This window comes from Rhipicephalus sanguineus, chromosome 3 (assembly GCF_013339695.2).
Source record: "Rhipicephalus sanguineus isolate Rsan-2018 chromosome 3, BIME_Rsan_1.4, whole genome shotgun sequence".
Classification (NCBI taxonomy): domain Eukaryota; kingdom Metazoa; phylum Arthropoda; class Arachnida; order Ixodida; family Ixodidae; genus Rhipicephalus; species Rhipicephalus sanguineus.
The window spans coordinates 132,074,074-132,197,550 of record NC_051178.1 but is presented as its reverse complement, the minus strand read 5'-3'; the positions used below and the strand labels follow the sequence as shown (position 1 = coordinate 132,197,550).

Here is a 123,477-nt window from a genome sequence, read left to right as displayed (position 1 = left end):
GCTAATGTCCGCGGGCAAGTACTGACGGTCACTTTGCCTTTGCCTTGATTATCAGATAACTTTGTACAAACGGAACCGTGCTATGCAGGCTTAACTGTTAACAGAAACTGGGCCAGAGCAAGCGACATCGACTTGAGGGCTGAAGACAATTAGATGGTACGACAAAACCAGAAGACTGGCAGAATTGCTCCGTTTGACGCAAGCCACACGGGATACCTTGGTGTTCTCTTCAGCGGAGCGTTCCGTTTCTGGAGCTGCTGCTGATGACAGCACGTCGCCAGAAGCAGGAATTAAAAAAAAGAAAGGCATGTAGGACCCATAACATATCGCTGTAGGTCTTTCTCTGCCAGTTATTTTCCTCGGTCAGGATCAGGTCGTCCCGTGAGCAGGACGAATCACCATTGGAATCACGCTTGCGAGGTAGTAGTCTGTCGTGAAGGCAGTGATAAGTTTATTTGCCCAGCACTTCTGGGCTTTTCAGGGTAGACAAAAAGAAAAAAAAAAGAACAGGGCTTCAGTGCATGATTTAACAGTGGCCCCATGCGGACGCTAGCGCTTTTATAGGGGTTGCAACGGATCAACATGCATGCCTCACGAGGCAACATCTAGCTGTTTCTATTTTTCTGCAAAAAAACGCTGATTGGTCATACAATTTAAGTACTGAAAGCGTTCTTAAGGAACATCAGCGTTAGCGTTTAAGTTCAGTGAATGTCGGCGCCGTTCACAGCTAACAAAAGAGCCGCGAGTGAGGGCTTTTGACATTTGGATGTGTGACCTTGAAGTCCCCCTCTGTTATAGTCCGACTTGCATAGTCAACATCTTGAAACGCTAACAGCTCTTTCGCGCCATTGGAGCTGCATTTCCTGCGTTACACGCTTCGAAAGCCCTCTCAATTTCTGTGACCTTGGTCGAGGAATTCTCACAAGCGCAAGTTGTTTCCTCGCAGGTGCAGTACATTCGGCACTCCAGCGTCGTACCGAAGGCTAACTTTGCACTGAAACCTAACCTGGCATGCGCATTTTGCCGGTGGTATCCACTGGCTGGAGCCTTTAGAGCGCGTTATTTTCATTAGTGCGCCAGACCAGGCACAAAAGAACGGGTGGCCACGTAAATGTTTTTCTTTTTTTCCCCCGATAACCGGTGGCTGAGCTACCAACGAGCGATCACCGCATTGACACTCTAGTGAAAACGCATACTTGATACGAAATGAGCGAATGTGCGAGTTATCTCTAAAAGAACTTAAGAAAATGCGGATTTTTCGGTGATCAGCTCGTCAGTTGTTATTGCCCTGAAAGAAATATCCAGATGAGCTTTCCGTTCAGTGCCGAAGTTTTCGCAAATCTACAACGTTACATCAAGGAATTCACCATTTTCACAGCATCAAAAGCTCGCGTGAACTAAACTTCAGTCGAGGTGTTTTTGTCACGAACGTGAGTCACAAGCTAAGACGCTGTTGCTACGAATAAAAACGGATAGAATACCGTGAATCTCCAGATTTTTTAAAACTGTTCTTGTGGCCCTCCTGTGGAGCTTCCCGTGTGCTGACGACTGCTGTAATAGTACCAGGGACGACCGATGAACCATCATTCGCTCTCCTTTCGATATCGAAATACACTTTCCACAAACACTTTTCACAAGTTATACATCCAAGCTCTGCCCAATTCGGCCGAATCCCCATGACTAATACATGCAGTTTTAACCTTCACTTAAACATCTCGCCTCCTCGCATGCCGACGATACCTCGTGGACCGGCGTATGGTTAAGGAAGGAACATTTCGACATGCGTGCATTCTCGCAGTACTGAAGGTCAGCCACCGGTTATCGTGGCCGAGACGCTATAACGTCGCAGCTGAGAGTTGTTGGCAGACGATGCACTTGGCCGCAACAAATGCGGTTGAACACAGCGTGACTGGTGCGCTAGTCACTGCATACGGTTCGCGGAGTCCTCTCCTCGAAAGCCCATCGAGTTCAGACGACAGGAGCACGTGACTCGGCTGGAAGCACCTTTTACGCTGAGCATTGGCTCCCACTGCTGGGTGATGTATTAGTACACGAAAACACGCACAGTTCCTTCTGTAGACGTAGTCCAAGATCACATGTGGCTGTGGCGAGGCTTGCGCACGCCGCTCTCCGAGTCCTCGGCGTAGCTCGCCACACTGCTTCTGCGGTCGTTGTAGACCTGCAGCCGTAGACTCTGGCGGGCCGCCGCGGACGCGTCCTCGTCGGGTTGGGTCGTCTCGTACGCGTCGTTGGTGTAGCCCTCGCCATTGGCGCCCGAGAACACGCGGTCGGCGGGAACGTTGTTGTTCCTGTGCCGCGTGCGAACCCCAGGAGGGCCGCCGCTGCCAGCGGCCGCGGCTGCAGCGGCAGAGTATTGGTTCTTGGCACCTAGCGTCTGCATCTTGCTGTGGTTGGCAAGCACCGTGTTTCGCCGCACTTCCAGTGCGCGAAGTGTGTCCCGGTTACGGCTGAAGCGCCGCAGGCCACTCAGCACTGGTGTTCCTGCATGAGCTGAACGGGGGAAGCGCGAGTTCCACATTACTAATACATTCTCTGGATGGCTCTGCAAACGGTATCGTTTAAATATGTGCTAACGGGGGAGTAAGGAGAGGACACACACACACACACGCACAAGAGTAGGCTTAGAAGGGTCGTGAGAGGGGTCACCCAGCAATTTGCGGTTTTCAGCGAAAAATAGAAGCAGAGTGTCTATTGTACCTACACATATATGAAAAATGCACTGTACAAGAATATTTCAGTACGAAATAAGCCCTAGAAGTCGCCGGCTGTAAGCCCCGCCCACCACCGGCAATTGCCATTTTGCCATGCTGAGTGTGACGCCATGTCCTGCATGGAGCGGAGCCGTCCTGTTCTACCAAAGTTTCAGCCGCTGCAAATTGTTCGATTTCAGTGCCAAGCTGAAGAAAGCTGAAATGGATCGATTACAAGCGCCGCTGACCAGGGAACAAAATCGTCCGCCAGAATGTTGACGCTAGCGCAGCAAGCAGCTTATTACGTCATGGCTCGCGAGTGCGCCAGTTTTGCCCGCCTTTCAAGCCGCTCGCATCCTTATAAAATATTCAGTTATAAACTAAGTGCTCGACCAAATGCGCTAAAATTTCGCCAGCTTGTTTGTGAACGCACAAGAATTAACCCACATAACACGGATTGTGATCGAAAGTTGCGTGTCATGGCCCCTTTATCCGGAATAAGTCGCGGTAGGCTGTGCTGAGTCGGTAAAGCGATTCAATAACTATATATAAAATACGGACCGATACACAAAACTGCTGGACTGTGGTCGCCAAGTAAATCTAAATGAATGTGCTAGAATCTTCTTAGTGATATCTGAAGGCTGATTGATCTTGATGTGTCAAAATTACGCTGACACTGTGAGTGTCGCTATAGTGGAAGGCTGTGAGGTCGTTTTGCGCGAGAAGATCTGGACAGGTGCGCTGCCTCCAGTAAATTGCTGTCACTTTTGGTCAGCTAATCGAACTTGCAATGTCGGGTTCAAAGCAGTATGTGATAATCACTGAGTGACCGGAGAACGTGTATGCGTCAGATAAATATTCTTAATAAGCGGGATTGGGGTTGGATCGCGATGTGACCACTGATTTATTTTATGTCCCTGATTTTGTGAGCCTTTCTGGAAAGATTAAAAGCCACTTAGTATGCGTCTGGCGGTGTCGACGGCACTTGAAACCTGCGCTTGACGTCCAGTTTTTTTTTTTTTTGTCTGCTCACATTTGCGCACTGCATATTGCAGGAAAACGAAGAAGCACGTGTGCTTTTTACTTCAGTCTATCCACAGCCATGTATTGCAGAACAGAGAGAGATAAAGAGAAAGAAAGAAAGCAGTCACACAAGCTAAAGGGCGCACTGAACTCATGACATATTGGCCGCGAGATCGAGCGGAGTCGCTGCCTGGCGGCTACTGGCTGAAGCGCGCCTAGTGTGGATTGCTCCCTGCGTCGTCTGCTATCCACGTCGTGTTTGCATTTGCGCGTACGTCCTGCACGTTCTCAAAGGGCGGTTTGTTCTGTTACGTTAGCGCGAGTTTAACTGCTCGCACGTATACCTAACATGGTGTACAGAAACAAATTGGCTTGCTCGGCTGCATGCGCATTATATAATAAGATCAGTGAGTGCGACTTTCTAGAGGGCTGTGTTGGTGTCGTACCCGTCGCTCGCCAGAATCATTTCAGTGTTGGTGCCGCTTTCTGGTTCAAGCACATCCTAAAGTGCGCTTGGAATAGTCCAAAACATGAGGAGCATTAAATAGAGTGTGAAGGCACCGTTTTAGCGACTCGTTGGTAAACAAAGACGAGGCTCTAGGCCATGCACTTTCGCGTTGTTGTTAGGTGTATAACTGCGGCACTGTAGTTCATCGGCTATGCAGTGAGCTTCAGTTGTGCTTAAGATGTCCTTTTATTGTATACGGTTGTGGTCCCGCTACAGCGAAATATTTCTATCAAGGAAAATCTGACACTTCGGTACTCAAACTGTCCTCTAAAAAAAACAGACAATGGAATGACACGGCAGTGATAAAACGGAGTTGCCGCGCGCAATTTTAACTTGGGGCGAAATTTATGCAGAACCACCCGTGTGCTTAGATTTAGATACGCATTGAAGAACCCAAATGTTCAAAATTAATCCCGACGGCGTGCCTTATATTTCTGCCATATAATTTCACGCAAAACCTCATGCTTTTTTTTACGTTGTCTTGAGCGTTTGCGTGGAGTTGTTATAAATTGATGGAAGGCAGCGGACATGATTTCGAAAAAAAAAAAGAAGAGACACTTATACCATAAAATAACAGGACCTTTGTTGCATCACTGTTGTGCACGTAATCAATCGATGAAAGCTCTGTGCTAAACTCTTACCTTTTTATTCCGTTACTGGAGCAAGAACAAGAGCGTGTGCGTTAAACGTCTCCGTGGCGCTAAAGCGCTGTCAATCACGTAGCTTTCCTGAATAAACTTATAAACTGTCCTACATTTCATGGAGAACTGAACAATAAAAAAAAATGCGTATGCGTATTCGTGCGAACAGTGCTATTGCACTCATTGCACAGGAATATGGGCTGGTATAAAAATGAACAAGAAGTAAACACTTAAGTAGTTCAGTCGTGCTACAGCAGTGCGTAGTACACATAACACAAGCTAAACACGTACAGAAAAAACAACCAAAAACGTCATATAATGGGTAAGCGCAGAGTGTCATCCAGGGCGAGCATCCTTTTCATCGGCAGATTGCGCTTCTCTTACTAGTAATAGTAACGTTGGATGATCTTTGTGCATCGATTCAACAATGAAGAGCTTATATATTACCAGGAAGCTGCAATCAACGCATTTTATTCGCCGACAATCGGCTCAAAGCGCTCACAACGAAGCGCCACTGCGTGCATTTGTATACGCGCCGCCGCCGGCCTCTCCACACTAACGCAGCGACGGTGCTGCCACCTATAGGTCGATCTCGCGGCCAATAGTGACTGACTACGAATTGTTCGATGCTTGATGCTGCATATAAGTAAGTGCGTTTTACTTGTGTGATTGATGTAGACAACAGCAAACTCCGATGCACTGAACTACAATGGAATGAAATATTGCAATCAAATTAATTCCGTAAGCTAAACACTTAGCGCAAACTAACAATTTTCATCTACCAAGTCAGCTCACCTTCTGCATCGACGGCGTTGATGCTCATAAACCTCTTCCGAAATGCCACGTCCAAGGTTCCTGTCCTGGCTCGCTGGTGACGGCGCTTCTCGAGGTTCTGTATCGTCTTTCGGCGCTCTAGCCGCTCCGGACCTAAGTACTCGTCGCTGTTATCGTCGTCTTCGTCGATACCCTTGAGTCTCTGTAGCTGCCTGGCGATTTGTATGGCATTGCGGTCGATGAAAGCGTCATCGCTGACGTCCTCCACCTTCTGGTGGCAGCAGGAGAGCTCGATAGACGCCAGGATGTGAGACAGGGTCTCGAAGCGGTGGAACAACATTCCCGTGAACTGTATCACCATGATGACGGCGAAAAAGATCACAAAGATGAGACCGATTGGCTCGAGCTGCAGGTGCTCCTTCTCTATGACCACCTGAGACGTGTCCGGAATGAAGGTGATGTTTGTCTTGACGCCCAGTGGCCAGTTGACGTGCAGCTGCTTTTTGTTCAGTTGCAACAAGAACACGATGAGAATGAACAGTGCGTTGAGCATGAAGAAGGCGAAGACCACGCGATTCCGCAGTTCCTTCAGGTCGGCCGCTATCCGGGCCTGCTCCTCCTTGTTCTCGTCGATGGGGTACAGGTACTTCTCGATCAGGTCCTTCCAGAACTGGATCTCGGGTCCCGGCAAGTACTCCACTTCACCTCTCTTGAGCTCTTTGTCTTCAATCCAATAGGGGTTGATCAGATCATCTCTCTCCTGGCGGGGCTCTACATGGAACGAAACGAAAATACATAGAGACAATGACATCAATCCCTAAGGTGCACTAAGACTGGCGATTTACAAGGTCCAATTCAAGTTACTTCAACTGCCTTTCAGGACATTGCTGAATTCATAATGCAACTTTCGTTTTTACATAATAACGCGAAATGTTTGCGAAGTACTCACCAAGTTGTTCGCTGAGCGAGCCGCACGTGTCGCTTCCGTACTCGTTGCCATCGTCTTCTGCGTCCTCGTTGAGCACCGAGAGGCCTCCGTCCGACTGCCTGGAGCTGCGTCCGTGAGCGGCGGGCTTGCGCCTCGGTGGCGGCACGCCGTGCACGATCTCGAGCTGGCGCTCCATGCTGCTGATCTTCTTGCTCAGGTTGTCGAGCTGGTCGCTGATCCTGGCAAGCTGCACCTTCTCCTCGCGGTTGTTGGGATTCGAGCATATCATGCACGTGAAGAGTCCCTGAAGTCCGAACATGCCTTCGTCGCTGCCCTTGCCGCTGAGGTCCAAGAGCCCCAGGAGTCCACCCTTTTTCTTTTTCTTCTTCATTTCCTCCTCGAGCTTGCGCTCTTCCTCCATCTCCTTCTTGGTCTTCTTGGTTTGGACTTCTCGTGTGCCCCAGGTGACGACGTTTAGGTTGATCAGAGAGTACAGGATAAGGAGCAGGTACATAGAGGGGACGCTGAGGAAGTACAGCAGTCCCGGTATGATGCACATGAACTCCTGCGGGTGCATTAACGCCGCCACGAAAAAGCTACTCGATAAAGATATGAGGAAAATGGCCGACGGTGAACCGACGCCGTCTTCGGATACCTGGATGGCCGTACCGACGAGCACGGCCATCATGAGTAGGGCGTACGAGGCACTCATTATTTGGGCCACTATAATCTGCAAAACAAGAGTACACAAAGGAAGGACGTGTCAGGCGCTCGGCAACTTTCGCACGGGAAGATTTGTTATTAACAGACATTGAATATATGCTGTTTGCAGTGAGAACTTGGTTAAATTTTTTTCTCCTTTTTGTTTTCGCCAGAAATCTTGCATGCCTATGAACGTTTTATTACCTTTGGACGAATATATGTTCTTAACAAAGGCCTGGAATATATGGACGCACTTCAGAAGCCTAAAATGCATCTGTATAAGACTTCGTCTGAGCTATTTATTATAGCGTTCATTAATTTTTGCTCGATAACAGCTTCTCCGAAAATTTTCGGACAAGCTATTTAAGCTCTGTTACGCGATGTACTGAACGGTTTCGCTCCATAGTGACCGCAACGTAACGAACACTTTAGTTAATATAAGCGTGTTTGCATGCAGGATGCATCACAGGTATTGTTCGAACACAATATGAGTGGATTCGCTTCCCGTAAAATTGTGACTGACTTATACATGCCTGTACAAGAGCACATGTTCCTACAACTAAGAATATATGTGCGGAGAATGTTTCCGTGCAATAAGTGCGCTGCAGCAGAAGTTCCGATTACGCAGAAACGTCACGTGTGACGTCATAACACCACCGTAAAATATGAATGCAAGAGAGGGTTTTGTCTGACGCTGTCTAAGTATCGCTATATTGCCAGCGTCAGTGGTTGGTCGTCAACGTCACTGGGGGGCCAGTAAACAACGCCGTGTCGCTTTGCGGTTCTCACTGCTTTGCCAGCGCCATCACTGCCAGAACCACAGTCGCTATCAATGACGTCACACGCGACGTTTTCAGCTCAACAGGTAGTTTTGCTGTTGCGCCTTTTAGGGTACGGAAACGTGGGGTAAAGCGCTCATGTTCCACACCCACAAGGCATCATCACGCTAACTCTTTAACGCTTTATTTTTGTTGAACTGACGCCTATAAGTATTCATATTTTCCCCGCACGGTGACAGATTGGAACGAAATAATTCACACATCCTCTTAGTATCTATTCGTGTTTCCTCTCAGTCTCTCGTTCCACACCAATGTAGCATTGTCGCACCATTGCAATTTTCACTTAAATTTTAGCGCTATTTTACCCTAAATACTAAAAATGGTTCCGTTGTTCTTTTGTATTCATTTTGTTGTGATCAATCCTACTACAGTAATCTCGAAACATGATCTTTTATTGATGTTTAGTTTTTGTTTATTATGCCTGTTATTCACATTAATAGAAAAACAGTTTTCCGTATCGCTTTTTGTATTTTTATGTCTGTTACAGCAATCTCAAACAAATTTTACGTCACTTTTTGTATTAATCATCTAGAGAGAGAGAGAGAGAGAAAGAGAAGAGGAAAGACAGGGAGGTTAACCAGACGAACGTCCGGTTTACAACCCTGCACTGGGGATAAGGGAACGGGGAATAGAAAGAGGAAGAGAGAGAAGGAGAGCACTGCACGTGCGAAGGGGTACAATCAGTCACTGAGGCTGGAGCTTCTCTGACCTACATGACATCAGTGCTCTGACATTCCATTGGGGAATCGCGGCCTTTATTGAAAACTGCCCGCCTGCTTGGACCTAAGGGTCTACAGTATATAATAAATAAATAAATAAATAAATAAATAAATAAATAAATAAATAAATAAATAAAAATTATGTACGACGTTTCATAATGTTCTGTGGGAGAAGCAGCCGCGCACCTGGATGTCGTTCTTGGTGGTAAAGCAGATGAGCATGAAGAGCAGGATGGGCACGATGTTGTACGAGAAGGAGATCCAGTTGGAGATCTTGAAGGCGGCTACCATGGCACCGACCAACATGAGGAAGATAGTCCCGGGACCCAGGATGGTGCCCACCATGAGCATGCCCTGGTAGATGATGTAGGGGAACGAGATGTTGTCGTTGATAGCCACGGTACGTTTGTAGTCTCCCAGCAAGTCCATGATGTTGGCCATGGTCGAGGGCGCCCAGCGACGCCGCTGTGTGTAGAACTCGCCGAAGCCTTCGGGACAGTGCGTGTAGGCGTCCGAGGCGGCGCTGTACTCGACACGGTACCCTCGCTGCAGTAGTAGCGTGCACAACCAACGGTCCTCACCTGCGAAACGTTTGATGTAAAGATGTTTATACAGTACTGTAGCGCACTGTCGCTAAATTTCATCCACTGTAATTTTTGAAAGCTGTGGATTTTCTAACGTCTGAAAGTCGTCTTGCAAGACTTCTGCTATACAAATATTAAGGATAAAGACACCGTAGCTCAATCTGTTGAGCATTGCTGATGCAATGCTCTATGGATTGAGACTTACACCATTAGACTTCCGCCGTACAAATATTGAGGATAGTGCCACCCAGGGTTGCCGTTGGTGGCTACTTTTGCGCCAAAGTGGCTACTTTACGACCTCGTTTGGCGACAAAATTTTCAGATTGGCTCCATGGCTACTTTCTGGCTACTTTTAACTTCTGTTTTGACGCAACAAATAGCCATTTTCGTTAATATTTGCAGGTAAGATACACCGTTTTCAAGCTTCTCTGTCGTGTCTGCCGATGCGCGCGCGCGTTCTTTCGCCACCCGCAGCCTAGTGCACATCGAGGCGTTCCAACGCAACGCGCAACGTGCCTGCAAAGACGGAGTGGCGAAAAAGCGAGCATGTAGGCAAACGCGTGGCTAGCACGCTGCTCACGCTTCCCGCCATCTACGATGAAGCTACAAAGAAGTTTTTAATTCTTATGCGCGGCGCGTATTCACGTGTTAACTTGACTAAAACTGAAATCCGCAACAAAACGAAGCGGGGCTGTTCATCTTAAGCTAGATTTAATTATCTGAAGCTGGACTGATTTTATGGAACTCTACTAATCAAATTCGGTCTGCGGCGTCTAGGAAAAACTACTTCAAAGTTAGGAACATTAGTTCCTATATTGACTTGTTGGCTGGAATATTCCAAAATTACTTTGTTTCCTGTAAGAACTTGATTTATTTTACATAAACTACATGCAGGCACCTTGAATTTATAATAATTTATTCATTTTTTTGCATCTTATATGTGGCTTAAAGAGCAAGCAGAAGGGAAAACAATTCAGCTCTTATTTGTAGGGTCTTGCTTACACAAGATGGTATTATTTACTGTTCAATAATAAAAAACTCGGCTCATAATACAGCCTCTGTTTTAAATGGCTACAAATATGGCGATAAATTTAAATTACACGGCTACTTTGGCTACTTTTAGCTAAAGTTCTGGCTCCTTTTCAAGTCCAACCAACGGCAACACTGGTGCCACCGTAGCTCAATCCTAGAGCACTGCATCAGCAACGTAGATTTTGTGGGCTCACGTCCCGCAAGCCGAAAGCTGTGTTACCGCCTATTTTCCTTTAAATTAGAACGCATTTAATGTTTTGTACGTTTTGCTTTGCCTAATTGTCTGTTGGGTTCATATTGTTCGTTGGGCTCCTATTGCCTAATTGTCTATTGGGTTCATATTCCCCAATTGTCAGTTGGGTTCATATTGTCTGTTGGGTTCCTATTGCCTAATTGTTTGTTGGGTTCATATTCCCTAATTGTCAGATGCGTTCATATTGTCTGTTGGGTTCATATTCCCTAATTGTCATTTGGGTTCATATTGTCTGTTGGGTTCCTATTGCCTAATTGTCTCTTGGGTTCATATTCCCTAATTGCCAGTTGGGTTCATATTGTCTGTTGGGTTCCTATTGCCTAATTGTCTGTTGGGTTCATATTCCCTAATTGTCAGTTGCGTTCATATTGTCTGTTGGGTTCATATTTCCTAATTGTCATTTGGGTTCATATTGTCTGTTGGGTTCCTATTGCCTAATTGTCTCTTGGGTTCATATTCCCTAATTGTCTGTTGGGTTCATATTGTTCGTTGGGTTCATATTCCCTAATTGTCATTTGGGTTCATATTGTCTGTTGGGTTCCTATTGCCTAATTGTCTCTTGGGTTCATATTCCCTAATTGTCAGTTGCGTTCATATTGTCTGTTGGGTTCATATTTCCTAATTGTCATTTGGGTTCATATTGTCTGTTGGGTTCCTATTGCCTAATTGTCTCTTGGGTTCATATTCCCTAATTGTCTGTTGGGTTCATATTGTTCGTTGGGCTCCTATTGCCTAATTGTCTATTGGGTTCATATTCCCTAATTGTCAGTTGGGTTCATATTGTCTGTTGGGTTCCTATTGCCTAATTGTCTGTTGGGTTCATATTCCCTAATTGTCAGTTGCGTTCATATTGTCTGTTGAGTTCATATTCCCTAATTGTCATTTGGGTTCATATTGTCTGTTGGGTTCCTATTGCCTAATTGTCTCTTGGGTTCATACAGCAAGTACCTTGATCGTACTGCACATAGTGCAGAGCCTCGTCCGAGCGGGTGGTGTACCGACGCATCACGTTGTCGTCCATAAGAGCCTTGGCACGGAAGAGGGAGAAGCAGCCGGGGCTACAAAGCACGCAGCCGATCATGTGCTCGGTGGCTTTCTGCAGCCAGTGACCGATGGCGTACTCGAACTTCTGGTACCACACCATTGGACCTGCACCGAAAACGCGCGAACAACGCGTATAAACTTGTCTGATTAAAAGCCCTTAATTTGGACTGCATTCTGTACATCTCGCACGCTCTACAGACAAACGTTACTCAATAACAAACATCCTTATTTATCTTTAGAATGACTGCCAATTGGGCATGTTGGTAAAGGTTCATGATGAAACAAGCGCAATATACACGGAGACTTAGAAAGGACACAGGACGGAGCGCTTACTAGCAACTGAAAATTTTTATTTCGGAAGAACATTCTTATATATGCATCACATGAATACACGTCGTCACAAACCACCCTTATTGTCGGTCAGTGTTGCTGTCCGTCGTGTGTCCTTTCTAAGTCTCCGTGTATGTTGCGCTTGTTTGATCATGAACCTTATTTATTTTCTTGCTGCCCTGACGGCCCTGATATAGGGTGCGTGGGTTTCCTGACATGTTACACCTACGTCAACCGAAGAAACATGCTTCGTAGAGTATTCTATAAAAACATTGAAAATTCCGGTGCTCGTGTGTACTGTACCTCCAGGGACACCAGAAGGTCGTTTTAGTACCCCTTGTGCCACAGGTCGTGTGGAGTTTTGGCTTCCAAAACGAGCTAGGACATTCAAAGGAGGCAAGACATCCTTTTAAGGATGCGGTCATGTTCACTGTAACGACGCCAGGGAAGTTGTAGCGAACTGTTTCCAATCACGGTCGTTTAGATTTACGATTATGGTTTCTTCACAGCTGCTCTCCACTTTTCTTAAAATCATAATATTTGCAAGTCGATGTCGTCTAGAAGGTTCAAATGTTAACGAGGAGGCGTGGAATCGAAAAATTATTTTTTTTGTGTGTTGGGTAGTTTATGAAGGATAGTACGCGAAGATTATGTAAACGATATGCACAGTTATTGCCGATACGTGAAATCCTAAACGACATGAGTTAAGTGCTGCAGCTCCAAGCAGAATTGTATTTTTAACTTTATTATTATTTGAATTTGCTGACACAAATTAACGACTACATTTGGCGGTGCCATTTAATGCTGGAACCTGCACCTATATTTCGTTATGAAGCCACCGTTTAAGCAAACATGTCTCTTCTGTGCGCTTTCCTCTTTCACATTATGATTGCATGTTGCCCAAGCAAAAATTATCCTCTTTGTTGTATTATAACAAAATCGCGTATGCATTTTAATTTGTCTTTTTTGATTTTCTCTCCCGCTCATTCTCAGTGACCCTGAGAATCTGACCTGACAATGTACTTGAAAGCTAGTGTTGCTGTCAGTTGTAAGCATGCAGTAACCTTACATTCTTAGCGTTACTAAGTGTTCTACTATCAGTTACGTTGTTGTTACTTGTCCTTTGTTAACATATGAAGTTTTCAATGTCCACGTTTAGTCTGTTGAGAAACGTATCGCACCGCGATGTTTCTGCATTAGTCGATAGCAATGACTTGTACCGGGCAGTCTGCGCGTTAGTTAGTGAGGGAAATTTTATTTGCGGCAACATAATTGTTCTCCGTCCACATTTCCAACACATTGCGTACAATTAAAAAAAATGACATTATAAAAATAACCGACTCTCTTCGCTTCCCACGTCACTGCAGATGAATCAAATTAGTCGCCTTCAGCGTATAAACATATGTACCTGGCAAACCAGTTCTACGCAAGCCTGCAAGAGTAGATAAAGGTTCAATAAATCAAGAAAAAAAGACTGTCATGCTACCTCTGGGGAGCAGGAAACTTCAAAGCAAATCCCTACAAATTTTTCATAAAGAAAGCTGCTTGGTTTGACGAAAAAGTCGTCCGGGCAATTCTATCTTTGGGAGCCTCCTCATTAGGTCATTGTCACCGGGATGTCTGTTCCGCTGTACAAAAATTCTTAATTGAATCAGGGCGGTTTTAACTCTGAATTTTAAATTAGCATTATGCATTTTTTCTAACTACTCTATAATTCATTAGTCATAGAAATCATGTGGCCACTTCTACCTAAATTAATCGTTTCTTGGCCAATCCCCCAGAGTGGGTGTGAGCCATGCATAAAGGAAATCATCATCATCATCTATAATTCGAACTCGGGACACCTTTCAGGGGCGGTCGCTTTGCCACCTGAGTTAACTGGGAGGACAGATTTCAGCTTATGCTGCCTGCGAGTGTGGGGACGACCTTTTTTTTTTTTCACACCTACATACCTGTGCCGACGGGGTGAATTCGGCCGCAAGCAGCTCCCAGGCCTCGGTTTTTCTTCATCAAGTCCACGAGCAGTTGCACGGCGTGCGGCCTGAAGTTGATGTCCCCGTCCAGCGCCAGAATGAATGTGTTCTCGGCCATGACGGCCTTGCGGCTCACGTCGATGGGCAGCTCCATGAGCTTGTGGCCCAGCAGGTAGTACATGTACATGACCTGCGACCAACGCTTTCGGTGCCTGATCTTGCCCTTGTCCTTGAGATGAGCGATCAGCTTGTTCTTGCCAGGCATCTGCCACACCAGTCGGCCGCCGTACGGAGTGGGCAGCTTCTTGGGAGGCTTGAGTCGGATGTTGCACTGGTGGACGTTGCTGCGTGGCAAACCATAGGGTGAGTGCACTGAACGACGGAGTGCTTAATAATGCTTGCTGGTGTTTTGCGTGCGACAACTACCATATGATTTTGAGGCACGCCGTAGTGGGGGGACTCCGGATTCAATTTCGACCACCTTCGATTCTTTAACTGCACCTAAATCTATGCACACATGTTTCTTTGCATTTCACCGCCATCGAATTGCGGCCGCCGTGGCCGGGAATCAAACCCGCGCCCTCTAGCTTAGCAGCTCGACACCCTACGTGCTAAGTTACCACGGAGGGTAAAAAACGACGGAGTGTGATTCCCGCGAAATTCTTCGCCGCCTTGGCTAACAAAAACATTTTCTGCAGTAGCGCAGCCAAAAATTTTTGTGGTTCAACCATATTTTATGTATGTTCGTGCGTGCATTTGTATGTTTGCGTGTATATGTATATACACACATGCAAAATTGAAAATTTTCGGGGGGGAGGGGGGGGAGGGGCTGTACTAACCCCCTCCCTCCCCTGCCACGGCTACGCCAGTGATTTCCTTCAACGCTGCTTTGGACGATGAAACATTTTTATGTCACTTCTACGCTCTAAAAACCCGTTCTGAATGTGTCTTGAACTGTTGGGGTGTTAAAATATTTCGAATAGTAAAGGTTTCTTTCGAATGGAATCGAATACCGCGCCATTTGAATCGAATGCTCGAACTTTCGAATATTCGCAAACCAGTAGCTTCTATAGCTTCAACGTAAGGAAGGTCACTTACCTAGCAGCTGTGTCGATCACCCGCACCATCTGCTTGACGAATCTGTTTACAACCATTTCTTCATCGTTGTCGTCACTCAATTCGAAGGCGTCGTCGAAGAAAACGTGAACTGAAAGGAACAAGCATGAACATAAAAAAAAAGTCAAGCGTCGGTAAAGCTTGTCGTTAGAGACTGAACATCCGAGTTTCCTGTTTTTATATGCATATTAGCGGGTGGCCTGACATCTAAGAATGAATGCAAATTTGTGATTCAATATGAATGACATGAAACGCATACCTTCAAATTCGTAGTAATCCGGGTCGACAATGCGCAGGTACTTTTGCGCATTCCTTCTCGCACTTTGATCTTCATCCATCCTGCGTAGAATCAACAGATAATCGATAAAAAATAAGCGGTACTTGGTTTGTCTACTATGATCATTCCCTCCTTTATTTTCATCGGATTTCCTGCCGGCAAAGATCTTCTCATAAGAAAGCAAAACGTTTTTGTGCTGTAGTAATAATTTTTTTTACGCACGCCTATTGGTCCGATATGCATTCGACTTTCACAGAAGGCAGCGCATTGATGAACGAAGGTAAGGGCTCTATTCTACAGTACCTCGTGCTTGGTTTTATCTAGGCATTAAACCTTCGTGAAATGCGGCCTCCGCTCCTACATAAATATATCGATTAACACCTGAATTTTAGTATTACTGCAATAAGTGAACTAATAAAAAATTGCAGGCGACCCTAATCTTCTTGAAGTGGCACTCGTACCTCGGCGTTCGTCTGCCCTGATCTATTCCTAGGGTTAACATTGTTTTTCGTCGCACTGCCGACGTGGATCTCGGAGGCCACGTAGAAAGGAGCACGTGGATGGGATCCGCTCCGCCAGGTGCCGTAACAATCCCACCTTCTCACAAGAAAACCGTCTGCTCTTTCGATGAACTCATTCAATTACTTTTTGTTAATTATGCTCACAGTTAAGTGGCCCCTATATCAATTAAACTTATGCTCCGCTATCACATGTATCCAATGTAACTCTTGAACCGGAACAATCGATTCCGTACCTGTCTTATTTTTAGAAGACCTCTTTTCTGTACATTCGGAAAACCGGAAGTAAGTGCTCGACCGGAAGTGCTTGGAAGAGAAACAAACAAGAGCGTCGCTCGTTGCTCGTGCCACTGAAAGTTTCATGCTGATCTTCAAGACCAGCAAGACACAACAGTGCGCTTCTTGCACAGCGCGCACGACTGAAATCACGGAACGAGCGGGATCGGCTCTCGACTATGAGCGGTGCCGATTCAAGCGTGTCGCACGCACCTGATGACGGACTTCAACATCTGTATCATTTCTTCGGCAGTCTCGTGCCACATAGTGGCGCAGGCGTAGATTCGAATGATGTGGTCGGCCGTCTTGGCGCACGACGCCGTCCTACCGTTCTGGTTGCTCGAAGATTCGGTCTGTATCGATATCGTCTCGTAGTACTGCGAGATGTCGTTGTCGTCGTGCGCGTCCAAGGCAAGTTCCTGAGAGAGAGATGCAAAATAATTTGAATTTATTGTAATATTTTACAGAAAAGTCACATAGAGTTATTAGCCTACTACTAAGAATAACGAGTGAAGGCAAATAGTGTTCCTTACATCGCTCTTGATTTCACCTTCGTCGTCCCTTCTTCTGTTCAACGCTAGGGACTGGTCGATCAGGGCACCGCAGTACATCGGGTTCACGAAGAGCCTGGGAACAGAAGCAGCACATATCTGGAATTTCTTCTGAATGTGATTGGTTGTGTATGTGTGGAGATTTAGTAAATGTATTGTTGAAGCTTTCATGGGTGATGACGTGATGCTTCCAATGTATGTTTCTTGTGTGACACTAGTAACTTTTTCTTTATCACGTGCTTACTGTGTATACTGGCGCGCATAAAGCTTTAGGTCTGCTCCGATCAGCTCACTTCGAAATGTGAAGTTTCCTGGTAATCTACAATGCCTTCGCTTTTTTCTTTTATAGTTGATGATGGTTTTAAGAGCCTAGAAACAACCTGGATATGTAAATGTTGCTTGCGATTTTGGCACCCATTTCGCTGTGTAACCGTGTTTGATTTCCTAGACTTACAACAGAACATTACTTTCTATGTTCACGTGGCGTTTTTCAGAACAATTTATTCAGAATCCTTACTCGGCAGCTGTGACGCAGCGATGACATTCGCCCCGCGAAGTACATCCGTGACGCTTATGCAAGGACGCTAATCAGATGTTACGAGTGGACTGCACCGTGCTCGTATCGAGATACGTGACTCACTTTTCAGTTGAGGCGAGCCTCTCGCACTTTGGCATCCAGATGTGCACCGCTATCCAGGTCTGCGACAGCAGCCAGGCGAGCCATATCCAGGCGTGCTGAGTAGTGATGAACTCTTGAAAGAACTCTCCGGCTGGACACCTCCAGAAGAGATACTTGGGCACGTAGCTCTCGAAGAAGCACACGTCCTCCGTGCGCATGCCGCAAGCCGCGATAAGCAGCGATATCGACACCGGAATGGTCAAGCTCACGGGGAAGGCAAAGCTGAAGCCCTGGATGCAGATCTTGCAGGCGAACTTCGCCGACACGTAGCAGAGAAGACTGGAGAAGACCTGGATGGCCGCGACGAAGATGGGTGTCCACTCGCTGGCCGTTATGGTCACGTCGTCGTCCAGCGGGCTTGCCGTGGGCAGGTCAGGAAGGTCGCCCAGCGTCTGACGTCGCACCTGGACAACGTTGATCTTGTGGGTGTGGAAACCGGAGGCGAAGTTGCGGAATATGGTGAGCACGTTTTCCTGGGTCAGGGTCATGAAGCCCAGCATGCAGCTGAGTATGACCAGAATCTTCCAGCAGGAGACGAAGATGTAGGTGAAGTAGCGGCTCTTCCTCAAGTCATCCTTCATCTCGGCCAGCCTGGAGACGAACCGAATGGGAGAACGCCGATCCACGTAGTTCTCCCACCAGCGGAACGACGTGAGAAACACGGCGATCGGCACGGCCCACGTGCGTGGTCCGGTCACTACCCAGGGCCAGATAACGAAGCCGGTCGCCTGAGCCAGCAAGCTGAGCGCGTCCAGGGTGAGTTTGGCGAATCGTTTGCTCTCGCCCTTGTAGTGAGACAGCATGCTGAAGAAGCCCGGCACGAAGCAGACGCAGTTGGTAAGCATGGCACCCTTGACCACGTCCAAGTCGGGCAGGACGACGAAGACGAGCATACAGAGCCCGACCGTGTGCAACGTCTCCATGAGGAACACCTGCGAAGCGTTAAAACGTTTTCGGGAACGCGTTCACAATATTTTTTTACTGTCCGGGCTGAAGTACAAGGAGCCTGATCAAAAATAAAGGTCATTTCTTTCTCTCTCGTACAGGCTAGGCTGTGCCTCTCTAATTTTTGTTCTGTCTTTCTAAGACAATGATTCGCTCAGATGCTTGACCAAGAATCAGGTGGTAAAAATACAGAAATGTCCACAGCATTTCGGCACAACCATTGAAGCTGGACCAAAAATTACGCGTAAGTAAAGCAGTAACCCAACAAGTCAATCGCAGCAAATGGATAAAAAAGTATTCATTTTGGTGTTTGAAGCTGCACGGGACAAGTAAAGTGACGTCAGTTTGTTCCAGAGGAGTAGAGCCCCCCAAGATCTAAGCGACGTTGTGCATGAAACACTTGACGACGCTGTAGTTGAAGGCGTATACCTCTTTATAAGTCCTGTAACTTCTAGACGTTGCATAAGCGCAGTGTGAGATCGGTCTATCAATGGCGACCGAATTACCTCCTTCTAAGCCTGACATCTTCAGAAAAACAGCTTATTAGTATACATACTAACGTAAATAACGAATTCGTGACCTCCTTAGCGAACAGTTCTATGAGCAAACGGCTAGGTTTCTTTCTGCAATGTGCGTTTGTGCCCTTCATAATTTTGCTACTTTGCGTACATTTGTCTCTTTAACCTATAGACAACAGACTTGCACCTGCGGTTATAGACCAACAGCGATAATGGGACTGTGAGGAGTGTGACTTTGTGTGTGTATGTGTGCTCCCCATATCCTTCTTTCTCTCTACTTCTAACTTTCTAACTCCCTATACCTTTTCCCAGTGTAGGTTAGCATACCAGTTTTTTCTAGACTGGTTAACAGCCCTGCCTTTTCTCTCTCTCCTGTTCCTTCCTTTCTTCATTAACCTATTACCACTCTGTAAACAGCAAATTCCTTTGTTTCAGCCTAATATTTTTTTTTACTTTGCTGTATTTATTTCTTATGTGCCAGTCGCGTTTTTGTGCGTGTCATATTAGTCGATATGCTGGCCACTCAGCGAGACAGAGTAAATGCGAATAAGTGAAAGTAAGGTAGAGGTACGGTGCGCTTGAAGAACTGCAGTTCGCAGCCGCGATGGATACCGTCACGGTTACGGAAGTTTTTACCCGTGAAAGCGTTCTCCAGTTGAACCGTTTTCAAGTGGTTTCGAAAGAGAGATAACGTGGCGGAGGTCATGTCGAGGATAACAGGTGCACTTGTTTTTCTCATGACACCCACAACAGCCGCACGTTCTTCTGTATATATAGGCCCTTCCATTATTAGACAAAGCCTAGGCACGTTCATGATTTTTATTGCCGCTTTTTCTCTCTTTCTCTCTTGTGTAGCAGGAGGGCATAGTTGGTTCTTGCAACTATCCTAGAATGCCTACTGCAAGTGCAGTTGTGAAGTGCCCACTACGCCGTAATTCTTCCTTTTGCAAATTGGTGAAGTGCCCGCTACGCGACCGTAAGGTGCCACGTGCACCAGTGAAGCTGTACACTTTGTAATGGTGGGCAGGCACCTTTAAACCACCCACTCGTTGCCCAATTCACATGTTTTGACGCCTGGTGCGATTCTACGATTCTGCCACGCAATGTTACATATGTTAAGGAGACTCCTGTCAGTACATGGCATTCTTATAGCATGTTTTTTTTTTTTTTTTTTACGAAGCAGTTTCAAGCACTGGCGTGGCTCCGTGGTCGAACACCTGCTTGCCACGCAGGAGGCCTGGTTAGGATTCTCACTCGGACCGAAGACTTTTTTTTTATTATTTATTTATTTGCATCTATCTCGAATTTTCTCTCACGGGCAACGCTAATTTTTCGCTCACAACCATGACGCCGACGCCGACACCGACACCGGAATTTCTGCGAAACGAGCTCTTTAACGCTATCGCGTTAACAAGCTTTGCAATCCAGGCAGAAGTGCAAATGAAGCAATGACGTGCTGCTCATAACGGGCCTGCCTCTGGTCCCCGACTTTCTGGGGCGGAAAGGTGGGAAGTAAGCCATTCTTGAAATGCAACGTCAATCAGCCGCCATTTTCGTCAAAAACCTGCATGGTCATAGCCCTGCACATTGCACAATGGCAAGATAGGTTCGAGTGAATAAAGATATGGCGTTGCTTGGCGCCCCACTTAGATGACTACGAGAGAACGGCTTCCCCCTCCCCCCCCCTTCCCTTGCCACCACAATGTGCAAGCCCATGACTGCAATAGAGGACTGTGATAAGCAAGCCCTGGTTAGTAATGCTCGAAGAAGTCGAGAAAACTTTTGTCACGTCATGTGCCTTTCAAGCGACCGTGGTAGACAGCGATTTCAACGGCGTGAGAGTGTTCGTGCGATACGGCGCATCCGCTGTGCTTTCGAAAATATGACACCCAGTTTATCGTTCGCCTTCTACGACAGACAGGCGTAATATACTTACTGTGAAGAATGTGCTTTTGTCCGGCCGTCGGTAGGATTTGAAGACGCATATCCTGCTGCTTCGGAAGAGCGTGAACAGCTCGGGGATTATGAGTATGAAGAAGAGAACCCAGAGCCAGGCAATTTTTTCGATGTCCGATATTGTTGCTTCGTGGTCCTTGTCACGTTCGACAGCTGTAACAAAGGAAAAGAATGTGTAAGCTATTTCTGCACAAACTGTTTAAAAAAAATGTTCAGCAGCATCATTTGCTTTATGCACCTAACATTTACGGCTTGCCTCAATGTCATGTATAATTCTGCAGTGACACGTTTCTTTTTTTAATGCTTCTCTTATAATCCAAGCCGATATGTCCAACGTCTACACTGTCCTATGAAGAAATTATATGTGACCTCAAGGCTGTACTCACGTCTGCATGTTTTGATCCTATAACTACTTTTTTTTTTACTTACAGCCTTAGTGAACATTATCGATGAAAAGCTTTAGCCCCTAGTATTTCGGCTTTTTGCTCCACAATAAGCGCAGTCACGCATTAGCTTTTCTTTTCACCCATCTTTACTTCGTTTGTTTATCAAGTATATATATATACCAGTCTATTCGTTATGATGACCCAGGTTTTTTTTTTATTTCGGTGTCACATCGAGGTCATGAAAGTGAAATTAGGACTGTAACTTTTGCTTATCCGTACACGTGTTACTACTATTCGGAGAATACGGATACAACGACTTCTACACGTCATCACCAGCGCTGATCGCGAGACCTTATGACGATTTGCTCTGCGGCCACAGTGGAGCTTTGGAATTTTTTTGTGTTGCACGACTATCGTAGTAGAATAAGTAATTAAACCACTCGTTAATTATTGTATATAATGCTATCGACAGCTTTTCCGCAGACACTATAGGCAGCACACAGTCTGCCATCATCTCGTCGCGGTGGTCCTGTGGTTATGATGCTCGACTGCTGACCCGAAGGTCGCGGGATCGAATCTCGGCAGCGGCGGCCGCATTCCCAATGGAGGCGAAAATGTCTTAGGGCCGTGTACTTAGATTTAGGTGCACGTTAATGAACCCCAGGTGGTAGAAATTTCCGAAGCGTCCCTCATAACGATATCGTCATTCTGGGACGTTAAACCCCAGCAGTCAGCGCAATAAAAGGACGAGGACGCAGACCAAGGATGTGACGACATGAGCGCTCACTTTCAACTAAAGTTTATTGGAAGGCAGTTGCTCGGTCGATAGCTGGTTGGCCTCTGTATGTATTTATTCGTGACCTTCCTTCCAATAAACTTTAGTTGAGAGGCAGCGCTCGTGTCGTCACATCCTTGGTCTGCGTCCTCGTCTTTCTTTTTTTTTTTTGCGCTGTAAGCTGATCGAAAATGAACTATAACCAACTAGCCCAGATTTCCCTTCTTGTCCAGCAATAATTATTACAGTTCGCCATCGCAATAGTAGTTATGTGAACGCTGTTTAAACTCAGAGTCATAGGTTGGCACCACATGCGCAGATTCTCACGGCTACCTCTCCAGGATACCGAATTTTCTTTGGTGGTTGCACATGCAGAACAGAAGCGAATCCAGGCTAGCATCAAGGTGGGAAGGTGCTTTGTCTTGATTTCTCGGTGGTCCATTAAGTGGTAAGACGAACTAGTAGAAGGCTCTATCTTTCATTCGTGGTTTTAACACGGTACACCTGGCCCTCTTTTGACTTTGCTCACACCTTAGTCTTCATTCTATGAGAGAAAGTCTATACGCTGTCTTATAAACACATGATGGGCGGATAGGAGGAGCACCGGATAAGGGGCGGATTCAGGATTTTTCCGAAGATGGAAGGGGAGATGGGGTGGAGGGGAGCCAGCTAATGGTAAGTCTGATAGCTATAACTTGAGTATGTGGCATCAACACCCATACTCGGCATATAAATTCAAAAATTGAGAGGGAGGGGAGGTCAGGACGCCCGAACCCACCCTCCCCTCTATATCGCGCCCGTGCACCGGGTCGAAGCCGTACGTTGCGTTGGCGTGTTCGCCACGTACCGAGGCCGTTTCTGCAGACGGGCACCGTTCTCTTTGCGATGTGGGAGACGATGAAGAGCAGCGTTGCCTTGGAGACAGCGGCCGAGGAGAGCACCAAGCCGAAGGTGATGAAGTAGGTGACCACCTTGAGCACTTTGAGGGTGATGTCCACCCACTTGGAGTTGATGGTCTCGTCCTCCTCGGCGTTCGGGGTCACCACGAACACGTCCCATCCTTTGTTGTCCTGGCTGTTCCGACGGCTGCGCACGAGGAAGAAGACCAAGTGGCGTAAGAAAAGCACCGACTGGATGCATGCGTCAGCGACGACATCGTGGTTTTTCTATAAGCGATAGCCAAAGCTGAGCCACATTCTTTTTTATTCTACGGAATAAACCAAGACTATAAAGGGAAGAACAAGCGACGATTTTAGAAAGCGTGCACAGTAACGAGGTTTAAATCACTTTTACTTGCTCCTTTATAGAGCTGAGACAAAGAGATGAGGAAATACATTGGGGCCAGGGAGTGTACAACGCTTTCGACATTTGTACGCGTGCGGGAATGGATGCATTTTACATATATTAGAAAACGCGTCCGCAAAAGAAAACAAAGAAAGCGAATTTATGACTTTTCTTGGCGTGGGGCTATTGTTCTCATACGCGATGATCTGTCGATTCTCGCACGTACTATCTAGATGCAGTAGCTCAGGCATTCCTGAGCGACTGAACTATCATTCGTCAATGCTGCTAAACTCGAGTTACAGGGCATTGCACTAGGAAATGGGTCCACCTAGGGACCTTGTTCGTGTAGAAGAGAAGGAAGGAGGAGAAGGAATGTATGTAATGTTTTCGCTAGACAGGCAAACTCTCATTTGTTTGGGCACTTAGCAGCGTGAGCTTGAGTGGCAAGAATGCATAGTAACATTTAAACTCGCGTGTGCCGAGCAGCTTCATGAGACATTCAGTTTCTGTGGATGAACTCTTGCACATTCGGGCACGTGTGCATGGAATTTTTGGTCTGGGATGTCAGTTGTTTTTGTTTTTTCGCACGTTCGTATTGTGCGTTTTTTTTTTTATCAATACGATTGTGTGTCCAACTGATCATTGCAGTGCGTTGGGGCAGGTACGCTATTACTCATGGCTTCGGCCACGGCGCACGTGAAACGTGAAGTGCACTTCAATCCATCGTCAAGGCTCCGTGGTTATGCCTCTCCAGTGTCCAGATTACGGGATGCTGGGTTCAATTGTATGGTGAATGTTACTGATACAAGGCAACAATAAAACTATAATAATTGATGGGGTTTAACGTCCCAAAAGCGCGATATGATTATGAGGGACGCCGTACTGCAGGGCTCCGGAAATTTCGACCCCCTGGGATTCTTCATGGTGCACCTAAATCTAAGTACATGGGCCTCAAGCCTTTTCTCCGCCACCGAAAATGCGGCCGCCGCGGATGGGATTCGATCCCGCTACCTTCGGGTCAGCAGTCGAGCACCATAACCACTTATATGTAATAAAACATTCTCACTCCTTTTATTTAGTAGGGTTTCAATCAACTTCCAAACACTGCGGGATGGTTGAGATGCTTTAGTATGACGCGCGCTTTCGGAAACAAATGCAAGGTCATTAACCTCTTTTGCGTTGTCTCGAGTACGTCAACAATATGTCACAACACTTCACGCCTCCTTATCGCGCTTAAATTTAGCACGGTCTCGTGCGTACACAACTGTCGACGTGCCCAATCCTGTACTACTTTCGCGTAGTTGTTTCCCGCGAGGTATTCCCACCTGTCAACGGCGTATTTGCCATAGACTTATAAAGGTCATGGTTCGCAGCTTATCGCCCGGACACCAAACATTGCTACCCGCGCCACCATCTGCAGTGTAAGTTTTGCGGTGTTGGGCACCGCCACTGTTAACGGGGACTGTCACCATCCGACTGTTTCGTGCGCGAGAGCAAACCGACAGAGACAATGACCTAGGCAAAGCACACAATGAGGAAGGGGAAGGCCGGCAGTTTGGTTGACAGAGCCCGCGCTCTAGTTTATAGCACCGTTTTCAACGCTCGTACCGCGTGTGCGTCACTGTACGGCGACGTCGCCGACGACGGTTTATCTTGAGAGGGACACAAAACAACAATGAGCGTCCTCAGTTTCACTCTCGGGACTGCAACACGGCTCGCTCTATGAAAACGCGGCTCGCATGCGAGCGCTGCGCGGTGGCTGGCTCGGCAACGACAGCGAGTCCTTTTGTGACAGGTCCTACCGCGTGTCGCGCGCCGCTTGGCCGAAGTGGGACACTGCAATGAACAAGAGCGGTCCGTAGGCTTTGTCGGGGCGAGGAAGACGTGATGATGAGAAAGAAAGAAGAAAGAAGAAAGAAAGAAAGAAAGAAAGAAAGAAAGAAAGAAAGAAAGAAAGAAAGAAAGAAAGAAAGAAAGAAAGAAAGAAAGAAGAAAGACAGAAAGAAAGAAAGAAAGAAAGAAGAAAGAAGAAAGAAAGAAGCAGTGGGTCTTCTTAGGCGCGGCAGTCGCTTCGTGTTTCGGCTGGCACCCGTGAGAGAAGTGGAGCGGGCATCGTAGTGCGACGACGCGGTCGGCTAGTGGCGACGTACACGGCCGTGTCGCGGTATGGGGCTTCTTTTTAGCGCCAGTTAATTACGGACCGCGCGGGGCCGCTTGGCAGCTGCCTCACGCGCTGTCTATAGTATAGCAGCTTATGGAGTTTCGTGAGCACAGACCTCCGCGCACTCACGTGTGTGTGTCTCTGGGTCACGACGCGAGCATCAGCAACAGCGGCAGCAGAAACGCTGACCAGACAGGGCCGCGCACGGCGCACATGTCATCTCGGCGTCAAAAGGAACAGAGATGCGTATGTGTGACTCGGAAAGCTCCGATCGGTGGCGACTTATACTAAAGAAACCGGCGCCTCCTTTTCTATATTTACTGTACTATATGGAATGTACACATAGGCACTCGAAAAGTTAACTCTGCAGATGTCGCCGCATCTGGCGCCCTTGTCAACCGACATTCCTCGAGCTCTAAGCGGCGGCGTGAGTCATCGAGATATTTGAGAGACACTTGCTTGAATGGGCGAAATTAAGTTTGACAGCTGAATAGCGGTTCAAGCGGACGTATACATAGTCGTGCTGGTGTTTGCCATATATTTTTTTTTTCATGAAAGCTTAATCGAAACAAACGTTATATATGCGTTTGACAGGTTATTTCGCTTCTATATAAGGGAAAGTGAACGGCTCTTAAGTGGCTCTGAAGGTATTCTTTATTTTCTTGTCGAACGACACACACAAACTGAAACAAACGAAAGCTCTAGGTACTGAACAAAATTTTAGGCCGAAAAAATAATTTCGCGGTTTTCTTTTCGCTTGTGTATAAGCACGCGACGTAATAACCTTTAGTTACATTCGATTAATCTTATGCGTTTCTTTATTTCAAAATGTAAAATAATCATGCTATCAGTTGTAATAACTATGTTAGTCGGCTTGAACGTCTGCTCTGAGTTCTGAGTTCATTTAACCACATGGCAGGTGCACAAGGGTACGCATAGGTTTGGCGGGATGGGGGAAAAGAGGCTGCCTGTCGCAACTTGACTGGCCCCCTCATTCAGAAAGTTCTATTTCCATGTGTGTGTGTGTGTGTGTGTGTGTGTGTGTGTGTGTGTGTGTGTGTGTGTGTGTGTGTGTGTGTGTGTGTGTGTGTGTGTGTGTGTGTGTGTGTGTGTGTGTGTGTGTGTGTGTGTGTGTGTGTGTGTGTGTGTGTGTGTGTGTGTGTGTGTGTGTGTGTGTGTGTGTGTGTGTGTGTGTGTGTGTGTGGTGTGTGTGTGTGTGTGTGTGTGTGTGTGTGTGTGTGTGGTGTGTGTGTGTGTGTGTGTGTGTGTGTGTGTGTGTGTGTGTGTGTGTGTGTGTGTGTGTGTGTGTGTGTGTGTGTGTGTGTGTGTGTGTGTGTGTGTGTGTGTGTGTGTGTGTGTGTGTGTGTGTGTGTCGGGGCGAGGGAGTGTTCTACCTGTCGTCGGGGCCAATTACTGTCCCATCAGCTATGAACGAACCTTCCTGATGTGCTTGTAAGAATGCGAGCGCATAACCGGAGCTTGTTTATAACCCTGCCGATCACATCTAGGGCGGGGAGCTTGCGAAGTATAACGCAACGGTTCCGTGGGAGGCGCACCTCCGTCGAACCGGATGGAGACCGGTATTTTATATATAAGTGTTACACACGTTAGGCATGCGCGCCGTTATATCTATAACGCATAAAACGGAAGGGTTGGGCGCCCGCTACATCAAGGCGCGTCAGCGAGCCTGCAGTTATGTACGCTCGGTCATACTTGGAACACTTTTACCAACACGCTCGCTTCCTGAGGTGCTTACAATTCGCTCAAACGCGCCTCCTCTCTCTCTTCTTCGTGTTGTACTCTCCATCCTTTCACATTCACTCTCTCCCCTTAACTCCCGCACGAATCGCCGTAGGTCGCGACGTCGCATAGCGGACTGGATCGGCTGACCTCGATTCGAATCGCTTGCCGACCGGTTCGCCTCGCCGGACCTTCTGGGCTACCTTGAGAAGCAGCGACTGAGAAGCCGGGCGTCTTGTAGTATACTGCAAACCCGACTGCGGGCTCTTTTGTTGCTCCTTTTCTATGTCGTCTGAAGCCTCGATTACATCGGTCTGTTAGGAGTTTGCAGCGAGGGCCCTGTTTGAATGGAGCGGGCAGGGCGCTCGCGGCGTTTCAATCGACTCGACGGGTTTTACTCGTCGCCTTGGCGCCAAAAACGACGACAACGACTATCTTGGAGCGCCATTTTATCCTTTTTTTTTCGCACTATGGAAAACAAGTGGGGGGGGGGGGGGGAGGATACAGTGGGTAGCCTAGCTCGTTGAGAGAGACTGCGTTGCTTTTCGAGATTAATTCCTGTATAGCATGCAGCGCGGGAAGAACAGGTGTTTCATGAAACCGCTAGTTGTGGGAGACGATAATAATAATAAAAAAAAGGTAGGACAGACAAGCACACTATGATGGGCAAGTTTGCTGCCATGCAATCTGACAATACGTGGAGGAGGCATTTTGGTATTATGGAAATGCGACGCGCAGTTAAGAACAGGAAGCGCCCATAAAGCAAGGCGCCAATACACGTCTACTACAGACATCTGGTTATCTCGTACGTGTATCTGCGTAAGTAGTTATCAAGGCAGGCGTTACCAGCGTCAACATCACATATCTGTCGCCACCCCAGGTCTAGAATTCTATTTGGAGTTAAGTGGCGGTTGTTCATCGAGCCTATTCTAAAATCACCTAGCTTATTCTCAAATATTATCGGGTGACATCACCTAACCTAGCCGAGCTAACCCCAACCTAATCTGACCTAACCTAACCGAGCCTATGTAGCCTAACTTATAACTTGAGCTAAACAGACCTAACAATACTTCTGATGTGCGTACACGACGCGATATGTGAATAGCAATACCAAGACGACGGCGTGCCTTCCAAGTGCACATCTATACGAGCAGAACATTTCCGGAATAATATTCACAGACGAAGTGTTGCCGCTGTCTTTTATTGATCGGGCAGAAAGACGTGACGTCGCTTGTATAATTTGTGTTTCGATAAATACTTTCTTTCGAGAGCAGCGGCCTCTGCTTCTATTTCTTATGCAACCTGTCATTGGCGCCTTGCCGCCGGTTTCGCTTACCTCTCTTATCACGTCTATCATTTCTCGTTTATCACTTGGTACTTTGTCACTCTCTCGTGAACCGTATACTATAGAATATACGCCTCACGCCGAAAACACCGAGTCTAGTTAGATAATGCATGCGTTTAGCACTCGCGTTTTATCGTTTCTTCACCTGAGTTGTAGTTGGCTGGAACATAATTCAATTGTCGGAATCAGAGGTTCGTCATGCGCTTTGTTCTACCTACATTGTTTTCATTGTTGGCGTGGCGCAACGAATGCGACAGTCTGCTCGCCTTACAACTATATAAGCAAGCGTTCTTTCGATTATGATGACGATGATGATGATCATGATAGCAACTTTATTTTCCGCCAAATAACAAATAAGGAGGCCCCCTTCCCCGGCACGCAGGCCTAGGTGACGGGGTCCGGCACCTCCGCGATTAGAAGAAGACAAAGAGGTCTTGACTCTTCGCGGCTTCTTGCGCCAGGCGGATATGCTCGTTGCCGTGAAGCAGGGTCCTCGCTCCGCAGCGGGGCTTCCCAGGCCTCTCGACAACTTATATTTGATTTAAACCCAGGGCAGCTATCGCACTCCCAGATTACGTGGTCGAGGGCCCCCCTCGCCGCACAGTGCATGCGCTTATCCGTTTGCCTATCATCTGGCTGAACATGATATGCCCAGACCGGGTTTATAAAATTTCCAGTTTGCTTCGATTCGATGGAGAGCAAGTCGGTTGCGTACGTGAGCGCTCTTTCGAATACATTTCTTTTTGTGTAAGTCTGTGCAATCGTCTTTCTCACGCACTCCCCTCTCCCTGTGCGTGAGCACCTGCGCGTGTAATACCAAAAAGAGGGAGAAAGAGTCTTTCTTTACATTGACGTTCCTGGCATCGTCCGAATCATTATAAGCTCTCATTATGGCTGTCTCACCCTCTTTCGTAACTAATCTTCTAAACTTGCGTGTAAACAACCGCCGTAATCGTGACTGCAGTTCTTCCTGCGACGTTGTGCTGCCTTCTCCAGTGTCCAATGCCTTGCGTGGTGTATCTTTCATTGACCTTTAGAGGAGAAGATAGCGTCCTAAACCTGGACTCCTGCTATCGGCGTACCCGCACTATCCCAATCAATACCAGCGTTATCTAAGTCAATGATACAATACCACACGCTATCGAAGCCAATGACACTGAAAATGCCTGAGCAGCTGTTGCCGCATGCCACGCACATTCTCGAGGCCGATGATACGGTTGCGACATCGCATACAGTCGCCACATTCAACCGCGCCCGTCAAGAAAACGGAGTACTGCGGCGAGCCCAACACCGTGCGTCACGTGTGCCTGCGCCGCCGTGAGACAATCCGCGCAAGATTTTTTTGCCCCTGTTATCGCGAGATAAGGTCGTATGAACGCCGCCGCCACGACCGGACAAAGGGGGAGACCTCCGCTACGAGCTGCCGCCATCGCGTAGTACGCCCATGAGATCACTCCAAGCGTCTCGTTTTTATTTTCTTTTATTTATTTTATTTATTTCGTACTGCAGACCGAGAACGGGTCCAAGCAGGACAGGTACCTACCAGAGGCAGGATAAATGCACGAACACAAAAAGATAAATGCTAGCTATAGATGCTATAGCTTAAGACTGGCTGCCCCAATAAAGTGTTTTGCCGATGCTATTGGTTTCATCTACTGCTAAAAGCGTGCAGACGAAAGACAGTTTCAAAAATCCGGTATAATACTGAAAGCACACACTTTAGTGCTATAGGGCATAATGTTAAATATGGTGGCAACTTCTTCAATGAGCATGTCTCTGTGACCAGTATGTTTCGTTTTTTATCTTACAGGGCAGGGGCATGTGCATACTCACCCGTTTGTGATAAATTATTCGTACGCGTGCGACAATCTAACAAACATTAGTTGTTCGCGTTGCATGCGCGTGTCCTTGTATACGTAAATCTAGGTCTGCATTTCGTGAATCCCAAAACAGTCTGTCAAGAATTTGCGTTGGAATTTCATTAACGCTAATCGTCCGCGATAAAATAAGTTTTTTAGCACCTATACGGGGAATGTAGCTATATACCTGGCGAACTGCAATATCTTGCCTCGCGCAGCATTATACAACTGCCGCAGCATGCAACTGCTCGTCTCCATTCTTCAGGCGTTACCGAGGCAGCGCTGGTCAAACGAGCGTTGTTCCCTCGGTGACGCCAGTAGGGGTGCTTCTCTATAATCGTTAAGCGGTCGTTTTGCCAAGCGCGAATGCATCGTGTGATGTTCGCGTAACGACCCGTACATACCGCTTGGGCGGGCCGAAGTTCCTTCGGATAGTTCCTATACGGTATACGGCTCGCTCGCCGCCCCATTATCTAATCTTCAAGGCCGTCTTCTAAAAGGAGCCGGTCGTCTGAGGAATTTTATAGAGTCGTTCCCTTTCATGGTGATGTGTACTACACCGCGCCCAGCTTTGTCGTGTAGGGTTCGCCGCACCTAGAAGCGTCGTAAACATTTCGAGTGCAACTTATTAACGCCTGCGGTTGCCCGGGTTTCGTACGCGGGCGGCAAAGACTCGATAAGAGGGAGGCGGTGCGTAAAATTTAAATGCACAGAGATATTGGCGATAGGCCGACATTCAGACCTCAGCAGAGAACTCATTTTTATGTTATTCCCGCTGATAACACTGCGGGCGACGCAGCGCTGAGCGCATGTTCGCATGGGCGATGCGGACTTCGCACTCCCATAAAAGTATGGCTCCATAAGTGGTGGTCGCGTGCACACTCTTTCTCAGTAAAGCGCAGCAACGCTGCCACCGGATACGCGGCAACAGAGTTGTCGTTTTTAGGAAACATTTATTCAATAAAATTATGCAGTGTAATATCAAAACTTGACCGCTGCAATAAAAGTGACCGCATTGTCATGACACGTTCATTTCAACACGACGTTACAATGTCGAAAGCAAACTCATTTAATTGCAAGGATGAGTCACAGGCTAAAAAAAAAATCTTTTTTTTTTAAATTCTTCTCGGAGGAAAGCGAGCGTGTTTTGAATATGCTATGAGCTTACGCGAACATAACCGACCTTGAACTGAAAATGTAGTTGCCATGCAGCTTTCACGTGAGAGCTGATTTATTTTAATTACATGCGGCTCACTTGAAGCTGCTCTAGCCGATCTATAGAAATCAGGGGAGATCAGCAGACAGACAGGGGAGCGGACACATAGATAGATAGATAGATAGATAGATAGATAGATAGATAGATAGATAGATAGATAGATAGATAGATAGATAGATAGATAGATAGATAGATAGATAGATAGATAGATAGATAGATAGATAGATAGATAGATAGATAGATAGATAGATAGATAGATAGATAGATAGATAGATATAGATAGATAGATAGATAGATAGAGATAGATAGATAGATAGATAGATAGATAGATAGATAGATAGATAGATAGATAGATAGATAGATAGATAGATAGATCTATGAGTCATAAAAGTTGCTTAGTTTTCCAAACGGGGAAAACAAATTGTCTACTGATTCTTTATATCGTGCCATGTTTGTTGCTTCATCAATTCTTCAGCTACCATACAGCCTCTGCGTTGAGGTCATCGTGTCGCCCAAGAAATGAGTATACTGAGCCTCAGTGTAGAGTTCCTCGCAAATTCCCGCGATAAGAAGTTGTTCGTGCGCTCCACTGCAGTGTCCATGGTTTAACGCCGCTATAGCACGATTCAGATATCCCAGAAACTGTCGGAGGAGCGAGTTATTCTCTGTTGGCGATGAGCGGCGCTACCTTCCATGTTTCGAACATAGAGCCACGTCGAGAGGAGGAGCGTATACAATAACACGAGGGGGAAGGCGTCGACCAGTAACTCGTTCTCAGTTATTTCGTTTAGAACAGTGGCTCAGAACTGAATCGTTCGCTCCCAGAACTCGCTGGACAGCAGGCACTCTCCAAATTCGCACACTCACTCGTACGCTCAACGCGCTCGCTCACAACATATTCGGTTCTCCTCTGCTCATTCGTCTGCTGCTATCCATATGCATTCCTTCACAGCCTCGTTCTAGCTTTTTTTAAATGCGAAGCATTTCTTAGCGAACCTCTGGCACTTTGAGCGTTTCTATCTACGTATCTATCTATCTATCTATCTATCTATCTATCTATCTATCTATCTATCTAGCCGCCTACGTCTGGGTGCTCTCATGATCGCCTCCTTAACTTGGTGTAGACCAAAATTGGCATGGCAGGGTAAGAGGATTTGACGAATATGACTGCCTGGTCATGGCATGAATAACGTTAAAAACTTGTCGCGTGCGTCGTCAAACCCTTTCCACTAGACACGTGTGGCACATACCCGTTTACCACGGGCCGCGGTGTACGGGTATGCGCCACAGGTGATTGACAGTTTATATCTACTCAGGAACGGCGAGAACAGACATTTTTAACTTAAATGCTAGAGCGTTAAGGAAAACCAACATCGGCAGCGTTGACTCAACGAATGGAAAGAATGAAAATTAGGATCCCAGCAGGAGTCGAACCCAAGCATTCTGTGTGGCAATCAAATATTCTACCACTGAGCCACGCCAGGTCTATACATTGGTTTGGAAAAACAGCCTACGCAGGCGTAATATCGGTCCAACGTCAATTGTGGTTGTGGTGCTGGCTGTCTAATTTTACAAGAAAGCAATACACACTACATGATACTCCTACGATGTCTACTCATATGATACATGCGTCATATCAGATTAACATCTGTAGTTCCAGTGTTGGCTCCGCTTTTATAGCAGTCTAATAAAGATTACGTTTGTATTCCTATCTTTGATTCAGCAAGCTATACTGAAGCATTGCTCGACCCCGGAGGAATACATTAACAAAAGTTACAGATGATATCCACATCACCGCACAGTAAAGTGCACTTAGTCCGCCAGAACGAAGCAGCGTCCTCTTCATTTCTTACGAGGCTGGGCGATGGCCTCATGCTGACCGAGGATGATGCCAGATTGACTGACGGCCGCTTTGTAGACTAGGCTACGTAGGCCACATACGCCCAGGTAGTCTACAAATACGACAAACACCATCCACTGATGTTGGTCTACGTAGCACTATCCAGGCCTACCAACCTCGACGGCCTATACCTCACGAACGCGAAGGGTGGCTTCAGGTTCCGACATGTCGTCGGCTCTGTCGACAGATAATTTGTCGACGAAATGGCCGAGGCATCCCCGAATTCCAACAGCTCTACTATACCACATACTTCACTACACATGGACCCCTCGTCACCGTGATCACGACCGGATCCTATAACAAGTCATGACCAGCTGCTGGTGCTCACTGATCATGGTGATGATGCCCTTGTTCAAGAACTGTCAAGAACTTCTTGTACACATGCGCACGGGTTCGTGAAACGTGCGTGCGTTCTCGGGACACGTATAAGCACTACATATCAGCTTACCGCTTGTAATATTGGTAATACCCACGTTGCTATTGGTAGCGTTACCCAACCGTACCCAACTGGTTATATAACACATATGCGGCTCTTCAACATATATATATGTGTGCGTATAAAATTTATACAAATCTTTAGCGTCATTTTGTAGCGTGTCGCTCAGCAAAAAAGTTACGCCACAGTCACCTACCCGCCGCATGCTTCGCATAACATCGACTCCCACGGTACGTGGGATCTGCCGAATTTTTTCTTATATAATTTTGAAATGCTGTTTTCTGTGTCACGCCAAAACTGATGTGACCCCCGATAAATTCGCTCAGTGGTGATGTAAGGCGCGTGATTCCAAAGCTGCCAGTGTACGGAGGGAGTGGTCCGAGGCGATAACACTAAAGAAAAAAGAATGCTTGAGGTTTCTGCGCACCATCGGCCATCACGGGTGAGGTTCGAAAAAAATAAATAAACAAAAAAAGCAAAGAAGAAAGAAAAGTGGAGGGGCGAGAGGGGACATGGTCAGAGTCGGTGTATCTCGCCATCCGTGCCGTCAAAGATTAGTGATCCTTCGCGGTTGTTTGACACGGTGGATGTGCACGCAAGAAAGGACCGTCCGGGCGCGGCAGCCTCGGCGAAGCAGCGTGGCCAGCGAGCGCGCTTTTCTCCGGAGTACACGTCGCGTCGACTCCTCGTCTCCCTTGCAACCCACGCGCATTGAGCGCGTTGCGCGCATCCGCGTAAATTTTTTTTGTTTCATTTGGTATACCGGGTATATGTTTGCGTGTGCGTGGTTCAAGTGAAAATACGCTTGAGTCTCCTGCTTGCTTGAGAGCATCTGTGCATGTCTGCTAAGTTGACGGCCGCACCGCGAACCTTTGCAGGACCTTTCTTCACTGACGATTCACACCCTTGCCGTTCGAGACTGGGAGCGAGCGAGCGAGTTAACGAGGAGCTGCGGTAGAGTCACTGGACGCCCACTTCGTAAGCGGCGTCCATCCGAACTCGAGCTGAAGGGTGGCAGTGGCCCGTCAACGGGGCGAGGTTATTAAGGCGAAAGCCTTGATTCCTCATCAAACGCGAAACTAGACCGTCGGCGGCGGCGGCGCCAACACGAGGGATGCAAAAAATCATCACATGATGACGTCACCATATGACGCCATTATGACGTCACATATCACTATGCAGACGTCACTATAAGGTCACATAATGTGACGTGACGTGATGACGTCATCACGTGACATCGTCGCTTGGTCAAAGGTGGGCCGATCCCGTAGGCACTGCAAAACCACGCGAGGGGCAAAAGGCTGCGCAATGCCTCCAGGCAAAACCCCATTAGGTTAAAAAGACATTGGGGGAGAGGGAGGGTATTAATACAGTCGATTACGATGAAAAAAAAGATGGGTTTCGCCTTCGAGTCGTCTTTGGCTAATGCCTAAGGGACCGTGTGGATTTTTTGCATCTCGTTCCGAGCGCTCACACGTCGCGTCCGCATTCCTGCCGTGACGAAAGACGAGCGAGATATGGCGCAGTTTGAAAATCTGTGGCAGTCATCTGGTTACGGCGGATCAATGGGGACTACGGCAGTGTAGAAAAAATGCGTAAATCCACGTACTACGTGTTGTCTATGCGGCTATTAGGATGAATCCCCATCCCGACGGCGTGGCCACGAATGCTGATGGCTAACATCCTTACGAAATAGAAAGATCACCGAGCGTGTAATAGAGAATCATAGGGCCACTTGCTGATAGGGTGGCTTCGCAGCAGGAAGTAAAATGCGACGACGAAGGTGCTAGTCCCGAAGACGAGAGACGAAGCGAATATATTTACGTAATGTTTCCAGGCTGTGACAATACTGGTATGAGTGTCCCCAAGACCAAGCTAGCCTTGGAGAACGCTAACGCTTCACTTCTGTTGTCGGGAGCACCGGTGCGTGTACCTTCCTTCATTTTGTCCCTGTTTTTATTCACGCTGGACCCATAAGAAAACTTGACAAACCGACAAGCCCTCTTCGCTGCCCTAGTTGATTTCACTCCTAAGAGTGCTCTTCGAGGAGTGCTCCACGTCCCACCTAGAAGTACAACTGACGAACATTCCCTTGTCCGCCATGGTGGTGCAGTGGTTATGGTGCTCGGCTGCTGCTGACTCGGAAGTCGCGTGTTCAATCCCGGCCGCGACGGTCACATTTCAATGGAGGCGAAATGCTAGAGGCCCGTGTAGGTATACCGTGCGATGTCAGTGCACCTTAAAGAACACCAGATGGTGGAAATTTCCGGAGGCCTCCACTACGAAGTGCCTCATAATCGTATCGTGATTACGGTACGTGAAACTCCACAAATTATTGTTATTATCGGCGGAATATGGTGCAATGGTCAAAACTTATTAGGTCGACCTGATAGTAAGAAACAATGCTATGCCACAACTTGACTAACGATATGGGTCTATAACAAAAGAAAACGAGGTGGAAAATTCGATGTTTTATTTCCAAGCGCACACATCTCCGCTATAAAATGAAGATCAGCTTAAATCAGCTCCGTATTCTTAAACGCTTCACTGATGAAAGCCTGTGGCTCTGGTATTATCGACCTATGTTTTTGTGATGACAACAAGGAAGTGCTAGTCTCGAAATCAATGTTGGCGGGTTAGCGGTGTTGTATGTATGTATCTTCTATGGCGGGGCTAGCTATGGTGCAGCATTCTAGTTTCCTTTGAGCGAGCAGACATAACCGGCGCATAAGGACAAGAAGGAAAACTCATTACTGGAAAGGCCACTGCGAGAAACGGAGCACGCAACTTCACCGCTTAATATATAGGTTCGGTTGGGCGGGTCCGCAAACGACATAATTGCGGATAAGTCTAAAGTTGCTGCACCTCAAGTATACCGCCGCGGTTTCCCCAAGAGAAGGCAGGCGCTGTATGGGGGAGGCGGAAAGTGATGTGGGTAGGTTAGATTAAGAAGTTTGCGGAGATAACGTGGTCGCAGCAAGCACAGGGCCGCGTTTACTGGAGAAACGGGATAAGGCCCTTTGTCATGCAGTGGGATTAGTCAGGATGAGGACGATGAAGAAGAAGTGTGATGCAGCAAAGGGTGGGCGTAAGTATGCGTAGCTGAAGAGACGCGTCTTCTCGATTAGTGCACAGGATTATTTGGAGAAGCCGGTGCTGGGAGAACGGATAAACGTTTTTGACACAAACTGTTCCGACAAATGAAAATTATGGGAATGAAATTAAGGACAACCTTGTCATTGTCTCTGACGGTACACGTTGCGTACGTGCCGCTGCCACAAGGACGTACGTAGGCCTCGCTATAGAGCCTACAGAAACGGGAGGGCGTATTTCTCACCCAATGTGGGACGGTGCGTGAACTCCGCTTATGCAAAAGTACTGGCATGCATACGCGATGTGCTATAGCTCTCACCAGCTGTAGTAACCAGTGCGGTAAAGAGAGATAAGGAGCGGAAAACAATGATTTCATCATAACGCGAGTACACCGTATTCCGTACAGTTTAAGATCGAGCACGCCAGAGAGCGCGGGCGGAGCCGTTTTCCCCGTCGACGCCGTCCCAGCGCAATCGGCAGCTCGCGAGACTCGTTCCGTTAGCGACGCATGGCGTCACGTTCGTTGGACAAGTGCCTATATAACGGCGCCGAGCCGATCTCTCTCACTTCGCGCGCGCGCGCATGCCCACGCATAGCGGGACGCTTACACGCCGTGCATCGTCTTCGGTTTCATTACTCGTCTTCCTCCTTGTCGTCGTTAACATCCGCGCACTCGACTCGGATCCCCTCTCACCCTTCCCCTTTCAGTCATTCCGTTCACGCTGCAATTCGTTACTTTCTTTGCCAGGCCTTTTATACGTACGTCGTTCTGAAGAGGCACACACACACAAAAACACACGGTTGGTGGAGCCACCTCGATCGTCCCATTACCCCCTTATTTCTTTCCTTAATCATTTTTTTATATTACGCAAGAACGACATCCTTGCCGGGACAAGGCGCATGCCGCCGCGGTGGTGGTCCAAGTGGCAGAAGCGTCCTTGAACGACGGACGAACGCGTGCAGCGGTGCCGATGTTCGGTCGTTTTCTTGCGGCGCGCTTGTTGAACGCGCAAATACACAAGGGAGAAGGACGACGGTCCGTGGATGTCGCATAACTGGTACACATTTATGTATACGGTGCTTGCTGCGCTGCCAGTTGCACTGTAGAAACGTGGCAGCTACCGCCAGCTGCTTCCAGCAGATAAACAAAAATGACGGCAGGGCGAGTTGGTATGCCATTCATTTCTTCCATATATAGATATACGTCGCCACCGTGTTTTGGTGGTATTCTGTACCACCGTTTAAACAGGATTACCATATGTGTATAGGTACACGTTGTGGTATTAAGACTTTAAGACTACAACCAAAAAATGGGTTTATTTCCCGACGTTTCGGAACCAGCGCAATTCCTTCTTCAGGAGGAGTGTCAGCGCAGGTGGGGAGGTGGCGCAACCTTTAAATTCTTTCACGAACCACTGCGAAGAAGGAGGGAAGGTGCCAGGGGCGTAGCCAGGAATTTTTTTTTTTTTTTTGGGGAGGGGGAGGTTCCACCATGCTCTATGTATGTTCATCCGTGCGTTTGTATGTGTGCGTGTATATATACGCAAGCAAAATTGAAAATTTCCGGGGGGGGGGGGGGGGGTTCAAGCACCCCCCTCCTTGGCTACGGCCCTGGCAGGCGCGTCTTCATTGGTGGTGAGGGTGCTGATGGGGTTGTGCTTGCTAAGGTTGCGTGGGATTGATGGGCTGGGGACGGCTGGAGACGATCGAGTTCGCTGAAGGCTCGGTTTCCTTTGCTTTTGTTGCATTGGTCGGGCCGTGAATGTAAAGAGCCTCTCGAAAGTCTTAATTAACTCAGCCAGAGAGGCGATTCCGTCAAGACGTCCAGCTTTAAAACGTTGTGCTGTGTTTTGAGTATCTCGTGTATTTATCGCGGACTGCGTATAGCTCTTCAATCTTTGTCGTTCCCATTAGGAGTACCACGCTATAGGCGTATCGTCAGGCAAACCCATGATGATGATTTTCCTGTCATGATTAGCACCTAACCCCCAGGCTGATCGGCCAAGAGCCGGGCGGTCATATAATCTGAAATTTTTCTAAGTGCTAATAGAGGTTCCAGTGTCAATTAGAATGAAGAGTTATTTTTAATGAATCCCAGTTTTAGCCTAGAGCATGTTGCGCAAGCTCCCAAAGGAGCAACAAAAATCGTTGTGCCGGGACAATATAATTTAAGAATTATTAGCGGTTGATGTGTCGAATAAATCGATTCGACTCGCTTACGAATTTCTCTAACCCGCCACGGTGGTCTAGTGGTTATGGTGCTCGACTGCTGACCCGCAGGTCGCGGGATCGAATCCCGGCCGCGGCGGCCGCATTTTCGATGGAGGCGAAAATGCTTGAGGCCCGTGTTACTTAGATTTAGGTGCACATTAAGGAACACCGGATGGTCAAAATTTCCGGAGCCCTCCACTACGGCGTCTCTCATAATCGTATCGTGGTTTTGGGACGTTAAACCCCAACATATTATTATTATTATGAATTTCTCTACAGCACTGCATATGTCCCCGTCCGAGTGTCCCAGCACAGAAGCCCCAAATGACGGACAGTACAGGTGGAAGTAACTGGCAAGCCAAGTTGCCGAATTATAATTTCAATAGTTCTTTTTCTGACTGAGGAAAAACGTCGGCAGTACAGCAAGAGGTGTTCTATTGTTTCTACCTCATCGCAAAAGTAGCATGAAGGAGAGATCGCCAGACCAGCTCTGTGCATGTATAGATTAAGAGTTGGGGTTCTACATCGCATCCCTGCCATTGCTACTTCTGTCTGTCTTGTTTTACACCATTTTCTGCTGCCAAGAGAACTGAAGGTGCTGAAAATCCGTGGCGAAGCGAGACTAGGAGGAATCAATGATAAAGCATACTTTACAAATCTGGCCGCAGCGACGAAACCCGTAACTGGTGAAGCCGCAAATATTTATCATCATCATCTCATCATCAGGGACGATGGTGATTATTATGAGGAATAATGTAATGAATGAAAGAGACAGCGACAGAGTCCATGAGTGAATCTGCTTGCGTGGGCAAAGAATTAACCTAATCGCCGTACTCCTTAAACAGCTTGGAACGGGGAGCCGTGAGGATTGATACGGAATGAGTGCCGTCTTTCGCCTCGTTTCAAGTTCGCTCTTTCCCGTTAATATCTTTTTGCGTGTTGCCAGTCATGATGTAACGGGCTTCAGAAGTTATTACAGCAGAGCTGCCATGGTCGAGGTTTGCCGTGTATCGTAGATAGAAAATTATCGTCATCATGAACCGGCACCCGCTCAGTGACCGCCCGAGCATTCTGTACAGACGGTTAACATGAGAAGCTGAAACTTGACCAGCAGCTCTGCTGTGACTCGGCCTCGCGGCACACAGTGCAAGCTGCGCTAATTCTTTTGCATTTGATAGCTGGCGTTCAGAAGAAGGAATCATCAGCAGCTTTTGGCACGCTATCTCCGTCTGCACACACCCCTTCATTTTCCTCCAAGCTATTACATTGCTTGTTGTAGCCTGCTGTGCGGACAGTTCAGGACATGGGTTTAAATTATGAAGAAAATCTTGAAAGCAGATCATTTGCGGAACATTAAACTAGGAATGAACAAAAAAATCACACCATCTCCCGCTAAAGGGGACCATGAGGCGATGCGAAGCAGTGTTTCGGCATGTCGAGCCCGCGTTTCAGAGGGGGAGTGGCGAGGGGGAAGGGAGAGAGGGGGCGTGGAGAGGGAGATGAGGAGTGGAGAGGGGAGAGGGGTAGAGAGGAGAGGAGAGGGGGGGGGAGTGGAGGTGTGTGGAGAGGGTTTGCGCATGCGCAGTAAGGGTGGAAAAGGCCGCACACCACCTGTTTGAACTCCGCCACAAGATGCTTCGCATCTAAAATATCAATCACTGCACTTGGGAACATTTAGTAACACTATTGCGTGGCTTCCATGAAGTATGCCTCATGAAATGTGTGACGTGGGGCGCACCGACCACTAGAGCGCAGTTGGTGTTTGTCAACCTGAACACTCAACTGGGTGACCTCGTGATCGCAGTCGCCTTTCGAATATTGCGGAACAGTAGAGTTTGAACAATAACCGCTACTGTTACTAAAGTGAGGGTTTGAAGTCATCGCTTCCAGATGCTTCGATGCCAACGAGCACCTAATAAAAGTAACCAGGGAGACCCATCTATATATAACTGTTCATGCCTCCTTCAGTGTCCACCAGATTTTCTGTTTTTAATGGGCATTTTCACGCGCTATTTGCACCTTAAGCATAGTGAAAAACAGAAAACATTTCAATAAGCATTGTATAAAGTTGTTCACATGCTCCAGTTATTGTTACCCCTACTTATGTAAACCCCCCCCCCCCCTCACACAATACTCCGATGTTGGAGCCTGTGAGGTGATTTGAATAAATAATACATTGAAGCAGAATAGAATATTTCCTTGGATTTTCGTTTGTGTCCGCAAATGCGGACGCTCTGCTCTCTCGCACGCCTAACGGATTTTAAACCAATTTCCAGCGCATATATTATCAGAAGTGCCTTATCATGTATACCGCCGACTGAATATGTTTTTGGAGCGCGGAGATTGCGAAAGGAAGCTCCACTGCCGCCCGTCTTCACCGTCTATCTTTAATATTTTTGTATGTGAAGGGATTATTATTTTTAGTGTAATACGTAGAAAACAGCTTTTGCACATAACCCCATATCTGTTTTGTTTCTGAGTACTTTTAGTGATAGTATTGTATAACGCGGCTTTAACGTATATCTAACTGCTTTCTATTTGATTATAATTCAATGTCGTGTTGCTTTTTTTCCTGTTTGCTTGTTGATACTGTTATTGCTGCTCTAATACTCATATGTGCCCACTAATGATTGGAGGTCCACCTGACAGTTTCTAACTTTGGGACCTCCTGATTCTGTACATTATATACAAGCCATTTTCATGACCATGCAGTTACAATCAATGAACTTGAATTTCCTCGTGTTCCGCATTCCGATAATGTGTTTGTTTCTCTTTTTTTTTTTGCGATTCGAAGTACGTAACAAGTTTCAGAAACCCCGTTAATTACATTGGTGCTCGTAACTGCCGCCCGTTTTCTTGACGTCTGCAAATAATCGTGTACACAGTACCGGACGAAGGGCATGCGCCACATGTGCTTCACATGAGAGAGCAATTTCGAATCTATGCAATTTGTCACGCAACGTCTGTGCGAGCGAAGTCATACGACGCGATATCAACGACAGTCATCTCCGTATACATACCTGCGTGACAGGCTTGCGACTGTTTGTATAACCTCACGGTTAACTAACAGTGACGTCATCAATATTCTGACTGACTGTGCACGTCCGTACTCGCTTTGTAGTTAATGCTTTTATTTTATTATTTTGAAATCGGGCCGCAAATCATACACATACGTTTGCCTGGCAGCGGAAAAATATTTTGTGCCTCGCATGCGTATGGCCTCGTTATATTTAGCGGACTTAATTATTCTTGTACGAATTGGCATGATTGATATGTTTACTCGGATGGGGCGTAATGCAAAAAGAAAAAAAAAAGCCAGAAACGTGTACTTAGATCTAGGTGTGCTTTAAATGACCCCTGGTGGCAAAAATTAATCCTGACTTTCGCACTACGGCGTGCCTCATAATCTTACCTTGTTTTGGCATGAAACCTCAGAATTTAATTATTGATTTGTTGCAGCGCGGCAACCGTATACGCTCTTCAGGTTATAGCGGAAAATGTTTTGTCTGGTTCACTGACGCGATGCTTCAGGTATGAATTAGTGTGATTGATTTGTTGCAACCTAGCAGTCGCATTGCAAGATGAACGGAAAGCAACGACGTTAATATAGTTAGATTCAGATGTGTATACGTGTACGTAACGAAAAGGCAAAAGCCACGTGGAGTTCGAAGCTCTGCACAATACAGCGCCCCACCATCGCGAAAAACAACTTTTGGTGTTTGTTTCCCCACTATTCATCGTACCGTCGCTCTAATTGAAGTTATAATTGTCCTTGCCGCAAATGTGACATCACTATGATCCGTGACTTGGCGTTTTAGGTTCTGTTATAACTTTTTTTCTTTTGTCTCTCTGATAACTACTTGAATCTTTGCACACAAAACAGCGCGAAGAATTTTTTAGTCAAATTACACAGCTTGACATAAGTGCGTTAGCTTAAAGGACAAAACAAACTCACAAGCGTGCACGAATGAGGTTCTGTTTACACCGAGGTGCACCGCACAATGCTTTATTATTTTTACTCGAATTGGTTGGGTGGACGAAAGCTTTATGTACAGGAGCAAGAAGAAGAGAACACTTGCAGGCATTGATTATTGCGACATTTCTCATTATTCATAGAGGTCAGATGTGTCTATGTCTTTTTTTTTTAATTTGTCCGTTTCTTGCCCAATCCTCCAGAGGATGGGTGTGAGTCATTGATGCAGGATATCATCGTCATCAATATCATCATCAGCAGCAGCACATAGCCTCATTGGCAGGAATGCTTGTGAAGATGTAGCCATAGAAGTTTAATAAATATACTTACTCAGAAAATGTAGAAAGTTCACTGCATGTATGCACACGTCTGCATGCATTATGCTTGTCTGTGACGGATTTTAATAGGTTAATTCTTCAGAGCTTTGTCCTCAGTTTTACAGATTCCTCTGGCATTAGCCTAGCTTCATGCGTACAGGCCACAAACCATCATGTTCAGCTCATTATCAACGTATAAAGTTGTCAAAACGTTCCTTAACATATTAACTTTCTCTGCCAGGCATAATACTGCACAGGCTTCATACCCTGTAGCGAGAGTATGAGGACGTATGTCGAAGCAATAAAACACACTGACAGTATTGCTGAGATGTCATGTAGTATTTTTGGTTATCTCTGTGGATACACAGACTATAAACGTGAGGCAAGTTAAGCATCATATTTTGAATGCCTTCATGAAAGTAATAACGAAAGGATGGTATATTGTTATAGGCCATGTGAATATAGTTAGTACAGATCTTTAATATTTTGAATGTTTAGTTCATTCGATGACGTAGGGCGCTCAAAGCTAGAGATGGCTTCCGGTCTCTCTTCGAATTTATAGCATATGTGTCAGAAGTTTAAAGAGCCACTTATTGCATAACCTCAACCTATGCAATTAATTTTCTATTGCTTATTATGCACTAGATATTAAGCTGAGCTATGAAGAACAGAGTGCACTGTTTCTACTAGTACCATCTTCAAAAATTGGAATTTCAATAAAGAATAAAAATAAAAAGGAATAAAATATGAAAACTGAATACGACATGCAGTAGAACTCTTTTTTACGACATGTGGTGTGCACGTACTTACATAACACAACACATACCGCTTACAGTGACATGGAACACTTAGTCTTGCATGACACATACACCACCTCTGGCATTTTGATTCTTTTTTAATAGAGCTCGTTAGAATTTAATATAAGCCTCAGATAACGCTTTGCCAAGTGTTCTTTTGTTTGTCTTTAAAGCGTAAGCTATGGCGTTCGAAGCTGCATGAAGGTTTATAATTTCGGATATCTGGAATATTGATGCGTTGTGTTCACGGTACGATAGGCCCGTGTCCGTCCATAAAGAGTCAATCTTGTTTTCGATTGCTGGCTTCAAATATTTCAAACGACCATTATCAACGAGTGTGGGACTCAGGTTTTATAGGGAAAGGTGCACCCGCCAGATGAAGATCAGGAGGTTCCGTTTCACGATAAGGAAAGGATGATGAGACAAATAAACAAGGACAGGAAGCATAAATAAGAGTAGACACTGTAGTAATCCCCATGTAAACCGCCGTGGTGGTCTAGTAGTTGTGGTGCTCGACTGCTGACCAAAAAGGTCGCGGGATCGAATCCAAGCCGTGGCGGCCGCATTTTCGATGGAGGCAAAATACTACAGACACGTGGGCTTACATTTAGGTGCACTTTAAAGGGGTATTGACACAATATTTCGCGGCCGAGATAGCCTGCGGGATCGATTCCGGTGAACATGCGTATATCATCTGCAAAATACCAATAGCGAATACGGCTTGGAAGTTCTTTTAAATGAATTTTGAAGTTTGCGTGAGCGATCGACAGCCTCGCGCTACTGACACCCTCAAAAGGCGACCCTTGAAGACCCCCTACTTCCGTCACGTGACCACAATGCAACAAATGATGATGACGTCATAGCCGCCATGTTTTTTTTTTTTTTTTTTGCCGCGTTTGCTCCAGCAGCTGCTCTCGGCAGCTGCTCGCGAACCGTGCGGAAGTGCGTCACAGTTCTGTGTGCTGACGTGATTGAGCGCTGCGCCCGCTAGGTGGTGATAGTTGCACCCCGAGGCTTGTCGTTCTTGAAACTGAAACTGACAATGGTCGGTAATGAGGAGCCTGTAATTAATTATCTGTCGCGCGCTGCAGCAAACGATGTGCCGTGTTATGACTAACAGGCCTCCAGCAACACATTGCAGCAAAAAAACGCGAGGCCAAAATTTTTGTGTCAGTACCCCTTTAAAAGAACGCCAGGTGGTCGAAATTTCTGGAACCCTCCACTACGGCGTCTCTCATAATGACATCGTGGTTTTAGGACGTAAAACCCCAGCAGTTATTATATATTTACACACGTGCAGCCTGCGGCCGACTACCTGGTCAGAAGATAATTTTCCGCTCCTATCTCGTTGAGCGACGAGCGATGGAGCGGGAAATGATAAGCAATACGCTACGCGAGTGCCAGACGAAAGAGATATAGGTCGGAAAGAAAGTGGATATACCCGATATTCTAGCTAAGAGGAGGAAACGCATTTGTGACCGATCATGTAATGCGTATGAATTAGATATCGAGCGGCGGTCTTAAGAATAGCTGCCGAAGAATGGCACACGTGGGCTGTTGTGGACTGGGTCGTGTGATGTTGGAAAACTTGTACACTTGTGAAGTAGCTGGCCGGCTCGAGGGAGTCATTCGTGCTGTAGTGTACAGATCAAAAGATAAAAAAAAAGATAGAAAGTGGTAATGCAGATTGTGGGGCTGCTGGTGCTATGACAGTGACGATCTCTGTAATCACTATCTCGTAGGGACAGTAATTGCAAATAGGAACACATTTTTTTTTAAATAAGTGTATTTTGAGAAAATTGCACAACAATGCCCCATAAATGTAAGCCTCTTCATTGACACTGTAGTTTTTCGCGTAGTTTATCAGCTGCATTAAGCAATCGCTATTGTTTCCGAACAGTCTCTGCAGTATCTGTTTGGCTGAATTCGGACTTCGCTATAGACGCTGCCGGATACAATCTGGTGCGCGGCGGCAGAGCCTGAGAGTGCACCTAAGCACCCAACCGTCTTTTTCTTTTCTTTTTTGCCTTCCTTCTCTATCTCAGTGCGGGCGCCCCGGCCAGGATCGAACCCGCGACCTCGAGCTTAGCATGTGTAATGTCCTAGCCGTTCTCATCTATACCGTGGTGTTGTACGTAGAGAAACGACGTTTGGTCAATGACATTAGTGCATGCGACAGACTTGTTTGCCTTAACCCTTCACCACTTCAGTAAAGGTCCTCCCGTCCTCATCTTTCATTCCTTTTAGAGCCCTTGAAATGATGCTGCCTCACCACTCGCATACAGAGTATCTCTCTTGCCATGGACGGCCGTGTTTCACTTGGCCTTCGTATGCGATTGCGCGTCGACAGGGTCCAGCCCTGTGAGGCACCGGCTTGGGAAGCTGGTAGAAGACAAGTCGATGCGTCCGACTCAAATTACGAGCCGCAAACCTGACACGCGTCTCTGCGTCGCGCCAACACATCATCGCATCGAACCTGGCTTCTGTGCGCGAAACAACAACCGAAAAAAAAAAGGCAATTAGTTTCGACTGTGTTTTTCTTTCAATCTCTCGGCTACTCGTCGTGCATGCCAAACTAAGGTGTGGGTCGTCATTTTTCATCGGCTGCAAAAAACTGTCGATTATGCCAGCCGCAGAATTGACGCGAGGCTCCCTCCCACTCTCTATCTGTCTCTCCACAAGTTTACTTTCATTCTAAGCCCCATCTCATTTCCTCCATAAACACAAGGAGCTCTCGTACGCACATAACAGCCACTGTCTTCTTCTTGTACTTTCTCTATCGCTAATCTGCCTCAGCAATTACATCTCAGCAAGCGCCACCGACTTGCCCTCGAACGGCGAGGGAACGCGTCAGTCAGCGCCCTTTGTGATTCATCCGCTGCTGCAGCACACGCGCTGCGGCAGGAACAGGTTGTTGCGCCTCGGCGAGCTCCCGTGTCCGATGCGTGCGTGCGCCAAGCACCGTCGCCGCTCCCTGCACAAGGCGTTCTCGATGGAGCCGCTCGAAATTCGTGTCGGGCCGGCGCGAGCGAGAAGGCGACGTTGAATGCGGATTCCCGGGGCGCCTTCTCTCTCATCCTCGGAGATGACCAGATTGAGCGACCTCGTTCGTCGTCGTTGTCGTCTTCGTCGTCGTCGACAGGTTCTTCCACGGCGTCTCCTCTCCCGCACTCCATACTTTCGCTTAGACCCCCATCGATCAGGACTCACGCCATTCGATTCGGCTGCCCCAACAACACAAGTCCTACCAAGCAAAGAAGTGTAGAAATAAACCCTTTACGAAAAGCAATAAAACGTATAACGAAGAACGGCAAACCAGTCGGGGGGAGGGGGGGGGGGGGGCTGGGTCATTAGAGCTTTCTTAAACGCGCCATGCGAGGGGGGTAATCCATCAGATCTACAGCACGCGTATACAAGTGGACTGGACGTCGCTTTCGTTCGACTGCAGCTTACTGCTCGTATTATTCTCTTAATTCCTATTTGTTTCCGGATTCTTCCTCCTTTCCCGTTGCTGACTGCATGCACGAACGACGCATTGTCTTCCTGCACTGCGCAGTGAAAGCATGCTTGTGTTTCGAGATTGTTCGTTTCGATATTGTATAGGACGACGGCGTATGCCGTAGCGTAAACTAAACGCTGTTCACTCACTTGGGGATGATCCCAAATAAGAAAATATTATTTATTTAGGGAAATGAGAACAAGTTGAAGCCATGCGCAATCTTTGGACTCATGAGGCCACGCGCTCCATGTTGCAAGTCATATTGAGCGCGACTGTACATGAGATGGATCTCTCGCAAACTTTTGTTATTTAAAGCTGCCAGGCGGAATACATCAGATAAATGGATATTTTATTGTCTCATACACACTATTTGCTAGAAAGAACGTCCCTCATTTGTGCAGTATTTAGATTTTGAGCGCACTGAAGTGTTTTCCCAGGGTGATCCCGCAGGAAAGAGAGCATAGCACTGCTGTTGAACCACCTGCATGAGAGAAATTGTGCCCGTTCGTCGGTGTAGTAAAGACATCGTGAGCAGTGATCGAGTATGTTGCGAAAGTGGCCGCTCTTCTTCAAAAGCTTTAGACACGCCCCTCTGGATAGACGTAAAGAACAGCGGCAAGAAAAGTGACTGAAGCGAACTTGTAGAGGCTGACGTTCTCTATTACGTAGGTCATGCATTACGCGCGCTTCGCTATTCGAGCTCTCAACTCTTTCAATCTTTTGTCGTGAGACGTGTTAGGAGTTTTTGAAGGCGACAGTGACGGATTAATTGCGGTTACGTGCTTACAAGAAGGAGCACCTATAAAGCTATTTGTGACGTGGCGGATGCCTTCCGGTATGTGTGTACAGTCGGAGGCGTGCGCAAGGGCAAGCCATTGTGAACTCTTGCGAGGTAATCGTCAGGAGAGAAAAAACAAGGCAGTTAGTTTAACCAGGAGGACGTCCGGTTTGGATACGCTGAACGAAGAGGAATTGAGAGTGTTATAAGGCAACGACAAAGTGAGATAGAGTTAGCGTGCGCCGTATACTGTATGCGCACAATGTGTCTGTGTACGTTTATGCAAAACTGGCGCGTTATTTTCGTATGGCCTCGAATTTATGGAAATTGCAGCAAATCCAGTGCACATGTCGGAACAAGTGAAGCGAAGCTTTCTCGATACTTTTGAATTAAATTTAACACGAAGAGGCACGTGAAGGCTGTAATTTTATTTTATTTGCAAGCTGGCACGCTTTATAATTATGTGTATGCTTCGTACAAAAAAAACATTAAGTGTTTATTTTTGCAAAAGACAGAAAGCTTCGTTTTAAACACTTTGGTTCTCTTACTACGTTCCCCGACATCCCTTTGATGTTTCGTCGTTCCCTGCTCTCACCCAACGCTGTCAGTTGAAGGTTAAGCAATAAACATTTGGATGCGATACTAGATGACAATCTTTCCACCAGCATGGACGTAGTCAGCCCGAGATACGAAACTCCCCGTGCGCTCAGAACTTTAAAGTCTGAACATATGAGACGAGCCACTCACTTCTTTCCCTATTCTCACCCTATCTCCACACCACCACCGCTCTGTCTCTCTTTCTCTTCTGCTTTGTAACATATACGCGCCAATTCGGGGCACTAAAACAGCGACTATACTCACACTTCTGCGCTGCTCATGTACATGCGGCCTTTACCACGGACCCTCGGTGATGAGAGAGTAAAGCCACACTCGTCTGTGCCGTCCGAGTGAACAAGCGTCAGGGAGGAGAACCACGGAGCGAAGCTTGCGACCACAGATGGTCAGCTATAGACACGTCCTGTCCACTACCCCAGATTTAGAGGAACGCCGAGAATCACGAAGTCGGCGGGATTCCGCGCGTTCACGCCTACCAAAGCCACCGTACTTAAGGGGTGTCACTGGGTGAACGCTGTACTTTGTCATTGTTCGAGGCGCGAAACTCCTCGCGAGGCATCTTGTCACGAATCTCTCGATGTGCAGGGCATGCATTATTGACTGCACTATATATCGCCAGCTCGATGCTCCCGTTCGTCGTCACTGCGTGCGAAGGGGAGCGCCGATCACGACAGCGGGACGACTTCGACCGGGTTGCTGCGAAAAGTGTAACGCTGCGATGCGAAGTGAGCCACTTGCAGGCAGCGTCCCTTAAGAGACAGCAGGCTTTTGCCGGATGCGACAAGAACGCGAGAACAACTAGAAGCCAGAATACGTATAGATGGAGATCTTGAGTGAAGCAAAAGAACAGCCCTGCGCAATCAAGTGGCGAGCTGTAGCGAACGGACCGCATGCACGACCGGAGGTGTGACGGGCGGACGTGCGCGAGTTCCTGCCGGGCAACACCCACCGAATCAAGATGCCGACATCGCCAAGTGCAAAATGCAGCCAACCCTCTGCTCCATCCACACAGAGCTTGACGTGCCCTCATCCGCTAAGAGGGTGCGCTCGGCAAACGCGAAAAGGGTGGTGAACCGCAATCGAATGAAAGGTCGAGGAACCGCGCTATCCCGCAAGCCGGACTGCGCACGTGCACGAGAGCGGAGTCCGGAGAGTTTATTGCGTGTACACATGCGAGCTATGGCTGTACGTATGCGGTGCGACGTTGCACTCGCGGTGATCGTCCTTGTAAGTACCCGCGGCTTGGAATGTGCGATGTCGACTGCAGGTGAACAGGTCTGGCGTGCTCACTAAGTTGCCTCTGAATAAATGAAGTGCTTGCACACGTGTGCGTTAAGCTCTCTTTCGGGCAAAGCAAAAGTGGTTGAGCCAGTACGGCATTCTATGAAAGTTACCAAGAGGAACTCTGGCGCTATTGTCTGCAGAGCTGCAAGTATGAAAGTATACATAGCCAACATCGGAAGGCAAGTTAGTGCACCCGGATTCACCTAAAATGGCGTCACTTTCTTTCAACAAGATATGTATTGCTTTATGAATGAAACCTTCGCAATGATGGTGACAATGATGAAGTGTTATCACCTTCATGTTTTTTTAAAAAACACGATTTGATAGAATTTTCAGGAATATAAACCGTAATGAAAGACATTGACAAGTATTCTGGCTTGTATTTGACGCGTATTTCGCCAGGAAAAGTGTAGTACGTGTGTACGCTTGTTTTATGTTTTATTTGCGCGTGTGACTTTTCTTGTCATTGGATAGCACGTATAGTGAGTGCTCTTCTTATGATTTGAATTTTTTAATATTTTTTTCCCGCAACCATGACTGCATGGTTATCCACCGCGACCTGATTTTATTTTGCCTTCTGTAATTTCTTCTCAGATATACATGCTTCGTCGCGCTTAAGCTTGGTTTATCGACTCGCAGAAGACATTGTTGACTGCGTTTCCGACAGTTTACCGCTGCACAAGTACCGGTGCGTCGGTACCACTGATTGTAGTGGAGGTCAGTGTTCGGTACACGCTCGAATGCAGTTTATAGAGTTGCGAAATCGCCTATCAATACGCTGCCTCGTTCTTGCGCGACCTTTATCGCGACATGTGCCAGAGCTTCGTCAGGGCATCGACAATGCAGCCAGCGTTTGTCGTCATGGGGTGCCCTGTTTCGACACTGCTTAGGGTACATCGAAGAGCTCTTTGAACTCGTTTATACTCTCCGCATTAGCATAATAGCTACGATAGGTCGCGTACCACACGTGGAGAAGTTATGCTATCCCGCTGGCGCGAGCGGCTCCTCGAGAGCTATAGCGACCACGCGAAGAGTCACAGGGTGGCCTAACGAGAAAGAGCCCATCAAGGAGCATTTCCATCGACCCTCGTTAACCCGCCCACACTTAGAACCTTTGACCTCCCCGAAGCTGCACAACGCACTCCGTTAGAACGTGACCCCAAGCCTACCCAAAGTCTGCCCAGGTTCTTGTATAGTTTCAACCTCAGCAAGCCCGCAAGCACAAACGACGGGGATAAATCATTGGGGCGCGTCTTGCGGAATCACCCAATTAGCGTGAACTCAAGCGCAGCCGCGGCGCGGTTAATTTTTTATGCGCCGCAAAGTAAAAACCCGCACGGGGGCATCCCACATGTATCGTAGCCGGCGGCTATAACCGCGCAATGCGCGCGAAAGTTTTACAGCTCCATCGCAAAATGAACGCCCATGCGTCGTGTGTGAAAGTGAAAGAATGACCTCGCGCGGGCCGGGAGGCATCTAACGTCCTTTGCCGCTACTCTTCGTCCAGCATTCCTCGGCACTGAAAGGGTTACTGAAATTGAAATGACCGCGAAATACAGAGTGTCAGCTGCGTGCGACGGCGGCTTTGCCAAAGTGCGCGCGCTTCGTCGGGTGCCCTTCCGTCTTCGTTCAAAGTGTGGACCGCTTTTGCTCGTCACTCCATCCACGCGATTGCCGCAGCTCCTACTGTTTCTCTCGCACGCACGCCCATGCACTCACACTCGCAAACACTCACAAACACTCGCGAACTCACACTCGCACGCACGCTTATGCGCGTATGTTTCTTGCTCCGAACTGTTCTGACAACCCTTTCCGTTGTGAGGCGGGCGCCAATCTCGCTCGCCGCTGACCGCCCGCTTGTCAAAGAGGCCGAAGGAAAAAGGCTGGTCACCATCGTTGAGAGGTTATTACGAGGACGCACCCCGAGTGGAGGGTTACGTCATTATTCAACAGCGCGAGAAATTACGTCTGTTTCGACTCTTGGAACACGCGGACTGAGTCGAGAGGCCAGGTCGAGCGAGAGTGCCTTTTGTTGTCTGCTTGCGTGTGCGTGTGTCAAGTGTGATGACCTCCGAGATGGCAATTCGAACAACGCTGTAGTGCCGCGGTCCGCCGCTTCGTGGAATCCATGCCGCTTCTTCTCCGGCCTTTTGCTGTCCAGAGTGGCTGTTTACTTAGTCGCATTCTCATGCGGGCGCGCCTCTGTCAACGACGGATGAAATTCGACGCGCTGGTTTCTCTGTAGCCATGTATATCGCGATTGAGAGTGATCATGCAGGTTCCTGTGTTTATCTTATTTTATAATGTTTTATTTTATTCTATATCATCTTATTTTATTTACTTTCGGAGTAGCTTCAGGTGAAATTATTGCTGGAATCTCCGAAATGATCGTTCAGTTCAAGACACATGTATGCAAACATTCGGGCCTTACATTTACGTTCGATTCCAAAAACATCCACTCGAATACAAGGTGGTATCACAGTGCATAGTCATTTATGAGTATACTGTGATATAGTTTTCATTAGCCGTAAGCGTTTAACGGTTCCCATGCTAGCCTCTCTGAGTGACATCAGTAGGTAAAAAGTGAGATGAGATTTGACTACAGACGACCGTGGGCAAAATGTTGACCCCACTTTTGTATTTGGCTGCACTTAATAAAACACATGTCATGCCTGAGAATCAGTGGTACAACAGTGCAGCAATCTGATAATTATAGCCTTCGAACATTGTACTCACCTGGCGTAGGCGGCGTTCAGCGGCGTGGTCTCGTCGTCTTCGTCGAAGGAGTTGTCCTCGTCCGAGAGCAGGCCGTCCTTGGTGCCGGTCTTCATGGCGCCGCCTGGTCGGAGGCCGGCCCGCTGGCCCCCCCTAATGCGTTACACCGGGGTCCTGCGCCCCCTTGGCCCGCGCAGATGTCACCGCATCACGAGTGTTTCCGCCTCCCCCTGCATCGGGAAAAAGAGTAATTCTAGTCAGGATCACTTCGCAACTACCTTTACAAGACTGTGATAAGCGAGTTGCATGCTAACGTCACTACAAATTGAGCTACGGCATCATTACAACTGGTCGATTCTTGTCGACTGACTGATCAAATCTACATCAGTCGTACAGGGTTATTGAAATTGAAAATTTATTCCACAACACTAGTACCTTACGAGAAGGCCAGGCAAGAGATGTTGGAACAGCTTGAGGGGCCCTGGCCCCCTTGTAGACAGGATAGAAAAGAAGTACGACCTACTAGGAAAATATGTCTCAGAAAGTGGTTACAAAAAAAGATTACAATGCAGGCGTAGAAAAGAGGTAGTCGTCACATCACATCATTGTACAAACACTAATTGATTGATTGATTGATTGATTGATTGATTGATTGATTGATTGATTGATTGATTGATTGATTGATTGATTGATTGATTGATTGATTGATTGATTGATTGATTGATTGATAGCGCCTCTGTGGTTCGGTGGTTACGGTCTGACCCGAAAGTCGCGGGTTCGATGCTCGCCCGCGGCGGTCGCATTTCGATGGAGGCGAAACGCTTGATGCTCGTGTAGTGTGCGATGTCAGTGAGCGTTAAAAAATACCAGATGGTTGAGATCTTTGAAGCCCTGCACTACAGCGTGCCTTATAATGATATCGTGGTTTTGGCACGTAAAACCTGAGATATTATGAGTGAGTGAGTGAGTGAGTGAGTGAGTGAGTGAGTGAGTGAGTGAGTGAGTGAGTGAGTGAGTGAGTGATGAGTGAGTGAGTGAGTGAGTGAGTGAGTGAGTGGTGAGTGAGTGAGTGAGTGAGTGAGTGGTGAGTGAGGGAGTGAGTTGAGTGAGTGAGTGAGTGAGTGAGTGAGTGAGTGAGTGAGTGAGTGAGTGAGTGAGTGAGTGAGTGAGTGAGTGAGTGAGTGAGTGAGTGAGTGAGTGAGTGAGTGAGTGAGTGAGTGAGTGAGTGAGTGAGTGAGTGAGTGAGTGAGTGAGTGAGTGAGTGAGTGAGTGAGTGAGTGAGTTGAACATGGAAGTCTACACACAAGCCTCATTACTTCAAATGGAAATGATCCCTTGGTTACAGGAAAACTATGAGAACAAATTGAGAGCCGGGGAGCCTCAGTCTGGTGCAGACGTGTCTACAATGCATCTGTCATGGGTTACACAGCGAGTGTCTTATAGAAACCTCAGCCTTTATAAAACTTTACGATTTTCCGCGAAAGACTGGTAATAGTGAACAATGACGTCTCACGCCTTCTACTCGAATATATGATCGAGGCTAAACGTATAGACAATTGGCAGAAGAAACATGAACACTGATTTGTGAGCCCATATTGCCAGGTTTACCCCGTTTGCAAAAAAAAAAAAAAAAAGAGAACATATATACCAATCAACCAACTATATGGCCTTCCTCTATCTCAAGAAATGCAGTGAGAGCAGAAGGAACTTCGCCCTATTACTGCACATAACGTTCGCCTTTCTTAGCAGGCACTCTTCCAACAACGTATGATGTAGCGAGGGCACATTCCTAGTGCAAACAGGATGTCGCTGTCTACGCGCTAACTCTTTTCGCACTGCTGAGCGCACTACGAAGAAGGGCATGGATGGCCTAATTTTCTATTCACACCTAAAGCATTTTCTCCGACTTTTTAAACAGTCGTTTCGAAAGGAACAAAAAAGAAAAAAGAAACGGGGAAAACGGAGCGCACCGCAAGTTGTTCGGAAGTCGAAGCACGCATGTATCGCAACAGCTCTAAGACGTCGGGGAGTTCGCTTTCGACTCAGACAAAAGAAACAGTTTCAGAACGGGAAAGTAAAAAAAAAAAGAAAGAAAAAGGAAAAGCGTGAGTGCAGACCCTGTCAGACAGCGGTGCACGGAGAGAGGTCTTTCGTGTCTGCAGTAGCCGAGGAATAGGCGAGCAGCTTAGACCTGACGCATGGGAAAAGAGCGGATGAATGAGGGAGGGAAATCTTACCGAGCGGCTAAGGCGAGACCTTGCACGCAGCACTGCGCTACTCGCGCAGCGCTTAGGACTTTCGCTGTTGCGCATGCGGGCGAGGCTCTTGCTAGCGCTAAGTCCTTGCAGGGGCGCCCTTCTACAGCTCGGCAGCCGGTCCCCATTGCTTTAACGCGCAGCCGTGCGCTCAGGCCAGGACGGAGTGAAGATGCGCTGACAGATAACGGGCAGTGTCGATCCTAAAGTCATTGCATATGCGTTCTTGAACAGCTAAATACCACTGTATGTCACAAGAGATTACGATGGGCTTTGCCAATCCATCGTTCAACGAGTCTGCGTGGGTTGGTTGGAGCGACGAGACCGGACCTGCGGCGGTTGGTTACATTGCGTACTGCCGTATAGTTTCGCTTTCGTATATTAGCGGAGGTACTTATGGCCCAGTCAGCTGGGCTTACCTTGCTGCCATTTTTAACGTTAAGCTCTACGGTGTACAGCCCCTGCACTGGAAGGCAAGAGATGTAATCTGGGCAGGTTGAGTTGACATTGATAACCACAAGCAGAGCAAGCTACGATATGACGGAGGGAAATGAGGCGGGCAAACCTGAACGGGGTAAATAAGGTTAAATTGGTGAAACAGAAAGGCATATAAATTCTACACGAACTTGTGTACTGTAGCGTGCGAGGGAACATGGCAGTGTTAGACTTCGTCGTATTGATTGAACATCACCGCAGGAGTCAAAATAAAATTTTAAAAAGACGATCGACATTTTGTGTCATCGTTTTATTTTGCATTGTTGAGTCTACGCGTGTTCCGCGGTCACGCGTACACTCAAGCTCACCCGGCTGTCGGCCATTCTTATGACGTGCTTGCGTCAAACACTTTATTGCATCGAACGAAGGACAAAAAGGCGCCTGTGCGCGAAGAGAGTTTCAAAACACAACCTAGCCCGTGACCTGCATAGCAGTTTTGAAACTTCGAATCCCTTTCGCGGAGGGCGAAGGCCACTGACACATCGTGCACTATTACGCATGGTGCCCTTGCGCGCGCAAGAACTTGACGAGCAAGACGCACGCGGCTGGCGCAACGGCGCGCTGAGCGTGTATGCGAGTATACTGCGCGCGCTAGCTAGCTGGGCAACGTCGAAGGGTGTGGACAGCAGCAATAGAAGCATGCAGCCTTGCCGCGAAGTCCAGTTTCTTTGTTGAGCGGTTAACCTCGATTCCCAGGCATGTTTCCCCTCCAACGCAGGGCGGTGCCGCGCGGCGCGACTTGGGCGTCTAGCAGCCATTCTCTGTTCGCGCGTTTTCGTTCTTGCTTCGTTCCGGCGACTGGCATACTGCCTTTCGCACGGAGATAATATCCTATTGCATGAAAGGCAAGGCACACACATGCACGGCGCTTTGCGCAATCTTTGCACCAGTACAACTGCTGGTCAGTGGGCGAGGAGCGTGTGTATATGCGGGACGTATTTGCAGATCACTAACTGGGCTCAGTCGCGCCCTGCCTTGTGACCCAGAGGTTTCACATGCCGGGTGATAGTCATATTCACGGGCTCTTAACAACCAATAAATTATGTATGTGAAGTGACGGAGATAGAGCCCGAGATAAACCAACAAGCGATATGAATATCGTAGTGATGGAAGACAGGGCGTGAACGTAAAAGTTTCCTCGATGTATGTGGGATACGTGTTTTTAACGCATGTCTAATAATGGTCGGTCTGATAGGTAATCCCTTTTGTAGTCGTGGCAGATGCCGTTACAAGTTACTTCGATCCGTGGAGTCACTGTCTTGGGGATGGGCGCGAAGTTGGGCTTCCCGCCAAAAGAATTTCGTCTCATGAAATGAACTATCTTGTGCACAGGCCGATGTTTCTTAACAACGTTGGCTTGCATACTTCTCGCCGACACCACTAGTTTTAGTTACAGCTCGTTTCTAGCGCAATACATGAATTTGTCATAGCTTTCAGAATCATGTGTATGAACAGGTGCGCGCTTCGTGCTTACGTGTTTTCCAAAGGACATACCTTTGAAGTAGTCCTCTTTCCTACACCTATTTCCCCACCCCTGTGCAGGGTAGTAAACCGGTTATTACTACCAGGTTAACCTCCCTGCCTCTTCCTTTTCATCTATTTCTCTCGGTTGATGTATAGGACTTTCTTTCTGTGCCCGCCGCGGTGGTCTAGTGGTTATGGTGCTTGATTGCTGACCCGAAGGTCTCGAGGTCGATTCCCGGCCGCAGCGGCCGCATTTCCGATGGAGGCGTAAGGGCTTCAGGGCCGTGTACTTAGGTTTAGGTGCACGTTAAAGAGCCCCAGCTGGTCGAAACTTCCGGAGCCCTTCACTACGGAGTCCCTCATAATCATATCGTGGTTTTTGGACGTTCACGCCAACAATTATTATTACTTTCTTTGCGCCATACCTGCTGGTCTCGTTTTAACGAAAATTTATTGTTCTAGAAATTCTCTATAACGAATCGGTGGTTTCACTCGCGGCCCTTCGTTACCGTTACGTCTTCGAGCAGAGCAGCGAGTGGTGCTCCAACGCTGCCATGCCATGTACCACTCCGGCGCAAACCGTTTTTCTCGAAGCACTTCTCTGACAAACGCGGCGCAAAAAAAATAGCGGTCGGCGCGTACAACCCGGAAACAGCAGCGTGCGTCCCAGCGGCCGGCACGCTCCACGCTCGAGCAGGCAGCGGGAGCGAATGTTCCCAGTCCCGGTGCTAAACAAGCGCGTCCAGTCTTTCTTTAGTAATGATTCTTCAGGCCGGTTTTGCTAGGGCTTCAAAATGACGCCTGTTTCTATCGAATTCGACGCATATGTGGCGTACGAAGACTATTGTTCGAACGTTAGTCCGGCCATGCGCATTTCGATACGACGTCCTTTTCTTCCTTATGGCTTTGAAATGGTCGCTTTCAGCGACCAGCTGAGACGTTCACGATGTATACATCCGCGATGAGTCTTATTTTCGGGCCACCCACAATCGCTCAGATGTAGACGATAAAAAAAAAAGAAAGAAAGGAGCACCCGCGTAGGACTGAGGAATTTCGTTCCTTACTGCTTCAGTGGGCACAGACAGTTTTGCGGTTACCACCTAGTTATACCTGTCTGACTACTTATGTCAGCACTGTAACCGGAAAGTTGAGACCGTAAAGGAGTGTTGTGTATAGTGTACTGTAAAGGAATGTTTACTGTAGACTATATTATAAGCTTGTGTTTAAGTTGTCTAACGCCGTCGTTTGGATTGTTGGCCAGATGAATAGTTATTAAATGGTTTAGCTAAGGAGCTACTGTCTACTATTCGATCGTTTGCAAAAAAGAAAGAGAAAACAGGGAAGAACACCGCGTAACGATGGCTGGGTCCATAGAAGTGTCATAGAAAAACGTCCATGGAAACGTTCGTAGAAATGCCATATTTTGTACGACACGTCTATGGATAACGTGCTCGTATAACGACTTCCTTTTGTCTTTTGTTAACAGGTCGCTACTGTAACTGTTGAGAAACGGAGCAATCAACCCATATAACCTAAGTACCGCAGCAGCTGCCCTTTATTTGGTTATATGAATGTCAATAGCCGTGATAATTATCTCTCTTTCTCTGTGAATTGACAAGCTTCCGCCGGTAAGGTCATTGCTAGTAGCGTGACTATAATGTACCTCCACATAAAGCCGCGCAACGTTTATAATAAATTCATCATTGCTTCTCATTTATTGCTTCAATTTCTTTTTAAAGCCAAGCTTTCTCTCCATGCGCACAGAATAAAATACGCATGACGTAGCCCAATGCTGAAGTTATTCCGTACAGTTAGAAATGAATCGGCAACACTCGCCAGGTGGTTTTCCTTCTGAAGATTGAAGTTTCAAGCTTATTCAATATTTAGCACAGATACAAAGGTGCATACATTTTAGTACACAAGAAGGTCCCATATTGCAAACACTTGGTGGGAGAGGGGGGCTTTCATAATGTAAAAAAAGACGCAAGAACTACTTAACAAACCAAAAAAAAAAGCACCACAATATTCAAAATACAAAGTGTGAAATGTACACACTCAGGTAACGTGTACAGAATTTGTAACGTGAACAGATTTTTTTTTTTTTTGATCGTGTATGGCACAGGTGCCAACAGCACGGGAAACTTCATGGCTGCTACCTACAACTGGAATTTTTCAAAACGAGCACACTTGTTATTCGTGTTTCACTCTATGTATATTGACTATGCGCGTTGCCTGACAACATCGCATGGCATTCGCTTCAGGAAACTTCGAGCTCATACACGCAGTGCCGATGACTGCTTTACGCACATAATTTAACAGTGAACAAATGGCTGTTGAACATAAAAGTTTCTAGCACAAAACAATAAACGAGAGTTACCTCTGTCGTTGTTTCCTTTTTGTTTCCACTTTGAAATGGCTACACAGCTTCTGCTGTCGTTCTTTTTCCTCCATAAAGTTTTGTTGCACCAACGTTTTATTTTATTGTCGTCTCCTGGGTGTAAGCCTCCCGGATACGTGTTACGTTCTTTTTTTTAACCCAGGAGAAAACGAGTAGCACATGTACGCATCATTACGCACAGGAAAATATTTTTGTTTTAACAAGTAAAATTTTTTTTTTATTGTCCATATTTACCGGCACAGCTGTGCGACAATATTCGAGAAGGTTACGTTACGTACGCGATCGAGTTCGCTTCTATAAACGTCTGCTTGTGACCAAAAAATCATAACGTTCTGATAAGAAAGTGACCATGTTGACAGCCAGTAAGTAAAAAGAACAACCAGTAAGTAAAAAGGTCGCCATGGAGACAACCAGTAAGTAAAAAGAACATTTAATCACCGGGGACTGAATTTTCAAAGCTTTCGGCTCCTTAGCTTTCCTTTTTTTTATTGGGTAACCGCTTCTGCTAATATGTCAAGCATCACGACTGGCTGACGCATTATGCATTGAAGAATTCTATATCGCAAGAGCTATTTATCAATACGGACCCCATTCTTATTGGACCGAAGCGACGTATAAGGGCGCTCTGTGTGCCGTTAACATGATCTCAATTCGCTTGCCTCTGATTAATGAGTTCGCAAAGTTACACAGTCATCAAAGAGAGTTTTCATCTCCACGAGCAGTTGCCATTTCGTGCACGCAAAGGAAGTAGCACCCGACATCGTACCGCAGCTCGCCTGTGTACTCAGTTTTCGTTGGACAGCAGTGTTGTGAGGCTAACACCGTAATATGACAGTCAATCAACTCTGCGCAGAACAATGGAGCGTAAAAACCAAAAGGCAAATCTGTCGTTTCATCGGAGGCTTAAAAGGTTTCGATATTAGCGATCAGACATCGCTCGCATTAGATTGCCTTCGGAGCTCTGACCTTGTTTCCAAGAGTGAGAGGACATCAGAAAAATAAAAAAAGAAAAAGAAACAGTAGGAAAAAGGGCAGCAAATGTGTCCATGTCAAGGAAAAAAAGGCAGCGAGGGGACGGGCTCCATTGATATCTTATATAGAACCGCTTTCACTGCATCGATGGCAGGTATATATGCACCTATATTGCACGACCAACGGGTGCTCTGTTCCTTCAGCTGCGTCCTCGTGGGTACAAGTATAACGTGGCGGGAACCTTGATCATGACGTCATCGGCCTTGTCGCACCGTCTATAAGAGCACGGTACCACTGGCACAGAATTTACGTACGTTGCGACAGGGTGAACGCTGCGCGGCTAATTCGCATCGCTCTCAGTAAACGATTTCGCCGCCGCCGCCTTCCGCGATCGACCTTAAATGCCGTGAAGGCGTAGCGACAGTGCTTTTGTTTTCTTGTTTCTCTCATAACCGGAAGAACGGGAGTTCGTATAAAGCGGCATGCCGTGACTGACCTCCTTGAATGCGCCGCCCGCATTGGCGCTCCGGGCTTCGCTAATATACGCACGGATCCGCGACCAGCCGGACATTACGCGCGGCGTTCGTTCGCGTGCGGCGTGCGAAATGTGACAGCGCCGGTTTGACTCGGTGCACGTATACACGAATTAACGGACCATGAACCCGATCGATGCAACACTTTCGCGAATCGCTGCGACCGAACTGGCTGCGTGGCGTGACGTGTGAGAAAAACCCTGACCAGACCGCGCCGCTTGGTGCGCGTACGGCGACTGTCGCTGATAGCTCTTTAATGTCACGCCCGAGGCGAGCGAGATTGTCCTGGTTGTATTGATCATCGTGGCGCTGTCGCGTATGGACATTTGGTTTGACTTTCCGGGAGTACGTGCGTATATAACCTCGGAAGTGACGCGGCCACGATGTCTATATATATCTGGTGACCGGTGCTTGTAGAAGCTTAGGAATTCTTGTCTGGACTGTGTTACACGTTGATACACGCTGCCGATACACTTTGATACACGTTGCTACACGTTGATACAAGCTGATACACGTTGCATACTTTATGAACAGCGCGAAAAAAAAAACGACACGAAAAGAAGAACACCACATGAGCGCTGGACCTTGTTGTTCGTGAGGGTTCGGACGCTGTTAAGTGCTACGAGGTTTGACTGATGTCCTATGTATAGCATAATAACTTACTGTGACACGTGCTGGGCGTTTCGGTTGCACGATTGCCGCGAGTGTCGCGTTGCAAGTGCAAAATGAACGTGCACCGCGGTCTGTTTGATGAGCAAGGAACAGCTGGACATTCTTATGCGAGAAGCGAAGATAGGTCCCCGTTGGGCTTTGATTATAGGAACGCATCTATTTACTGTATGCACTCCGCTATGGATGCCTTGATTGAGGTCACTTGGCTTAAGGTGAAGCAGAGCTGCAGACGCATTTTGAGAATGGGAACTTCTACTATTCGCTGCAACATTAAGAAATGAACGTATTCAATGACTTTTGGATTGGAGCAGGCCAGGTACTGACACGTACTGTCAGTACGGCCACCTACTGACACGTAGTAAACAACACCCCCCCCCCCCCCCCACACACACACAAACACATTGCAATACATAGATTTTGTCTTTTTGCTGTATCTTAGGTATCATGCAGATGCTCCATGAGCAAGTGCAATCACAAGTGCATACACGCTAATGAAATGCTGACGAGTTGCGTTGTTCGATATCTTTTGTTTTCTTTGTTATTTCAACACGCACGCACAATGAAAGACAAAAAGAAATGCTTTTGTGTTTAATCCTTGCATTGTTACCTCTTACATCATATTGACATTTCTCAACAGTGCCTTTTATGGCGCGTTCACACTTGGCCTCGATGGGGGCGAAAGCGGCAAAACTCACCGGAAATTCACTCGCTTCGCCGCCTAAGCGGCCGGAAAACCACGCCGCGAGGCGGACGCGAAAAAATCGGTCCGAGACCGATTTTTCCGCCACGCGAAAGCGGATCGCCTTTCCGCTTCACGGGAAGCCGTACTTTGGCTGCGCTAGCTCAAATCACGTGACGTAAACAACAGACCGCAAATTCAACATGGCGGCCAAGGCGTCGGCGGTGGCTCACATCGGCGCATTTGCAAACTACCCGTCCAGCACGACAAGACTCACAGCCTCGACAAGGACGCGTTCCTCGAGAACCTGGTTTGGATTACGATTGACAAGAACACTGGAAGTAGAAAAAGGTGTAGCAGTAGCGAGTCGGCGTGCCCCAACGTGTCTCGCTTCTTGCAAAGCCGGGTGAATCCGCCGCCGCAGCCACTGCTGCCGTGTCCGCTTATGTAGTTTCTGCTGGTGTATCTCCCGAAACGGCGGTTTGAAAAGGTGAAAGCTATTTATTTTCCGTGTTTTGCATGCTCAATTTGAATTCGGTACGAAATTAAATGCTCAGGAAACGGGGAAAAGAGAATGAATTCTCGAAGTGGCGAAGGCGGCGGCGGCGGCGACAGCATGCTGGAGAGGCAGAACAAATGTGAACATTTCCGACGCGCGCGAAAACGGTTTTCCGGCCGCTCTGGCGCTTTCGCTTTCTCTTCGCTTCTCAAGTGTGAATGCGCCTTTAGCGTGGCTTTCGGCTTTCTCGGCACTTCATATACTGGCTGTTGACATTATAAAGAAATATCATTCTATATATAGCTTAATTTGCATGGTTGACGAGTTGCTTATGTTATTTCGACATTGTGTATGTACATTTAGTGCACTTGCACGATAAGTAAACGTCTGCGAGAGAGAGAGGGAGAAAATATTTTGACGCGAGAAAAACAGAGAGTTCGGCCAGAAGAGCTTTGACTCTGGCTTGTTACTCCGTGTAAGGGAAGAAAGTCAATGAACAGGAGAGAGAGAGAGTGGTTACGAATTTTGATGAAGGTGTACAATGAGCTATATGAACACGCGCGAAGTTTGCGTTTAATGTCCAGGTGAACTATGTCGTACAGCTTAGCGGGGCCACATCTGTAGACCGATACTCGAATGTTATTGCAGACGATTATAGCAAAAGCAGCTATAAACTTCAGTCGATAAAATGCTCCATCTTGCAGCACAGGGTCGAATGGGTTCATATTCATAACCCATGCCGTTCAGACTTTCCAGTAAGTTGTTACTCATCGTTTAGCTCAAGTTCATGAACTATCTGCTATACCATCAAATTAAGAAAGAGAAAACACATGGTAATGCATTAAGTTGTAATACGGGGACTAGACTTCCTAATAGACATAACAAGCCGCTGTGTGAGGGGCACGCTATAAATTGCTCTGATATTCTCAGTTGATTGCAAATGTTCCTCCCCTCCCTCTGAAGTTTTCTGCACCTCATCTGGTGATGCACCGCCTTCGGTATCAGCTACCTTTGACCAATCGACATTGTCGTCATCATTGACGTCATGTCAATGATGACGCCATGTATTAACGGCATCGTGCGACGTCACGATGGCATCACAGATTTTCGCTTTCTGTGACGTAATCGCTAGCTCAGAGAAGGTCACGTGGATTTTTGGGCGGGGCTCGCGAAAGTCTGGCGAAGCCTTTAAAGTCTCGCGAGCTCTCGCAAAGCCTCGCGCAACTCTTGCGTAGGGAAGCGCCAACATTTCCCACTTAATGCTTTCGTCATTAAAAAACAAAACAACAAAAAAAAAACAACGAAAGCGCTCTTCCATTTATTTCGCTTTTTCCGAGCGCATGTTACAGCGCACGGTTACGTATTGGCGTCTCGTAAGCTCTCGAACGTCGTATACTTGCTCTGCGAGATTTCCTTCTCTTTTCAGCCCATTTCCGTCTCGTCTCGTCTGTTCTTTTCCTTCTTTATTTGATCATCTCGCAGCGTCTTTCATCACACCCAGGAGAAGTATATGGCATGTCGCGACGGCAGTGCGCATGCGTATTCTAGAACCTCGCTCTTTTTCTTTCGCACTTGCGAGAGAAAAAAAGAAATAAACCGACTTCCCACGCAGCCATAGCCCCCGTTTTGCGCGAATGAGCTCCCCTTCCTGCAATGTACACCGCGTAACAGCAACGATGAGCGAGGCCTACTTTTTTTTTTTTTCACCCCCTCCTCCTCGCTTCTCTATTTTTACGTCTCCGCAGGCAGAGAAGACGAGTGGGCACGCTCACGCCCCGTGGGTCTTGCACGAGGTTTCGTCGCTTTGCACGCTAAGCCTCTGGTCATTGTTTTCATCTTGTTGTTGCCACGTTTGTACGCTATTTACTTTTTTTTTCTTGTTGCCACATTTGCTCATTTGTTGCTTTTCTCGTGTGTCTTCTTTTTTTTTAGCTTCGTTTTCCTTCCTGGCGCATTAGCGTGCTGATTTCCGCGAACGCAACTGGTAATTCCTCTTTTTCGCGTGTGCAGCGAAAGATGATGTTCTCGTCAACTCGAAAGCACGTAGTGAGCCTGCGTGAATAAAAGATTTCGTGCATTACGTGTCGGCAGAAATGCGCGCATATCTTGTACGCGGCAAAAGCGAATCCACGCATTGAGGAAGTCGACAGCCGTTCAGTGCAACGCTCTTTCGCTCGTGCCTGGCCAAGCTTGGCTCCGCCAGCGGCTTTTGAAGCATTGCTGTTGCGGTTAAATATATATGAAACGCGCGTATACATAACTTGCATTCGATCTCCGCGTGTTCGTTGCTGCGACTGTAAAAGGAAGTCCGGCTTGCGTGATTAGTTGGATGCCGATTACGCTTCCCTTCTGACGTCCGTCGTCTCCACGCCTTTGCACACTTAATGACATTAGGACGAAAGAAGGTTAGGATAATTTCTATGAAACGCCGTTCAGAAGCTCCCATGCACTGCCCGATTCTAAAGAGAGTTTTTATGATGCTCTCCTTCCTTTTCCTTGTGCTGTATATACGTGCTTTACTTAATTTAGGACAAGAATATTCCTTCCCTTTCAAGTGCTTGTATAAACGTGTATTTGTATACTATAAGCACGTGAAAAAGAATGAATATTTTTGTCTTCAAGAAGCTGAGGTGTTAATCAAGACATCGACGACATAAATGAAGTCTTCTTGAAGTGCTACCTCTGGGGGGACACTTATGTTCTCCGGCAACCAACGATACCTGCTCCATCAAATGTACAGACGGGTCCACTGTTAAAGGGAACACTTGCGTGAAAGGCATGTTTGGATTTCGCTCTCCTGCAAAAACATAGTGGCTTAGATTTGCATACAACTATTGGTGGTTGACAGTTCTGCCTCTTTTTGACAGACCTGTGCAGTGCATGAGCAATGTTTCCCTGTCCACTTGCTGTTAGAGGGCCAGCAAAATGAAAAGTGCTCACTGAAGTGTTCCCTTTAACAGCGAACCATACTGTACGTATGTATACATATGTCCGAACGAGAACATCGATGTAATTTGGCGCGAAACCAACGCAACACGTGCACAACAACAGATACAAATCATTATTGTTTCCAAATTGCAGCGTAGCAACATGTTTCACAGCATTGCAACATGTTTTCTGGCTCCTTGCGTCAAAACGCCCCATCGCAATCCTCCGAGCAATTATGCGTGACAAGGTGTTCCACATTAATTTTCCTTTGTTCGCGTTTGATCCCGATCTTGCAGTATACGCAAGGATGTATTAACTCTGCTGGCGAATCGTGCTTCTGGATTTCCTCAATGTAATGCGCTATGAACTGAAGTGCCTTTGCACGACTTAAGCGTGAAAAAGGACGAACGCTGTCGCCTTCACCGAAATACTTGAATGCGTACAGAATGCAACGAAGTTCGGGTTTTTCGCAAGGCGTATGCATAATAGGGGAACGGCACAGGGAGATTGAGAAAGCATCGCTGCTGCTCTTTCGCGCTTCGTGTGCTTGAAAAACTTGAATGCGAGCGCTGAAGGTGATTTGCGCAAACCACATCCCACGAAAAAGTATAACACGTCGCTTTTTGCGTCTCGCGGCGACATTGCCCTGCTACAAATTTCTGCATGAAATGTCAAGAAAAAAAAAGACAGAATAAGGCGAAAGGTCTCATCGATCGCATACTCAACCGCAGAAGGACTCTGGTACCTCTAATAACCTGAGTTCTTCTGAATGAACGATTAATCGTAATTATGCTGTTAGTCCTCAAAAGAAAAGAAAGGCAGGGAGATTAACGAGAACAAAAAATCTGGTTTGCTACCCTGCATTAGTTTCAAGTTAGAAATAAATTAAAGAGACAATTGTCATTCGATTGTTTGTTTAGAATTACGCTGGAAAGAAAAATCCCTTAACTCGTTCGTTAACTGGGAATGTTTGTTTCTGAGAAATTCGTATGAATTGTGTTGACAGCTTCGTTCTGCTAACGCTGCATATATTTTTTAGGGGTGAAGCACCTTAGTACCTCGCCTTATCGGCGTGTCATGTCGTCGTCACGGTCCATCATAAACGGGCATGCGCCACAAAAATAGGGTAAATCTCGCTACTCACTCATGATATGCATATGTGCATATCATGAGTTAAAGGTTCGTCGTTACTGCCTAAAACATTATGTTTAACTTAGCAGTGGTGTCAGAATCCCCGACGAAATTTACCAAGGCGCTCAAGTTTCTTATCTAAAACCAGAGACACAAACGTGCATCTCTACGGTAAACCCATGTATTTGAAACACCACTTCTTGAAACATATCTGCAAAGTGATGGTGCGTTAGTGGACCAGTGGCGAGTAAAGCAGTAAAGAGCTTTTGTTGTGAGAAACACCGGCGCACACTGCATGCTTCGCCCCTCCCTAGGTTCCACGTTATTGGAGCTGAAACACCCTTCCCTACATGCTTCGCCCCTTCCCAGTTTTTTTCTTTTTTTTCGCTTCATGAACTTCCCTCTCTTGTAGCCTTCCGCAGATCTGGGCCCTTGTTCACATAAACGTTCTTACGCTAGAATAGTTAATTATAAAAAAATTATTCCGATCATGCTACGAGCTGTGTACTAAGCGTATATGCGATCGACCAATGGCAATGATCGTTTAGGAAGAAAAAGCTTTGTGAATTCAGCACCTCATTTGCCAACTTGATCATTTCTCTAAGAAGCACAGAGGCCGGAAGCATAAAATTAAGTGCAATTCGCCATATTTGATGCTGACGCTTGTGCTTCGCATAGATACGATGAACTGTATTGCAGTACAAGGTCATCAATTCAAATTCAATTCAATTCAATTTTTTTTATTTACCAGACAAAACTGGAACGTCTCCAAGGCTAAAAGCCGTAACGAGGATTGAAACGAGGATCATTCCAACGCTTATTTCCGGCGCAGGAAAATAAATAAAAGAATTCAAATGTTCCATAAGCCAACCGTCGTTGCACCTCTTGAACGATGAAATGACCCTCCTCAACACTTGATAGATAGTAATATCATTATTGTTAACCGATTTTACATGTGTGTCTGCATTATTGGGCGTACGCTTAGAGTGACAGTATTGTGTGGTTTGTAGTGTATTAGATACCTAATATGGAGATACGTTAAACATGAGTTAAGTGGGGTTATAACAGCATATATTACGGGTGTGCTGCTAAATGCATGGACAAGGATTGAAACAAACAGTTGAACCAGACTCGCCGTTAATGATCGGGGTTTCAAATTTTTAAAAAGCTCCTCGTCAAGCGCGCTACTTCGGTGTTGTGTGCTTTCGTTCTGGTTCGCCATCGTCTCAAGCATCGCGCGCCGGCATCTCCCGCTTCCAGGCCCAAATCTCGCCAGATTCATCGGCCTCGTTATTGGGGACGAGGAAAAAAGTGGCCACGTGTGACGGCATTCGGGCGTAAGCGCTCACGACCTCGTATACAGGTGGATACGGTCCTCTTCGCCCGCGTGCGCTCGTATACCTAACGTCCTGACCTGCCCTTTTTTTTTTTTGTTTTACTGCGGAGTGCCGTCTAGAATTTGATGGCCTACATTCTACCTCGACTTTCGGCGCCTGTCGTTTGGAACCCCGGACCACTAATGAACTGCCAAATCACTCTGGCCGGGCTTCTCGCAAGCTGCTTTCTTTTTTACGTGGGTGACAGATTGTCTGACGTAGAGATCGTTCTTTTTTTTTTCTTCTTTTTTTTCGCGTGCTACGTAAACTTCGGATCTGGCGCGCAGGAATCGCCCTTTATTTATACCAGAGGCTCATCACAGACTATAGCAGGAGGTCCACGAGCGACGATATAATGATCATCGTCCGCATGAGTTGCCTGACCTCGTCGGCCTCTGTCAAGCAGGAAAGTCGTCAGATCGTCTGACACTCGCGTCTTCGAGAAGTTAGTGCCCCCGAGATCAGTCTTTCAAAAATAAGACGTATGTACGGAAACCGAAGGAATCGTTTCAGAAGCTCGGCTTGAGGTCAAAGGTATTTGCGAAACCTGTCTTAAGGCATTGCTTTTTTCTTTTCTTCTTTGAAATGAGAGGAGAGGCATGAAGTGAGAAAAAGACGCTATTTCTGCAGCCTTGGGAGCGCAGCCTTGGGATGATCTGTAGCACAGACGTTAAAAGAAAGACCGAATGCGCATTGTAAGTTGCTCCAGCCAGGCTTTTCTATGCAGCCCTAGTGGTATTACAGCTCTAGTAAAGGAACACGTCAAAAGAAAGAGGCAGGAAAAAGGCGCTCGCATCAATAACTTTTCAGTCTCTATGGTATTGTCAACGTGCGTCCTCCACACCTCGTCGGCCTCTGTCAAGCAGGAAAGTCGTCATATCGTCTGACACTCGCGTCTTCGAGAAGTTAGTGCCCCCGAGATCAGTCTTTCAAAAATAAGACGTATGTACGGAAACCGAAGGAATCGTTTCAGAAGCTCGGCTTGAGGTCAAAGGTATTTGCGAAACCTGTCTTAAGGCATTGCTTTTTTCTTTTCTTCTTTGAAATGAGAGGAGAGGCATGAAGTGAGAAAAAGACGCTATTTCTGCAGCCTTGGGAGCGCAGCCTTGGGATGATCTGTAGCACAGACGTTAAAAGAAAGACCGAATGCGCATTGTAAGTTGCTCCAGCCAGGCTTTTCTATGCAGCCCTAGTGGTATTACAGCTCTAGTAAAGGAACACGTCAAAAGAAAGAGGCAGGAAAAAGGCGCTCGCATCAATAACTTTTCAGTCTCTATGGTATTGTCAACGTGCGTCCTCCACACCCGCTTTTCTGTAACTGCCAAATATACTTACCGGATGTTTTGCGTGCACGTTTCAGTTTCAGTTTATTCAGGCGTGCGCGAGGAGTACGTAACGCTGCTCTATAGACGAGGATCCCAACGTGTTAATACATAAAACGAGACCCTTTCTGGGTTCACGGGTTTTCAAGTTACGCTTGGTATCACACGCCGGAATTTTCTGAATTCGGTACGAAGCGTCATGTATTTTCTTTCAGAACACAGTTTTTCGAATTCTAGAGGCGCGATTTAGAAAGGTGAAAGATATGATAGGCATGTGCATCACCATGAAGCACGCGCACATTCATGCACATATAGTGTGCCTTCTGTTTTCATCCTTACTTATGTATATAGCTCAACATAAGGGGGATCATTTTTTTTATTTCACTTTCGTTAGTTTGATACATTTGGGAACATTACTTATTAACTTACTTGTTTAGAGTATGTGAACTGAGCATAGTGCGCCTGCACGAGTACAGCGAGTGACCTATTCTGCATGCCGCGCCCGCAGAAAATCTTGTCCCGTCTGCACATTGCTGATAGACGTACCGCCCGGAGGCAAAATTGTTCGTCGGAAAGCTGAGGCGGCGAATCATCGCGCGAGGCGACGCAGCCGCAGTGGACCTTGAACTACGAATGACATCAGTCACTTATTTCGACGTCATCTTCACGGTCGCAGCTGCTGCCTGAAATAGCCGTAAAGATATCGCGACAACTTCGTGATAAAACGATTGGCTGCGTCGTTTACGATTCTTTGCCATGCAGGGAGCAGGTTTCTTTTCCACGGATTTGCACACAGGATGTAGGAGATCTTTCTCGGAACGCATGTCGGGCGCTGGATACGCCGCGCACCAACGAAAAGGCATCTTCGCTATTCTTCTACGACGAAACGTTTTGTTCGAACGCAGATGCGAGTAATGTGCGCGCTTGTGTGTGTGTGTGCGTGTGTGTGTGTGTGTGTGTGCGTGTGTGTGTGTGTGTGCGTGTGTGTGTGTGCGTGTGTGTGTGTGCGTGTGTGTGTGTGCGTGTGTGTGTGTGTGTGTGTGTGTGTGCGCGCGTGTGTGTGTGTGCGTGTGCGCGCGCGCGCGTGTGATTGCTTTTTTCTATTTCTTTATTTCTTTATTCAAGCATGACCCTGCATTGCCCTTGGCCGTTGAAGCAGGGAGGGGGGGATCACAACATATATGCATGCAAACATATCTTCATTTCGACAGCATACTTGCTCTTCAGGCAGCTTGTTCCATTCCGTTACACACTTCGAAAAAAAAAAAAGGAATTTGTGAACATGCAAATGTTACCATTTTTTGCTAGGTTTGATGGAGTATCGCAACTGTCGATCAACCCAGCCAGAGGTGGTACACTAGATCGTCACGGCGTTCTCAATGCTGTCACGTGACTACCTTCCGTGTCATGTGCACCTCGTGGGAAACAAGCCTCTGATGGTAAAATTAACGACAGTGGAGTTTTCAAAGCACATGTAAATTATCTAACTTCACTCATTTTGTGACATTAGTGTCTCTTTAAAGATGTTCTTGAGATTGTTTAGTGCGCAAGCGACGTGGCACGGACTTCGAAATAGTCGACGGATGCCGCACGGCAATCTCGAAGGCTGTCGACTCTCGGCTCACCCACATTCCAGCGGTGCTACAGCAGTGCCGCTGCCGCGATGTGTGCGTGCCTCGGCAGGTGCGGCCGGCTCGAGAGAGTAGTCTTTGTATGTACCTTTCGCAACTCGGGAGTGGCGCATGAGCGCGACCCTTCGGGCCCATTCGGCGGCGAAGAGAATAAAGCTGGCGCGCCGGCCTTTGTGTATCGCGGTGGACGACCCCATTGAAAGGAAGGAAGGAAACACGAGATGCGTATATGCGAGCATAATGACGCGGGAAAGTTACGTTATCGGGCCGACAGTGTGACGCAACCGTACAGCAGCACTGCACTTGGTGAGCTCAGGGAAAGTTTGTGCTGTGTATGAGTTTGCCTGGGTGTGTGTGTGTGTGGGGGGGGGGGGGGGGTGCTACGGTTCAAGGAGGGCAACCTGTTTAGTGTGATGACACAATGAAATGTTCCGTGATAACCACTGAAAGCACTGGTGTGGTATGTAGACATAGATTCAAATAATAAATACCTGATTTATTTAAAAAATACCGCGGTTTTCATATTTCTTCTACGCTTTATGAATGTGCTTTTGCGTGCTTGTTTATATGAACTGTACCCTTCCTGCTGCAATGCATTATGGCGAAGGAGGTACTAAATGAATGAATAAATAAATAAATAAATAAATAAATAAATAAATAAATAAATAAATAAATAAATAAATAGAACAATAATCAATATGACTATCAAGCGCGCCATAGTGAGGGACTTGGACTTATTTTAACTAACTAGAATTATTTAACGTGCACACGAATCTAAGTACACGGGTACCCCGGCGATTCCGCCTCCCATTGAAGTGTAGCCACCGTGGGAGGGAATCGAACCCGTGTACTCGAGCTTAGCGGTTTAGCTGCAGTCCCGCTAAGCATGGCGGCGAGTTGATTTATTAATTAGTTTATTGATGTCTACGTAGCAGTGTTTCGCCTGTCTGGCCCATAAAAAAAAGTATTCAGACGAAGTCATGCGACTCATGTGTCCTTGTACCCACGAGAAGGGAACGGATGGAGATGCCCACGAGAAAGGCTCGTGTTCGCTTCCTTCTTTCCTGCTTCGCTCTAATGGCTCGTGCATTGCATTATTGTAACGCTGTTTTCGTTTCCAGAATCAGTACACTTTGTAATATTCCTTCATGCCAGACGTTCTTCCTTCCATCGTATCTAAAGCACATCTATAGCATCGCAAATAAATACAAAACAGTGTAAGTGCATCTACATCCGGGCCGGGAGGAAAGACCGATGAGTAAAACGTGACGCGCTGCCCGCAAGCTCTCTCATCTTTTACGTGGCCATACCAGGACACCATTGTTTCCCCCCCCCCTCTCTCTCTCTCTGTCTGTCTCTTCCGTGCGACGAAGATTATCAAGCTTTTTATTCGTTCCTTTGTTTATTAGTCCTTATTTTATACACCCTAAGATATTCACATGCATAAGGATGCTATGTTGCGCCATTGGTAAGGCTTTTGCCCTTGCGGCAATAAAAAAAAAAACATTATTTACGCCCAACGGCGAATTCCGCCGGCATATTCGATGAGAAAGGTGTCATTAAAAACTTTGCAATAATTCTGACGATCGGGTGTGTGCAATATACTCGAGTGCAAAGAGAGCCTGCTCGTGGTGCTACATCTTCGAGCCCAGGTATAGTAGAATGCACTTGGTACTTCCCTCCCCCTACCCTTCCCCCATGCAGGGTAGCAAACTGGGTGCAACCTGGGTAATATTCTTGTCTTTCCTTTGCCTTCTCTCTCTCTTCCTTTCTCCCTCTCTCATGGACTTGACGCTACCGTGTGTGCGTCGTCGACAAAAGTGTTGCCTGTTTGGATGAGTTGCTACATAGTTACACCTAAAAAATGCGGGAAGTTTGCACTGTGTTGCGCAAATTTGGCACAACTAAGCCTGGTTGATCCTCAGCTCGTCGTGCTGTTGCACGGGAAGTCACAACGCCGGCGGCGATTGGATCCAGCGTGCTTGGCCGAAGAAGCGGCAGCCAAGAGACGGCGGACGGCTGGAATCGGAATACGCGCAAAGCTTGCCACTCTGAATGTGTTGAAATCGCTGTCGCTGAGCCACGGTGTAAGAAACTGTAGCGGCGACGGCTCGGCGGCGGCTGCTCCTCGGCGCGGTGGCGGCTTGGCGGTTGCTATGGCAACGGTGCAACAGGGATTTTTTTTTGTTGTTGTTAACGGACGTCTTACTGCCAGCTTTCACAGCTTCGCTGTTCAAAATCCACAAAAACGTTGAAATGGAGAAAAAAGAACACATAGGCGATGTACTCGCAGGGTTGGCTCAGCGGTGGTGCCGAGTTTACCCTGCGCAATCGCGTGGGGTAGGAGGGTCCCTTGGGTGTTTTTGTGTGACATAGCGTATGTGAGACCGCGGGAGTGTGTATATGCGTCAGTGTATTAATTGCTGGATTGTTAACTGTAGGGGCTCTGCTGCAAGCACTTCTGAGCGAGTATGACTGTTGCAGAAAATTAAGTATTCCAACGCGAAAAAGAAAAAAAAAAGTCACGAAGAATCGTCATCCTACGGGCGCATTTCTCGCGCGGAAACTTACGCACGCTTTTTGTATATTATTACACATGGTTGTTCAGCTCGCTCTGCGGAACAACGAGATGGATTAGCTTGTCTTACGCGCCTGCTTGAACGTGTCACTCGGCTCTCTCTTTCTCCTTTAATATTCCTTTCTTTGTCTTTCTCGTTTATCGTTTTCCTTCTTTTTTCTTTTTGCACGAGGCCCAACGAAGCCAGAATTAAGCGAGGGGGCGCTCAACACAAAACCAACTCGAAAGCACTAAGCAGCATGGTGCTGCCCTTTCTCTTTCGCGGGTGGTCCTCCGTGCATTACCGCCTCCAGTTTTCTTTCACCGCTTCTTGTCTGCGCTCAAGCCCGTTTCGGCATACAGGGGTGCGCTTTGTCGCCTCTTTCTCCGTCCTGTCCTGTTTCTCAAATGTTTACAACGGCGTTATATATATAGCCGCGTGCGCTCGTCACAATGAACGAGCACTCCTTGACAATTTACTTCGTGCGAACCGTGCATGAGCAGGACTGCAGTCGTTATAAACGCTACCCGCACAAAGAAGCTCTGTTGTCTGTGTTTTTGTTTACACTTCGTGGGCGGGTGCGGCTGCCTGATCTATGCTGCCTGTAGAGCATGCGGAGGAGGCTGTTAACGGACGGTGTTCGTTTCAATCCACGGCTTGCCTAAGTGGCCTGGCGTCTGCGGCGTTGTGCCGCTCAGCACGAGATTGGTCACGTGTTCGAATCCATGCTATAGGTGGCCGCTTTTTATTCATGGTGGTGAAGCTCGCTGAAATCTCGCACGACGAGAGGGAGGGAAAAGTGAGTGAGAGGCAGGGGGGGTTGACCAAAAGAGATATACAGTTGGCTACCCTCTATTTGGAAATGGGAATGAACATACGAAACAATGAAAGACGAGAATGGTCTATGACGAAACTACAACGGCATTATGGCTGTGGCAATGTCCAAGTACTACACAAAAACATTATCAATGTACTACGACAGTTATGTCACGCTGCGAAGCCTTACCAAACCCAATAATTCCGGAATCATTTTCCGTATACAACGCCGTTGAAGTTGTCATGAAGCCCAGCGCAATGACTTAGTGGACGCTGCGCTACTGATAGCGAAGTCGTGGGTTCGATTCCCGGCAGCGCCCGCCGTATTTTAACGAAGGCAGTATACAATTAAAGGACACTCACCTACACTGGTCTGATTGCACGTTAAGAATACCTGGGTATTCGATATTGACCCAACACATTGTATTTTTGGAATGTCAAACTTCACGTTTTGCTTTCTTTTTTTTTTTCATAATGCTATTGTCGTTGTGGTTGTTTCCAGACGTCTATTGATAACTTCATCATCTCGTTCACTTTTATTTCATTTCGTGGAACTGCTGCTATACAGGACAGTCAATTATCGAAAATCATTTACTCACGCTTAACAGATATGCAGTAAATGCGCTAGTGGAACGCCAAACGCTCTTGTACGACCATGTGGTTCTATTACGATCGAGCGCTATAGTAACGCCTTACATACGCGTGGTTACCCTTTAATGCTCCGAATGGGGCAGAACGATGCTAATGATTATACATCACCCACTCACACCTGAACTCTGTCGGTTTGTTTGCGTCTTCCACGCGTATTTTTTTTATTAAATAATGGTAACAGCAGCCGCTAAGACGCTATAGTACGCACAGCATTGTGGTCTTAAGTTCGGAAAGGATTTGAGTACCTCGAACTACGAGCTCTCCGGATCCCACAGAGCGCTTAGAACAATATACATACCTATAATTCATAAGGTGCTACGGATACTTTCCCATAGGGTAACGCAATCGCTAACGTAACCGTGTACTTTTAGATGTATACAGTGACGAGTAAAATTACATTCCTCTCCACTTTTTTTTTTTTTTTTAAGAGAGCGAGAGAAAAGAGGTGGAAAGGATAACCACGGAAGTTAACCTGGTACTAGTGACGGTTTGCTACCGCGCAAAGGTGTCTTGTTAAAACTTTGCAATAATTGATGTTCCTGTTCATACGCAGGATGTACAGCTAAAAACAAGCTTTGAAAGCTTGTTGTTAGCTGTATACATCCTGCGTATGAACAGCAACAAACATAAAACCCGCCTCTCACAGATATTTTATCTATAGCGCGCGAATGACGCCACTATGGTTTGATATCTGTCACAGTGGGTCATTAAGGGTAACTGAGTGGATTCCAAGAGATGGCAAACGCGTGAGGGGGAGACAGAAAATTGGGTGGGTATAGATGAGATTAAGAACTTTGTAGGTATAACGTGGTAGCAGAAAGCACCGGACCGGGTTGATTGGCGGAACATGGGAGAGGCCTTTGCCCTGCAGTGGGTGTAGACAGGCTGATGATGATGATGATGACAGTGGGGCATCTTCAATGACTTCCAGAGAAAAAATGACGAAAAACGAACGAAATTACTGAAGTGCACGCGGAACGCTTCCGTGTAGGACCTTCGCTTCACCCTTCGTGATTACGTCACCAAAGTTCCGCCCCTTGGGCTGATATAACCAACCCTCTCGGGAGTAAGCGCACGACTCCATTCACGCTTTCTTCATAAAAATACCGGCGTTCGCGCACTTCTTAGCCGAATGCTCTCTCTGTGGCCTGGTGCTCTCCGAGAGGAGGACAGGTACAGCCGTCTACTCACCGATGTGGGCCACGCGAGGTGGAGAACAAAAAAGAAACAGCAACCGGGAAACAGGACAACGTCCCGCGCGCCGCGCACGAGATAACGGTGGCGGCGAGAGCGACGTTGTAGCGCAGAAATAAGGCACGCCGCGGCGAACCGGTTGCGTCTTTCTTCCAGCATGGCTGCTCGGAGTGGGGGAGTGGAGCGCTCCTTTGTGTCTCGCCGGTGCGCGGGGCTTCATTCTGTCGTTATAAACGCCGTAGCCGTGCACGCCAGCTTAGTGCACTATGCGTATACCGTGCCGATCTCTCTCGTTCGCAAAAAGTGTGTACACGTCTGTCACGGACGGTATAACAACCGAGTCGGCACCGAAAAGGCGGAAGACGCGGCGGCGGAGTTTGTGTAGTCTGGCTTCTCGTTTGCGAGCGTTAACTGGAGATTAAAGGGATGCGCTAGCACGTTTGTGACCTATATTCGTCATAACAGTTTGTTCGCTAAAACCTTTTGTAAAGGCAGGTGCCAACAAATACTAGAACGTCTGTGACCCATATTCGTAATAACAGTTTATACGCTAAAACTGTTCGTAAAGGCAGGTGCCAGCAAATCGCCATGTTAGTAGTGGGGTGTGTCCCGTCGGCAAGTCAGTGGCGAACGCCACCTGAGAATTTGACAGTGATGCAACGCAATGATAATAATAATAATAATAATAATAACTGCTGGGGTTTTACGTGCCGACACCACGACGTGATTATGAGGCCCGCCATAGCGGCGGGCTTCGGATGAATTTCGACCACGCGGGGTCTTTTAGCGTGCACTTAAACATAAGCATACGGGTGTCTTTGCACCTCGCCCCCCATCTAAATGCAGCCGCCATGTCCTGGAATCGAACCCGCATCCTTGAACTTGATGAATGCGTAGCAGTTCCTGCGACAGTGCAGCATAAAGATGACGCTACACCGCACAGACCCCTTTCAAGCTCTTACATTCTGTAGTCTTCTGTTGCATTTACTCATTTCCACAGCATAGTGTAGCTGCAGCTGGTGGAGACACTGACTAACCTCCCTGCTTTTTCCTCTCTTTCCCGCATCGATCCATGAAACGTAATGCACGGGACCAACGATATACGGGACATACAAAGATGATGACGATGATTACGCGCATTTAAACTAGGCAGCGCACCTAGGATTAAGGAAGTGAGTGGTGGTACTAACTCACGAACGAAATGCTATCCGCTAGAATGGAAGGATGCTGGTAGGAAGTAGGCTCACTTCGTGGCTCTTCCGTAGTGCGCACACCGGCGGCACGTGCTACGCCATGCGCAAGCGACCCGTCCCGCGCATTCGGCTTTTGAGTCCCCCGCCCTTCGTACCCCTTCCTCTTCACTCTTCTCTCCTAGCAACGTTCACCATGTTATTACTATGTGGTTTGTCAGCGCCTTTCGTTTCGTTTCTCGTTTCTTTAAACGCAGCTACCAAACATGGCAGCATTCCAACAAGGCGCCGGTACCCGTCCTACCTCGCCCGCACTCGTATCACCGCGCTTTTTAACTCATCTCTTCATTTCTTTTTTTTTCTGGGTGTAATGACCTCTAACGCACACCGCGGGTCCTACACGAGAGAGAGAGAGAGGGAGAGGAAACGGAAGCAAAAGTAAATAAACAAACAAAGAAACAACCACACAACTGCTTACTCGTAGACGGCTGTGCATGAATTCTCCGACTTCTTGCGAACCCATGTCCTCAAGCTACAAAGCCAGGCGTCGTACATGAGGACAATTGCGCACTGACTCGTGGGGTTGCTTTGAAAGCAAAAGATCGCGCACGTTAAATCCTCCTCGGGCATGCAGGTAAATGAGGGAAGCACGCGCCATTTTCAGGGAAAGGGGTCTTGTTGTACTCCCCCACCCCACACCAATGCCCTTCCTGACTTTAAGCCATGGCGCCCACCAACCACCTTCAGCCGGCTCGGCGTCCACCCTGAACAGGGACGATGTGTGTTCCGACGCCGCTAGCATCCCGACCCTACTGCGGGTACCGGCTGCAGTCCTTTCGCGCCCGAGGGACTGCTCATGAAACCCGATCTGACTTCCTCGAGCAGTCAGGCTTCGCCAGGCGGCGGCTTTACGTGACATAACAGTGGATTTATTCAGTGTTAAGCGCAGGACTTATGTGATGGGACGGGGCAGGAAGGAAGACACACACAAGCGTTCCTTCCCGTCCCGTCCCGTCATACAAGCTCTGTTGCACCAACAAGGGCAGAAATCTACCCTTGACAACAATGGAATCGTGACAGATCAAAGCAAGGAGACGCGCGCATGGCTAGTGATTGAGTGCATTAAACAAAATAATGCGAACGAGATTTCTTTACCTAGGGCGGCGGGCTTCAAATGGGCGATGTATCTGGATGGTTAAAAGTGGTTAAATAAGCGAGTTTTAGCTTGATCCGGTCCACGATTGTTCACTGGCGTTCTAAAATACGGCCTATGATCTAAGATAGACTGGGACCTAAAATAGACCTATGAACTTTGTTTCCACGCGCCTCGCTGGTCTGGTGGTTATTATGCTCGACTGCTGGCCCGAAGGTCGCGGGATGAAATCCCAGCTGCGGCGGTCGCATTTCGATAGAGGCAAGATGCTGGAGGCCCGTGTACTTAGATTTAGGGGCACGTCAAAGAACCCCAGGTGGTCGGAATTTCCGGAACCCTCCACTACGGCGTCTCTCATAACCAAATCGTAGTTTTGGGACGTAAAAATTCAGATATTATTAACTTTGTTTGCCCACATTGGTTCAGCATCGTGTTTAGCTGTTTTCTCCTCTTTCGTAAAAGCAAATGATGTGTGTTGCACGGTGTCACAAAGGCATGATTGAATTAATCCGCGATGACGCTGAAATACCTTGATTATCAGCCTGTATTATTTATTTTTTTTTCACTCGTCGTGGTTACATATCCCGAATGCGAATACTTGAAACATGACCTTCGCTGTCGGGGGGCTCCCGTTTGAACTTCACGTTCCCTATTGCAAAAAGTCGTTTGCGTTCCGCTTAGAGCGACATCTCTATTCGCTCAAAGATAAGCGATTCAGCTCGTTTACAGAGTGTAAAAGCTAATATTAATCTTGAAGCATTCTCAGCTTGCGGTAAACACCGATGTGAGTCATATCAGCGCACGTAGGCGAACCGTTCGAGCAGCCCGTTTGAGTGGCGAACAGTGGCATTGCATGTGGCACTCGAACGCTATCGCTGTGAACAAGCCGCTACACAACTGATAAATAGAATATTGTGCTTAAAGCATTCGGGTTCTCAGCTCACAATAACAACTTCAACGGATCGCATGCGCACTAAACTCGATCGTGTCTCAACTCACCGAAATATCACAACGCAGGTAAAGGACCTCTAGGCCAACTCCGAAATTAAAAAAAAAAGAAATAATAAAAATGGCGTTCTCCTCTCGATTCATTCCTTTCCTGTCCGTTCTTAGCTCGTCGCAATGGCAACAGGATTTCCTATGTGACGTCACCAGATTATAAACGTTGTCAATTGTTTTATAGGGGCTGAGTGACGTTCCTCGTCGTCTCTCTTAAGGCTTGCATGCTGTACGCTATCAACTGATTGTACGCCGTGTAAATGTGTTCTGGGCAGTGCTTGTGGCGGAGACAGCATGAATAAGAACAACACAGTCTCGATAGGCAAAAGTAACGTCAACTTTTCGTTCGACAAGTAAAGGGACTGGCAACGAGATGTAGCTACCACGTGACTTCTAGTTAAAGAGAGGTACGCGGCGAAAAGGAAAGAGCGCATTTGACAAGGGCACAGAAGGCAAGAGAAACAAACGGCTCGCTCGCCTTCGAGCTCATATCGATCTCGTGGCCCTTTGAAACAAACCTCGTAGAAGGAGCCCGCTCGATTGATAAGAGTGAATGAAACCTAAATTGGAGTATCAATCGTTCGTGTAATGACCTAGCATCAAACTGCTTGACAACAGTGCTTTGACCTTCAGCCGTCTATTGTCTCTGTGTGTGTACATACCCTCGTGCGCGCTTGTTTCCCTTATAACAAATAGCGCGAACGATCCTCCAACTAGAATTCTCCTAAAGTATAGAGAGCTAATGATCACGATAATTACTGGGGTTTTACGCGCCAAAACTACGATATGATTATGAGGCACGTCCTAGTGGAGGGTTCCAGATAATTCGACCATCTGGGGGTTCTTTAACATGCACCTAAATCTAAGTACACGGGCCTCTAGCATTCTCGCCTCCACCGAAAACGTGACTGCCCCCGCCAGGATCAAACCCGCGACCTTCGGGTCAGCAGCCGAGCATTGTCAAAATAGCATACAAACCTTATACCCATCAGTCTAAAAGAAAACAGCACTCATACAAACCATCATAGAGCGACTGATGAAATTGAAAATATAGAGAGCTAAAATGCTTCCGTGACCTTCAACACGTCAAAAATGGTGGCCTGCAAGATCTCTCTCAATCCCCTCTAGTAATAACACACGTTGTACGAGCAACAGCAACGTGTGCATAAAAGTGATTGATGACAATCGGTGCATGTCACCAGAGAATGAAACTCGCCCTGGTAGATAAAGTATAGCCCTGCTAGGTCGGAGGACGCTGGCTCGATTCCCGGCCGTGGCGGCCCCGTTTCGATGGTTGCAAAATGCAAAAGTAGCGGCGCACTTATACTTGGATGAACCTCAGGTTGCCAAAATTGACCAAGAGTCCCCGTGAAATTGTGGCGTGCCTCATAACCATTTCGTGGTTTTGCCACGTAAAACCCCGGTATCCGTCGCGACACCAATGCATACAAGAGATGATGTTTGCGGATAAACAGCTGCACTTATAGTTCGCCAGTGGGCATGACGGTCAACCGTTGGTGTTTGTTTTGCTGTTTTTTTTCTTAGATGGTATAAATGAAAATGCAGTTTAAAATGAAGTGCAATCGGTAGTCTGCATTGGCATAGCCAGTGAAGAAGGTGGGGGGGTTCAATTTCCCGATATATTTTTTAAAATTTTGCATGCGCGCATATATGCACGCACATATACAAACACACCCACGATCATGCATAAATGGTGGGTGCTCTCCCCCACACATCCGAATAAAATTTCTAGCTACGCCCCCTGGTAGTCAGAGCTTATCCTGTTGTGGCTTTTTTTCTGTTGCTGTCCTCGCCTGTGCGCGCTGCTTCAAGTTATTATCCCAGAATTTCAGTTAAACCGAAAACAGAGGAAACTCGGCCCTCTTCCTGATTTTCAATAGTCGACATGGAAACGCGTGGATTAACTATTTCTCCACGTCCGCATACACGCGGTTGCGTGCACACTGGAGCGTGAAAGACACGTTCCCTGCGGTACACACCGTCGGGCGCTACACAATGACGAATCTGAGCGACCCCTTTTACCGTGGGAGGCCTTCCAACGTGCACTTCGAAGCTGCGCTGCGTGCAGCATCGACGCTGAAAGGCGCTCTGACTGAGCCGCGCAGTTCGCGAGGCGTTTCAAAGTGTCAGGAAGTAACGGTTGTTCCGGAAGGCGAAAAAAGACAGCGCAATGCCATAGGGCCCGTTCCGCCCGCACTTCCGACACCGCTATCAGCCCATTGAAAGAGGCGTAAGGAACAGTGAATGGCTTCGAGGGGTGTTTCGGAAAAAGTGCTCCACGAAACAAAGGCTCTTCCGGTGACTTCCTGTATATACGTTCGATTGGGAGGGCGACCACAGGAGGCTGCGCATTTTTTGGGTCTTTTTTCTTTCACCTAAACGTCATACCCGCCGCGGTGGTCTTTCGGGTATTAGTGTGATGCTTGATTGCTGAACCGCGGGTCGCGGAATCGAGTCCCGGTCGCGGCAGCCGCATTTCGATGGAAGCGAAATGCTAGAGCCCCGGGTGCTTAGATTGAGGTGCACTTTAAAGGTCAACATTTCCAGAGCCCTCCACTACGGCCTCTCTCATAATCATATCGTGGTTTTGGGATGTAAAGCCCCAGCAATTATTATTTATTGCTTTAACGCCCTGAATCTCAATAGGTTGAGGTCGCCAAAGATGCAGCACGTGCCTCACTTTATCAGCAGCTACGCGCCGGCTCAGGTTAATCGCCAGTCTTTGATTCGGAGGGTAATTTTTCTCACGTGCCCCTTTATTTCTTATTATCTCTTTACTGTGCACATTCGGGGTCGTCTTATCTACATTTCTCTTTCTTTTTTATCTTTTTCTTTTTCCTTGATTCTTGGGGATGTTGAAGAACATATATAACCGTTTTCGCTGCAAAGTGGTGCAATGAAGTTCTCGGTGCAACAGCCATTGCCCTTAGAATGCGCCGGCGGGTATCAAATGGGGCCGATACATTTACCAGAGAAAGCGTTGCACGTGCACTGCTGCAGGTGAACAAGCAACTCGATAGAATCAGGCACATTGTGGCATTCACGTATAGTGCATGGAAACACGATTAAATTTGGCATGGCCTCTTAAAGACTGAACTACAAAACCTTATGGAATAGCTCCGTATACCATATAGTGATTCCTTTCTCTCTCTCTCTCTTCTCTCTCTCTCTCTCTCTCTCTCTCTCTCTCTCTCTATATATATATATATATATATATATATATATATATATATATATATATATGTACAGTTTGTATGCATGTTCTATTATTTAACATCGTCGCCTCTACAATCAATAAATAAATATGTGTGTGAGTCACAAATACATATATGTTTAGTACGCCTGTATTCACAAAACGCCCTTACGCTATAAAAGCTCGTAAAATAAACTTCCAGATGATGTTGATGCTAAACGTATTGTTAGTCGAGGTGCCCGACCAATCGGAATATCGAACGAAAGCCTTTATGAATTTGGCCCCAATATACATTTGGCTGTTGACCATGCACGGCGAATAAACATCGCGATTATATGTTTTTATCACCAGGACTTCTGGTCTCAAGGATAGCATATCACGTTGAAATGACTAAACCTTTATGGACAGTCGGCCATGTAACCATAAGCCGACTGAAGAAACGGCAGCCCTGCACATCCACAGAATCCTTACCAAACAGTCTGCCGTATAACAAAGCCTAATCATCCTACCGAAAGTGTCAAGGACGCGCGCAAATCTATAGGTCGGCCGGGGCAAAAAGGAAGCTGCAGCGCGGCTGCAGACAATCCTCGAAGGCCTACGTACACCGCACGGCGCATACGGAAGCGCGCGCAAAGCTGCCTCCTCTGCGGAGGCAGATGTTTCGCGGCGCGCGCAACCACCGCAGGCTTGCGCAGTAAGCGCGCCGTCCCCTTATATATGTATACACTCACGAAGACAAACGCAATGGCCCACGTAAACGTATACGGCTGGCTGAATGCTGCGATGAAGCCACCGAGCGCGCGGGCGGCCCCCGCCGGGGCCATGCACGTCCCACGGCATCGTAGTCCGCAAGCGAGACCTCGGGAAACTCTTCGCGCGTAGTGCTCGAGCCGTGCGGGGCTTGCTCGTCGCCGCCACCGACGCCGCCACCACCGTTAGAGGCCGAGTCGGATACACTCCGCTCACGCTGTAAGAATCCACCTTCCTTGCGTGGCCCAAGCCAGTGCACCCCCGCAAGACGCGACGCGTTACCGACGCCCGCTGCAGAAGAACGAACAGCCTTTTCTTCTAGTTGTCGCCCGTGTCATTTGCGGCGATGCGCAAGCAGCTGATGCGTCTGCCGCGTGCTGGGAACAGCGCCAGGAGAGAGATATATAGATTGCAAGGAGAGGGAGAGAACTTAAGACACGTTCGTATATTTATATAAATGGTGGCGCGTTTTGCGTGGGAGGCTGTAGCTATGGAGGAGAAAGGGGGATAGACGAAAACGAGAAGCTGGCTGAAATGGTCGCGAAAGTCATGATGTGTCGCTATAAGGAAGCGCACGGAGAGGCGTGTGGTTATGGTATCTCACGTCGGCTTACTGTGTTAGTGGCGGGACATGAAGGAAAGCGTGCGTTTGAAACGAGTTGACGCGAGACGAAGGTCGCAGACAGAGCTGTTAGTTAGGCTACATCGTGCCCATAGCAGCTGCGGCTATTTCGTGAAAGTGCGCGCAAGTTCAAGAACGTTTGTGATTTTCGGCGATGTTTATAGGCAACCTATCCACGTCTTCTCTCTGGCTGTTGTAAATATGCATGGCCCCGCAAAAACGCACTGCCGAGGCTGTGACGCCAGGCCTTTGTACTCCCGTACAACAGTAAAAAAAAAAAAAAAAAAGAAGTGGTTCATCTCTCCGTTGAGAATGTCTATAGGTGGACGTGTTGCCTAAAGATTATCTAAAAATCACTCAACGATTACCATATATACTTTAAGTTATCGATCAAACAGTCCGACTGCACGTAGCTAACAGCTTATTGACGGATCCACCTATAGCGTTCGCGATGACGTCCACCAGAAGTCAGCTAGGTGCACAATTTGCTGTGATAAGTATCGCCTATTTTACAATGATCTTTGAAGTTCAAAACACGGTTTTCAATATTTACATTCCGGTTGGAGACGAACAAGAAATACAAAGTAGTCTAACAATGTACCAATATCGGTTGCAACGGATCAAGTTGCCGACACCTATAGACCGAAGAATTTGCGTCCAACTGAAGGCTGGTTATCATAGAACCGTGTATGTGAATTAAATACAGACGATCAATGAGTATACGTGTGTTATGTCACGTACATCCTATAGATATGCACATCAATGCATTTAAAATTGCATTAATCTGAGTATGACGGCTAGACATGACGTCAGGGGAACCTCTCCACATTTATAGATATATGTATATAGCCACATATATACGCTTCTTCCTGTGATAAACAATAAACTGTTGTAAGTCAGCGCTTTGTGTGCTTCGGTCTCCCTTATTCCCGTTTATTTCGCACTGTAATTGTTTTGTAATGAACCTTCTCAAATTTTTATGAAGGAGTAGCTCTCTCTCTCTTTCTTTCTTTCACCCTTCCTTCCTTTCTCTTTGCCTATTTATTTATTATATGAGTGTGAACTGAGCATTAACATGGATGAAAGTGCATTAGCTGTTTTCATAAACAGTTGTCTTATCATTACGTGTTCTTTCTTTTTCTTTGACCTGATATATTTATGACGGTCGGCGGCAGCGTGACTGAAGAGAGACAAAATCAACAACGCGAGCTTATATGTGCGTTGCTACGCCGCACTTCGTGCGATAATGGAACTGTCCCCTTCGCTCACAGAGTGGAAATGTCCTCATTTTCTATTCGCTGATTTCTTCTCGTCCTGAATGTTGGCTGAATGCTGAAGTAATATGTCAAGCACGTGGCAGCTCGATCCTCGCCAGTGCTATCTATGTTGTGCAACGTATTCGCGATGCATTAGAGCTTCGCTTAAGTAAATGGATACCACTCGCAAGGCGAATAAAAATAGCACAGCGACTATACACTGCTCGACAGAATTACATTGCTTTCAGCACAGCTCAGCCACCAGCAACTATCTGCCAATCATCTTTAGTCTGCGTACCGTGCCGTTTATCTAGCCTGTGTATACAAGAACTTAGACAGTGACTTCTGCAACTTACGCTTGTTACACAGCATATCAATCCATCGAGGTCAGCATATAAATCCATCAATCCATCAAGGTCAAACGTAGAGCTGATACCTGATTTTTTTTAAATATTATATAAGCTTTCTTAATCACCCCTTTAACAGTGCGCACGCTGCAGTGACAACGACTGGAAGTTACATCGAAGATCATGAATCGTGGAGAAATAGGACGACGGAGAATAAAGGGTTGTAAATCGTGCTCAGTGCTCCATACAGTAATGCATGTACTTCGTAAACGCAGCCACCGTCATCATCAAACAGCCCGGCAACGCCGTCGTACTACCACATAAACGAAGGCAATTGCACTTTGCAGGCACAGATTCCGAAAGCACGAATAGTGTGCGAAGACTTATTACAAAAAACGCAAGAAAGCGCGGGAAAAGCGAAGGGACGGGCACGCGTGGCTTGACAAGAGGGGGGTGGCTGCCCTCAGTGCGACTGAAAGTGCAGGGACCACGGTGGAACAGCACCACCACCACACACGTCGTGTAAGGTATATGAGGTCATCACCCATCGGGGCACCCGGCACCGTCGCAGCAACGGCCTCGTTCGCTCTGGTTCAGCGCCTTTGTGGCGGCGACGTTCTCCATCTCTCTCGCCCCCGAATCAGCACAGCCGGCGAAAATCACAGCCGGATTACGCGTCCTGCTTGGAATGTCGTCTCTATACCTGCCGGATGGCATGTCTCTTGCGTCAGTGCCTTTCGCATCTCGTGAGACGAACGCGGGAAAAGGCCGCCTTTTTCAACCAGCCTGATTTATATGCGCGCACTCGAACGGACCGACCGTCCAGCTGTGCAGTTCTTGGCTCGCTCGCCGCGACTGGCCTTCAAGGTGAACTGGTTGATCCGCTAACCCGCACTGCCCCGCGGCATGCGACACCGTTAGTTTCGCTCACTTTTTTCCTCCTGTCGTTCCCGACGCCGCCGAAGCAGCCACGGGGTCCCGGATGTCAGTGTGTCGAACGTAACGCGCTCATAACTGTTCGCGAATAAGCGCGGCCACATGAAATCGCTATGTATATATACTGGACTGGTCTATTGCTCGCCGCGCTTGACGCACCCGTCTAAAGATATCTTCGTCCTTGCGCATAACGCGGAGAATGCGACACCTGTGTGACTCTGCGTATCTTTCATCTTTCTTGCTTTTGAATGCGTAGCTCTTCTGTTCTTTTCTCCGGTAGCTTGTCCCGAGCCTTGTCCTTCGCGCGAGAGAATGCGGTCGCTGCAGCGAGCGAGCGTTCTTGCATACACCGTCCCGTCGAGTGCATGTTTACTGCCTGCCATTCCGGGCAAGCTGTCGTGCCCTCCGCGCCTGCACTAAAATCTTGACAAGACTCGCATACAGGACTGTAGAAACGAGCGCTCATTTACGATGCATAAACGCACCACGACAATATGTCCAATGCACCACGACAATATATCTACTTTCCGAGAGGCTTGGTTTTGAGTGTTTTGTCGCCTCCAGAGAGCGAGAAAGAGAGAGAGAGAGAGAAAGAAGAGGAAAGGCAGGCAGGTTAACCAGACGAGCGTCCGGTTTACTAACCTGCACTGGCGGCAAGGTAATCGAGACTTAAGTCCATAGAAATAGAATTCACTGATAGTCCCTAGAAATAGAAAAAAAATCTAGGGACTTTAATATACACCTTTTCAAGGACGGCTCCCTATAGGTGCAGCCACAATGCCCTCAGGGCTGTGCTAAATACGCGTGACCCCCCAAAAAATGCACTGCCGAGGCAGAGGGGTCAGCGTAGCCTTTGTATCCCCGTGCAACAATCTAGAAAGGAGGTGTTCTGCCTCTCCGTTGAAAAGGTCTATAGGAAGTGACATTTGCCGCCCTGACAATAGGACGAACTCCGTGGTCAGAAGGAAAGAAACAAAAAAAAACAAAATATGTACGATGTGGCAATTATTGAAGCAAAATTGACGGAGCGCTGCAAGCTGCCGATCTATAGTTACGCAACGCTAATGCAATAAAGCCTTCTAAGGCCCACGTCGCGGTGGTTTGACAGTGAGGCTTTGCTGACACTCCTTTCAACGGAAAAGGAACAACATGAAGTAACAAAGGTGTACGATTAATAGTTGTTTTTTTTTTATTCTACTCATCTGGGGCAATTATTAACTTTTTATGTTTTATGGGGTATTACGCTGTTTGCGTTTCACAATTCTCGCGCCTTGAACTGTCAAACTGACACCCGTCGGTCGTAAAAGGAAGAATTATATCTGCTGGGTTTCTGGCACGTCAGTCACATTGCTTAGACTGCATCGCGTTATTCTTTGCATCAAAATAATTTTGTTTATCGGAGTGTACTTTGCGAATAAATTACGCCGTCAACGCTTCATTTATGCCAGGTGGTAGTTTCTATGTGTGATTTTCACTTAGCTGAAAGGCCGGCTGCAGGTTTGAAGTTGTGTTAAGCCTACAACATAACTGGTGCATTTCTGAGTGAATGCTTCCACCTCACGAAGTTGGCGAAGTCGAGCTGTCCTGTCGTGCTGTAGCAAAATTTGGTCATTCGTGAAATGAGGTAAATGCAGCATCCGCACCCGGTGCTAGTTAAAGCCTGTACTGTTAGACAGCTAGTAAATGCGTATGTTGTTATAGTTTTCGCTTGCCGTCTATCATAGCGCGCGATATATGGGAATCTTGCTGAAGGAAGCAAAAAGCTCCAATTTATATTGGAGCGAAAAAAAAAAACATTTCCGGCCCACTATCCCTGACACTAAGGAGGAGGAGAAGAAAAACGGAAAGACAGGGAGGTTAGCCAGTTCTCAGACCGGCTGGCTACCCTGTGCTGGGGAACGGGGGAGTGAAAGATGATAGAAAAGAGATATTACAAAAAGAAGAAGAAGAAGAAAAAAATAATACGATAAACGACACTGCTTAAAGTCTGTCTATGAGACTAGTTGTGCGCAAAAAGCGCAACAACGCTTTCAAAGCATTCCTTACCGAGGACGGTTTCGACCAGTGTCCTAAGATCTTTTCCTCCGACAGTGGACGATTGTCAAGTCTATCAAACACTTTGGACAGTTCTCCTTTTGGTGCACTGAAGCGAGGACACTCACAGAGAAGATGGGCGATTGTCTCCTCGCAGCTACAGTTATCACATGTCGCTGCTGGCCATACTAAAATCAATGTTATGCCCTCCACACGAAATGTTCATTTACCTCATTACCTATACAATGATTCCTTGTTAAGTGGAAACTAATACGAGACACTGAATCACTTTGAAATGATCAATTATTCTTTGAGAACTATATCGTCGTTAATTTCGCCATAACAGTTTCACATCAGAAAAAACATGGTCAAACTTTTAGTTTTAAATTTCGCGCCGAAACCACAGTACGTAAATGTCAATATGACGTCACGTATACTTCAAAGTACTATTTTGTATTCTGTTCGCATTGGTGCAATAAGATTTTCTAATACTTGCCATGTTAAGTATGCGGCTTCTTTAGAATGCAATGGAATTCATTTTCACCGATTAAGAGTTGTGCAGGCCCATGGCAGGTGCTGTCAAAATTGATGACGTCACTGTAAAATGGCTCGGAAACGTCAAGGCGGCGTCACCACCTGTGTTTTCCTTTTGCGCGTTTGTTGGCTTACCATGCATCTTCCCGCTGCAAGTGTGTTTGGTATTGTGACACGGTTATTTACTAACACGTATGATGCTGTTTTTATCTTTTGTGTCTCTTTAATGAATAACACATTGATCATCATATGCGGAATACACCTTCACAAACTCATACAGTCTTCTCGCTGTGGATTATGGCGGCAAACGGGTCTCATTGAACCAGACTGCGCGTTTTTACTGTATTTTATTCCATTCAATATGCAGTCGAACCCGCATATAACGAATTGTTGTATATACCGAATAGTTGTAAAATCCCCTTAAAATATTTCCGATGTGTAAATTATTCTATATATCGAATTACCTACATAAAGAACTTTCTGCGATCTCCTTCAGATTCGATATATCCGGGTTCGACTGTACATGCCGAATGCTCTATTTTTACGTGTGAAAAAGCCACGTATCTCATCTCCCGTGCATTTAAAGACAACACTGATCCGACAACGCCTAGATGTAGGCATCGAAGTCGCGTATAGCAAAGTGAGGCGAAGACGATGTGTCTATCTTTCGAAACAAAAGTACAGAACAACAACTTAGTACATTCCTTCTTCGAGACAATAACCTAGATTGGGGGCCGGTATTCACATAACTTCCTTGCACAACAGCCGACCGCGATTGGCCGCCGCCGCCGCCGCCACGATCGTGTCGTTATCAGTTCGATCGCTCTCATCAGTGGCTGGGGCGCCGGCGAATAAGAAATCGCCGTTACGTAAGCGAAGTTTTTGTGAATAGGAGTGGCTTTGTGCCGCTGCGCTGTTTGCAAGTTTTAATGTGACAGCTGTGGTAGCTGTGTAGCACGGGGCGTGGTACATCTGGCATGATTGCGTATAGGAATATAAACGGGTTCAATTCGCAATAAGACGTTTTACTTGTGACGTAGCGGGATGAAATTTCGCGGAAGCTGTCGATAATGAGTATAAAAGAAAGGAAAAAGAAGTCGAGCTGACTTCTAAGTGGTTTGTTCTGTGTGTTCGCACTGCCGCAGACAACGACTTCGATACGTATACCGTCTATATATAACATCTTTCTTACGTCCATGTGAGAGTGGTGCGTCACCTTCTGATATCGCTCATTAATTGTCATATAAAAGAACTCTGAAGCTTTACGTTTTAATTATCGTGAACATTAACGCGGCTTCTAAGCATTAAAAAACGACGAAGAGGGAAAGTAGGAAGGATATGGCCAGCAGAGCGAACGAAATTTGCATGCAGTAAACGCCGGGCAATTGCTTCGCTCGAAGGTCACTTTCTGAATGCGGCCGGGAAACGAAAATTGATTTCGTCTTTAGCAGATGAATACTGACGTAGTACTATGCCATTGTGGACATATATGACAAGATAATGACCCTAACTAATGCGTATCCGCCATTTGCGTTCTGACGAGACGACAAGGGGTGCACGACTTAAAATACTTTCAAAACAATCATGGAATATACATTGAATTCTCCTCACTGCGTGAACCAAAAAGAGGGCGCTCGGCGGAAAACGTCTGGGGCCGTATTAAGAAAGCTTTTCGTTCGCACGCAATAGTGATCCTCGCTGTCTGTGCCGCGCGGCACATTTACCCGAAGATGTTCACTGTCGACTTACTTCGCTGGTAATGCGTCCAAAATCATGATTGGAAGCGTGTTTGCCTTGCGAACAACCTTTATCGTGAAATATTCTTATGTGTGCCCGGCCTCGGCCTCTAGCAGTGTTCTTATATACGGACACTTCATTTCGACGACATCGTTGAAGCCGATCTTAGAATCGTCTTTAGTTCTACGTGTGAAAGCGGTGTTGTCTTCAGTAGCGCACATTCAAATTCCTTTCACCTGTCAGAAAAGGCTCGACTGTCATTTTCCGCCACGCGTTCCACAGTTCAAGAACGCGTAGGCCGCAAAACAAACTGTAACAGGCTGGACAGTCTTCAAAACTGTAAGAGACGACGGTAAGGTGCGTTCAGGAATAGCACGTCAACTGCACGTATGCATCGCAGCATCACGATGCATTTGCGGTGCTGCATCTTCAGCCCAATGACAGGCAGCAGATCGACGGCTGTCGAGGGGTGATGATGACGGCGCCTTCGTCCTGCTTCAGATTTCAGGTAGTCAGTATACGTTCATGATTTTGATCAATCTGATCCGTCTACACGAGGCTGACATCGTGCTATCGAGTCGTAAGTGAAACTGAACGAGAAACGGGCGACAGGTGTATGGCAGTCGTATGACAACGTGTTCGGCGACACGGGCACTGCAAGACCGACACGAAGTCGTGGCTTCTGCGGTATCCACGAGCAGCTGAGACGAAGGGGGGACTCTCACCTGGCTTTCGCGCTGGACACGGGAGAAGCAGCACTGGCCGGCCGCTCCGGAAAGGTAATCCAAAGAGTGGTTTCTCGGCGCGAGCGAAAAAAAAGGGGGGAGCACTCAGGGACGCTTCGGCAAACTGGTTGCTCCACGGGCGCTCATGACCGACTGGGCGACTCGAAGATCGGGGTCGCCGCGAGGAGTTCTCGTGACGTCACCTGGGCGTGCAGCGAGGGGAAAGACTACACAACAGGCGGCCCCTTCTACTTCTTGATAGCGAAGGAGACGGTGTGGTGGTCCGGTGGTGGTTGTGTGGGGGGGGAGGAGAAAGCGCGAACCACGTCGTTGCACCGGCTCCTACGCGTGCCTTGGCTACGGACCTGGCAGCGCTGATAGTGCCGCCTCGATAAACGAGATGCGGTTGTTCCACCGCAGCGTTAACGACACCTTCTCTTTCTTTTCTTGTCTTACGTGCGCCTTCCGCGAAGGTAGAGCTTGTAAGAAAGCGTCGGAGGCCTGCGAGAGAAAGTTATTCTACTTCGGCAATGTATTAGATGACATGCCAACGTGGAACACGCGTGAATGCTTCTTCATCTGCAGGAGAAAGTGATTCCACTGCAGGGCTATTTTCAGTGAAATACCAATAGCGTTCGCTATAACTGCCATTGCATAAATCCGGTTTTGGCGCGCAAGGTGGAATACGTTCTTTCCACAAATCAGGCTTTCACGATTTAGCTGGAACTCGTACGAAAGCGCAGATGACAGTGAAGGAATATGCCCAATCTTTAGCTCGTGCGGGTTTGCTATTTGCCGATCAATGAAATCTGTGGGCATAACTTTCAGCGTGTTGATTGGCTAAGGCATCATGTTGTAATCAGCACCAACAGAAAAACGCCAAAGGAGCGAAATGCTGGAACAACGAGGGGTCATTTTTTGTGTTTTAATCATTGAATTGCCAAGATCCATGCAGCCCAAGATGGTACGGGTCTATCTACGCTATATTGACCACCGGACGATGGTGCTTTTGTTTGGATCTCCAGTGTCGTCGAAGCAAAAGTGTCATCGATTCACTATCATAATCATAAGGCGCGTGGTTTCGTTGACCGGGCTCTGGGCGATAGATCGGAACCCTCTCTCACAAGCTTTCGCTACACACACTTACATTAATAACCACAAATGCAAGTGTCCTATTTGCATAGGCGTGAGCACGGGAGTGGAGAGGCAACCCCCCCCCCCCCTTCCCCTCCTCCAATCATCGAAGCGGGGCGCCAAGTCTGCCCCGTATACCTTTACCCTGACGGACTTGTATCTTCATTCTTTAAACTCCAGACTTATGGATCTGCAGGGCTTTTGACGACAGTCAATCGAGGACACTTCACGTTGCATACCAATAGCTTCTTGCTTCCACACCTACCCCAGGAAAGCCGGGTACTAAAGGCAGGTCTTTATAAGAACGTCATCACATCATTTTTAGCAGTGGAGCTGTTGAAGCTAGAAGAACGTTAGTCGTGAACATAAATTAGCATCATTATGAACGGCTTCTTCCTTAAAACCTAGCGCGTGCAACGTAATAACTCGGCCGGCACGAGCTCTCTCCGTCTTCTTCTTCATATTCCGCTTCGCTCCCATAACGCGTGCGCCGATTTCCATCACAATAGCCATCACAGCCCCCACACCCGTTGGTCGAGTGCGATAGACAACAGGCTCCACAATACGTGAGAAAGTTAAAATAAAATGTTGACTTGCTCCTCACAATGGATTGCCTTTGGTCCCTGGCTTTCCGGTAAAAAAGATGAGAAGTAAGCAATTCTTGGAATGCAACATCAGGGGTCTTTGGCCACCATTATCTCCAAAGACCTGCGTGGCCATAACCCTGCTCTTTCAAAAATGACGTGACAGGTCTGACTAAGTGACAGTATGGGGCAATCTTTGCGCCCCCCTTTAGATGATTAGCCCCCCCCCCCCCCTGCCCCCTTAGTGCGCTCGCATATGCTTCAAACTGTTTCCGGAGAAGACCCTGTACAAGCGTCATGTCAGGACAACGCCAGTTGGGGTGGCAGTGTCGGCTATCCACTTTTCGATCAATGTAATATACGCATTACATACATGTATGATTTCTCAAGCTGTATAGTCAAGCGCAGCGCAATTGCGCCTAACGACCGCAACGTATGATAGTACATCATCGCCCCGTAGCGTGCACTTTGTGGCGATGAAACTGACGCCTCTGCTCTACCGCGAGTGCCGACGTTATCTCGGATCATCAGCTGCGCTTTACACGCCATGTGTGCTCAGCGTACCTGGTAAGCACACGATATGCGCACAACTACTGAATTTACACGAAGACGTCGTCGTAATGCTTGGCTGAAAGCGAAAAATTCCGCAAGGGCTATGCTACTTAGAATAAGAGAGCTGAGCTAGTTGCCAAGTATTCATTCTAAAAAGGCAGGGCGTGCAAACACGGACACAAACACTGACTGCTTCGCATGAAATTGATTGCCACAGTGTGTGGGATCTGCCAGATTTTTTTTTTGTAGCGTTAGCTACACTTGCCTAGCCGGACCCGATTTCGCGTGGATCCTCATGAGCCGTGCTGCGCATGCGCAAGGATCAGTGATGTCACACAGCTGGCTCACCGCTCTCCGCGCTCTTCGCCACCGCGCTCTCTCCGCCACCGCCGCGCGCGACTCGCCGCTGCTGGTCTGCGCATTCGAGAGGAGTGACGTCGTAGCCATGGTAGACACACTGGCGCAGGCGCGCGCGCAGCTATTCGCCTTCGCTGTGCAGTCGCCGTCTGACACTGCGCTGGAGCCGCTCGATAGCGCCTCTGACTGGCGTTTGCAGGTGGGTAACGCCATGGAGAAGGAGAGCGCAAATGCTGCTCAACGGCGCAGAAGAGGCGAGAAGCTTATCTCATCGGATCCCGAAGTAGTTGCCTGGCAATTAGCTGTTCAGCGTACGAAGAATGAACAGAAGAAGGCTAATAATCCTAGACAATCTGGAAAGCTAAGAATAATCAGCTGAACCTTTCCTAACGCTACGTATATCTTGGCATAGCCGATGCTAAGCTACTGCAAATTTTTAACACGAAAGTGTTTTATGCCGGGGTCCACCCAAGTACATCCGTCACGGATATGACGTTGATAAAATGTACGCCAACGGTTGAGAAAGAAAAAAACCAAGAAAAATGTACCCCGCTGGGAATCGAACCCACGACGTTGCGGCCGCGACGGCAAGCGCCCGACGCCTAACCTACTAAGCTAACTCGGGAGACGCTGGAGACGGCGCGAACGCGCCTTATATCTTTCACACATTCTCTTTCGCGGCGGGCGGAGCGGGGCGGTGCCGCCGTCTGTGAGATGTCAAAAGAAGTAATGCTTCACGATCGACACTTACTAGCGCTTACTCCGAGATTGCACGCGATATCGGAGGTCATGGTTAAAGCGTCTGGATACCAGATAGGTAGACTGGCCGCGCTGGCGTCGCCGAGGCACCCTTGACGCAGTTACGTGGTTACGTTCTTTGCCTTTGGCTTCGTGTTAGCGTGCGTCGGCTCATCGGAGTAGTGCAGCTTCCACGTGCACCAACGGGATTTCTCCGCCGCCGACTGTTTCAATTGCGATAGCACCGACTAACAAAACTGCTGTAATACGCGTTGCAGAAAGGACGCGATTTCGACGGGCGAAATGTCGTGCCTTGGTGGAGCGAGAGCAGCGCCTGCGAGACAGAGGCCAGCGGGACGCACGCGTTTGCGGCTCAGGCTACGAACCTCTACCTCCCGTGTTGCTAAAGCGCAGTGTGTGGTAGTGTATGCATGAGCGCAGGCGTCGGCTACCCATTACTAGAAAGCGCACACCGTGCCGTTTCTCTCCTTAATTGACGACGCTTTGAAGAAGTGCATATCAGGTACCAGTGTTGATTATGAGCTTGTGGATATCATCCTTACGCGGTATTCACGATTCGCTGTGTCCAAATATATGTTCACACCGTCAGCTACCACAACGGTTTAATCATGATCATGGGCGTTAGTCGTCGCGTTAGAGACATGCTGTCAACATGGGTGCATCCACGTCAAACGGTGCTATAGCTGCCAAACACGAATAGACATTGTACAAGCTCTCATATATCACTACACAATAAGCACTACTTCTGTGAGGACACGTTTCACTTTCGTGTTATACCGATTCCTATGACGGAGGGATCAGCCATGTTTTTTTCTTAGCCTGACGCCATGAAAAATTTCACGTGATATCAGGCTGGCGAAACGGTGCTCGGCATAGCCTTCACTATTTCAACAACAAAAAAAAAGAAACAAAAAGAACGTTGATCGAGCGTGGAGAAACAACTCAAACAGGTTTGCTACGAAAAACCTTTCCTATACATGTAAGGTGCATGATCTCAAATTTACTGCATTTTGTTTTCTTTTTTCTTCTGCTATTTATTCGGCCCGACTAATGTATCTAGTAAGATCTTGTATACCGCATTGGTGCCTCCGGCGCATTGCCGTTGGTCTCCCCACGTTGGTGGGTAGACCTTCGGCAAAGCGCCGGGATTGAGGCAATGACCGCTTTCGAGTATTTTCGAACTGCGAAGAAGCTATAAGCTCGCAGGAATATTGCTATACTTTCTCCTTAGAGGTCATATCTCGATTTCTCCTAATGACTTTTTTTTCGACAGCAGGGCCTGACTATTCTCTACTGATGGTGATTAATAAGCGAGAAAATAAACTCAACGCCGAGTTTCTTTTTGGGAGTAAATAATGCGTAAACGTAGAGTTTAATTGTATGTGGCGGCTTTCCCTGGAACGTCGTTTGCAGGCGGCATCGGCATGGCGTCTCTCATTTTCTTTCTAGAGTTAGTCAGTGTCTCGAACGACCCCACCGAAGGCGTATGCCGCGAAGTTTTCGCAAAGTCTAAATTTTCCTGACGATTGCAATCTCCCGGTCGGCTTTACATCTTATTCTAGAGAGGGCTTCTTAATTAAGGCTGAAAAAAACAAAAAAAAACAAAAAAAAAACGGCAGGAGCTCGTGTGGAGGCAACTCCAGACAGGCACCTTTCCAACCACCATTCCGTACTACATCTATCAAACCCCTCAGCGCAAGTTGTGCCGAACCCCCTGGCCGACCTCTTTGACATACTATGGGGCTGTCCCAGTCGCCCACAGGGCTTGCAAATTACCATGACGCATCCAGTGGGAGGCCACACTGCTCAGCTCCGACCCAGACGAGCAGGTCTGGATCACGGGGCGGCATAGGCGTGCGCAGGGTTCCCCTTCAGGGGGGGCGAAGGTTCTTCGCAGCGCCCCCCTTCCCAATTATGTCACTGTATGGCGCTGACATTGCGCCCCCCCCCCCCGTGTCACAGTGCCCCCCCTTGCTCCCTATTATGTCAAAGTGTGGGGCTGACTTTGCGCCCCCCCCTCTTAGGTGAATAGGGGGGGGCGCCCGCCCCCCCCCCCTGCCCCCCCTCCCCCTGTGCGCGCGCCTATGCGGGGCGGGCTAGAGGCAGCCGCCAGAGAGCAGGGGCTCCTGGCCGGCTGACCGTCGTCGCCTGCCGCAATCAAAGAAACCAAATATTTCATTGGTTTCCAATAAAGGTTTTGTCCTCCTCCTCCCTTATATGAAATAGGCGAACCTGAACTTGAGCGAAATTTTTTGTTTATTTATTTATTTATTTATTTATTTATTTATTTACTTATTTATTTATTTATTTGGTTTCAATACATAGAAAACACGAAGACACAGATGAAACAGGGAGGGAACAGGCTGACAACTGGCAGCCGCCAGAGAGCAGGGGCTCCTGGCCGGCTGACCGTCGTCGCCTGCCGCAATCAAAGAAACCAAATATTTCATTGGTTTCCAATAAAAGGTTTGTCCTCCTCCTCCCTTATATGAAATAGGCGAACCTGAACTTGAGCGAAATTTTTTGTTTATTTATTTATTTATTTATTTATTTATTTATTTATTTATTTGGTTTCAATACATAGAAAACACGAAGACACAGATGAAACAGGGAGGGAACAGGCTGACAACTGCCACCAGGGGCACAACGCCTTCCTGCTACTTCGGGGAAACAGAGGAAATGAAGACAGGGGGGAAAGAAAGATGGAAAGAAACGAATAACACAGACGTAAATACAAATAAATAGTCACATGGAAAAATGTCTATAAACTCGAGGACAATTCGGTATTGTTTAAGAAAGTTAGTAGGGCTCGATGGGCCTGGTGACGCCGAGCAGCACAACCTCCCGGGTACGACACGCCAGCGAAAAGCTGGCGTGTGGTACAAGTCACGTGACCAACCGCGCGCTTCGTGGATCGAGGTGCGCAACCTGCGCGTTCACTTCGTCGTTGCGGCACTTGTGCGGCTAAAAATAATTTAAAGAAAAGGGGGCGACGTTCGTGCGATATAAAGTGCGCGGTAAAAAATAGAGAGAGAATCAACTTTATTGAGCCCGAATATTCGATGGTACGCGCAGGTACCAAACGGGGTGGTTCCCTATTCACGGTACCCATATGTCTCCAGCACGGTAAAATAGCCACATTTCGGTGGGGCTATTTCGTTCAAGACACCTAATATAATAATGCTCGAGCGAACCTTGCGCAAACACGCAAATTTTGATCACACCATTGACACATTTGTTTTGTGCAGTTCGTGTGCCTCACTATCTCTCTATACTCAGATGGCCCGGATTTACCCCACTCCTCCGGGCTCGGTGTCCCCGGGCGAATGTGAAACCTACGCCTCTGACTGAAGCACCAACTTCAAGTTTCTCAACTAGGCGCCCTATATATATATATATATATATATATATATATATATATATATATATATATATATATATATATATATATATATATATATATATATATATATATATATATATATATATATATATATATATATATATATAGCTGTGTGCCATGTAATCTATATATATGAAGTAACATGCCTCGTGGGTGAGGCCCATTTCAAGACGCTGTCGAAGCGCATCGGCCACGGTTGGATGAGTGTGCGCGACCTTCGTCGGCAAGAACCTTTGATGTCCTTGGTCCTGAATGTTCTGCTGGAGTTCCACTGATGAACTTCATAGATACTGAAGATTGCTCGATTTAATGACAGAGTGCACCTACCTAAAGATCAAGCAAGACTTCGTTGATTTTTCTGCGCTGAAATCACTCACTGTCACTGCGTTCTTACGCCTTATGTGGGATGGGTTACGGTGAAGATGATGAGGTGGCCTCATGAGAGGCGGCACCAATCTGCAGATAGTGCTTATGCGCGGCAGCCGAACCGTGAGGCCGGCGCATATTATTCCCGGATTATACTGGACTTCGTACATGTCACCATGGCAACCGGTTTTTAAGGCGAAAACCTTAGATGCCTCATTAAACGCGAAAAGGGACTGTCGACGTCGGCGGCGTCAACACGAGTGATGTAAAAAATCATCGTCATGCAACGACTTCACCATATGACGTCATTGTGACGTCACTATGACCTCACGTGATGACGCCATCACATGACATAGACACTTGGCCAAAGGTATAGGCCGATCACGGACGCACTGCAAGATCACTTGAGGTGCAGAAACCTTCCGATTCCTCCGATCCCGGAGGCAGTGCAAAACCACGTTGGGTGCGGAAATCTTTCGGGCGGAATCGATAAAATCGACTAAGAAGAAGAAGATGGCTTTGGCCTTCTAGTCGTCTTAGGGGACCGTGTAACTCTTCGCTCTTCTGGCTATCACACCTCGTTCTCTGATTACGTTTTCACCGTTAACTACTACAGCTCGGAAAAAATTTTTTGATTGTGGTGAAAATGAGAAGATCGTTCGTCACATCGGCGGCAACGAGCGCGCTTTCGTCCCATAAAAAAGAATTATAATTTTAATCTGATGTTGAAAACCGTGAAAGAATGACCGCTAGCGTCACCCAACAGCAAAGTGGTCGCAATTCCCGCAATCTATAGGTGTGACAGACTATCCACGCAGGTGGACTTATTTTGCTTAAAAACAAACATGTAGAACTTGAGAGTGTATTTTCCGCTCTTGAAACAGCTTTAGATTGCGTCGAAAAGTAATTTTTGCTGTATTTTTTTTTAATCTCACGCGCCCAAAAAGACGCCTGGCGGCGCTGCCGACGCCGCCGCTTTCGAGTTCGTCTGCTTCAACACCCCGCGCTGGTTGTACCGTTACGCTGCACTGTCGTTAGGATGTCTCGCGCGAGCTGCGCTGTGAAGGCATGCATTTACAATCGCTACATCAGTACAGGAGTTTCGTTACATCGTTTGCCTGCAAGACCGTTACAGAAACGTCTGTGGGAAGATTGCGGCGGCAGTGCTAAAATAAACGCATAGACTGCAATCATAGCAAAACGAGTGTTCTGTAATCGTATAATAAGGCTTCATTTAACCGATCGTGCGCTTAAAACAACTGTTACATTCGTTGCATTAGTGTTCAGAGAAAAAAAAAAAAGAAATCCTACAGAAATGACATGTGCTGTCGGTTTTAAGTTTTACCGGCACTACAATCGTCATCGCGTCCACCAACCAGTGTTGTGGGGCGTATTCACACCAATGGAAGAAGACCGAACGCAGATCGAAAAATTCTGTTTTAAAATTTTCTACTCACTTTCCAGAGAAACCGCTGCAAGGTTGGACACTTCAGACGGTATGCTTTCGAATGCGGTACAAAACAGAAAAGCGATGAAGGACGGTAGACAGTCCCATGAACGTTGGTCGTCGAGATGGAGATGTACCACCAACAGGGCCGGATTAAATGTGCGGAGGGCCCGGTTCAAAAAAATAAGGGGGGCCCCTCCCCTCTCGCCCCGCCCCCTTTCTTTCCCACTTTGTCATCTGGTCATGCTTGAGACTTGACGCTTTTTAGATTTAGCTGCAAAGAACACAAGCCATATTTATTCTAAGCCTCTCCGGAGTGTGTAATATCACCTGGGCGTTTTCTTTCTTGCGGAGCACGTGGAGAGATTGTCATCGTAATAATTAACTATATCAGGAGACGAAGACACATCGACAGCATTAAGATTTGTCTGGTTCCTTGGATCATACTGAAAGAAGACTACACTCTGCGAGAAGTTAAGACGAAAAGGAGGAATGCAGTGCAGTCCAAGCGCCGTGCGTGTTTCTTCCATTCGTCTTAACCTATAGCGTTGTTTACCCTTATTTCAAGAGAGGACATCTTCCCTCGAAAATCAGGGAGCGCCTTTGTGAAAAATAGCTTCCTCTATCTGCTTCAGCTTCACTGATTCGGTAGCGCACGCTTTGGTTGCCTGCGTGCGAGCACTGCCGAAGTTGACAGGTGGGCCTTTTTTAGAAACTGTTCGCACGTACTTACAGTAAATACGCTACCAATCGTCTAGCTACTTTCGATTTCATACAACAACACACATTTAAGCTCTTCTAAGGCAGCATTTCGATATAGTGCTATTATGCATATTGTATATGCCTACTGATCACAACAAGTAATACAGATGGTTTAAAATTAAAATATCTTCAATATGGGAAGGGGGTGGGCCAAATCTTTCGGAAAAGGTGGCGCCTATAAAAAATGAGATCCGTGTAGAACTTTCACAAAAACGTTTTTAATAAGACTCGAAAAACGACCACACATATTTTCATTTATGCACAAATCGGTCGCTTTTAAACATGTAATAGGGTTACATTTTCGCAGGCAATATTCACTTTCATAGGGCTATAGGAGAAGGAAACACATTCATTGCACACATCTTTTCTGCATTTAAACTGCGGAATATCTTGATATTTTTACGAAATATTTCTTCTTAAACACAGTGTACAAAATTGGTGAACTCTTTCGCAGAAATGCAACCTTGAAATGGGGCGTGTATACCTATTAACATGTTCTCTGTTTTCATTATTCTTTTAAGTAGAGAAAGAAGGTATGTACGTTTCTACAAGCCTTTTCGTGTCTTTTGCTGAGACAGTTTGTTGATCAGCTCTTCAACATTTACCCTCCTAAGAATCTCCGTATCTACGCTCAGCAGTGACAAATCACTGAGGCGGCTGTCGGTCAGCGTTGATCGAAGCCTGTTTTTGATCAATTTCAGTTTGCTGAATGATCGTTCACCAGTGCAATTTGTGACCATTAAGCAAAAAAAAAATTCTAAGAGCCAGGCACGTAGCCAGAATTTTTTTTCGGGGGGGGGGGGGGGGGCAAGGCCTAATTGTTCGAAAGAAAGTATTTCCATGGCAAAAATAAAACAAAAGTTGCCGGGAATATAGAAGGCCGGACGAATTTCGGTGGGGGCCCGGGCCCCCCGGCCCCCCCCCTTGCCTACGTGCCTGCTAAGAGCCACATGGACATCAGGGAAAGAACCTTCAAGCTTTTCACGAATTAGAAGTTCAAAAGTGTTAAAAGAAGTTCAAAAGTGATGGTCGGTTGAAGACCCCCACCACAACGCTCAAGGTGAGGGTCTGCTGGCGGCCAGATAGTGGATATATGTTGTAGATATTTCCTGCGCACAACCTTTACCAAGTGATGGCCTCTTAAGTTTCCCTATATAACCACCAAGCAAGAATTAAGACAGAACGGCAATGCCAGAAGCGAAGAATCGAACCATTACTCCTTCGGAGTCCTGGCATAATCAGGAAGTTCCGTACCATACAAATATTCGTGGTACGTTGTTTACACTATAATGAAAGCATACTATAGCATACCTATGCGTCAGCTTCATACCGGTTATTTTCATTCAGCGCATTAAACGATATTTCAAACAGGAACCACTCTCTATGCGCCTTCGCATTGCGTGTTGGACCGTAGCTGCTAAAATCCTCGTCAGGCTGCTCTATGTGTCCATCCGCTGGATCAGCTCCCCTGTACACGATGCATGGTCTTGGGCGAGTAAAAGGTTTTTACCACAGACTGCAGAACTGTGAGCTGACTTCAAGATTATGCACGTTATGCAACGAACAACCTCTTAGAAGCATGTATATTGATTATTGAAATAGACCATCTGTTTCTATAAGGGGAATCCAGCAGGAGGGTTAAACTTTTTCGAACAAAACAACGAAGTCGGCCATTTTTTCTGGCCCTTGGGGGGCCCCCTAAAACCGGAGGGCCCGGTTCATTTGAACCCTTTGAACCCTGGATAATCCGCCCCTGACCACCAATCATCAAAGTGGGTGCATACACGTCAAACGGTGCCATTAGCTGCCAGACGTCAATATACATTGTGCAAACTATCTTATATCAATGTACAGTAAACATTCAGTTACTTCTGTAAGGGCACGCTTTACTTTCGTGTTATTCCGATTTCTATGACGGAGGGATCAACCAACTTTTTTCTAGTGTCCGTGTTTGTGTGCGTGTCATGTTCTTTAAAAAAAAAAAAGAAGTGTATACTACCATTTTTGGTCTCGTTGACAGGCATAGGCGTGCGCAGGGTTCCTCATCAGGAGGGAGGGGGGGAGGCGAAGGTTCATCGCAGCGCACCTATCCCTACTAAGTCAATGTATGGGGCAGACTTTGCGCCCCCTCCCCCGTCTTATGTGACTGGGGGGGGGGGGGGGGGGTCGCCCGCTTCCCATGCGCACGCCTATGTTGACAGGGGAGAGGAAGGGAAGGAGCACGGCGCCGAGCGTCGGCTGCCAGGGCTGCAAAAATGCGCCATAGCAATTTTGCAACCCCAGCGGAAATAAAGTGAGCTCGAACACTGCTAGCTCACTTCGGTGGTATCATGGCTCAGCGCCAAGCTTCCACTCCCCATCCCCACCATCCACTCATCCCCCCCCTTTCACTCACCCGTCACTGGGTGAGTGAAATGCGGAAGTTATACTGATTTCTGTCGTCTGCTTTTATATTTTATTTGTAAGCTCAATAACTATAGTTTGCAAGTATTTATGCCCTAACGAAGACAAGCCCTCCTGTCAAAACGTCACCTACCACGGTGTTTTGGTGCTCGACTGCTGACTCGAAGGTCGCGGGATCGAATCCCGGCCGCGGCGACCGCGTTTTCGATGGAGGCGAAAATGCTTGAAGTCCATGTGTTTGAATTTATGTGCACATTAAGGAACCCCAGGTAGTCGAAATTTTCGGAGCCCTCCACTTCAGGCATCCCCCATAATCATATCGTTGTTTCGGGATGTTAAACCCCAACGGTCATTGTGATTATTATGTCGAAACATTTGCTCCAGCGACATTCCCTTTCAACTGTATTTCATCACTTCACGCCTCCATCTTCCTCTCAATGAGCCACATAAACCTGTAAAAAAGATATATCGCAAACCGAAATTAGGAAAAGATATTAAAAGGGGCGCATGGTAATAAAGAATACGCATTATGCAATCCGTCCACAACAAGTTCACGCGCTGCAAGATTGGCCGATTTCGGCATTTGTATTTCCCGGGTACAATGGGCAGGGTACGCTTAGCGCGCCGCGTGTCGGTAAAGTCGCAATGCCAAAGAATTCGAGCGTAGCCTCCGAGACTAAATCGCGCGGTAAAGTTAAATTCCCTAATTCCCTTTAGGTAAAGTTGGACAACCAAATCTCCGAGGCTAGCGGCAGCCTTTGCGGAGAGCTTTGATAAATGAATAAATGTAGAAATACTAGAGAGGCTAGAAATACAGCCTCTTAAAAATTGGTGTACTGGACGGATGGATGGATGGATGCTAAGTGTGCCACCAGGCTCGACAAAAAAAAAAAAAAAAAAAAAAAAAAACCCTTCACTCTTCTTTTTCTTAGCGTTGGCCTAGTGTCTTTACTTCAATTAGAACTATTTTACTCCAGAAAAAAAAAAAACTTAAGTTTTCAGCTCCGTTCTCTTCAGCTCAGCGGCATTATATGAATAAACTACCGCACTCCGGCAAGAATCTTTGCATTGCTGTTCCAGGTTATGGACTAAGCAAAAAAAGAATATGAATCAAAGATACTATTCGAGGCTGAATACAAACATAAGTAATGCTGACTGTTCTGAGCTAAAAGAGAACAAAAACGGAAACTGCGAATGCAGCGCCAACGTGCCCAAGGTGGCAACGGTCGGCACTTTCTCACGGAGCGACTGGGCGACTGTGTGGTTCCGCTAGCCACCCTAGTTCCGCACGCTCGTGCGCTCGTCCGTCCTTGAGTTCTCGCGGTAACAGCTGTGATACATCGCTTTGAAAACCGCTACCTTCAGCTACAACGGTGAGTTGCGCTCATCATGTTTGCACTTTTCGCACTCGGTGCGGAGCGCATAAAGTTGTGCAGAAATTGTCCCGCAGGTGCTAGAGCGAACGCGCTGCGCGCATTTGCTTCGTTTCAACGACAGGGCCGATATATGCGTTGCGAGATGTGTTTGACAAGTGCGTTTCTGACCCCGACCACTGTGCAACTCTTTATCTTGGTTTCAGTAAAGATAGTGCGAAGTGCCCCGTCATTTCATGTGACTGCGATGTATCAACGTCGTCGGTTTTTTTCGACAACGCGGGAACATATGCGCGGGTAATTGCATTCTGGGTGCAAGAAAACGAAAGGGGGGAAACTAGGTCAAGCGGCCGGCGATTGGAGCATGAAGAGTCTGCGAAGTTGTAAATTCAAACCGGATTTGATGAGGTCGCTGGTCACGGAATGTTTAGATAGGGGCGAATGCCCATTCTTTCGCCCGAGTTGTCAAGTCACAGCTGACGCGATCGTACTCAGTGTGTTTGGGAAAAAAAGAAAAAAAAAAGAACTTGAATGATGTTCACAATTGTCTGCCTCATTGGAATGAAAATAAGATGTCTTGCTTAGGTTTGCCAAGTAATACTAACCGCACTTTCTGTTACTGTCGGGCAAGTGTAGAAGAACGAGAGAAAAGCCTTTATGATGCAGCGCTGTCTCCCTGCTGTAATTTTATTTCTTGGTACGCTGGTAACTGTAACTTATTGCGATTTGTGTTATGAATGTGAAGCAGGATCAAGAAACTGCTCAAAGTAATATTCGACCTATAAAAATTTCTATTTTTATGACATAGTTGTGTGGTTTGTTGTGTGGTTTGTTGTGTCGCAGCTGTGCAATATGGTGGAAGTCCGCCTGACAAAGACAAGTCAGAATATTATTGTAATGCCAGCAGGAATTTACTTAATGACCAAGAATCTTGAACATTGTGCGAAGAAGTACTTCACTGCACAATGTTCAATGTTCTTGTCCATTGAGTAAGTTTCTGCCGGCACTACAATACTCCTGTATTCATTTTTTTACCCCATGTATAAGTGCTCATGCATACATGCATATTTTGACTTCCATTTTTATAGTTTTCATTGCCAGAAGCCTCTGGATAAAGTTGCATGAGGCAATAATTTCGAAATAACTCATTGTGATTAAATTCATGTTTGTTACAGATCAAAATGGGTCTACAGATCACAGTGGAACCGGTAGTGTTTCTGTTCTTCTCCACCATGCATCTGGAGATGAGTGCCGTCCAAGACATTATAAACACAAAGTGCTGCTTCAGGCACCTCAACACAACTAATGTTGCAGACTGTCACTCGGCCCAAAACCAGACGCGAACCGACATCAAAGCCGAAGCCTCCGTGTGGATTGCTTTCTACTATGGGACAATGTCTGTACTGACTCTAATCTGTGGTATGTGGGTTGGATCGTGGAACGATCGCTTTGGTCGCAAGCGGCCCATGCTTGTCCCCCTTGTTGGTGGGATGGCAAGCGTGCTAAACTTCATTTTTCTGTCGCACTACCTCGACAGCAGTGTGTCGCTTGTAATGATCAGTGCAGTACTAATTGGCATATCTACCGGAAGTTTGGGAATAATATCCAGCTGCTTTGGCTATCTGACCGATGTGACGCCCTTCCAGTCACGTAGTCGACGAATTTCAATACTGGAAGCCATGAATTTCACTGGAGGAGCATTTGGAATGTACCTCGTTGGAGGCCTGCTCAAGTCGACTACTTATGAAGTGATCTTCCTAGTTGAACTCTTCATCTATGCTGTTGCCGTCTTCTACGTTCTGCTTGTCATCCGCGACAAAGTGCCCACAGATGCAAGTGGTGACAGTGGAGTGGAGCATCCTGGAATATTCTCTTTTCGGCATGTGAAGGACATGGCAATGACTGTGTTCAGGCTGCGAGACCATGGGAACAGGGGCCATATCATTCTGCTGCTTCTTGCTGCTTTTGCGATGTTCTATGGCCTAGCAGGCAAGCACTTTTTCATTATTTCATTGTCAGCTAAGATATTTTGACATTCGTGAAGTTATTCGAGCTTCACTCACCAGTATTTCATTTGCCATATCATAGGTTGCTGTTCATTTGTTCATTTTTTTTTTTTTCTTTACTGTTGTTATCTTGGTAGGTCACATTACATTGACTTTACTGAAGTGCTGCTTGAAATGAAGTGTTTCGATTTCTTGATGCAAAGCATGCAGTTGTTTGAATCTGTAGTAGTTCTTATTAATGAGTGGGCATATATTTAAAATAGCCTTAAGCGTCCCACCCCTGGTTATTTCCATGTCACTGACATATGATAACGATATCACATAAGCTTGATTGTGTCTTTGCCCACTACAAAGATGTCTGCGACTTAGTCATGTGTAAAAAATCATGACTTGCATTTTGCGTGCCTGTGTAAAGGGCCTAGATTTTTTGTTTGAAGCTTCTCTTTAGGTAGCTGTTCTTGCACATAATTATTTTTTCGATTGTGCTGCCACTGAAAAAATAATGATGCTCTGATAAATAACCAGCGTTTTGATCTCGAGTGTGAAATTGGCTCAAAACACTGTCAAGCTAATAGCCAACTCGCTTACCTCTCTTTTTGCAGCCCAGATCTACTTGACATACACATTCTTGACCGACGAGCCACTACGCTGGTCAGCAAGTCATTACAGTTTCCTGCAGGGAGTCAATATTGCTGTGGAAGGTGTAGCTCTCCTGGTGGTGCTGCCTTTGGCTTACCGCTTCTTGAATATTTCTGATGCTTTTGCTGGCCTCCTTGGATCAATTTCAAGGTTCTTGGGTCTCTTGTGGCTTGGCCTCTGCACAACAACATCCATGGTGTACTTCAGTGAGTGAATACATTATTTTCTTCGTCATGCAATAAACAGATTTTGTGAGTTTGTAAGGGAAACCGAGTGGAGCAATATTGCAGAAAATATTCCTCAATGCATTATATCCATGTCTTATATTAATAAAATGATTGAGTGCCTTCTGCAGTATTCTACTTGAATTGGCAGTTAGCTGTCGTCCTCTCACTTAAATGCTGATTAATTAGTTCCTATTTAACTTGATGTGTGATATGTATGGTATGATTCAGACAAGGCAGTAATACATCATTACTTCCATTGACTTAGATTCCCCACTTGCTCTTATTTCATTAATATTAATATTTCAGTGTCAACTACGTATGCGATGTAGTATGTACTTTTACAAAATAAAATATTAGTTGTTCATAATTATATTGTTTTCACTTCCATGATTTATCTAGTATGCATTGTTTGTTTGTGCCTGTAAACACATTTAGTAAGAAAGCTGCTTCACAGTTTGCTGAAAAACTGATGTGAGAAATATCTGTTGTAGTATTTCTTCATTTGCCATCTTGCAGTTCCTGTACTTTTCGTCTTCAGTGAGTTTACAAGCCCTTCTATACGTGCACTCTTGTCAAAGATCGTAGCTGTCGATGAAAAAGGTAAGTAAATTTTCCTACATTTTATGTGCAACTAAACTTGTGTTGCCAAGCCCAGTACTTTAACAGAGAATCGTACAGAACACGTGCACACGCTTCTGCACAATACCTTACTAAGCTAGGCTTGGTGGTTCTCCCTCTGAAAGCTAAATTATCGAAGTATACGATGGAGATTCAGGATAACTGAACACCTTCTGGACTTACTCATGATCACATTTAGGCACTAGCAACATGAATAAGGAGCCACATATTATAACAAAGCTGTGTAAACATCATGGCAAGCAGCCTGCTAAGGCTGCCTTCCGTGTATATGATGAAAAAAATAAATGTTTTGGCATGACAAAATAAGTTTACACTGATATTCAGTCAAGGTGTATGCACCATGTACACATATATTGTATTTTTTTTTTCTCGCCTGTAACTTGCCCATGCATATAACCAACAACCACACCCTGAACTACAACTTCTGTAAATATTTGCGATTCCCCTGTAATGCCCACACGTTTTAACCATGCAAACGAATTTTACGCCTTGACAGAAACGACCCCACTAACTATGCTCGAAGTTGGCAAAAATTTTATTTTCACCTACTTTCAGTCACCAGTGTTGCTGTCCCATCCTCTTTCTCAGCCGTTGCTGTCACTGCCACCTTCCTTTAATTTGTGGGAAGCGTTGCCATGAAGCCACATTGCACAAATTTGGGGATAAAGTACACCCAGACTTTAGCTCTGAATTTGCCTTATTTCCGTGGGTTAACATGAGAACATATGATATGCAGTTCTGCAAGTAACTTTGATGAGAACTAACAGACAATAATGCCAAGGGAAGTATAGGGGATGATATTTGTTGTAATTATGACATAAATGTGAAGAAAATAAAGTGGGCGAAAAGATGACTTGCCGCCGGCAGGGACTGAACCTGCAATCTTCGAATAGTGCTATTCGAAGGTTGCAGGCTTGGTCCCTGCTGGCAGCAAGTTATCTTTTCATCCACTTTAGTTTCTTCACATTTATACCATAATTGCTACAAATATCATCCCCTATACTTTCCTTGGCATTATTGTCTGTAAGTTTTCATCAATATTGTGTCTGACAAAGAAAAACAAGCCCTTAAAAAATTTCTCTTCTTTCGTTCATTCATAGCGAGGGTCTTGTTCTGGCAGACTTGATGCCTTCAGGTAGTATGTGAAAGATCATTGGTCAGCTGCCAACTCGTAAAAAGATCACGTGCTACGTGGTGCCAGCAGACAGAAAAAAAGTGTTCCACACTTGCCCCCATGGCTGCGATCAGCACTAACACTCCCAAGTTTAAATGCACAGATATATCCAATGAAGTGGACGGGGAGATGACCACTGCCGCAGCATACTTGCTAGAGCATCGGACGCGTTGTTCGAAGGTTGCAGGTTCAGTCCTTGGCGGCGACAAGTTATCTTTTCGGCCATTTTACTTTCTTCTCATTTATATCCTAATTACTACAGATAGCATCCCCTATACTTTCCTTGGCATTATTGTCTGTTAGTTCTCATCAATATTGTGCCTAACAAAGAAAAACGAGCCCTTAAAAATGTCCTTTTTTTCGTGCAAGTAAATTTGCTTCTTGTTCATGTGATTGCACAATTGATGCATGTGATTTCACTTTAATCCAGAGGTGATTTGACTCGGAAAAGTCATCTTTATAGGAGCACAGTCACAGTTATTTAGGCATATGCAAACATACAAAAATTATCAAAAAACTACAATTCAATAATCTTTGATTTGGTTTAGTCCTGTAATCGAATTGTCACTATTTATGAATGGAAACATTCTGTCAGTAGTCATTAACTAAAGCATCAAGTATGCACAATAAGTCGTAAGTTGGAATAGAAATACTGGGTAAAACATTCGTCATTGTCATTCAGCATGTGGCTCTTCTGAATAAACATTGTTGATGTAAAAATTGTCCATCTTGAATGACAGCTGTGCAATGCAATAAAATAGCATAGCTTTATTGCTGTGGGAACAGTATAGGCATCAAAGATGAGCACTTACTATGTGCTTGAGCAGGCTACATCGCTCATGAAGCCTGGCTTGACTGGCTATACACATGTGATAAACACTTTCTCTAGAGCCTTGTCATTGCTAGCAAACTGTTTGTTTGTAACTTAGAAGAATAGACTGTTGTGCGAGTCAGTAACACATGATTAATAAAAAGAGTGCGAAAAAATGTGGAAAAAGACAAAGAAAACTACGGGACACGTTTGTTTGTACTGCTGTATTTGTTCATTTAGGAAACACTTCACAATGTGCGAGGAAATAAGATAGTTGTGAAGGTCGTTTTAGGTTAACTGTGACAGCTGCCACACTATATTCAGAAAATATTAGAAAAGTATTCAATATTCGTTACCCGCTTGCTCCTGGCACTGTTATATTTTCCTGTTCACATTTTATTAAGCTTCAAAAATTTTATTCGAACATTGCTACAAGTATCTGTCAGCATGTAGGCATATATATTTATAATGTCCTTTTGGCAGATAAATTGATGCATATAGATTATTTATAAGGCCTGTGACATACACAAAATTTCATAGTGCATAGAGGTCTGATGCTATTTTGTCTTGGGTAGGGGTTAGGCAGTTTGATGCTTCGTAGTAGACGTTCGTTGTTGTTTATGACATGTCTATGTACAGACGGGTCCACTGTTAAAGGGAACACTTGCGTGCAGGGCATGTTTGTATTTCGCTCTCTTGCAAAAACATAGTGGCTTAGATTTGCATAAAACTACTGGTGGTTGACAGTTCTGCCTCTTTTTGATAGACTCGTGCAGTGCATGAACAATGTTTCCCTGTCCACTTGCTGTTAGAAGGCCAGCAAAATGAAATGTGCTCATTGGAGTGTTCCCTTTAACAATGGACCGTACTGTACACAGGAAAACCCCCACTGACCTTTAATTAATGTTGCTCGTTTGGGACTGCTAGTCATCCTAAATATATAAAAAAAATTATGGCGGCTTCACACTAGTGCTGCCAATCCTGAAGGAAGAGCACAGTCCTGGTTTCTCTTTATTTTATCTTTCTTTCTTTCTTCTCTTTCTCTCTGCTTCTTGTATCTGTTTCTTTCTTTCTCTATCAATTTCTTTCTCTTTTTTCCCTTTCTTTCTTTCGTTTTCTTTCTGTCTTGCTCTCTGTTTTTTCTATCTGTCTGTCTTTCTATGTCTTTCTCTGTCTTTCTATCTTTTCATGTCTTTATTCCCTTTATTTCTCTCTCTTTTTCACTTTTTTTTGTCGCTTTCTTTCTCTCTCTATTTTTATCTCTCTCTTTCTCTTTCTATTTTCTTTCTCTCTCTTTCTCTTTCACGTGTTTCACATGCTCCTCTTTGCCGAGAAGAGCTTTTGTTTAATGCTCGCACCTGCTGTACTCGGTAGTGGGGCTTGCCCAATTCCTGTGGCGCATACACACCTGTGGAGTTTTGCACGACGGAGCACAAGTTATTGACAGCTTAAACGGCTTCGCTGTTTAAAAAATTTGTTCATTCATAGCTCTCAAATTCTCACCAGAAATGTAAGCTTTGTTGCAGCAGCACAGAAAAGGTACAGAAATAGTTTTATTGATTGTTTTTTGAAGCTCAGGCAAATAGTTGTAATTCATAAGTTGTATTATGTGCGAAGCACCTTAGGGTCTCGGCTTGTCGGCGTGTCATGTCGTTGTCACGGTCCATCAGAAACTGGTATGCGCCACAAAAGTTGGGTAAATCCCACTACTCGCGACCGGTCCCTACTATGCATATTATAAGTTAAATGTTCGTCGTTACTGCCTAAAACATTATGTTTAACTTAGCAGTGGCGTCAGAATCCCCGACTAAATTTACCAAGGTGCTCAAGTTTCTTATCTAAAACCAGAGACACAAAATGTGCATCTCTACAGTAAAGTCATCTATTTGAAACACCACTTCTTGAAACATATCTGCAAAGTGATGGTGCTTTACTCGCCACCGGTCCACTAAAAATGAAGAAGGCAAAAATTAGCCCAACAAATAGCCGACACCGTTTGTGGAGCTGAAACACCCTTCCCTACTTGCTTTAGGGAGCTGAAACCGGGCATGTAGGGAAGAAGCACCACCTTAGGGTAAGCTGCATTCCAACGCAGTTTTTCGACAACATTAGTGGAGCTGAAACACCTTTCCCTACATGCCCGGTTTGAGGCTTGGCACCACTAGTGCCTCATCAAAAGGAATCTTTCTAAACATTGTGGCGAATTGCCTCGGTCAGGCTCTTCTTCCTATTCTTCTGTCTTTCATTGCCCATTAGCAGCGATTCTTCTGTACGAAACACCTGCGCACACTGCATGCTTGCCCCTCCCCAGATTTCACGTTAGAGGAGCTGAAACACCGTTCCCATCATTCTTCGCCTCTCCTTAGTTTTTCTTTTGTTGCTGCTGTTCGTGAGAAATAAAACAATTGTGTGATCACTCTTTTCTTTGCAGGCAAAGCTTTTGCGGTGATGAGTGCTCTGCAGTCATTTGCGATGTTCACGGGGTCATTGCTCTTCAATGGTCTCTACCCAGCCACGTCAAAGTTTTTTAAAGGCTTTGGCTTCGAATTTGCTGCAGCTCTGCAACTCATTCCCATAGGAATACAGTATAGACCGCTTATAACGTAAGTCGCCGGAGTCGCGAATATCCGCACTATAAGCGGTACCGCACTATAACCAAAACAACCTTATTCAAAGGCTGCACTTGCGCAAAACGTGTTCAGCATGTAGCCTCGCGTGTCCGATAATCGACATATGCGATTTGGGGCGCTTACAACCACTTAAATCTCCGAAAAAAAAATGTTCAAAAATTAACCGCCAAAGACCCGCATTGCCAACGAAATGAACACGGGGGAAAAAAGCAAACAAAACAAAGTGCCATCGCGGAAATTCGCCGCGACTACGTTTCAGGCCACCTCGAGGTGTGCGCATTGCACAGAAACCATGTAGAATCGCGACCGAAATTTCACGTGCTGATCGAGCGCTACCGATCGTTCGATTTCACGGGCGCGCACGCGATGTCCAAGACATTGCAATCGAATCCGGAACACCATTCGAGAGTTGCATGTGCCAACCGTGCCCTCGTTTGATTCCCTTCCCTTTAAGTGCAGCCCTTCCCTTCAAGTGCAAAAAGTTTTGTTGATTCCGCACCAACCGCAACTTGTATCGCCCGCGACCGCTACCGAAAAGCAACCAACGCTGATTAGGCCTAACCTGCGGTTCAGCATGTTGTCGCGGAAAGTTTGTCTAAGACAACATGAAGATCGGACGTCGAAAAGATCGCACTCAAGCACTAACCCAAGAACAGCGCGCGTAATACGAAGTTTGTGTTCGCGGCCGGGAGATCAACGGCGACAAAAGCCCGCCAAGCTCTTTTAAGTCCGCGCACTGGCAGAAAAGGCGAAAGCTCGCGTCATAAGGCCGCAAAACTTTTCAATTTGCGGACGAGGTAGCAAACGCGATATCTGTAGCAAGTGTGATAACGACGACGCTTTTCCCGACAGGAAACTTACTTTAAAGCGCACTTGATGAGGACGCGATCGTACGTTCCACGCGGAACGCGCTGCCGGCAAGCGGCCGCGGAGCCTTGCCGCTGCCGGTGCAAAGCTACTCCGTCGCCTAGGCAACCACCATCCTTCCCCACTCGGTGAGCCCGCACAGCGCTGCCGCAATCTTTTTCCTCCCTCCGCCCCTCGTTCGTTCACTGTGCGTGCCCTCGCCCTTCGTAACGACCTCGTCGCTCCCTCCCCAGCGGCGTACCTCCTTTGAGAACCGCACTCGTTACCGCGTTTGTCAGAAATATTTTCCCGCAACCGCATTATAAACGGTATTTCATCTTGGGGGACTGCACAATAAGCGGTATGCGTATACATGCGGTTCTATGGGAGGGTAAACGGGAGTCGAAAAAGACCGCATTATAACCGGTCCTGCACTATATGCGGTTACGTTATAAGTGGTCTGCACTGTACTTCTGTGAGTTCAATTTTAAAAATATTGTGAATATAGTGTAACATCGCTGTCATCTTGCTGGTTAACTAATTTATAAGCAGTAACTAAGAAGGAAAAAAAATGGAAACAATAATATCTCTAAGAAAAAAATTAACAGGCACAAATTGATAGGATGTGCAAACAAATACTAATTAAGAAAAGTATTATATAACGTGAAATAAATAAATAAATATAGGAAAAGGGTGTAAGGAACAATGTGCTGCATAAGGTCACTGTACAATATATACATATTAACACTTATTATACACACTCCAGTATAAACAGGAGGACAAGTCTATTAATGTGTTAATAATGTACTCTTTGCTTCACTCTTAAAATGATTGTAATGTGGATGCATTTACATAAGATGGAATTGAGTTTCATAGATGATATTCCTAAAAACATGAATTGAAGTTTCCAATAAATAATTTGGACTTTATGTGTTGTGCTGAAAATCTTGTGCTATAAAATAATGAGGCTAGCGCAAGCAGAACCTGGATTACTCAGCTTAGTATTTGTGAGACAAAACATGACTAGTAACAGGTTTTGACTAAATCATATGTGCAAGGTTAACAGGTTTAGGAAACGAAATATGGGTGCCGAGCGAGATGTAAATGGTTGGAATCTTATTTGTGAGACTTCTTGTTGTTGATGTATGGAATATGTATAATGATGTGGAATACGAAAGATCACTGTGTATACGTAGCTCTTGTAATGCAAAGACTACAGAGTGCTTTCGATCGTGGCGCACAAGCTCGTACAAATATGTGCTTTCGTATTTCATGGATTTTCTTCAATATGCTAAAAAATATAATTGTGCAGTTGGTGGGAATTGGTATTCATCTTTTGTCTACCAAGCAAAAGGCAAAGGAAATCTCATACAGGATTTCTTTTCATCTGGCGAGGGCCATAGATGAATAGTAATTCCTGTGTGTACACTGCGCTACAAAATAGTGCAAGCTTCCCAGAAAACAAATTTGTTGTTGACAAAGAAGGAGCAGAAATCTGCTTTCCAGCGGTTTTAAATACGCCACTCCAAAGTTAGGCAGGTATTTCAATGATGGCTACCCTTTTCAATGCTGAAAACATGGTATTTTTCAATTATGATGATTTTAAATACACGCTTTAACCTCTGGTAGTCTCTTGAGTGGACGTGGCTTAGATTTTATACTTCTTTGTTTGTTCTTTTTTGGCAGATACCTGTACTTCCGATTCAGAAGAGAAGCACCTTATGCTGAAATCGAGGGGGAAAGCATGAGCTCCAATATTGTGGAGAGTTGAAAGACCTGGCAAAGGCATTGCCAGTTTCACGCTTTCTGCTGACAAGCGTCACACTTAGGAGCGTGCATGTTTGCAAAGGAGAGAAGTGCCATATTATCCTCAACTTAGCACTGGTGCAGCAGCAGCGTCCTGGATTGTGGGGGGGCCTCTGTGAAGTTGCCCCTTGTATGGTTGATGGCTGCGAACTGAAGAAAAGCATTGAAAGCTGTCAGTATCCCAGTATGGTATGGCCTTCATGGTTATGATGTAATCAGAAATGTACTCTAGAAGCAAGGACTTGGGTAATGTGGTTAACATAGAAAGCTGAATTCATTTGCAGCTGGTTGGGCCTAGCAACATGCCTGCTGTTGAGTTCGAGCACCACATCCCTTAAACACTCGGTGCTCGTTGAGGCAGGCACAGAGGCAAATGTTGCAAGGTAACACTGTTAATTTACTTTTTATTCACAGCTGACAGGAAAAAAAGTTCTGTACATCTCCTGGAGTATTTAATTTTGTTTTCAACGAACAATTTGTGTTGTTCTGCAATGGCATCAAAGATGTTTTATTTCCAAAGTAGTCAAGCCGACATTATACTGCACAAACAGGGAAGTATTTGAGTAAATGCTGCTGAATTACTTTAAAGGGATGTCAATAAAGCTTATATCAGGCACGCAGGTGGGGGGGGGGCCTGGGACCCCCCCCCCCGAATTTCGTCCAGGCTTTTAAATTTCCCGGGCAACTTCTTTTTCTTTTTGCCATGGAAAGACTTTCGAACAATTAGGCCGTGCCCCCCCCCCCCCCCCGAAAAAAAATCCTGGCTACGTGCCTGGCTTATATTCACATGTATATCATAGGAGACTGGTCATTATTGTTTTTTTTCATTGTGCACCATTGTGCTGGTCACACAAAACTCTAAGAGTTGCTCTTTTTGTGTCTGTTGGAAACTTATGAATGTTGGCAGCGTCGGTTCAAACTTTACACTGAATCTATTCCACACTCCATCCACGAGCAGTCAAACAATCTAGTTACATATTTTTATTTTGCTTGATGTGGTTTCTGGTAAGCAGCCTTTCGTTGTCTGGTTTATTCAACGTCACATTTAACGTTGTTTTACTGTGGTGTAAACTGTTGTTACTTATTGATCATGTTCGGTTGTGTGGAGAGGGTGTGCTTGCTATTGTTATACCAGCAGGTGACCTTCCTGTTGCCATCGTCACAGGTTGAAGTCTTTCACAATGTGCTCTTAATGCACATGTTCTTGATTTTTAATTTTAAAGTCATAATAATATCTCAATGTGTTTAATACCTTGATGTGTTAGTATATTCCTATTGTCCTGTATATAGTACTTTTCAGTGTCTTAAGTTCACATGCACATACAAGTGCATCGCAATAACATTGACGCTTTATTAAGTTATTATGACTGCTTATTGAGCTTGAACAAGCAAGTGGCCTAATGTGAGGAAGTTCGTTTTTTTCTTTCTTTCTTTCTTTCTCACTCTCTCTTCTTTTGTCGTTGTTTTGGGGGGTGCAAAAGGAGGCTTTGCAGTTATACGTATACATGTCAGACTTAACATTTCAAAGAGCTCCGGTAGCGGATCTTGAATCTCCTTCTCTGCCTTTGCCACTGTAGTAGGCAACTTAAAGTGTTTTGTAAGTGCAGAAGTTTTTTTCCAACTGATTTGCTAGAGTGGTGCAAAAGTGGACTCCACAAAGTCGACAACCTGACGGTCATTTCTTCTTGCTTGTTTAGCTGTAACTCTGTTGCTTGTTATGAATGTATTGACGAGTGGTCTGCAGTTAAATTCAATTACAGTTGTAGTAGAACTTTCATAATAACTCGTCTTGCTTCGCACTGTAGAAAAGATACTTTGAACCTTGAAAACCAAAAACATGAAGACATTGTGAAACATTGAATGTGAGCTATAAGGTAGGCATTCAATACGAAGAATATTTACATAGAATTTTGTTTAAGATGTGAAGAAATTTTCATTAAAAATTTATCGTTTCTTTCATAGCTTCAGTATAACCTTCTGATTTTGGAATCATAAGGTTGCCTCATGGAAGCCCACTTTGTTAGTAAGTTGAGGTATGGTGTGTGCAATAACCATCTAACCATCTGAATTGTAAAGGCGCTACAGGGCTGCTTTATGGTTAACAGTTTTGTGTCGTCGTAGCTAACTGGCTTATTTTACTTTTTAAAAGTTGAGATATTGCTTACGCAGTCGGTAAAGCCGTATTTTGGAATTGTAAATGATGTATGCATGGCATTTGGTCAATTTACTTTTTGAACAGTTACATTGATTTTATTCTGGCAGGAAAATCTGGTATCATATTTTCCCATCTGGTTATGACATCACTCACCCTCACTCAACATGTGTGCAATTTTAGATAGTCTTAATGCTCTGCCACTTTTTTTAACGGTAGTACTGATGTTCTGAAGCTTAGTGCACCTTCATTCAATTATCGCTGCTACTATTTTACCTTATCAGCTACCCACTCATATTATTTCATACATGTCACTGGTGGTGGCCATGACTGTCATGAAACATTCCATTTCTTTTGCAGCTATCAGGCTGTATATATGTAAGAATTGCATGCCTACATTTTTCAGTCAATCTCGCATAATTGGACGAAGGCCTGCTGTTGACTGTTGTAACTTCATTCTCTGACATGAACGCACAAGTCTCGTGATGTTAGCTCTGGCGTCTTGTGTCTCCATATATGCAAGTGGAATATTTTGTAGAAACAACATGAAGCACTGCCAAGTGTTGTTTTATTTTCTCCCCTTCTTACTGAACTCGTTAGATCTCTTGAAGTTCTGGGAAATGCAATACTATTTAAGAAGTTTCATTATTTTGCACCTCCAGCACAAAATCAACCTCCTCAATTTTGTAATCACGAGCAATAAATTTTCATACTGTTACAATTGTTTCAAAGATGGTTACTAATAGTGAGCACTCTCTGTACATGTCCTACGGGGAAGTTACCCATGTCCTTCTTTGTTTATTTCCTTTTTCAGCCAATTTTCTGCAGGGTTGGCACAGGCTGTGAAGTTCTGGCATTGCAACTACACAACATTTAGGGCTTGTTACCATTAACAATCGTTACTTTTTGATTGGAAGAGAATAAAAAAAAGAAGCTCACGTGCTTAGGTTCCAGTCTTGTATATTAACGAATCAAGGGAGGCCAGAAATAATGCTGAACTTACCACATAGAACCGACTGGGCATATGTGTGAGATGTAAAGCTATGTATATTGCATATTTCGAAGGTTGTGGGTTCAGTTTCCACTAGCAACGAGTTGTTTTCTCAACCACATTAATTAAGTTCTATTTATGCCAAAATTGCTACACTACTTTAAAAAAGTACAAATTATGACCCCTTTGCTTTCCTTGGCTTCATCTGTGGCCTTCATCACGTTGCGTATAACGAAGATATGAGCCCATCGATCCATTCCTCTTCTTTCATATATTATTGTATTATTCAGTAACTGTTATTTTGACCTGTTGTACCTCTGACGACGTTGTGCCTAGAGCAACTGCAAGCTTAGCCAGTCAGTTGAGGTTCATTGTATGGAAACGAATGTGTCAAGAACGGGGACACAAGATCGAAGAACGAGAAAGGCAGCACAAATACCTCACCCTCTTATAATTTAAGTAGACCACTTCATAGGATGAGCTGGTGATGCAAAAGAAGGGAACGCAAGTTGTAGTAGTTCGGAATAGATGTGCTGTTTTGATTGGCGAGTCACGCCTCTCGTTAATTGTGCTGGCCGCCGCAAATCAATTAGCATGAAGCTCACTGTACTGCGGCAACCTCACCATACTGTATATAGCTCTAACACCTGTTCGCTAAATGAAGCGTACGTGCTGCGCGTCTCGTCGGTTCGGCGCAGCTTAGTCGAGCCGAGAAGGGCACGTGCTGGCACAACATTATTAACCGTGAACGGCTTGAAGTGTGCGAGTGATTACGCGCGTGTATGACTCTGCGCGCGCGGCGCGCGCGCGCGGAGTCACACACACACACGCACACACACCACACCACACACACACCACACACACACCACACACACACACACACACACACACACACACACACACACACACACACACACACACACACACACACACACACACACACACACACACACACACACACACACACACACACACACACACACACACACACACACACACACACACACACACACACCCACACACACACACCACACACACACACACACACACACAACACACACACACACACACACACACACACACACACACACACACACACACACACACACACACACACACACACACACACACACGGTGTTTCACGTAACGAACCAAATATTTTTTAAAAAGTGGTTTGCCGCAACTGAATGCAACCAACGACTTATAGTTCGCCGTCATGGAGCGCTCGTTAGGGTATTTCTACATTGCGCTTAATTAAGATCAGTTATGCAAGACTCTTAATATTCACTTAAGGCCAAGTGCGTTTCGTTACGTTGTACAGCGCATTCCTAAACGACCGATACGATTTTTAGTGGCAATGTATATGCGATTCGTGACCTCTTCCGGCGATCAGAGAAAGCCCGCGAAATATGAAATAAAACCACGTGACCGCGTTCTCGCGCTACCGTACTGCAGCCCTTTCAATCGTGGACCGTCAACCTATCGCTTATCAGGGACGACGGCGCTTCCATGCCGTCTGCGGCCGTCAAAAATGCTGACGCGCCTTGAAGCCGGTGTCTAGGGCCGCGGCCGGTTGTTACGCTCGAAGCACGGTTGAGAGCGCTAGCTTGTTAACTAACTACCCGATGCCCTCTCGCACCCAAGCACCTGTAAAAATTTTGATCAATCATCGAGCCTATCAATCACAGCGAGACTTCAGGGGAATCCACGTATGGTCTAGTATAGTGCTTGCGTTAAATTATAAATTGGTGCTGAAATCATGGAGCACACGCTCCCTTTCATAATATTTTTTCTGTCGGAAAAAAAAACAACAACATTCAAAACGTTGCCTCAAGAGATGTTCCGGGCGAACCATTCAATATTGTAGTAAACAATTTAAATATTGTGAGTCCGTGCATGAGCGCCTGCGTAATATCGCATTTACTTTTTTTGATTTCAGTAAATGCAGCACTCGAACATTGGAAAACCAGGCACGAGAAATAGGGAAGGGAATATGCGAACGTGTATGCCGGGAGCGGCAGCTGTGACTGTGCCTGGGAGGAAAGGAAGGACACGGGTTCAGCGAACGACACACACGCGCAAAGAGTTTATTTTTGCTACGCACGTGATCGCACCCATTCGCGGGTTCAGGGGGAATGCCCCGATGCTTCCGTTCACAGATGGCGTGTTCATTTCCACGTGCGGTTTCTAAGCGCGCTAACATACGCTGCCCGTTCCCCGATTACGCATGCTATCTATTACCGCCACCTCTTCACTTATTCAGCTGAATAACTATTTAGGCACAGGCGCTATATCGCTCAAAGCGCTGGTGCTGCTGTCCTCTTTGACGTAGAAAGTTGCGTCACGTGCGTACGGATGTGTCGGCATTCGCTTACACCACGCGCGTTTCAGCATCGCGAAATGAGCTGTCGAGTTCAGGAGAACCACATCTGACTCAATGTCTCGTTGTGATACATTCGGTTTTCTCCAGTACGCTCCTTGTCCCTATATAATGAGGTGCGACGCCCTATACGCTTGCAGTTTCGAAATCTTCGATCCCGCGCAGCTCCGGTGTCATCTCGCTGTGACTTAACAAGTCTGAGGAAACTTCGATTTTCGGATTACCTCACCGTTGTGCCAATCTTTGTCTGTCGCACAGCGTTATTTCTTTGTTCTCTTATATTGTGAGTGTGTCAGGGAAGCAGCGAAACTCCGCTGAAGTAACTATAATGACAAAACTGTCAGCTTAAAGAAGGCCTTTCCGACTGCCCCGTTAGCCGGATAAGTAGCTTAAAGGGGCCCTCCAACACTATTCAACCCCCCATTTTTTACTTGCGGGTTGCGTAGACTGATGGCTGGGGATAATTTTAGCATAAGTTTAAGCACCGATATCAAATTATTTAGTATTTTAATCACGCGTTGAAGTCGCTACATCGCTGCTGACCGCATCAGCGCGTAGTGGCGCTTGCCAGAACTATTGCGGGCGGAAATGACGAAGATGGGCGCTGGCCTATGATTGGATAAATGTAACGTTAGAAGTAATAACGGCGTTGCATCAAAGTTGAGATTACTATTGTGTTTCGTTTTTCTTTTCTGTGCTTTTTCAATGAACTCCAAATAGCCGCCGTCGCAACAAAAAATATTACTACAACCACAAAGTACGACAGAGGCGCCGGTTGCCATTTCGCCTCTGGTTGCTCTGGCTTTCTTTTTTTTTTTGTTGTTGTTGTTTTTGCCTGCGCCGGTCGGATGTCCATATGAAACGCTTGCCCCTCTTCCTTCTTTTTGCGTCTGTACGTTTGCGAGCTGCCTCTTTCCGCATGTGCGGTAGGCTCATGATTGTTGTTGAAACGGTGCAAGTAATCCTCTTCGTTGAATTGTTGTCGCTGCACACTTGTAACTCGTCGGGCTGCTCACCGAACAACCCGCGTAGGGGCGACCGTGTTTAACCGCCCATGCCGCTCCACAAATTCCCTTCTCAGAATGAGAAGAGGGAATGACATGGAATGTCGTTGTAAGGAACAGCAGACAAAGCCTCCCCAGCCTCGCTACGAAGCAGTAGCGCCCGCTCAAGTTCTGACAAGTCAGGAGGAACCACGTTTGTTACTATGGCAACGACGTCAACAATACGTTGGAAAGGAGAAGCAACAATGGTGTGCGAGCTTCCCCTACGTAAGAGCTTTCAGCCCATTTCATTGGAGCGCCATCCGACGTCACAGCAGAGAGTGAAATGTGGTCACGTGACTCCGCGAAAATCGAGTTGAGGGCAGGCATTTTTTTTCTTGTATTTTGAATTTTCTAAATTGAATAACTTCGTACTGCGTGCCGCTATCGCTGCCGTTCTTGCTGCACTAGTTCGTCCGTACTTCAGTCTACGCAATCCACGAGTAAAAAATGGGGGGTTGAAGAGTGTTAGAGGGCCCCTTTAAGTGTAGAAAGCTAAGCGCTCTATAAGGAGCTGGAAGGTCAACGACAGCGCATAAGGTTAAGATGATCGTCGAAAAGAAGCTTTAAATCAAATGTCTACTCAATTTGTGCCTTCAGAGCGGACACGTTCGAAACAAGTTTGTCTCGGGTCACACGAG

At 46.5% G+C, this 123,477-nt stretch overlaps 2 protein-coding genes across 2 annotated transcripts; one reads left to right on the top strand and one right to left on the bottom strand.

The window, feature by feature from the left end:
• Positions 1-2,017: 2,017 nt before the first annotated feature.
• Positions 2,018-53,483, bottom strand: LOC119387159 (chitin synthase chs-2). Its single transcript, XM_037654466.2, has 14 exons — positions 53,303-53,483; positions 22,906-23,144; positions 20,878-21,050; positions 17,440-18,410; positions 16,782-16,875; positions 16,462-16,667; positions 15,437-15,516; positions 15,160-15,268; positions 14,041-14,405; positions 11,663-11,863; positions 9,032-9,426; positions 6,607-7,315; positions 5,679-6,428; positions 2,018-2,511 (listed from the first exon to the last, which is right to left on the bottom strand). Exons 1-14 carry the CDS (start codon positions 53,395-53,397, stop codon positions 2,093-2,095), a joined length of 4,806 nt encoding a protein of 1,601 aa, XP_037510394.1. The 5' UTR covers positions 53,398-53,483; the 3' UTR covers positions 2,018-2,092.
• A 51,887-nt stretch (positions 53,484-105,370) lies between these two features.
• LOC119387158 (proton-coupled folate transporter) lies at positions 105,371-116,918 on the top strand. The gene is made up of 6 exons (XM_037654465.2): positions 105,371-105,492; positions 106,668-107,481; positions 108,101-108,343; positions 108,881-108,964; positions 113,420-113,573; positions 116,151-116,918. The coding sequence occupies exons 2-6, from the start codon at positions 106,674-106,676 to the stop codon at positions 116,233-116,235; spliced, it is 1,374 nt and encodes a 457-aa protein (XP_037510393.1). The 5' UTR covers positions 105,371-105,492; positions 106,668-106,673; the 3' UTR covers positions 116,236-116,918.
• Positions 116,919-123,477: the final 6,559 nt, after the last annotated feature.

Bases quoted from the DNA above. Each gene is read 5' to 3' on its own strand.
- LOC119387159 (XM_037654466.2), bottom strand. From the start codon at position 53,397: ATGAAGACCGGCACCAAGGACGGCCTGCTCTCGGACGAGGACAACTCC. The intron at 23,145-53,302 runs GTGAGTACAATG...CCTCGTGCGCAG, and splicing joins CTGAACGCCGCCTACGCCAG to CCGTCGGAACAGCCAGGACA. The intron at 6,429-6,606 runs GTGAGTACTTCG...CGTTCCATGTAG, and splicing joins CTCGCTCAGCGAACAACTTG to AGCCCCGCCAGGAGAGAGAT.
- LOC119387158 (XM_037654465.2), top strand. From the start codon at position 106,674: ATGGGTCTACAGATCACAGTGGAACCGGTAGTGTTTCTGTTCTTCTCC. The intron at 108,344-108,880 runs GTGAGTGAATAC...GCCATCTTGCAG, and splicing joins AACATCCATGGTGTACTTCA to TTCCTGTACTTTTCGTCTTC. The intron at 108,965-113,419 runs GTAAGTAAATTT...TTTTCTTTGCAG, and splicing joins CGTAGCTGTCGATGAAAAAG to GCAAAGCTTTTGCGGTGATG.